The sequence below is a fragment of the Schistocerca cancellata genome, chromosome 2, assembly GCF_023864275.1.
Source record: "Schistocerca cancellata isolate TAMUIC-IGC-003103 chromosome 2, iqSchCanc2.1, whole genome shotgun sequence".
Classification (NCBI taxonomy): Eukaryota; Metazoa; Arthropoda; class Insecta; order Orthoptera; family Acrididae; genus Schistocerca; species Schistocerca cancellata.
In genome coordinates this window covers 160177361-160321539 of record NC_064627.1, presented here as the reverse complement: position 1 = coordinate 160321539, position 144179 = coordinate 160177361, and positions in this window count along the sequence as shown.

Genomic DNA, 144179 nt, shown 5'->3' with positions numbered 1-144179 from the left:
AGATCTAGAATACTGTTTCTACTAAATTATTGTGACAAAGGAATCTAAATATAAAATTTTAAGTTTCTAGTTCTTTTCTGTTGCGCCAATGGTTTTTTACAGAAAAATGTCCAAATTTCGAAAATGGTTAAAGTTATTGAACTGATATTCAACACATTTTGATTTAGTATTACTCCTGACATGCTAGAAACGTTTCAGGTTATTTACTTGATTTTTCAAGTATTGCGCAACATTTATGACGTCAGAGCTAGTTACAGCGGACTGGCTGGCACACAATGGAAAGGCTGATTTGAATTTTATACGGCGTGAGTAGGCTGCTTCCCTACAATGACTCAAATGTAGGCGACAGGCCATAAGTTTAAATAAACATAATCGACAATATCTCAAGGGATACAGCTTTTTTTAGAAAATTCAGGAGTTTCTCCACCGAATATAAGGCGTTATCGTGAAGAAACTCTTCAATTTAGACTTGAAAATGCGTGTATTGCTGCTAAGATTTTTGGATTCTTGGATACCGCACAACTGCACGGCTTACTGCTCAAGAGTCTAGGAGTAGCGCTCCAAATGCAGATTCGACTCATGTCAAGTATTAGCCGAGTGAAAGCTGCTATCTCTTGGGAACAAAAACCGATATTTAAGAAAATATATTTATTGAGAGATGAACGACAGAATTCCAAGACCACTGAACAGGAGTAGACAAGAACTTTGCGAACCTATACCACACATTGCTCGATCAGCCCGTTTCTCAGCCAAAAATGACCCTTTTGAAACAGAAGAGTTAACCAGAAAGTAATATCATATGTCATAAGCAAATGAAAAACGCAAAGTAGACTACTTTTCACGTTAAACTATCACTTACACTGAAGCACCAAAGAAACTGGTATGTGCATGAGTATTCAAATACAGGGTTATGTATTCAGGCAGAATACGACGCTGCGCAGCAACTCATATATAAGACAACAAGTGTCTGGCGCAGTTGTTAGATCGGTTATTGCTACTACAGTGGCAGATTTGTTTGAACATGGTGTTATAGACGGCGCACGACCGTTGAGACACAGGATCTCAGAGGTAGCTGTGAAGTGGCGAGTTTCCCTTATGACCATATCACGAGCGTACCGTGAATACCAGGAATCCGGTAAAACTGCATGACACAAAGCTTTACTCCTCGCCTGGGGCCGTCAACACCGACATTGGGCTGTTGATGACTGAAATTCTGTTGTCTGGTCGGACGAGTCTCGTTTCAAATTGGATTGGGGATATGGACGTGTACGGGTAGGGAGAAAACTTCAAGAATCCATGAACCCTACATGTCAGCAGGGGACTGCTGAAACTGATGGAAGCTCTGTAATGGTGTTGAGTGTGTGCAGCTGGAGTGATATGGGACTCCTGATACGTCTAGCTACGACTCTGGCAGGTGACAGGTACATAAGCATCCTGTCAGATCACCTCGATCCATTCATGTCCATTGTTCGTTCCGACGGACTTGGGCATTCCAGCAGGACAATGCGACACCCCACATGTGCAGAATTGTTATAGAGTGGCTCCAGGAACACTCTTCTGAGCTTAAACATTTCCGGTGGCCACCAAACTCCTCAGACATGAACATTACTGAGCATCTCTGCAATGTCTTGTGACTTGCTATACAGAAGAGATCTCCACCCCTCTTACGGATTTATGGACAGCCCCGCAATATTCATGGTGTCAGTTACCTGCAGCACTACTTCAGACATTTGTCGAGTCCATGCCACGTCGTGTTGCGTCACTTCCCCGTGCTCGCGTGGGTTCTGTACGATATTAGGCAGGTGTATCAGTTTCTTTGGCTCTTCAGTGTATTTCATATATTGTTACAATGGTAAATAAAGCAGCATTTAGTTTTTGAGCAAAATCCTGAACATAGGCTTTCCACGGTTTCATACTATCTGAACTCCAAGAAATTTGAACTGTTCAGTCTCGATGGTCCAAAGCCCATTCTGTGTAACCAAAATGTAGGCATTTGTTGAGTTGTGTGTTAGGAAGTGTAAAAACTAAGTCCTGCTGTGATACGGGATCGATTTATTCTCTATGAGTCCCATCCTCAGGGGCAGCTGTTCCCCAAGAAATTGCAACCGTGTAACTCGGTGACTATTAATGTCTCTTACAAATCCTTAGCCTCTTCAGTTTTTCCCTCAATTCAAACTGTGCGTAAAGTTACAACTGCACATAGTCAAAGGCAAAAACATTAGCATAATTGCATTATCTAAATTAGGCATTTTAAATGTGTTCTGTTAATGTCAGCCGTAAGTTTACACTTTGAATTAAAAAACATTTGTAATGAGAGTGCGTATATCATACTACACTGCCGTCGCACATGCCTGGCGACAAGGACAAAGTCAAAACCTTGTGATAAAATAGGGTGACCATCACCTACGTTCAATGTCAGTCTGCAATAGCCTCTCACAAATGGCAGGTGGGATCATTAGCAGTGGGGACTATATAAAGTGTGACGCAGTCGTTGTCGTAATGGGGAAACGGAGCCATTTATCTGACTTACAAAACGTCATGGTCATCGGTATTCGGGCTAAGTTCGTAAACGGTTCACTGCGCATAAAGTGTGGCATGCATGGAAAAATATCGCTACCAAAATCGGTGCCGAGGCAGTTGCGGTGCACCAAAGATCACAGATGACAGGGGCGAACAGCAACTGCAGAGATGTGTATGAGAGAAGCGCTACTGTTGAGAAACTGACCGCCCAGATGAACCTGGAAGCTCCTCAACGACCATTCAGCGAACGTAGTGGCGTGTGGGCATATGCAGCAAGCACCTGGTGGGTAACATTCGCCTCACGCTCTGGCAAACCTAGGTAATAGTAACGTAGGCACGCGTCATCATGAGCTTCATGAGTAACCCTATCGACCGTCGTGTGCTTCGTGTATCTAAACACCCATCGACTATTGTGTGACTCTTGAGTACACATTGCTTGTGCACATTGTTTGTGTGCTTTCATTGTCTTGTGTTGCTGGCATGTGCGTCGTTTTCATCCTGTCCGAAAGTCCTCGAACAGATGCTTAAGTACAGTCTGAAAGATTTCCCTATCAGCGAAGACGGAAAATATTGTGGTTTTTGTGTCGTTTTAGCCGAAATGCGAAAGCCTTTGACCAGATGCTTAGGGATGGCCTGAAAGATTTCGTCGTCAGTAACGACGGAAACTACTGTGGTTTCTGTGATTCCGAGGAAGAAATGAAAAGGCTTTTGAGTAACCTTAAGCACACAGGTCATCCATACTCAGCAAGGAACAGCCATCATCGCCAAAAATCGTCAGATTCTACCACCATTAAGTAAATAAATGTCTCATTTTATATTATGTAATTCAAATAAATGATGAGGCATTTTCTGCTAACTTTCCTAAGAAAGTTAATCTACGAATCTTCTTCCAGCATTTCCTGGGTAACGTTGAGATCCCATTAATAGGATGTCCGTTTTCTGTGGAATATTCCAGTTACCAAGAAATCAAGTTGGGCCCCAAATATTATAGGAAAAGTCTCCTGGTGTGTATCATGAAACTTATTACGAGCTCTATGTCACAAAAATTTAAACACTGTGAAATTACGCAATGGAGTGAAGCTGATGTTTCTTATGTACTAAATTAAGTATAAATTTATATTTTAAACACACTGTACTTCCCACAGTATCCAAAATAAAGATCAAAGCAAATGTTATTCTTTCAACGATTAACTTCTTGAAACAGTAAACCTGAAATATTTACGATTTGTTGTTTTGTATTTTTTAAAAAGTTTTTAATACTTTTCTCCATTTAATCTGAGAACATAAGACATTCTCCGGCTCAAAATATTTAATACATTGTTTTATAATATGGTGCACTCTGTAGGCAAGCAATATATTATTATTCATTCAGAATTTACTTTTTGTATCTTTAATAGTGGATGACATAATAAAACCTATGTATGGAAAAACATTTTCCATGGGGAATTGAAACTATAATGTGGCATATTGTTCTCAATGATAACAGGTCAAAACATTCCAACTCCATAATCTTGTTGATTCTGTGTGTCCTCTTCATATTATTCAGTGTTCTTCCTTTTATTTTTTATTGTGGACTCCTTTGTCCTGCTTTCAGCAGCTTCTTTAGCTTGAGCAACACATTGATTCTCCTCTTGTAGCATCCGACTTTTCATGTTGCCCCAGTTTTGATGCACAGTCTGATCATGGTTGTTAATATGCTTCTTACTCCATCTTTCAAACATACACTCCTGGAAATTGAAAAAGAACACCGTGAATTCATTGTCCCAGGAAGGGGAAACTTTATTGACACATTCCTTGGGTCAGATACATCACATGATCACACTGACAGAACCACAGGCACATAGACACAGGCAACAGAGCATGCACAATGTCGGCACTAGTACAGTGTATATCCACCTTTCGCAGCAATGCAGGCTGCTATTCTCCCATGGAGACGATCGTAGAGATGCTGGATGTAGTCCTGTGGAACGGCTTGCCATGCCATTTCCACCTGGCGCCTCAGTTGGACCAGCGTTCGTGCTGGACGTGCAGACCGCGTGAGACGACGCCTCATCCAGTCCCAAACATGCTCAATGGGGGACAGATCCGGACATCTTGCTGGCCAGGGTAGTTGACTTACACCTTCTAGAGCACGTTGGGTGGCACGGGATACATGCGGACGTGCATTGTCCTGTTGGAACAGCAAGTTCCCTTGCCGGTCTAGGAATGGTAGAACGATGGGTTCGATGACGGTTTGGATGTACCGTGCACTATTCAGTGTCCCCTCGACGATCACCAGTGGTGTACGGCCAGTGTAGGAGATCGCTCCCCACACCATGATGCCGGGTGTTGGCCCTGTGTGCATCGGTCGTATGCAGTCCTGATTGTGGCGCTCACCTGCACGGCGCCAAACACGCATACGACCATCATTGGCACCAAGGCAGAAGCGACTCTCATCGCTGAAGACGACATGTCTCCATTCGTCCCTCCATTCACGCCTGTCGCGACACCACTGGAGGCGGGCTGCACGATGTTGGGGCGTGAGCGGAAGACGGCCTAACGGTGTGCGGGACCGTAGCCCAGCTTCATGGAGACGGTTGCGAATGGTCCTCGCCGATACCCCAGGAGCAACAGTGTCCCTAATTTGCTGGGAAGTGGCGGTGCGGTCCCCTACGGCACTGCGTAGGATCCTACGGTCTTGGCGTGCATCCGTGCGTCGCTGCGGTCCGGTCCCAGGTCGACGGGCACGTGCACCTTCCGCCGACCACTGGCGACAACATCGATGTACTGTGGAGACCTCACGCCCCACGTGTTGAGCCATTCGGCGGTACGTCCACCCGGCCTCCCGCATGCCCTCTATACGCCCTCGCTCAAAGTCCGTCAACTGCACATACGGTTCACGTCCACGCTGTCGCGGCATGCTACCAGTGTTAAAGACTGCGATGGAGCTCCGTATGCCACGGCAAACTGGCTGACACTGACGGCGGCGGTGCACAAATGCTGCGCAGCTAGCGCCATTCGACGGCCAACACCGCGGTTCCTGGTGTGTCCGCTGTGCCGTGCGTGTGATCATTGCTTGTACAGCCCTCTCGCAGTGTCCGGAGCAAGTATGGTGGGTCTGACACACCGGTGTCAATGTGTTCTTTTTTCCATTTCCAGGAGTGTATTATGATATTCATCACACCATTCTGATGAGATGACATGCCAAAAAAACTGTTTGTGGCAAGAATTCCCAAAATGAAACTATTGAAGCTTTAATTTGGATGGTGTGTTTTGTCATGTAAGCATATTTTCAGAATTTTAAAACCTGAAACATCTCTATACAACTCCTTTAGTTCTGTCATCACAGTTTCTGACGTGGGGAGTGGATGTGTAGGTTTTTGTCAATATGCTTCACACTTGTTACACTAGCACCATGAAGTGTTTCCTTTCGGGCAGAGACCACCCTGTAGATGTTCTGTGAACCAGAAACGCCCAAATTGCTTTTCTCATCTCATTGACATTGTCATTGTTCCTCATGATGACTAGATTAAACTCCTCAGACATGAACATTACTGACCATATCTGCGATGTCTTGCGACTTGCTATTCAGAATAGATCTCCACCCCTCTGAGGTTTCTGATTTCTGTTTCGCTGAGCCTGCCTTGTCTACCAGTTCCTGTCATGTACTTGCAGAGTTTCCAAATTTTTCTCCCATTCTCGTCTGCAGATGTCGTATAAATTAAATTTTTTTCCAGTTTTACCATATGGTTTAGCAACATCAACACTTGAAGGTTTTAAAGTCCCTATCACCAAGGTAGTGAGTGTGTCGCAAACCGTATCTAGCAACCGACCTAATACAGACATGTGCTGCATCTGGTTTAGAAATGTATTTGAACATGAAAATAATGAAGTACTATCCATGAAGTATATATTTTTGTAACACAGAATTTTGTTCAGTGAAAACCAAAATTTCCATCTTTTTGGCCTTCATGATGTCCAGACCACAATAAAGATAGGCCTACCTTTTTGCAAGCACTCTATTGTTGTTTTGCCTTACTGCACAAATGTTTTTACTTTCGTTTCATTTACTTAGTGTGAGTGTCTTGTGTCCACCAACCAAAAGTGTCCATGGGTCTGAATACAAGTGTATTAATTTAAATATATGGTTGATTTCGGTTGGTTGACACAGGACACACATATAAAGTAAATAAAAATAAAATAATAGAAATAAACCACTGAGAATGGTACAAATGTGGTGATGAATCTTTGGGTATTAAAGTGAAACAATAATCGTGTACTTGCAAAAAGGTGGACCCATCTTTAATTCATAATCATTTTTCAAAAAACACAGTAACAGGGCTAAAAATTCCAGTGTGGTAGTTTACAAGAAATGCTTCTTCAGAATTCACAACAGGAGCCTAATCATGAACTGTTAAAGTCTCTTGAGTCATATTTGAAAGCTTCAATTGACAATGGACTTCTAACTGTTTTTACTGGACTTGGTTGATTCACAATAATTATATGCAATTATCTTTGTTAGAATTCAAGAAGGAAACCCATAACAAACAGAGAGTCAGTACCTCTTAATATATTTTATTATCAAGACCATTAGTGTCTATAGAGGTGTAAGAGTAATTTGACTTAATAGTATACAGTGGTAATGTACTCAAAGAGCGATCTCAGGAGTGTTATCAGATTCCATGCATTAAAAAGGATAAAATGATGGATAATATTTTTCAGGGGGTGAGAGAAGCAGCCCAAAGAGTGTGTTCTCTACAGTCTGCCAATTTATCCTTCAGAAACCTTGTCAGCTCCTCCTACAAATAGGGTTTTCCCTGGGGTGATGAGGGGGAAAGGTTACCCATACTTTTAGATTTGTCATTTACTTCTTCAGCTCCAACTTTCACAAAATCTGTCCCCCTCCTCCCTTCATTTCATCTGACTTTGTCCAGAAACTGGGTGTAATATCCGAATTCCTGCTCCACATCTCTCTATTATGAAAATTATTCTTGATTTGTTGTTACATAACACCATACCAACTCAGCTTGTTGGCCTCAGTGTACGATAGAACTATTTCAAAGTCACATGCGTGTGTATGGTTTTTTTTTTTATAGAGAGAGAGAAAGAGAGAAATCATCAGTTGCCCTACACTTCTGTTGCTTGTACATGCCTCATCGCGACCGATAATCAGCTATAATATTTTCGTCACTTAATTTTTAATAGCAAAAAATGGTGCAAATGTCTTTCAGTACTATGGGACTTAATATCTGAGGTCATCAGTCCCCTAGAACGTAGAACTACTTAAAGCTAACTAACCTAAGGATATCACACACATCATGTCTGGGACAGGATTCGAACCTGCGAATGTAGCAGTCGCCTGGACTGAAGCGCCTAGAACCGCTCGGCCACCCCGGCCAGCCTTTAATAGCAGATACCTCCAATGTCCATATTCTGGTACATGAAAAACACAGTCATTTATGGCAAAAATTTCAACATTTGTTGGCTTAAACCAATTGTTTGTTGCACAACTTGTCACTATTCAATTGAACAGAAGTAAATATTATCTTGAATCACTAGTTAGATTGACAACATTTTGGTCGTCTCTAAGAGGTTTTAGAACTTTGCTTGTGACAATAATGGCAGTTCGATTTTTGGTTTCCTTTTGGAAATTTGTTATGCCCTTTTCCTGTGGGCAGCATATGAATTTGGCATCTCACTTACATTTCCTTTTACTGTTGATGGGATTTGGTCTCATATTAGTATATAAAAGATTTTCTACAGCAATTATTTGGTTTTGTGATTATTACAGAGATTTTACATTAAATTTCGAAACTACATTGCATTCCAATATCATACCTGTGTGCTGATCCATGAGTATTACACATATTCACATTTCACATTATAACTTCATCAGTGTAGTCCAAATGAGGTGCCAAATATTTTTATGTTAAATTTTCACTAGCTTTTAAGCACAGACACTGCACTTCTCAAAACTTGACAGCCATAGCAAAAACCTCACCAAGCTTTTTCTTTAAATTGCAAAGAAGTTTTGTGAAGTACAGTGTAAAACACTTAAAGAAGTGCATATAATGATGATTATGTGAAATTAAGTGTTATTAAGTAAAAACAGTGGAAGTCAGCTTTAAGGCTTACAGACTGTAGCACTTTAAAAGTTAACTTCAGATTTTGATTGATGTAGGCATTATCATTCAAATCCTCACTCTGAGCAGTTTAAAAAAGATCAGTCCTTTTTTGTGTACCACTACTTCATAATTTGAAAGAGGTTCTACCACCTGTACATTAATCCAGAAATCTAGGCCATGGGTAATGAAGTGGTCATGTGCAAGTCGTATCATTTAAAACAGGAGCATCTACCTTTTGAAATTCATCTTCGTATCTTTTCATGATTATCATTAATTTTTCTGTTATTCAGTAGCACATTTGGGTGTGATGTCACAGTTTGAATGTTTTGGCGTTCTCTTCTTGTTATGTTATGTTTCATATTATGCATTTTGTCTTTTCTACTGTTTTATGATTGTTAATCATAGATAACAAGAAGAGGGATTGCCCTGCAACTTTTTCAATTACATACATAAAAATGTATCCAAACTATTCAGTTCAGTCAGTAAATGGTCGTGAAATTAAAAAAGTAAGTGTTTTCTGTGCTGTAGTTGGATGTTTTTGTATCATTTGTTCTAGAAACAGTCTACTGCTTCAATAACTCTATATACTTAATATTTTATATCCCTTATTAATTGTAATTATTTTTGCGGTGAAGGTCTTTCACGGGTTTTGGAGATGAGCGATAAACCCAAACGTTTTCTTCGCTTTTATGTGAGGGCCTCACCACCACACCAGCAAAACCATAGTTTGGGAAGTGTAAAATCTATACACCCTTCGTTAGCTGAAGGAATAGCGAAAGTTGTTAAAGATGGAAGTACATCGGTGAGAGTAATATAATTACACCTTGAAACGTTTGTCAACAAAACCTTCTCTGGACCAGACAAGACATATAATATCAGCTCTATGTTTTGCCTCACACATCTATCAACTTACAGCCATTTGTACAGGGCCCTTGGAAATTGAAGAATAGTGTGTTTGATCAAGATGAATAGAAAATTCAGATTAATGAGTGGCAAAAATAATCTAGAGGCGACAACCTTTTTATTCAGGACTTTATCAAATGTCAGATGGGAAATACAGCCTCTGCTTTTTTGTAACTGGAGCACATGCCGAAAGTTTATTTCGAAAAAGTATGTTTGCCTGATGCAGCCTACAAAACAAAACAAGAAAATCACCTTTCCTAATTCTTTGTGATAGTAAAAACAAACAGGTGCTGTTTAGTGGTAGGTTTTTTCTTTATTCAGGCAGAAGATACAAGGTCAATTGCTGAAGCTCTACATGTTTTCAAGAGTTGGAACATGGACTTCAACCTAACCTACTAGGTTACTGATTTCTCTGAGTCTGAGATAGCAGAAATTAAAAAAACGTTTCCATTTTGAAAAGTGTACTCCTGTTCACTTCACAGGGACCAGTCTTGGTGGCGATGGTTAAAGGGTGGGTTGAATCTAACTTTAGGGACTGATAAGGAATTATTTCTTGAGTTGTAGCATTGTGTTGCGGGCTCTACATCTGAGGAAGAATTCGATTGATTGTAGAAATGTTACAGATGCATGACGTTTTTTGTAGGAACTCCAAGGCAAACCTTGTTTTAAAAATCAAATGTTTTCAGTTGCTGAGTAGTGGGTGAGAGATTTTCAAAACACTGACATCTTTGTCAATATTAGAACCGCAAATGACATTGAAACAATGAAGAAGTAGGTTAAAAAGTCTTTTCTGATCTGTGACATAGACAAAACATTAAGAGAAGTTGTTAATGTATTAGTGACTAGTAGCCTCACGAAAAAGTACTGCCAAATGAATTCTAGTGTTAAAAATAACAATGAGTTCTACCTGCAATTTTGTGTAGAAAGATACAGGAATTTATAACAAATGTGTGTAGAAAGATACAGGAATTTATAACAAATATGTGGAGGCGATTTTGTCCTGCAGAATGACCTCTCAGTATAGAGACAGTTTCAGTGATAAGAGAGGGTGCGTTTTCTGCGACAGGAGACACTTCAAAAGATGTTAGCTGTACTGTAACCTTCAGTACCAAGTTATACGTGCGAAGATGATCAAAAGCACAAATGTAAATGTAAATATGTTTTTGTCCTGTCTTCATTTTGTATCCTGAATGGAGTATTGACAAACTATATGAGAAATAAAGAAAAAGCCCATTAATTTATCTAGATGAGACATACGATTTGTGCTGCATTGCAAAAATTCATTCTGTAATACACGAATTACAGGATACCAGTAGCGATGATGCAATGAATGAAGAGCATAACATTTATGATGGATCATTTTCTGTATCTCGGTTTCAAGAAGCAAGAGAGAGACGTCTGAACATTACAAATCTTACTTACAATTGTGACAATGACGCAAATAAAAATATTTAGAGGCACTTAGAAGTGAGGAATATATTGTAAGATTGTCGTAGCCGGCCGAAGTGGCCGCGCGGTTCTGGCGCTGCAGTCTGGAACCGCGAGACCGCTACGGTCGCAGGTTCGAATCCTGCCTCGGGCATGGGTGTGTGTGATGTCCTTAGGTTAGTTAGGTTTAACTAGTTCTAAGTTCTAGGGGACTAATGACCTCAGCAGTTGAGTTCCATAGTGCTCAGAGCCATTTGAACCATTTTTTTAAGATTGTCGAACCTTACAGAAGAAGCTTTAGCAGTGACATCATCTTTAAAAATGTAGAAGCACGTATTTAAACAGTGACAGAATTTGTGAAACACTTATTTGCCCTAATTTCCTTTTCTCGATGTTTTTATAGATTTAATTGCACTGTGTAAAATTTGAGCTGATCTGCAATTCGTATGTTAATAATGATAGTCTTTGTCAACGCTAGGTTCACTTAATTAAATTTCATTTCTTTTAGTATAATAAAAATGTAAAACAGGTCAATAACTGAAGAAATTAGTGATTTGCTAGATGACAGGCAAAGTGAAATGGATGGATCACAGTATGGTGAGTTAAATATCCACAACTATCGCTTGCATTTCAGTTTTACATTAAGAAGTGCGGTTAGGGTGAAGCAATTTGTGTGAGAACAGTAGTACAGCAATCGCACATTTTAATTTCAAGCTGAAAGAATTTTCCAACCAAAGTGAAAGGCATGGATACATCACTTGCCACACCCTCATTAATATATCTCGTCGTCAGTAGTTGAAATAAATATCAAACTGTTTACTGTCTGTGCTACTGTTGATCCTTCTGTATTGTGTTACAGGATATTGGTAGCGTGAAGCAAGATTTCAAGTACCAAAAAGCTCTTATTTATCTCTTGTAATAATAATTATAACAATAATAATAATAAGTTCATTCTGCACGATACACGCCATGAATATTGTCAGGGTTACTGGAGGAACACGTATCATGTTGGTACCAGAGGTCAGTACTGAAGCTTGATGCAAGGGGAGTAAAACTGTGAAAGCTTCTTAAAAAACGGACTTGACCAAATTTTGCGGAAAGTTACATGTGACTTTACGGAAGTAAAAACTGTTAAACTGTCTCCACTGTTGACATGAGTTTCTATAATGCTGCAGCTAAAAGACAGCCTTAGTATGCAGTGATTGACAGTTCAGTACAGTACTTTTCCAGTAATGGAAAATGAACGTTGCATGGCGCCTGTGTGTAAGTGCCTATTTGATATTACAATTAGCGACCCACATGTGCACCTGTTTTATATTACAAAGTATTACTTTTATGAATACTTGATCAGAATTTAAACACTAACCCTTTTTAATGTAAAACAATCGCACACGTGGATAGCTAATTGTAACACATGAGACAGATGTGTATGCACATGTGCCATGACCATTTCCCGTTAATGGAAAATGACTGACAGTTCTACATTTCATATTCAGTTTATGTAAAAGTTTGCTGCATTTGTGAGATTATTAATGTTTACAGAGCTCTCTTGTATCTATGTGTAGCAACAACTGAGAGCTTGCCATTCAGTATCGTTCCACTATACTGACTGGTACTATGGGAACGAGAAAAATCTATCTATGGGCGATAAGAGTTGTTAAAACGAATTTCTATTCTGAGCACAAAAGAGTACCGGTACGTAAAAGTATTAGTTACCTCACTATGATGTGCATCAAAAGCAGTATCGACATTTCTTCATAATCTGTGTCTTTGTAATAAAAAGACTGTGAACATCGAGAACAGCACAAATAGATTTTCATAATTATTTTAGTCTGGTTCGAATTCTTCTACGAGCAGACTTGAATGCAGACGAATGTAACTATTTCTGGTGAATATATGTTATAACTAAACCGCTTATTTCAGAATGAGCGAGGTGGCAGAGTGGCTAACACACTGGCCTCGCATTGGGGAGGACGACGGTTCAAACCAGCGTCCGGCCATGTTGGTTTGGGTTTTCCGAGATTAATAATGTGCGCCACAACGCGAGTTCTAATTAGTGTTGTTGGCCGCCATTTTTAATACAGTACATTCTTTCTCAAGTTACTCTAACATTACGTGGTGGAAATCAGAAGTACATTCTTTCTCAAGTTACTCTAATATTACGTGGTGGAAAGCAGAAGGGGTATAGGTTACCATTAATTTCTTTTTTTTAAAAAAAGGAGACTAAGGTCAAGTTTATTTCATTTATTTGGCAAAGACATATTCTTGTGGTCGCCGATTTACGGCTATCTTTTGTTCAAGTGACGACATTTTTTCAGTTAAGGAAGTGCTCAGCTATCAAACAACAATGAGCTAACCATGCAAAAGGTTTTCCTACACACGAACCTACGAAAGTATAAACTACTATTCATGCGAAGGACATTCCACTTCGACCCTGCGATATTTCCGGGAATAAAAGGTTTAGGTGCTCCACACCGAGTAGTTCCCAATTTATTTAACGTCTATATAGTCACTCCAAAGTGATCTATTCATCGGGAACTCGAATGTAGAAAGCCTTAACAATCTCAAAAACAATAATACTCGCCTGTGCTAAGAAGTTGTAGTGAATATGGTATGTGTAGCCTTATCTGATCTTACGATTTATTAGCAACAGCACTAGGATTCACACAGGACACAAACGTACACACACTTTCACGCCCAGAAACAAGTCTACATTGGTGGCCATATGGTGTGGCCAGAAACACATGTCTGGTATAAGGTTGTAATGGTTCTTTATTTACGTGACCATTACGGCACTCCAACCCCAGTTCTCGATACCAGTAGTATCGTACTACTTTTTTGCGAAGTACCAGACATATTTTTGTGACTATATTCACATCTGATTTTATTAATGTATAACTACTCCGATGTATCGATATATTACAGTGATGTGGTTCTTGTGTGTGTGTTCATTTCTGTGAGACTGTCATAATCTTTGACACACTTGTAACCGTTTTGGTCCGAATGCGCACAGGGCAGTCTTTGTTTCAATTTGCAGAAGTTAAGTTGTTATTTCGCTTTGTAAAAGAACAGTCAAGTCTTGTGTGTGGTTAAACTGGAAATTAAATATATGAAGATTGATACAAAACTGTTTTCTTGATGATGTGACAATTAAGGACAAGTATAAGTGAATTTACAAGAAGTTTAATAAAAATGTGGCTCGTGAACACCAAGTCAAAAATTATTTCTACCATACCATTGTTCTGATATTGTTTGGTCACTAAGAATTTCCTGTAAAACGCATTTGTTAGGTCTCCAAATATTGCTAAAATACAGACTTGGACCTTCTAGCTGTCAAGTGGAATCACCCTAGAATCAACAAGATGAGCCATAACAACTTCGACGAAATCTACTTGGGAATCCATTCAAGATAAGTGCTAAAATTAATGACATTTTTACAGTGACTTCTTTATTTCCATTCTGACGATACCATCCACAGTCAATAACTTTGTTGTTGCCCGATGAAGTGAACATGAACAACATTATTAATCTGGTTTCTAACCTACTTTGCAAGTGGTGGTATTGTTAGAATGTACAACAATTGTATCTTATTGTAATTTTTTTTGTATTTTCTTTCATGTACACTATTGCCTACAACGAGGGTACAAATTGATCCGCAAGTCAATAAGCTGAGAGAAGTTGTTACTAATAAGGTCCTGAGCAACAATTTAAAGTTGCACAACATCCAAGGTAAGGATACGGTTGCATGCAACCCCAAGCTTCAAGAATAAAAGTAAGTGTCTTTGGGGGCATACAATAAGTGAAATTTTATTTGCGAAGTTTCAAAATTGCTTCTTGTTGCTACGCAATTTTCAGTGCTGTTTGGGAAAGTTTCATCATAGAGTGGGGTTTAGTAGTTGGTGCGAATTATTTTATTTAGATTATTATGCTGTTTCCAGTGTGTTAATATTTCTTATGTTGTTTTCTGCCTACTCGTCTAATATAGGGTGTCTAGGAAGCATGCTTTCTCAAATCGCTAGAAAACAAGCAAGTAGTACTAGTAGATTTTCATTACAGTAAGATAAATGACAATACTTAACTTTGCTTATTCACAAAAGGTTTTTCGCAAGCAAATGTCGATATGCAAATAAACATTGTCTTTCGGTATTTACAAGTCCAATGCAAGCAAAGCAATACAGTTCGTAAGCCAATACTGTAGCGTTCGGAGGATGGCTCGTTTCCACTCGGGCCACGGCCAGTTTTTTTTCCTTTGTTGCGATTTCATTCCCCTACCCATATTGGCAGGGGAGGGCTGTCAGTGGCACAATCCGCTGCTCTTTAGCCGAGTGACATGACAACTAAAACAAGAATAAAATGCTACATATATAAGGCGATAAAAATGGGGAACATAAAAAAGAGTAGGGGAGATAATGGAAGTAAAAATACACTGACAAGGAGACGTTCATGGGGGGAGGGGCAGTTAAAAAAGGTCACCATAACGTTAAAAAACACAGCTCGCGATTCTTAAAACACAAAGAAGACACTGAATGCACATGGACAGGTTAAAAGTCGGCCACAGTATTAAAAACACTCCATAACAACACACTTAAAACCCACTTGGAGCACACATGTTGAAGTATAAAACTGCCAGGTGGGACCTGCCGAGGGAGAGGTTGGAGAGGATGGAAAAGGAGGGGAGAGCAAAGGGCAGCAGGGGAGGCGCCGGGATGAAGAGAGTAGGGGCGCCAGTGGGAACACGAAGAGGCAGGAGACTGGTGGGGCAGGAGAGGAAGAGGGAAGACAAGGCAGGAGGGAGTGCAGAGACAGTGAACGAGAGCACAAAAGAGAGGGGGGGAGTAGGAGTGGGAAGCCGATAAGGAGAAGGGAGGGGGAGCACTGAGGAGGAGGCAGGAAGATGGGGTTAGAGTTGGTAGGACAGGTAGATGTCAGGGTGAAGCTCATCATCCGGGAGGGGTAGATGGTGGAAGCTGTGTTGGGAAAGAAGGTAAAGGGTGTGGAGATGAAGAGAGGGTGGGACACAGCGGTAAAGGCGCAGCAACGTTTTGAGGGTGGAGAGGAAGGGAGACACCAGGGGGTGAGAGGGATCAAGGCGGCGGAGAATATATAGTGTGCGGATTTGTTCAAGGAAAAGGAGAAGATGGGTAAAAGGGTGAAGTCATAGAGGATGCGCGTGGAGGACGGAAGGCGGATGCGGAAGGCGAGGCGGAGCGCATGGCGTTCGAGGATTTGGAGGGCTTTATAGAATCGGGGAGGGGCGGAAATCCAAGATATGCTGGCATAACAGAGGATGGGGCGGATCAAGGATTTGTGGAGGATGGTGGAAGGATGCAAACCCCACCTCCGGCCGGATAGGAGTTTCAGGAGGCGGCGTCTGTTGTGAGCTTTGGTTTGGATGGTAAAGAGATGGGGAGCCGCGGCCAGGCGGCGCAGAGCTTACATTCTCTTCGGGTAGAGGCCGCTCCTGTCTCGGTGTCGTCATAGAGAGGCGTCCGTCAGCGTACTATTGCTTGACTCCGTCCCACAGGCCTCTCTGCTGTAACGTTCCTGTGCCGGCGCTTGACTCAACGCCGGATCACCTTATGTACTGTATTTTCCTTTGTATGCCGTATTTAATGTACTTACGTATTCAGCATGGGTAGGCGTAAGAGGAAAGAACGGTTAGAGGGACACAACGTGACAGTGTTACAGAAAACTGTGTAATAGCTTCACCTGTGAAGCTATTACTTATATTGCAAAAGCCGTAGCGAGAGATGAGGTGCGGTTGCTTACGGAGACAGAAAACGATTTCATTTCTTTGCTGCTGCAGAAGTTAGACTTGAGAGAGAGTATAAAGGAAAAGGAACGGGAGGAAACAAAAAGAATACACGAAATCGAAAGAGATGACAGGCTGACCGAACAATTAAACACGATTCCCAGTGCTCGTGATAAGTGCATCGTGGACCGCGTAAAGAAGGAAATGGATAACAGTCGAACACAACTGGAAGGATTAGTTACTGAAAATAAGGATTTGCATAGTAATGTGAGTGAACTGGACTCAGAAGTAAACAGACCAAAAGAAGCTCCCCAAAAACTTCAAGGCCACGTAAAAAAGACTGATAGCACTGTGGACGATTCTTCCAGCAATCTAGACAAGAAAACAGAAACGTAAGTTACCGCAACACAGCAATGCTTGAACACTGTAGTAAATCGCGAGAAAGACGACCTTAATTCACGACCAGCTGCCACAGGACATGCGTGAAACATAGCAGTGTATGGAACTGGCAGGCCGTGAGACTAAGGAGAACAGATTTAAAGAACCCCTTTGAAACCTCCCCTCCCCCTTCCCCCTAGCTATCGGTATGGTTAAAACTGAACGTTGCGAGATTTTAAACTAGCAGATACAACCGGAATAGTGAGGAGCGCATTGTTGGCGCAACAGCCGTTGATGCTGCAGTGTCAACCTTGCGACGTATAAAGCACGAAGAGTCGCTTATAAAACATTGACAATTTTCATTCAGAGTTTTAGGAATGCATTTTAGGAATGCACTGTCTGCTTCTTGGTCGGAGAGGAAAATGTTTCAGTCTGTGATTTCTTTCATAAATGGAGATGCTGTATTGTGGGCGATGGAAGTCGCCGACGCATGTCAGAACTTGTCAGAATTCGAAAAGTTATTTCTACCACCCTTCTGGCCGACGTGCGTTCAAGAAGGCTTGAGGGAGCAGATTTAAAATCCCGAACCATATAATACTTGACAGGGAAACTTGAGCAAATACTTTGAAAAGTAATTCAATAGGACTCGGTACTAAGATGAGCCAATGTTTTCGAGAGATGTACTGAGAATACTAAAGGGCAGACTACCAACTGCCACTAGAGAAAAACTTTTGTACCTCCTTGATACGGACCAGGAACAGTTTATGGCCACTGTTAACTTACTGGACCTCATACAGGAGGATGCAATGCAAAGTAAAGCAGGGAACAGGGGCATGGGCTACAAAAGTTTTAACAAAACTATAAATCAAAGTGGAAACAGACCAAGGTAAAACGGACAACAAAGAGACAATGATTTCTGTGCTGGGACAGTGGCAACCACCAAAACGGGCACGGAAGTCAAGGTAGTTATGGAAGTAATAATAACGACAATTCCAATGGGAATCCGGTTATGAACAGGAGCAACAATTTTAATAGAAAGAGGAGAAATGAAGGGGGCTACAATGCCTCATTTCAGTCAAAGAGTATGATGGAGATGAGAAACAAAACACCACAGGGTAAGAAAAATCCTGTGAATAACGTTAGTGGTGTACCAGTGACAGCTCCTAATCAACAACCACAGTAGCTGCTGCCACAGAATGAGGTACCGCAACAGATGCAACGATCTCATAGTGTCAGAATAGTAGAACTGGTGGATGATCTGCAACCAAGTACATCATCACAAGTATCGAACTCCACACTACCAATCTAAGCCTTCTGCATGTGGTTATGGTCGCATGAATGGGGGGCAATCCATTCGTAAATGTATCCATGGTCAGATGCAATGAACACCTGGGATCTGAAAGAAGAACTATGTGCTGATCCGGGAAACAGCGCTTAGCGCAACACTAGGCTGGAACAAGCCGCAATCAAAGGAAACATACAAGGCATGTCCGTGAATGTAACTATTGATACCCGTGCCACTGTATCAGCTATGGACTACAACCTATTTAAGCGCATCAATCAGGTGAATAAGTTGCCAACATTGCCAATTCAGAAGTGGAGGACTGTAGAGGAAATACGGGGATGTATGCAGCAAATGCAGTGTCAGGTACAGGCCGTTATCTAGTGGGAAACGAAGTGATAGGATGCTCATTCTTCGTTGTGAAAAATTTAACAGTTTCCTGTATCCTAGGGTCGGAATTTGCGAGAGAAAGTGACCCAAAGCTCGACCTTTCACCAGTTGTATCCTCACTTATGAGTGATAGATGGTTAGTCGAACTGGAAATGTTAAAAACAACAGATTTTCACGGAGAGTATTACAGAAGGTGGACGGTAATCTATACGAGACCCAAACTGTTGCTCATAGCCAATGACTACACTCGGGAAAGCTACTCGTGTATAAATGAAAACGATGACAACGAGGTCGACTCCAGAAGAAAATACATTGATGTTAAATTTACCGAATCGAGTTGTTTCGATGATAAACAGCGGCAACAAATCGGACATTTATTGAAACATTGTGCAGTGGTATTCTGAGAAACACTGAGGTTTACCATATGCAGGTGTGCACCCCGATAGCTGAATGGCAGCTGGCACGGTAAATCAGCGAGTTCGGTCAGAGAGGCGGTGGCCCTCTGTAATTAAAAAAAAAATTGAGTAATGGAATTAACGAACAGCTTGAAGTGATGTCATGTGACGTCCGCCCAGACCAAACGCAATGAACCACACCGCAAAAAATAAAGAAAATAAAGATTTAAAAAATTGCCAGCGTGACGGCCTGCCGTCCTAAGGGGCCCGGGTTCGATTCCCGGCTGGGTCAGGAATCCTCTCCGCTCAGGGACTGGGTGTTGTGTTGTCTTCATCATCATTTCATCCCAACCCGGTGCGCAGGTCGCCCAATGTGCCGTCGAATGTAACAAGACCTGCACCAAGGCGGCCATTCTGTCCCATAAGGGGCCTCCCGGCCAATGACGCCAAACGCTCATTTCCATTTTTACCATATGCAGGTCAAAATTTATGAGAACTGTTACTTTCCTGTCCCCAAGCCTGATGGTAGCACATGCCGTGTAATGCGCCAGAGTTACAGCGCAACACAAGGGGTTATCGTCTCAACTTGTCATCGAGGTTGATCTTTGTTTGTATTTCACTGAAAAAAAAAAACTTCTCCAACACATCTGGTTACCCATTACACATAAACAGTTTATCCCCTAATTTTTCGAGAACTGTTCCACACATTTGCATTCTTGAGATTGAAAGAACGATATTATGAAAATAGTTGGAACGACTTCTTTTAACAAACATGTATCTATACTGGTGTTTTGAAACCAAAGTGTCTTAAAAACTTCGCAGTGTGAATTTTAAAAATGTTGTTAATAACTTTAATTTTCTAGTTTGTTACTGAATGGGTAATTATTGTGCGAATACTCAGATGGGAACAGCCTGAAGACTCCGGGCTGTTTTTTCTTTCATCCTTGGTTTTTTCCCACTGTCTGTAACCCGGATGGAGGAGTTAACAAATGTTAAACTTCACCAGACTGTATTCATTAGTAGCTCTAGTATAGTGAGAAATGGACCAACTGTCATTGATATAACGCGCAAGCAATAGCAAATAACGATGCACAACACCTTATGTAATAGCTGCCGTTAAATACCAACTGATGAGTTTTTAAACACAATGCCGAACTCATAACCAGTGTCACTCATAACCAATGTAATCGTGTCTAGCTAACAATGCTTGGTGAACTGATTCGTTGATGCTATTGCAGACCCAATGTAAATGTGAAACACTGTATCTGAAAACGATGTTTGCACTGATTAATTAATAATAGGGTAAAACAAATAAGATTACGAACTCACAACTGATGTAAGAGTGTTCACGTAACAAAGAGTTATGAAATTTTGTATTTACGATTGCACTGTGACAATCTGTGACGAGACTAATTAACGGACGGTGCGTGTGGAATGCCTGTCCACAAAAGAGCATATAATTGTGGTCCAGTCATTCCAGGGAATGAGAAACATTTATCTATGGCTGATATGAAAGTACTAAAACGAACAGTTATTCTATGTACAAAAGACTACGTAAAAATATAATTATCTCACCGTGATGATTATGAAAAGCAATATCGCAATTTCAACACAACATATGTTTTTTAGTAAATGGACTGCGCTCACTGAGAACAGTAGAAATATACTTTTATAATTATTTTACTCTGGACCGAATCTTCCTATGAGAAACACATGGATGGAGACGTATGTACCTTGTAACGCATTTCTAGTAAATATGTTACGCACAACCAAACAACTTATTTGAGTGGCGTTAGCATCCCTACACGTATGAAAAATTAACTGTACATCTTTTGAGAGATTAGTTACGTGCGGTACAGCGCGAGTTGTAATTACTTTATTGGTAGATTCTTTTTCCAGCAAAAGAGAGATGGGTTACAATGAATTTCTTAAATTAATTCATTTGGCGAAGGGTAATATCTTTATCGAAACAGATTTCTGTGGTTACCGCTTGACGGCTGTCTTTTGTTCAGATAAGGTAAGAACGTACTCTGCTTTAAGTAATAACATGTATTCCATGCAAAAGATGTCCCTCCACACGAACCTACGAAAGCATAAATTGTTATTGATGTGAAAAGACATTCTGCTTCAACCCTGAGATATTTCTAAAAGCGAAAGATTAAGGTGCTTCATACCGAGCTCTTCCTAATTTATTTTTCGTTTATATAGACATTCCAGAGTGATTTATCTATCGTGCACCTGAACACATAAAACCTTAAGAGTATCAAAAATAATAATACTTGCCAGTGATAATAAGTTGTAGCGAATATGGTGTGTGTAGCCTTATGCGACCCTCAAATGTATTATTAACAGCACCAGTTGCGGTAGAATACGCTATACACACGCGTTCACCATTAAATACACAGTAAAAAAATCACTGCATACAGTCTTCACACAAAATAATCAAACTTATTAATTGCTCTGATTCACAACGAAAGTCAATTTTAAAGCATATGTCGTCATCACGTTTTTGTGTCTTTCTGTGGAGACTCAACTTGGCTGCATGTTTTAATAGTAGAATTTTTCTGAAAACCCTGAATGAGGCTAGAGAGGAAAATACTGCTAAAACCATAACTCTAGTAATACGTGTTACTAAAATGTCAAAGGCTCCTACCAGTACAGGGCCTAAGAACTACATGTTTGACTGTAGTATGCTGTTTTAACACCACTTGTGTGTGCTTTTTAGTTAAATTAAAGCCTTGTGTTCCTATGAGAGAAATCTTGTAAGATCTCATCCCCAGTATCGTAGAAATGTTGCAAAATAAAGGTCATGGTAAAGGATCGAGAGGTGAATGTTTAAATTTGTCAACAAGAAAGTCTGTTTAACACATATATTGTGTGGTCAAATGAGTTGTCGCTACCGCCTACACATGCTAAGAATGTTATGATTCCACACACAACTTCGCAGCAGCTGAGAAGAGTGCTCCACATACCATCTTCGAAAGATGCCATGGGTCTGATGATGGTCATGTGATATGACCCGAAACCGGTCACCTATGTTCTTGTAACATACGTGGTGTGATCAAGACTGAATTTTAAAAAGAAACAGAAGTTAGATATGCTTCTAGTGTATGGTGAAAGCAGAAGAAATACTGTTAGAGCAATACAGCGATATGGAGAGCTGTATCCTGATCGTGGGTGTCCTACGCCCCAGCTTCTTGCACGTATTTGCAAGAACTACTTGAATCGGAATTATGGAACGCCATATAGAGGACAAGGTAGAAAATTGCAACTGGCGAGGTACATGAAGAGGGCTTTCTAGCGTAGGCGCATAACGACCCTACTGTTTCGTCGCGACGTACCGCCTCGGAATGTGGTATAGGCCAGAGAAGTGTTCTACGCATATTGCACCCGCATTGATTTCACCTCTCATTACATCAAGCACTCTCTGGTGTGGGTTTAGAACGGCGCCAGACATTTTGCTGGTTTGCTCTGCAGCGCCTATAAGATGATCCAACGTTTTTTCAACGGTTGCGTTTTACTAATGAAGCGACTTTCACCAACCACGGTAATGTGAATTTGCATAATACGCATTACAGGTCAATAGAGATGACTCATTGGCTTCGTCAGGTACAGCATCATCAACCGTGGAGTGTTAACGTATGGTGCGGCATCGTCGGAAATGTCATTGTGGGGCCGTACGTCATTCCGGATATACTAAATGGCAATAACTATGCACAGTTCCTGCGAAACGTTCTGCACATTTTGGTGCAAGAGGAACCACTAACTACGCGTCAGTGCATGTGGTTCCTACATGACGGCTGTCCTGCTCACTCGTCCCGTTGGCTACAGAGCTGTTAAATGAAAAGTCCCCAGATTGGTGGATAGGACGACGTGCTGAAGTGAAGTGGCCAGCCCGGTCTCCTGATTTGACCCCTCTTGATTTTTTTCTGTGGGGAGCAATCAGACATAAAGAGTATGCTCAAATAACAACTACGCCAGACGATATGAAGCAACGTATCATCGAATCGTGTGCTGATATCTCACGTGACACCCTTACAGTCGTTCACAAATCATTCAAATGGTGAATACAAATGTGTATTGCAGCACAGGGGAAGTACTTTGAGCACATGTTTCAGTAAAGTTTTGTATCGTGTACAGTATGTATTTTGCATCTTTGTGTGTAATTGCTTCGCATTGTGATCAATAGTAAATATTTTCAAATAAAAAACAAATACATACGTAATAATTGCGACCAATAAGGGCCTCCTCATTTACATTTGTATTTCTGTTTCTTAAAATGTATTAACATCTTGTGGTATTTTAATACTGTATGTTGTCTACTATTTTGGTCCCACAGCTGTCAAATAACTAAATAATATTTGCGCGACATCATCAGTTAATTTATGAGCAAAATATCGCAGTATGTATTACTATTGTCGGGTAAATGGGCGTGTTTGTGTAAAGACGGATTCGCGACGTTTATCATGTTCTCTACACAACAGGAAAGGTCGCATTGGACAATGCCGCTTCGGAGGACGAACAGGATACGAAAACATACCTGTGTCTCAAAAAGTATTAGCCTAAATATTATGATATACACTATTTGAAACCGTCTTTTTAAGCCGCTAAAATTTAACATTTAAATTTAACATTTAAATTTAAATTTAACATTTAAATTTAAACATTTAAATTTAACATTTAAAAAACCAAAGATGGCCTCATATCTCTGTAATAATAACTAGCACAAACATAAAACGTAGCCCCTGTCCCTGCAGTTCACTGTCCAAACGGCATCTTTGTATCTCTTACGATTGGGGAGATACAAGGGGTGTTATGACTTAGCTGCCTCACCATGTATACGCGGTTCGAAGAGCACCAAGTTAAGTTTACCGTCTTTCTCTGGCCATCGAACTGCCCGGATTAAAACCCAATCGCGAATCTGTCGGTTCAACTGATCAGGGTGTTTGCGCCACGGATCCTCAACAGAGAGGACTAGCACAGGTCACCATCTTCCAGTATCTCATTGAACTTATTTCTGCTCATCCCGCTTCTGATGGGCGATTAAATTAACGTTATTAGACAGTGTCCAGTACAATACTATTCAAGTCGATATGGGCTCGATTGTCATCGGCTGAAAATAGGTATATTTTTCATTTGTCATGACGTAACTTAGTGAAAAACAATTACTCAAATCAGCAGGAACAACTATGTTAAACAAATGATATATTAATTTATTTTGACAGTTGTTTAACCTTGTCCATTGCAATTAGTTATGAACGTATAGTGAAAACAGAGAGTTAGGGGCAGTATTAAGCCGTAAACTGATAATATTCCTTGAGGATTAACACTCTGGTGTCATAAAAGCAGACATCGCATGAAGTAATCGCGATGGAAAGTTTAACTGTTGCCCTTCTATGTTCAGTAACGTTACCCATCAGCGCTGTATTAGGTCATAGTCATTGCATTAGGTCATTTTCTTTTCTTACCTTCTGGAAGCTGCGAACGATTTCCGTGCTCCTTTTATCACTCGTTCGCCTAGTTCGTCACCTCTGTTTCACATTCATTTACGGTCATAATAATATCTCCTATTTCAGCCTGTTCCTTGTTCGATATGTTCGTTTTATTTTGTTCTTCCCAGTAAGTACTAACAAGACTTTACTATTTCTAATTTAAAATCTCTTAATTTATTAATGGTTATCCCATTTTAAGTCCATGTTTCATGCTGTAAGTTCCAGTTTAAGGATCTGGGAATTACCTCTAGTATATTTGAGAACATATTTGGTGATTATTCATTGTCGGGAAACCCTGACGATGTCTAATGGAAGCTCCAGTATTGATATACAGATTCTTTCTGTACAGGTTGAATCAATGACTTGTTTTTGAAAGACTTTTTATGCACGGTTTGATCAAGCTGAGGCGAAGCCTTCCTCTAAATCTATGAAATCCAGTTAGGATATTAATTACCTCTCATACAGTATTTTCTGTGTGGGTTGGTTAGCAGACCATCCATATTTATCCCCCAAAAGGCGCTCCTTCAAGGTGGCTACCCAATGGAGACTAACGTTCGTGAGTCTGCACATCTTGATTCCTGATATACCTGGTTGGGTGCTATCATTTCTAATTACATCTAATTAGGAGCTCCCAGTTTAGCATTTCATTGACTCACTAATTACACAGGTGCAGCTCTTACCATTTATAGGTTTGTGATTACTTACTTCAATTGATCTGCAGCACACAAGCAGTTGTTAGGGGGGAAAAATCTTTAATTGTTATTTGGAAACTTTTCTGGTGTCAGCTATTTTCTATCTGTATAAGTGATTGTCAAATGGGTCTGCATTTCTGTACTGCATGGATCCCTGTGTCACAGGGATACTGTTTAGAGGATAATGGAAGTAACATTCGCTTCTAGTATCGCTTTTCCTAATATCTCTGTAACTCTGAAACTAAATTGAACTGCTGACAGTTATTTGCATTGGTGAAGAAGGCTACTCTAAAACTACAAGTAATATTTTCATTTTCCTAAAGTGACGCCCAAAATTTGTACATGTTTAATACTATCCACCATTAATTCCTTTCGTTTAGTTTCCGTGTGCGTGAAAAGTTATGTAAAAAATGTAGTCATTCGGAACATAAATGAATTAACTGGTCCAAAATAAGTTTAATTACTGATTTCTACATGTTGAAAGATTACTGTTATTCTAATACAAGAAATGTTATAGCTACATCGCAATATCGTTTTTCCATGTGTACTTTTCATAAGATGTCAGTTTAAAGAATTTAGAAATTTAGCTAGAAGCTTTAGAAATTTCCATTTTCATCATTATTTCTTGCAAGTAAACTATATTCATCAAAGGTGGAGTAAATTTTCAGACTAGAAAACAGGTTCACGAACACTATCTTTTCATAATTTAATGATAAACCAATATTATTTAATTATTACAAAGGAATATCATTTACTATTTCTACTGTGCATGCTTCTCTAACTTTCTGGACAACTAACCTCAAGTCATCTGCAAAGAGCATTAATTCTGCTTACAGTTCCTATAAAACTGCGGATCATGAAGCACAGCAGGAACAGGAACAGCAGTAAGTCGGTAACCTGTTCCTCACGAATTAGGAACAAATTAAGCGAGGTTGTGTATTCCATTGCAAGCTTATAAAAGTTTTCTTGATGACAAACCATGCCCTACATTAACATAGTTAAAGAATTTTCACCCTGTCAAGTGCAATTATCATACTAGTGTACTCTAATTATTATAGCTTATGAGAGTTATATGGAGCAAATAGTAAAAGTAGGCGAAATAACGTTTCTAAGTTAGACAAGCTTTGCAGCATTTATACACAACTGCATCATGAAAAAAGTTTTTGAATATATACATCGCAGCCACCATGATTGTTTCCATATGTTTTCATATGCTACTGACTGTAGTTAGGTTCTCACATTAAATTATCGAAAGCGTCAGATGCTTTACGAATATAATATTCAGTCACAATGTGATTGTATCTATTATGACTAAGTTATATCCAAAGTAATTAGTTGGATGTAAAAGTTGTGTTTGCTCAGAAAGAGCAGAAAGAGGCCACAGGCAAGAATTATTTAATTGTTTTAAGATTATCTTCCCTAGTGAATAGTTCTTTTATTTTATTACTGAATTTCTTAAAAATATGAGAATTTACCGAATAATTTATTTACAAATCATTCCCATTTCCCATGATTGTGACCAAATTTGGTTAAGCTGTGAAGTTTTTAGGTCATTTTTATTTGTTCCCTTGGATTAATAAATGCTGCTGTCATTTTAGGCTTCTGACTCATTCTTAAAAAGGGGCATCGTAAGGCAGTAATGTACTGCAAAGCTTATTGTAATGCTCCTAACAGTATGTTCAATCAGCCAACAATTTTGAGCAGTAGGCTTGAATTACACATCACCAGTAAAATTTTATTGGATGGTTTCGTTCAGTTATGTGTTCTACTTTTCACTTATAAATGAACACACAGAAGGTAAGTAAACATTTGGGAAATTTTTCGCAAATTCAGCAAATTCGACGTTGAGCAAGTGTTGCTAGAATATTGTGCAATACACACTCTTATCAAAATATACTTGCAGCAGTCTTTCATGTATTGTTTCAATGAATATACTTCTGTCATCATAATCCATCTTTTTATGCATCGAGTTATACAGTTTCAGGTTATTTTTAAAATAAAGTGACACACCATTTTCAAAAAATAGTGGTATATATTGTTATATAATTTAGTTACACTTCATTCATCGTCAGTTTGCTTCCGAAATTCCTTACATCAACAAGAAAACAACAGTGTCCAGTTATACAATAAAAATGAGATATTTTTGGGTTACAAGAAAAGTATTCACAGTACCAACACTGGCACAGCACAGTCGCGCTTTGTGTACAAACAAAAGAATCTGAACAGCAGTTAACGAGCTACAAAGTGTAAGTTAACATGAAGTAATTTCTTTATGAATTATACAATTAATGCATCAGACACTAGCACCTAGTCTCAAAATGACCTCAGAAAATTCCAAATAGTAATATTTTGTTACTGTTTAATTTATTATGTGATTTCTGAATAGATACACATTTTTAGCGGAATGACCGTTTTGAGGTAGAAATTGTCAGCTGCCAAGATTCTATCAACTCTACATCTTTTAATGAATGCATTCCCCTATCCAAAGATTTAAAAAAATATGGTCAAAGACAACCCCTTCTATAACTGAAGTGATCGAATTCCCAGCTCTTTAATGACGACAACTTCGAAACTTCGGCTTTCTGTAACTGGTTCAGTGTCCGCCTTCTATTCTCCAAAGAAATACACTTAACCGAAAACAGACTTAGTTCCTTATCTCTCCCATTCTCTCACGGCCAGATCACGTTATAGTTGAACAGAGTCAATAAATTTAGTAAAATATATTGAAGCAGTTATATTTTTCGTTGAATATTTAAACATGATAGCTGAATGATAGGCGTATTCGGAAAAGAGAGCAACAGAACCAAAGAAATCCATACACAACACATAGAAAACTCACCATTGCCATCATAATTTTACATGAGTCTTAAAGTCTGTTCTTTTCCATTGAATATTACTGATAGAATTGATGGAATGATTTGACTATTGGGTTTCGGTTTGTCAACAAAAAGATAAAGGTAAATATATTTATTGATTCTAAACGCTTCAGAATATTGTAAATCTTAGAGAAAAGTAACAATATTGGAGGAAGTGAATGATTTTAATAATTTTTTGTGATGGACAGTAATTATTTCGTACAGTAATCTATACTAAAAAAATTGTACAACCAACAGCAGTTGAGATAGTAAACACATCGTAAAGTTAATCACTTTTTGTTTGTAACTGCGCTATGTGTATCTGATTCTCTTCACGAGTCCCTTAAGCTGATTGTTACACTTTTCAGTACGTTACAACGCTTGAGAACTGTTTGAAGATAGTGATTATAACACAAATATCTAGTGATATCTAATTTTGCTGATAGCAACTTTCAATTCTCAATTACCACTCTGAATCTATCTGGATTGTGAAGTATTGAATTGCACTATTTCGTCCTAAGGCCAGTACTACTATTTTCATTAGAACAATAACGTTCTTGACATTATTACGTTTCAAACTCAGGATAAAAATCGTCTAGAGTGGCAAACACTTTCCTTGGGGAAGAGGTACAGTATTTCGCATTTGTTTCTATGTGGAGCTCATAATATTGTAGCAAGAAGTGAGAAATGCTTGCTCTCTTCGCAACAGAACAGTTTCATTCCTATGAACACTGGAGTCCGAGGGAAATTGCTCACAAAAACTAAAGAAAAACATCTGATTCCTTTTTGAAACAGTTTAGACACATGGAAATATTTGAATACTAGAATGATTATTCCTAATTTTTGAACTGACCTCTCTGTTGAGCAGATAACTCTTGGAAGAGAGAAGGAAGCGTAGAAAGTTTTAGGTTCTGACATCTGATCCAGTTGTGCATTTGGTTACTGTTATGCCTTTATGAGCCTGATGAAGTAGTCACTACTTTGGAAACCTGGAAAATGTAGGTTTCGATAAGTAGTCTATGTATCGTCTACAGTAACAATGTCCTAATAGTTCAGCAAATTATATTTTAAAGACAGTGTGAAGAATCAGAAAATTCATACTCTGACATCAAACACATATGAATAATTGGGAAGCAAAGTGTCTCCAATAATGAATCTGAGAATGTTCTTGATTGTGGCTCTTCTAAAAGAACTTAAGACTGCGAACGTTTGTTATTATATAGACACACTACAAAGTGCATGAAGAAAAACGATAGCCCAGTAATTCAGCATGTAATATTCTAAATGAAATACCAAGTGTTTCGAAAACTAGATCTGATAACTAATGCAGATTTCTTTTTCGTAATGACCAGGCTCTGATGGTGAATTTGACTGGTTAAGATAGTATCTCCATTAAGAGATAAATTTTGGCTGCTACAAGCAACTTACGTAGTTGCTGAAGCCTTAGATAATGTCATTCCACGGATAAGATATAAGATCCAGACGATGACTGGGAGAACTTGGATATTTCAGGAGATGAGCTCCAATCTAAATGTACATTTGGGAATACCAGAGTTTCTGGTGGAGTATCTACCAGTGGCTTCAACAGTAGCTCTTGGAAGGAACCTGACCTGGGATTCGAGTCTAAAAGGGTATTTAGCGGTAAGTCTTGAGTTCCTGGGTGGTATAGAATCCAGGATATTTGATTCCCAAGTAAACTCATTATATCTGACAACACTGTAGAAGCACCATCACAAGTCAACAATAGTACCACAGGTGGTGATGAATGGCATCCTGTATTGTAAGTTTCCGATGTACATGGTTCAGAAGGTGGTGCGTATAAGTTCTCGTATGATAAAATCTTTGTATCTGGCGATAACAACGTACTTTCTGCGGGGTAGGTTGGAGGATTTACCATAAGCCTGTCAGAATATGGGGGAGTTTGATCTGCCGATGAAAAATATTGAGGATAGAGTGAATTTAAGACTGGTGGCAAATCTGATATAGGAGGTAGCAGACCTAAATATGGATCAGGTAGTGTAGATGAGAAAGGAGAAACACTGAATGGAGAAGGGAACGTTGCTGGAAGGAACTGCATCGAATTAGTTCCTTGACGGCTCGTGTTGTGTAAGTAATCATTCTCAACAGGTATCGAGTACTCTTTTGGTAGAAGGGTTGGGAAACTGTTTTCTCCAAATGGAGGAAGTGGCAGTGCTGGAATAGACATAGGTGGATATGATGCTGGAGGTAGAAATTGGCCAAAGGGGGAAGAAAGTCCAGTCCACGGTTTACTGTCATCTGTAGACAACAATATGCTTTCTGTGGGGTAGGTTGGAGGATTTGCCATAAGCCTGTCAGAATGTAGGGGAGTTACCCCTACCCCTGAATAATCTTGAGGGTACAGTGCATTTAAAATTGGTGGCAAATCTGATGTAGGTGGCAATGGTGGAGTAAACGTAGGTGGATATAATGTAAGAGGTTCAGGTTGGCCAAAGGGAGTATGAGTCTCAGGTGGAGGCTTTTCAACAGTTGCAAAGTTGAAGTTTTGTAAACTTGCGGCGGCTGGAAATACCGGAAACTGGTAGTCTGTAAATACAGACGGTTGTATTAGATTTTCTGCTGGCGATAAGAGCTGTTCAGAATAGCTTCCTTGATACCCAAATGGATTAAATTCCCCTGCTGGATAAAGAAGTATTTCATTTTCTGTCATGTATGGCAGAGTACTTGAAGATGCATAACCACCTGGTAGATTTTCTTCTGGCCCATACTCATCAAAGAGAGAAGTAGGAGTATGGGGTACAAGAGACGAAAGTGGTGGGAGGTAGTTCCCAGGATATCCTAACTGAGATGATTCAGTTGGCAGAAAAGGAATGCGGTACTCAGATGGGTATGTATCAGCATTCACAGTGGCGTGAACAGGTAGTATGTGCTCTACAGGCGTTTGGTTTTCAAGAAAAGGAGTTAGAAAGTGTGTTTCAGGGAAAGATGGTGGTAGTGTGCCATAGAACGGATACCGAAAGCTGTCAGGGTACAGATGTGGTACAAAGTAATCTCCAGTATAACTTACTGGACCTGAACTGGGTGTGTCGTAGCCATATGGGTATGGAGCAGCTGTAAATGGGTTATCAGTCACTGAATATTCTACAGGTGAATATCCTTCTCGAAAATGAGGAAGAAAATATGGTACAGTGAGTGGAGGAGGTAGGGGGTAATCTGAAGCATAACCTAGAGGATATCCTGCGGTTGGCACAGAAGAAAGAGTATAGTCAGGCGGATAGTAAATGCTATCATCAGTTGTGAAGTCTGACGAAGGGTATCCTACAGAAGGAATGTCGTAGGCGTATGGGTATGGAGCAGCTGTAAATGTGTTATCATCCATAAGATACTGAACAGGTGAATGTGTTTCAAGAGCCTGAGGAAAAAAGTATGGATCTGTAAGAGGGGCTGGTGGGGGGTTATTTGCCGTATAGTGTAGTGGAGGTACTGCAGCTAGTGTAGAAGCAAGGGTATAGCCAAACGGATAGTAAACGCTATCATCAGTTGTGAAATCCGACAATGGGTATTCTGCAAACGAATTACCACTAAAAACGTGATGTGGCAAACTATTTTCATGAAGGGAAAGTGGTAGGGGGGTGTCTCTAGGATAATTTGATGTGACTGGTGGCACTGGTTGAAAAGCAGGCGCAATTTCCCTAGATGAATCCAGATCGACACCTTTTGTAGGTTCGTGGTGTCCAAGCAAACCTTTATCAGAATGGTAATCTATAGGTTGTGGGGATGTAAATGAAGGCCCCATAGGTGGTGGAAAGTACTGGTCTTGTCGAACTGGCATAGAAGAACACGTTCCAAAACGAAAGGCCGGAAGCGAGAAAAGAGAGGCGTCTAGAGATCTAGAAGATCTAGAATATGTAGACTCACGTCGCGACCGATGTGTGTTATTAAATGTGGGCGGCTGTAGCGGATTGTAGTAGTGAAAAGATACTTTTGGTGCTGATTGATAATTACCTGATATGGGGGAACCAGATGTCAAAGCCAGCGATGAATACTCTGGATATGTATCGGATTTTACAAGATAATCCGCTGATCGTAGAGATTCAAACTTAGTTGAAGACATTGGATTTCCTTCTGGTGCCTTTGTCAGAGAATGCACACCATCTGAAAGCGGGCCTTCATATGATCGGTTCGGTGTATAATCAACGGCAGAAGGCAGTAGTGGATAGTGTTGCGATGGAAAATCGTCTTCTGTAAACTGATAGGCCGCAGGATTATTTGAATTTACAGAAGAAAGTGAAAGAGGAAACTGGAAGTAATCGCTAGGATAGTTATTGGAAGAATACCCTTGTGGTTTTGATTGATAATTACCTGATGTTAGGGAAGCAGGTGTCACAGTCGATGATGGATGCTCTGGATTTTTATCGGATTTTACAACATAAGCTGCAGGTGGCTTAGATTCAAACGTTGTCATTTGATTTCCTTCTGGTGCCATGGTAAGGTAATGCGCCCCATCTGAAAGCTGTCCTTGATATGATAATTTTGGTTTATATGAATCAACGACAGAAGACAGTAGCGGATATTGTTGTGATGGAAAATCGTGGTCTGTAAACTGATAGGCCGCAGTAGAAAGAGGATTATTTGAGTTCACAGAAGAAAATGGAATAGGAGACTGAAAATAATCGCTGGGATAGTGATTGGAAGAATACCCTTGCGATTCTGATTGATAATTACCTGATGTTAGGGAAGCAGGTGTCACAGCCGATGCTGGATGCTTTGGATACGTATCGGATTTTACAACATAAGCCGCAGGTTGCAGAGATTCAAACGTAGTCATTTGATTTCCTTCTGGTCCCATGGTAAGGTAATGCGCCCCATCTGAAAGCTGTCCTTGATATGATAATTTTGGTGTATATGAATCAACGACAGAAGACAGTAGCGGATATTGTTGTGATGGAAAATCGTGGTCTGTAAACTGATAGGCCGCAGTAGAAAGAGGATTATTTGAGTTCACAGAAGAGAATGGAATAGGAGACTGAAAGTAATCGCTAGGATAGTGACTGGAAGAATACCCTTGCGATTCTGATTGATAATTACCTGATGTTAGGGAAGCAGGTGACACAGCCGATGCTGGATGCTTTGGATACGTATCGGATTTTACAACATAAGCCGCAGGTTGCAGAGATTCAAACGTAGTCATTTGATTTCCTTCTGGTGCCATGGTAAGGTAATGCGCCCCATCTGAAATCTGTCCTTGATATGATAATTTTGGTGTATATGAATCAACGACAGAAGACAGTAGCGGATATTGTTGTGATGGAAAATCGTGGTCTGTAAACTGATAGGTCGCAGTTAAAAGAGGATTATTTGAGTTTTCAGAAGAAAATGGAAAAGGAGACTGAAAGTAATTCCCAGGATAGTAGTTGGAAGAAGAGATTTGTGGTTCTAATCGATAATTACCTAATATTGAGGGAACAGACGAGACAGCCAACGATGGATCCTCTGCATATGGACTAGATGTGAAAGGATATGCCTCGAATGGTGGAGATGAAAATGGAACTGATGTCACTGGATATCCTTGTGGTGTCAAGGTAGGAAGGTGCATACCATCAGAAAATGAAGTTGGCATGTATGTTGGATATGATGGATGTAGTGTATGTGAATCAACAGGCCGTGGTGGAATACCGTAATTCATGTACTGATAGGGCGCAGAGAGTGGAGGGTATTTTGAATTTCCAGAAAAATGGGAAAGAGGTGTCTGAAAGTAATCGACAGTATGGGCTGAAAACATAGGGAGATACGATAGGTCATATTTAAGCTGTGGGGGAAACTGCGTGTGAAAGTTAATAGGAGTAGGAGGCTGTCCTAACAATCCAAGTGTTGATAAAGACTGGCCTGGTTGTAGAGGAATAGAAAGAGGATATGCATCAGCTTGAATAGGACCCACTGTATATGGCGTCACATAATGTCCTAAGGGAAACGCTGTGTTACCTAGAAGAGGCCTTAGATGAGCGCTTCCAGGAGAATGTGATCCTAGTGTCGAGTCAGAAGGCAGAGGGTATTTACCGCCTAAGGCAGGTGTCAAGAAATTTGGCGAGTACAAGTGATGTAGAGTGTTATCAGGAGTTTCAAATGACCCAGAAACAAATAATGGTTTGTTTCCATATTCTGATAAGAGTTCCTCTTCTTGTGGAATCAAATATTCATCATCTATTATAACTTCGGATGTTGTTTCTATCTCAATAGCTACATCTGTTTCGTCATCATCATCCGCCGACACTTCATCAGACGAGAGCTGTGATGTTTCAGCCGATATTCGAGGTTGTAAAAGTACATCCCTAGGTCTGGAGTCTATCAGCGGCACTATAACTTTAGGACCAAAATTTGCTTCCAGTTCCCTCATGTGAATATCTGGTGCGTAGTCCATAGCTGTTACTGTTGGTATAGGCTGAGATAAACCCAACTGCGCTGAATACAGAGACGCTGGGTCCGTGTATGCGAATGGCGAATCGAGCACATGTTGCGAAAGAGGATAAAAATTCGCCAGGTCGAGATCCTGAAGTTCTTCGGGCAGGAATCCCACAGGTTGTATCACTGGAGCAGCGACGGCTGTGACGCTGCAAACAACAACAAACGAGTCGTAAGAAACATTTAGTACCGTAACGGATATTTTAACATCATTACTTACATACACTAAGTCAACAAAAGTATCCGGATACCCCCAAATACATACGTTTATCATATTATGTGCACTGTGCTGCCACCTACTGTCAGGTACTCCATATCAGCGACCTCAGTAGTCATCAGACATCGTGGGAGAGCAGAATGGGGCACTCCGCGGAACACACGGACTTCGAACGTGGTCAGGTCATTGGGTGTCACTTGTGTCATACGTCTGTACGCGAGATTTCCACACTCCTAAACATTCCTAGGTCTACTGTTTCCGATGCCATAGTGAAGTGGAAACGTGAAAGGACACGTACAGCAAAAAACAGCAGTCAGGCCTACCTCGTTTGTTGACTGACAGCCGACTGTTGAAGAGGGTCGTAATGTATAAGAAGCAGACATCTATCAAGACCATTACACAGGAATTCCAAACTGTATCAAGATCCACTGCAAGTACTATGACAGTTAGGCGGGAGGTGAGAAAATTATGGATTTCATGATCGAGCGGCTGCTCATAAGCCACACATCACGCCTGTAAATGCCACGCGCTGCCTCGTTTGTTGTAAGGAGCGTAAACATTGGACGATTGAATAGTGTAAAAACGTTGTGTGGAGTGACGAATGACGGTACACAATGTGGCGATCAGATAGCAGGGTTTGGGTATGGCGAATGCGCGGTGAACGTCATCTGCCAGCGTGTGTAGTGCCAACAGTAAATTTCGGAGGCAGTGGTCTTATGGTGTGGTCATGTTTTTCATGGAGTGGGCTTGCACCCCTTGTTGTTTTACATGGTACTATCACAGTACAGGCCTACATTGATCTTCTAAGCTCCTTCTTGATTCCACTGTTGAAGAGCAAGTCGGGAATGGCGATTGCACCTTTCAACAAGATCGAGCACCTGTTCATAATGCATGGAGTGTGGCGGAGTGGTTGCACGACAATAACATCCCTGTGGAGAACTGGCCTGCACAGAGTCCTGACCTGAATCCTACAGAAGAACTTTGGTGCGTTTTGGAACTCAGTGCAGCACTCCATGAAGAATGGGCTGCCATTCCCCAAGAAACCTTCCGGCACCTGAATGAACGTACGCCTGTGAGATTGGAAGCTGCCATCAAGGCTAAGGGTGGGGCAACACCATATTGAATCTCAGCATTACCGATGGAGGCTCCACGAACTTGTAATTCATTTTCTGCCACGTGCCTGGATACATTTGATCACATAGTGTATATTTGATTTAAGCATACAAATACTACATTTTTTTGTTGCAAAGGATCACTGAAGTCTAGAGAAAAAGTCGTTGAAGTTGTTACTACATAAACTGAATCTCTATCTCTACATCTTTAACGATGAAACGAAGCATAATGTACTGATCGCGTAAATCCAGACTATATTCCTCCACTATTTGAGAATTAGAGCACTTAGTGACTTGGATCAAACTTTACACATGATTGCAAACCATTATCAAACCTTTTCCAGCTGACGTCCACACAAAATGAAGAATGAAACAAGGTTTATCTGTTGTTACATTTTCACTGTTAATGCAGTAGAATTGGCGTATCAGGCATGACGTCCTAATTTGTTAAATGCTTGCTACTAACTCTATACGTAATTTTTTTCTCTTAAAGTACTGAAACAACTTGCTGAATGTACTGGAAGAATCATATCATTGTACTACACGTAGTTCAGGAAATATGATGTCATAAACACTGATATACTTTAAACAGAGAGAAAATTACCTATATTATACTCATCAAGTATTTGATAAAGGTAGCACTTAGGGACTTCCAAGGAACTTGAAACGTAATTTCAAAATTCCCGACGATCACTAGCTTAACGTCAATTATTCAACACATTAAGTCGTTTGAAAAGAAACAAAAGTATGGAGCAATTTCTATATAGGAGAACCTATTGTTAAAAAAACAGGGGCTTTTCTTGTTTCTTACTATTTGGAAAGAAGCGCTGTGAGGCTGAAAAAGCTGAGGGAGTAATATTGCTCACAACCACTAGGGTGATTATGTGGATAGAAGGCGACAACATTAAAACTTTCGAGAGCGATCCCTTCTTATTTATTTCTCCTATTACGTTGATTTGGAGTACTCTTAAAAGCATGAAGTGCAACTTGGCTCTTACTTGTGCTGCTCAGTGAGTCCATAACGTCTCAGCAATGGCACTCGGCGAGCCTATAATTTCGTCAACGTACTTCAGGGACTAAGATCAAGCCTCACAGCTGAGTACAACATATAAATTTAACATCCCCTGCGGTGTCGTATGGTGGAAAATAGTCGAGAATCAGACATGTATATGTGCAATATGTGTCACGTATGCTTATCTTCAATATCTCCTACTAAGCCCCTTGAACATTTTCAGCCATGCTCGATATACATATTACTTACCATCGTGAACTGTGTTGGCAATTGCTGCACAAATACCTTTCCCATGTATGCGTACACCACAATTATTCTATCACCCAAACATTTGGGGCTACACCCGTCTAGTATGAGACGCTCACGGGGTGGGGGGGAGGAGGGAGATTTCAGTGGGGGCCGAACCGCACAATAACCCACGGCTCAGTGTGGGGCAGTGGTGGGGTGGGTGGACTGCTGTGGCCTGTTGTGTGGTTGAGAACCACCGACAGTTATGGCGGGACGAAGCATCTCCATCGTTTCTAGGTCCCCGGTTTAATACCTACCTACATACATGCTATCGTGAAACAAAAACTTTGTGGGATAAAACATTAACTTCGGAGTTATAAGGAGGTGATGGACAGAGAAAGGGCTGGGTCCCATCATGGATTATTTTGCTGCCTATTGTAGTGGTGACTTCTGCCACCGAATGTATCAAGATGACCAAATGTAGCGGGAAGACACCAAATGTAGTGAGTGGAGCCAGGAAGTAGAATGTGCCGTATTAAAACTCGGCGAAAACTTTCCAAGTGGTTCATTTTTCTTTTAACTACAGTGCCCTCATTCCTCTTGGTCTGTGTCACAGGACCCCACAATGCTGAGGAAACACCCCAGCGGCCTGTGCAACTCAACGCTGTGTCGTGCCAGCTTTGGCCAACCCGCTAAGTTCCAATGATGTCATGATGGCTGCACCAGCAGCCGATTCAGCGGCCACTGTCCTTGTTGTCTCAGCACTGCTCCAACAGGACCTGTAGGTCGCTCCCGCTGCTTCTTCTTCCTCATTGGCGTAGCTGAGATCGTGGCGGCAATTGCCCGTGATCCTACGTCCGAATCTGTGGACCGGGATGTCTCTGGCGTGTGTCGGGAGCTAAGACAACCGCCCACAGTAGCGAGCCGCAGAGTGGCCTACCGCTGGCTGGCTGCAGACCCTGCGTTGGCCTCAGAGGATCGAACCAACAACCCACCATGGACTGGGATGCTGGCGCCCCGTCTGTTGCTGCGTGTAGCCAGTGGTGTGACACGCCTCACCGTCCAGGAGAGCTGCCACACTTGAATGAATCTCGTTAGAAAATGACATCTATTTATACTTGGCTGTGCACCCCTGTTTCGCTAATGCACCACTTCGCGTCAGTATGCACAACACTTAGGTTTGACAGTGGCCTCCTTCTGCCTGCAACATGCGCCGTACAAACAGCACTGTGTGCCTTCTCCATCAGTTCTATGCCCCCATGGCCTCTATTTGCCTTCGCAACTGCTGGTATACGTTGTTGTTGTTGTGGTCTTCAGTCCTGAGACTGGTTTGATGCAGCTCTCCATGCTACTCTATCCTGTGCAAGCTTCTTCATCTCCCAGTACCTACTGCAACCTACATCCTCCTGAATCTGCTTAGTGTATTGATCTCTTGGTCTCCCTCTACGATTTTTACCCTCCACGCTGCCCTCCAACGCTAAATTTGTAATCCCTCGATGCCTCAGAACATGTCCTACCAACCGATCCCTTCTTCTAGTCAAGTTGTGCCACAAACTTCTCTTCTCCCCAATCCTATTCAATACCTCCTCATTAGTTACGTGATCTACCCACCTTATCTTCAGCATTCTTCTGTAGCACCACATTTCGAAAGCTTCTATTCTCTTCTTGTCCAAACTAGTTATCGTCCATGTCTCACTTCCATACATGGCTACACTCCATACAAATAATTTCAGAAACGACTTCCTGACACCTAAATCTATATTCGATGTTAACAAATTTCTCTTCATGAGAAACGCTTTCCTTGCCATTGCCAGTCTACATTTTATATCCTCTCTACTTCGACCATCATCGGTTATTTTACTCCCTAAATAGCAAAACACCTTTACTACTTTAAGTGTCTCATTTACTAATCTAATTCCCTCAGCATCACCCGACTTAATTTGACTACATTCCATTATCCTCGTTTTGCTTTTGTTGATGTTCATCTTATATCCTCCTTTCAAGACACTGTCCATTCCGTTCAACTGCTCTTCCAAGTCCTTTGCTGTCTCTGACAGAATTACAATGTCATCTGCGAACCTCAAAGTTTTTACTTCTTCTCCATGAATTTTAATACCTACTCCGAATTTTTCTTTTGCTTCCTTTACTGCTTGCTCAATATACAGATTGAATAACATCGGGGAGAGGCTACAACACTGTCTCACTCCTTTCCCAACCTCTGCTTCCCTTTCATGCCCCTCGACTCTTATAACTGCCATCTGGTTTCTGTACAAATTGTATATAGCCTTTCGCTCCCTGTATTTTACCCCTGCCACCTTCAGAATTTGAAAGAGAGTATTCCAGTCAACATTGTCAAACGATTTCTCTAAGTCTACAAATGCTAGAAACGTAGGTTTGCCTTTTCTTAATCTTTCTTGCAAGATAAGTCGTAAGGTCAGTATTGCCTCACGTGTTCCAACATTTCTACGGAATCCAAACTGATCTTCCCCGAGATCGGCTTCTACCAGTTTTTCCATTCGTCTGTAAAGAATTCGCGTTAGTATTTTGCAGCTGTGACTTATTAAACTGATAGTTCGGTAACTTTCACATCTGTCAACACCTGCTTTCTTTGGGATTGGAATTATTATATTCTTCTTAAAGTCTGAGGGTATTTCGCCTGTCTCATACATCTTGCTCACCAGATGGTAGAGTTTTGTCAGGACTGTCTCTCCCGAGGCCATCAGTAGTTCTAATGGAATGTTGTCTACTCCCGGGGCCTTGTTTTGACTCAGGTCTTTCAGTGCTCTGTCAAACTCTTCACGCAGTATCTTATCTCCCATTTCATCTTCATCTACATCCTCTTCCATTTCCATAATATTGTCCTCAAGTACATCGCCCTTGTATAAACCCTCTATATACTCCTTCCACCTTTCTGCTTTCCCTTCTTTGCTTAGAACTGGGTTGCCATCTGAGCTCTTGATATTCATACAAGTGGTTCTCTTCTCTCCAAAGGTCTCTTTAATTTTCCTGTAGGCAGTATCTATCTTACCCCTAGTGAGACAAGCCTCTACTTCCTTACATTTGTCCTCTAGCCATCCCTGCTTAGCCATTTTGCACTTCCTGTCGATTTCATTTTTGAGACGTTTGTATTCCTTTTTGCCTGCTTCATTTACTGCATTTTTATATTTTCTCCTTTCATCAATTAAATTCAATATTTCTTCTGTTACCCAAGGATTTCTATTAGCCCGCGTCTTTTTACCTACTTGATCCTCTGCTGCCTTCACCACTTCCTCCCTCAGAGCTACCCATTCTTCTTCTACTGTATTTCTTTCCCCCATTCCTGTCAATTGTTCCCTAATGCTCTCCCTGAAACTCTCTACAACCTCTGGTTCTTTCAGTTTATCCAGGTCCCATCTCCTTAAATTCCCACCTTTTTGCAGTTTCTTCAGTTTCAATCTGCAGTTCATAACCAATAGATTGTGGTCAGAATCTACATCTGCCCCAGGAAATGTCTTACAATTTAAAACCTGGTTCCTTAATCTCTGTCTTACCATTATATAATCTATCTGAAACCTGTCAGTATCTCCAGGCTTCTTCCATGTATACAGCCTCCTTTCATGATTCTTGAACCAAGTGTTAGCTATGATTAAGTTATGCTCTGTGCAAAATTCTACAAGGCGGCTTCCTCTTTCATTCCTTCCCCCCAATCCATATTCACCTATTATGTTTCCTTCTCTCCCTTTTCCTACTGACGAATTCCAGTCACCCATGACTATTAAATTTTCGTCTCCCTTCACTACCTGAATAATTTCTTTTATCTCGTCATTCATTTCATCTATTTCTTCATCATCTGCAGAGCTAGTTGGCATATAAACTTGTACTACTGTAGTAGGCATGGGCTTTGTGTCTATCTTGGCCACAATAATGCGTTCACTATGCTGTTTGTAGTAGCTAACCCGCACTCCTATTTTTTTATTCATTACTAAACCTATTCCTGCATTACCCCTATTTGATTTTGTATTTATAACCCTGTAATCACCTGACCAAAAGTCTTGTTCCTCCTGCCACCGAACTTCACTAATTCCCACTATATCTAACTTTAACCTATCCATCTCCCTTTTTAAATTTTCTAACCTACCTGCCCGATTAAGTGATCTGATATTCCACGCTCCGATCCGTAGGACGCCAGTTTTCTTTCTCCTGATAACGACGTCCTCTTGAGTAGTCCCCGCCCGGAGGTCCGAATGGGGGACTATTTTACCTCCGGAATATTTTACCCAAGAGGACGCCATCATCATTTAATCATACAGTAGAGCTGCATGTCCTCGGGAAAAATTACGGCTGTAGTTTCCCCTTGCTGGTATACGTAGCTTACTGAAATCCGGCCCGCACCTGGCTGTAACTTTTGCTCAGAATATCGCACAAAACTAACTTGCCCCATCTTAAACGTTGGTGCCGCTCCATATTCCCCTCTTCGTAAAGACCCGGTCCCCGGGTCGACCTTTAATTAAGTCTTAACTTGTTTGGGTGGCACCTAAGGCACATTTCCTTACTACTAGAAAATTTAAACGTGGTCTAGTGCCCTGTTAAAACCATGACATGAAAGTAAACGTAAAAATTCCTTGCTGGACGACCACTGCTCGATCAACCCCTTACCTACTCGTCTCATGCCGTCGGTATCCAATCCTCTAGGATTTGGCTATCTTTGGTTCCCTCTTGGAACTAGCTCTCCATCTGATCGGAATAAAAACAACACATAACAAAGTTAAGGCAGCGATGACACTTGGCACAGAGGTGCTCAAATGATCGTTACCTGCCGTTGCCTGCCTACTGAGTGACATGTTGCACAAGCTGTTCAGCTGATATGTGCCCCTCTTGCTCTAAAATGAACTGGTTTACGGATCTCAACAGACCTGGCTCCAGAATTTGATTTAACAAGATCAGTTTCTGCCTTGGCAAAAATTCTAAAGTGGCTACATCTACATCTACATCTATACTCCGCGAGCCACCTTACGGTGTGTGGCGGAGGGTACTTATTGTACCACTATCTGATCCCCCCTTCCCTGTTCCATTCACGAATTGTGCGTGGGAAGAACGACTGCTTGTAAGTCTCCGTATTTGCTCTAATTTCTCGGATCTTTTCGTTGTGATCATTACGCGAGATATATGTGGGCGGTAGTAATATGTTGCCCATCTCTTCCCGGAATGTGCTCTCTCGTAATTTCGATAATAAACCTCTCCGTATTGCGTAACGCCTTTCTTGAAGTGTCCGCCACTGGAGCTTGTTCAGCATCTCCGTAACGCTCTCGCGCTGACTAAATGTCCCCATGACGAATCGCGCTGCTTTTCGCTGGATCATGTCTATCTCTTCTATTAATCCAACCTGGTAAGGGTCCCATACTGATGAGCAATACTCAAGAATCGGACGAACAAGCGTTTTGTAAGCTACTTCTTTCGTCGATGAGTCACATTTTCTTAGAATTCTTCCTATGAATCTCAACCTGGCGCCTGCTTTTCCCACTATTTGTTTTATGTGATCATTCCACTTCAGATCGCTCCGGATAGTAACTCCTAAGTATTTTACGGTCGTTACCGCTTCCAATGATTTACCACCTATGGCATAATCGTACTGGAATGGATTTCTGCCCCTATGTATGCGCATTATATTACATTTATCTACGTTTAGGGAAAGCTGCCAGCTGTCGCACCATGCATTAATCCTCTGCAGGTCTTCCTGGAGTACGTACGAGTCTTCTGATGTTGCTACTTTCTTGTAGACAACCGTGTCATCTGCAAATAGCCTCACGGAGCTACCGATGTTGTCAACTAAGTCATTTATGTATATTGTAAACAATAAAGGTCCTATCACGCTTCCTTGCGGTACTCCCGAAATTACCTCTACATCTGCAGATTTTGAACCGTTAAGAATGACATGTTGAGTTCTTTCTTCTAGGAAATCCTGAATCCAATCACAAACCTGGTCCGATATTCCGTAAGCTCGTATTTTTTTCATTAAACGTAAGTGCGGAACCGTATCAAATGCCTTCCTGAAGTCCAGGAATACGGCATCAATCTGCTCGCCAGTGTCTACGGCACTGTGAATTTCTTGGGCAAATAGGGCGAGCTGAGTTTCACATGATCTCTGTTTGCGGAATCCATGTTGGTTATGATGAAGGAGATTTGTATTATCTAAGAACGTCATAATACGAGAACACAAAACATGTTCCATTATTCTACAACAGATTGACGTAAGCGAAATAGGCCTATAATTATTCGCATCTGATTTATGACCCTTCTTGAAAATGGGAACGACCTGCGCTTTCTTCCAGTCGCTAGGTACTTTACGTTCTTCCAGCGATCTACGATAAATTGCTGATAGAAAGGGGGCAAGTTCTTTAGCATAATCACTGTAGAATCTTAAGGGTATCTCGTCTGGTCCGGATGCTTTTCCGCTACTAAGTGATAGCAGTTGTTTTTCAATTCCGATATCGTTTATTTCAATATTTTCCATTTTGGCGTCCGTGCGACGGCTGAAGTCAGGGACCGTGTTACGATTTTCCGCAGTGAAACAGTTTCGGAACACTGAATTCAGTATTTCTGCCTTTCTTCGGTCGTCCTCTGTTTCGGTGCCATCGTGGTCAACGAGTGACTGAATAGGGGATTTAGATCCGCTTACCGATTTTACATATGACCAAAACTTTTTAGGGTTCTTGTTTAGATTGTTTGCCAATGTTTTATGTTCGAATTCGTTGAATGCTTCTCTCATTGCTCTCTTTACGCTCTTTTTCGCTTCGTTCAGCTTTTCCTTATCAGCTATGATTCGACTACTCTTAAACCTATGATGAAGCTTTCTTTGTTTCCGTAGTACCTTTCGTACATGATTGTTATACCACGGTGGATCTTTCCCCTCGCTTTGGACCTTAGTCGGTACGAACTTATCTAAGGCGTACTGGACGATGTTTCTGAATTTTTTCCATTTTTGTTCCACATCCTCTTCCTCAGAAATGAACATTTGATGGTGGTCACTCAGATATTCTGCGATTTGTGCCCTATCACTCTTGTTAAGCAAATATATTTTCCTTCCTTTCTTGGCATTTCTTATTACACTTGTAGTCATTGATGCAACCACTGACTTATGATCACTGATACCCTCTTCTACATTCACGGAGTCGAAAAGTTCCGGTCTATTTGTTGCTATGAGGTCTAAAACGTTAGCTTCACGAGTTGGTTCTCTAACTATCTGCTCGAAGTAATTCTCGGATAAGGCAGTCAGGATAATGTCACAAGAGTCTCTGTCCCTGGCTCCAGTTCTGATTGTGTGACTATCCCATTCTATACCTGGTAGATTGAAGTCTCCCCCTATTACAATAGTATGATCACGAAACTTCTTCACGACGTTCTGCAGGTTCTCTCTGAGGCGCTCAACTACTACGGTTGCTGATGCAGGTGGTCTATAGAAGCATCCGACTATCATATCTGACCCACCTTTGATACTTAGCTTAACCCAGATTATTTCACATTCGCATTCGCTAATAACTTCACTGGATATTATTGAATTCTTTACTGCTATAAATACTCCTCCACCATTGGCGTTTATCCTATCCTTGCGGTATATATTCCATTCTGTGTCTAGGATTTCGTTACTGTTCACTTCCGGTTTTAACCAACTTTCCGTTCCTAATACTATATGCGCACTATTTCCTTCAATAAGAGATACTAATTCAGGAACCTTGCCCTGGATACTCCTGCAGTTTACCAACATTACGTTAACTTTTCCTGTTTTTGGTCTCTGAGGACGGACGTTCTTTATCAACGATGATAATGTCCTCTCTGGTAAGCCGTCAGGTATTTTATCGTTTCGCCCAAGGGGGGGTCCCTCTAACCTAAAAAACCCCCGTGTGCACGCCACACGTACTCTGCTACCCTAGTAGCTGCTTCCAGTGTGTAGTGCACGCCTGACCTGTCTAGGGGGGCCCTACAGTTCTCCACCCAATAACGGAGGTCGATGAATTTGCAACCATTATAGTCGCAGAGTCGTCTGAGCCTCTGGTTTAGACCCTCCACACGGCTCCAAACCAGAGGACCGCGATCGACTCTGGGCACTATCCTGCAGATATTAAGCTCAGCTTGCACTCCGCGTGCGATGCTGGTTGTCTTCACCAAATCAGCCAGCCGCCGAAAGGAACCAAGGATGGCCTCAGAACCCAAGCGGCAGGCGTCATTCGTTCCGACATGTGCTACTATCTGCAGCCGGTCACACCCAGTGCGTTCAATAGCTGCCGGAAGGGCCTCCTCCACATTACGGACGAGACCCCCCGGCAAGCACACCGAGTGCACACTGGCATTCTTCCCCGACCTACCCGCTATTTTCCTGAGGGGCTCCATAACCCGCCTAACGTTGGAGCTCCCTATAACTAATAGGCCCGCCCTCTGTGACTGTCGGGACCTTGCCGGAGAATCGGCCACTGGCCCAACAGGCGAGGCATCCTGTGGTGGCTCGGAAACGATGTCATCACCACTAGGAAGCACCCCGTACCTGTTGGAAAGGGGTAAGGCAGCTGCCACGCGGCCAGATCCCACCTTCGCCTTTCGGCCAGGCACGCGAGAGCCCACCACTGTCCGCCATTCACCCTGGAGTGATGGCTGACCGGTAAGATGCTCACTGCCGGAAGACGCAGCGACATCAGGGGTTCCATGTGATTCCAAGGCCACCGAAGTAGGCATAGGTCTCACCACAGTTGCCCCAACGCCACTACGAGCCGACGCCTGCGCCTCGAGCTCGATGAGCCTAACAGACAAAGCCTCCACCTGCCCCCGAAGAGTGGCCAATTCTCCTTGCGTCCGCTCACAACAACCACAGTCCCTACACATGACTATGTTTACCCTACCCTATACGGTGACAAATTCCCAAGATAATCTTCTGATGAGCTACTCTGATAATCAAGAAACACTCACTGAAATACGAGACGCGAAAACTACGCTAGGTTTTCCCAGAAAAACTATTTAAAAGCTAAGCGCAGCAAATAAGTACAAAAACGCTTTATACAAACAGTACTCGCTGCTGCTGGTGCTCTCGCTCTGGCTGTCACAAGACAACTGCTGATTCAAGTGACTAGTGGCTAACGGCCGCGAAACAAACAAAGACGGTTTTAGGGCGCTTTCTGTTCTAAACGATCAAGAAAACACTAAGAAATCTAACACGAAAACTACGTAAAGTTTTATCAAGAACTGTTAGTTACTATGCAGAGCAGATAAACACAAATAGAATCCCTTCCTTAGTGGAAGGTCGTAAACAAAATGCAAAATAAACGCTTTATACAAACAGTACTGTGCTGCTGCTGGTGCTCTCGCTCTCGCTGTCACAAGACAACTGCTGATTCAAGTGACTAGTGGCTAACGGCCGCGAAACAAACTAATGACGGTTTTAGGGCGCTTTCTGTTCTAAACGATCAAGAAAACACTAAGAAATCTAACACGAAAACTACGTAAAGTTTTATCAAGAACTGTTCGTTACTATGCAGAGCAGATAAACACAAATAGAATCCCTTCCTTAGTGGAAGGTCGTAAACAAAATGCAAAATAAACGCTTTATACAAACAGTACTGTGCTGCTGCTGGTGCTCTCGCTCTCGCTGTCACAAGACAGGCTAGTTGCCTGGTACATCTGTGGCTGCGTATCACTCAGTTGTGTGACTCCAGAAATTGACATTCGCAGGTGGAAGGTTGGTCCTATTATGTTACACTTAGTTCCATTGATAAAAATTCCGCTCCCCTCGAGCTCTATACGTTTCGCTTCTGCAAATACTCCCCGCTCAAAAGAAGTTGCTACTCCTACTACCAAATTCTCGTAGGTGGAGAAGATCCAGTGCATCCCGACCTCTTGCAAGCTCAATTTTGGCTCCACGATGTTCCTTGGACAGTCTATTCCTTTCCCCCTGGCTGAACAATAACTGCACCCTGCACGTGTCCCATATTTGTAGCTTCACAGATTTTCCTCCAGCATTCACTATTTTTAATTCAAATTCAACACCGGTTGTGTGACTGCTTTCATCCCTAAATTTATATTATATAAACTAGTGCGATAAACACGACTTTCCTGACCCAGCACTGTCGATAACAAAAAAAAAATTAACAAGAAATCATACGACTCTGACATCGTTCAACATATATTTATTACGGCTTTGGCGCAAAAGTTACTCCAACGCATTTATTTCTCCGGAACTGCGTTTGATTTCTCCTCCAACAACACTCCACATACGTCAGACACTACACTTCCCTTTCCAGTGACCTGAGGACAGGGATCACCATCACCCTTCCTCCGTCTTCAAAAGACTGCTGCCCACAGCAGGCTATATTCGAAAATAATACACCATACGAAAATACAATGCCTAATTACTCTACGCAAACAAGACAAGACATAACAAGGAAAGAACAAAAACTACAAATGCTCTGCTACATTCTGGATCGCAAAGCATACGGTACTTCATGCTGTACTCTATCGTCCTGGATTTCTCTGCGCTTAGCATCTCTCCTCACTCTCTCTTTCTTCCTCTTTCCTACCTGTGACACGCCTGGAATCATATCCGGGAAACCCTTAAATGGCCGTAACCGACCAATGTGTACTATCGTTGTTCTACTTGGCAGCTGAAGCTTAACATTAACGGGAGATGTGGTTTCAACAATTTCGTAGGGCCGTTGATACCTCGTGAGGAACTGCTTCGTCTGCCCTTTTTGCGTGTAGCGGCTTTGTATTCGCCTTTTGTACCAGTTTACAATCCCGAAATGTCCTTGGGAATTGACGTACAGATTCACCGGTCCTTCCTTTCTGTAGCTACACTAAATCAAACGGTGATGGCAGTTTTCACCCATACACAACCTCATATGTAGACAAACCGGTTTTTGTATGGACTTTTGCATGATATGCGCATACAAAATGCTTCAAATACTCGTCCCACTGAGATGATGAGAATCCACATAAAAACCCAGCATCTTCCCGATTGTTCTGTTTACCCGTTCTGTCCTTCCGTTCCCCTGTGGATGCAATGCGCTCGTCCTCAACTTCTTTACGTTCAAAAATTTACACAGTTCATTCATTAAATCCGACATGATGTTGGACCCTTGGTCAGTAATTACTGTCTCTGGTAGACCAAACTTAAAGATCTAGTTGTTTACTAACGCTTGCGCGACCATTGCTGCCTGTTGATTTGCCACAGCCACCGTCTCCACATACCTTGAAAAATGATCTAATATCGTCAGAACGAATCTGTTCCCCGATGGTGTTCACCTTATAGGTCCTAGGACATCAATCCCTAGCAAAGAGAATGAAGAATGGACATGCTGCTTCCGGCAATCGTTGTAGCTGTATCTGTTTCCGACTCAAATCAGCTCTCTGCGCACATGGTATACAATTCTTGACAAACTGATCCACACCGTCTTTCCTACCTCTCCACCAACATCTCTCCGCCACTCTCCTATTCGTCGCTCTACACCCTCCATGACCGGATAGCACGTGATCATGTGCTTCATTTAAAACCTCATCCCTCAACTTCGCTGCCACTACTACCCTTGCACCTAACTTCGTTTCCCTGCACAGAAGACCGTCGTACACATTAAATTGTGGCTGTGTCGGATACAATTTACAATCGTTGTTAACGTCCTGTAATTCTTGCCATACCGCTAGGTCATAACCTATGACTTCTACTTTTGCCACCTTCCTACTTAGCGCATCCCGCACTACCGTGCTTCTTCCCAGGCTTGTGCACCACCTCCTAGTCAAATTCACTAAGCCTGACAGCCCGCCTAGAGAGTCTAGTGGACGAATCCTTCAATCCCAACAACTACTTCAATGCAGCATGATCTGTCACTACCCGAAATCTTCTCCCATATAAATAACGTTTCAAATATGTGATTCCATAGATTGCGCTACGCATCTCCCTTTCTGTTGTTGAGTAATTCCTCTAAAATGGTTCAAATGACTCTGAGCACTATGGGATTTAACTTCTGAGGTCATCAGTCCCCTAGAACTTAGAACAACTTAAACCTAACTAACCTAAGTACATCACACACATCCATGGCTGAGGCAGGATTCGAACCTGCGACCGTAGCGGGTGCGCGGTTCCAGACTGTAGCGCCTAGAACCGCTCGGCCACCCCGGCTGGCAGTAATTCCTCTTTGCTGCATTCAACTGCCTTGATGCATAGCCACAGGATGTTCTTCGCCAACAATTTCCTGACTAAGAACACACCCTAATGCATCGCATCCTAGTATAAACTCCTTTTCAAAAACTGGAAATACAAGAACTGGAACCGGACTTGCTGTTAACACTCCTTTCAGTCTGCCAAACGCTTTCTGACACTCTTCTGTCCACTCATATTTCATACCCTTCCGTAACAATCGCGTCAACGGCTGTGCTAAATCTGCAAAACCCGCGTTTTATCGAACTTTCGATAAAAATTGCTAATTCCGATGAATGATTGCACTTCCTTAACTGTTTTCGGTTCCCGAAAATCCCTTACAGCCTGTACAAACCTCGGATCTGTTCGCATTCCGTCCTTACTGATAATACGACCCAAATATTTTACTTCTTCTAATGGAAACTGACACTTCTCCTGGCTTAACGTCAAACGAGCTGCTCTTAACCTCATAAAGACTTCCCTTAACCGCTATCTATGTAGCTCCATACTACTTGAAAATACTATAATGTCATCCAAATAGACAAGATACTGCCTTGTTTTAAAACCACTCCAGACACTGTCTAGCAACCTCTGAAACGTTTCCGGAGCGTTTTTCAAACCGAATGGCATTCTAATGTCCTGATAATGGCCCTCAGGAATAGAGAAAGCAGTTTCTGGACGATCCTCTGGAGCCACATCTAACTGATGATAAAAAATGGAAATGAAGTCCCATGCTTCTTTACAGAGCGTAGGGGAACGATGCGGGAGACCCGCACCGCCTTACTAGGCAAGGTCCTAATGGAGGTGGTTTGCAGTTGCCTTCCTCCGACCGTAATGGGGATGAATGATGATGAAGACGACACAACAACACCCAGTCATCTCGAGGCAGGAAAAATCCTTGACCCCGCCGGAAATCGAACCCGGGACCCCGTGCTCGGGAAGCGAGAACGCTACTGCGAGACCACGAGGGCGGACAACTGATGATAACCACTTGTCAAATCCATCGTAGATAAGTACTGGCACTGTCCTAAGCAATCCAGAGTCTCCGAAATGTTTCGAATGTGGTATGCGTCCGTTAATGTTTTATTATTGAGGTATCGGTAGTCACAACAGAACCTGTATTTCTTAGTTACATCATTAGATTTTTTTAGGCACAACGACAATTACCGCTCCCCAACATTTATTACTATGCTCTATAATACCATCCGCAAGAAATTCTCCAAATCGGCTGCAAATACCTCGGTATTCTGTATGGTTTACAGTAAACAGGTGCTTCAGTCCCTGTTAGTATTCTATGTTGAACTAATGGAGTTGCTGGTAACGGCCCTTGTGGAAAAAACAGATCCTTAAATTCCCACAATAATTCTTCCATATGCTCTCTTTCTCCTCCTTTCAAATGCTTAATTTTGTCACACAATGCAGTTCTATCAGCAGTTAGTGGTTAATCGTTTCGCCTACCTCTCGAACACCAGTCTTCGTCATCTGGCACATCCAAATTTGCTACTAAAACTCCTTTCCTCAAATTCGCGTTTACTGCGCGAAAATTATCCACGTTTACGGGAACTACTCACCCGTCGGTCCCCTCCTGTACTCGTACTACACAGCGTTTCACAAAACAACCCAATGGACGTAAAACTTCATTATCCTCCAGTGGTTCAATAACACATACTGCACCCACAGGTAGATTCGACTCCACACTTACCCAAAGCGACTTCCCGGTGCTACCGGACACACTCATGCGAATCATGCCTTAATGCTAATGTACGCGGTTCAATTGGTTTGTTCATTACGTTGAACGCCCCTCGCGACAGCACTGCATTGACAACAGTTTCCACTAGCTGAAATAACATTTCACCAAGTTCCACAGTTCGTTGTCCAAGGTCAATTTTTGCGTGATGTTGATGCAAGAAACCTTCTCCTAGTATCATGTCGGAGCCCTCACTTACCCATGGTACTACCTCCATGCATGCATTAAATCGGACTCTCCCTATGCGAAAGTCAACTGTCACGGACCCCAAAGGTGTGACTTCCTTATCCCGCACTCTACCTATAACGTGGTGGGTCTAGCTTCTTTCGTCCCATTATATTCCTAGTAGCCACTGAGATTTGCGCCCCTGTGTCCAATAATATCTCAAGCTTTTTAGTTCCTATGGATCCAACCACTGAACATTCCACCTCTTCATACGTATTCGTAGGATTGAAATTAAACAGGAGCTCCCTTAGGTAGGTCTTGGGCCCCTCTGCCTTTTAACGCTTGTCCACCTCTCCTATCTCCACTTCTCCATCCTCCACTCCGCCGATTTCCTCCCCTTCCTCTATTCCTTGGTGGCTGGGTACATTGCCTCTGCACATGTCCCGTACGACTACACTTATAACATTTTATACCCGCTGTAAACACTGCCTCTCGTGTACCCCTGTTGCCATGTCTATTTCCTCATATTGAATTGCCAGCTGAATGCCCGTTTACAAATCTTTCAGAGTCGCTTCACACACTTTCAGTGAAATATGCTCCGGTAACCCTTTCAAAAATACATCAAGTACCCTTTGCTCGGCTTCCTGCAACAGAACACTATTCGCTTCATCGCTCTGACCCAACTCGTAAGTATACTCATTAATTTCCCTTATCCTGTCCGCAAATTTCTTCATCGTCTCCCCCTGTCTCTTTGACATTGTACTTCACCTCCCTCTAAAGTACCGAGCGCTATTCTGTTTCTTGTACCTTTGTAAAAGCCCCTCCTTCAACTGGCTAAACTGTCCTGCCTTCCTTAAGGCCTCAGAACACCTTACAAATGTCTTCGCTTCACCTGTTAATCTAATCTTGGCTACATGTAACAACTGTTCATCAAACTAACCATTCATCACTGCTGAAATTTCCAAGTCCTTCACAAACGAACGCACATCCTCAGATGCCTTGACAGGAAATGGAATACTCAGACTCACAGCAGCTGGATCAATGTCCTGCACCCTAGGTAACAACGACTGATCAGACGCGGTTTCCCGTGCATTTCTAAATGTTAATTCATTTCTCAACTGCACATTGTCCACTGTCAATTGTGCTATCTTTTCCATCAAAATCCGCACCGCTTCTGGTTCCGACACACCTTGCGTCCTTGACTCTGTCATTGTGTTGCTTTCGTTCCCAGTTAGTTCTCAAACAAAACATTTAAGTACAAGAGTAACCTGACTACAGCTCCATATTATCACACTCAGTATCACCACAAACCAATACAAAAGTAATTATATGCTGCGAAAAAAAGTCTTACTGCCCCAAATACACTAACACTTACTCTGACAACAAAAAATACTAAGCCCACGCAAAGCAACTAAAATGTGGCTTGCCATGAGGCATACTCGAACAAACAAAAAAAGGAGAAGAAACGTCCAATACTCAGAAGAAAACTGGTCAAAACTCACCACATCTTGTGACAATAATGCAGGCAGTGGGCTCGAAAGTCATACTGTACAGCTGACGTCCTCTATTCTGACACTAAATGTAGTGGGTGCGTGGCAGGAGGTAGAATGTGCCATATTAAATCTCGGCGGGAACTTTCCAAGTGTTTTACTGTCTTTTAGCTACAGTGCCCTCGTTCCTCTTGGTCTGCAGCACAGGGCCCCACAATGCTGAGGAAGCACCCCAGCAGTCTGTGCAACTCAACGCTGTGTCGTGCCAGTTTTGGCCAGGCCGCTAAGTTCCAATGATGTGAGGATGGCTGTGCCAGCAGCCGATTCAGCGGCCACCGTCCCCGTTGTGTCTGAGCTGCTCCGCTGGGAGCCGTAGGCTGTTCCTGCTGCTGCTTCTTCCACGCTGGCGTAGCTGGGAATGCGGCAGCAAGTGCCAACGATCCGGTGTCTGAATCTGTGGTCCTCGCCTCAGGATGTTTCCGGCGTGTGTCAGGAGCCGAGATGACTGCCCGCGGTAGTGAGCTGAAGAGTGTCCAGCCGCTGGCTGGCTGCGGACCCCACGTCATCCTCAGAGGGTCGAACAAATGACCACCGTGGACTGGGACGCTGGCGCCCCATCTGTTGCTGTGTGTAGCCAGTGCTGTGACATGCCTCGCCATCCTGGAGAACTGCCTCATTTGAATGAATGTTAGAAAACGACATCTATTTGTACTCCGCTGTGCACCTCTGTTCCATTAACGCACTGCTTCGCGTCACGTATGCATAACACTTAGGTTGGCCAGTGGCCCCCTTCTGCCTGCGGCTTGCACCATACAAACTGCTGTGTGTGCCTTCTCCGGCAGTTGTGGGCCCCTGTGGCCTCTATTTGCCTTCGCAACTGCTGGTATGCGTAACTTACTGCAATCCGGCCTGCACCTGACTGTAACTTGTGCTCAGAATATCGCACAAAACTAATTTTCCCTGTCCTAAACGGTGGTGCCGATACACTTTGTACGTTTCTCATTTTCCTCTGTTCTTAGTCAATCTACACACCATCGTGAATAATCGCTTTTTTTTTTTTCTTTTGCCACTTAACCTATGGTTGTAGAAATTCCGATGATGAGTTATCAAACCCTTCTGTCTTACTTGATTTAAGACTTCCTGAATTCTTCTAAATTCTGATTCTAATATTGGATGACCTATCTCTTTCCCGTTGACTTCCATTTTTTCTATCACATCATCAGATAAGACGTCCTCCTCAGGGGCTGTTCATGTACTCTTCTCATTTATCCGCTGTCTCCTCTGCATTCAAAAGCATGACTGCCATTGCATTCTTAGCGTTACCGCCCTTGCTTTTAATTTCACTGAAGCTTCTTTTGACTTTTCTATATGCTAAGACCGTTCTTCCGACAGTCATTTCCTTTTTGATTTCTTCACATTTCTCATGTACCCATTTCGCCTTAGCTTCTCTGCACTTTCTATATATTTCGTTCCAAAGTGACGTGTAGCGCTGAGTTCCTGAACCTCCCGGAACAAATTTGTACATCATTCTTTCGGCGATTACCTGAAGTATTTCTTGTATTAGCTGTGGTTACTGCTCAGACACCTTCGTTCTACCCACATTTTTCACTCCAACTTCTGTGATTACAATTTATAGAGACGTCAATTTCTATTAAATACCTACTCAGCTATTCATTATTGTCTTATCTATAGCCTCAGAGAACTTCAAGCATACCTATTCATTCCTTAGTAAATCCATATCACACTTGTTTACCTATTGGGTTTTACTGACTAGTCTCTTGAACTTCAGCCTACTCTTCATCATTACTAAATTGTGATTTTATTCTATATCTGCCCATGGGTACGCCTTACGATCCAATACCTCATTACGAAATATCTGCCTGACAAGGATGTAATTAACTGAAGTCTTCCCATATCTCCCGACCTTCTCCGAGTTTACCTCCTGTTCTTGTGACTCTTGAACAGAGGATTCCCTAGTACCATATGAAATTTATTGTAGAAGTTAGTCCTTCTCCTCTCTAATTCCAACTGGAAACCCACATTCTCCCGTAGCCCTGTCTTCTGCTCCTTCCCCTATAACCGTACTCCATTTCCAGATGAGTATCATATTTTCATCTCCTTTTATGTACTGAATTTTTCCTTCAATTTTCTGATATGCTTTCTCTGTTTCTTCACTCTCTGCTTGCGATGTCAACCGATACCAGAGCTATTGTTTTCGGTGTTGGTTTGCTGTCGATTCGAATGGGAACAGCCCAATCACTAAACTGTTCACAGTAACTCACTCTGTGCTACATTCCTCTTCATATCGAATCCTATTCCCGTTACACCGTCGCTGCTGCTGTTAATATTATCCTACACCCGTCTGACTGGAAATCCTTATCTTCTTTCCATTTAATTTCGCTGACCCCCAATGTATCAAGACTAGTCCTTGGCGTTTCCCTTTTTACGCTTTCAAGCGTCCCTCCACGTTTGCACTTATAAAGTCCCATGCCTCGACTAGCAGAACATCCTTTCGATGGTTATTCAATCTTTTTCCAATGGTCACCTCACTATTCGCAGTCCTCTCCTGAGGATTCGAATGAGAGACTAGTTCGGAATCGTTTGCCAATGGAGGTATCATCATGATACTTTTTCAACTACAGGCCACATTTCCTGTGTGTACACATCATGTGTCTCTAATACATTGTTTTTCCATTAACTTTTGCAACCTCATTCCGTGGATAATTGCTGATTCTTCCGCCTGTTACTGTCAGTTACGCATCCCGATGGCAGGAGAGGGCCCCAAACCTCTGTCCGCCTATCTCTCCTCTTTGACACAGCCGTTGACCTTTACCACTCCCTTTTTCTCGAGTCTTTAACTCGAGATCTCCGCTTACTCTTTTCTTGTGCACCTATCTCCTTACCTCATTAAGTTTAATCCAAAAAATTAAAGTGAGAGGGAGAAAATGGAACGGAAATTAAGTCTTCTCGTACTTGACACCTCCACTTTTACCCTACCATAAAAAAATGAACTGCCCTCTTCCAACGTTGCCCTTAAATACTCCCAAAAATTCTGCCAAGGCGTTAGGACCCACCGGTCTACGATTTATTTATTTACTTTTTAATTGCGTGATTACAAATAGCCAGTGTATACAAATGAAAATTCTATAAAACCAAATGTCACAAACAATATGACTTAAGGGATAAACTAAATTAACTTTCTACATTAATTATGTACTTCAGGTAAACGAATCTTTCTTGAAGAAATGGTGCACCTCGAGTTCTTTTGTGCACTGCCATTAGCGTTTCCTGTCACGAACCACGCCGTCTAATATATATCTACAACAGACACATTCTGCATTGCTAATGCTTCAATGAATGCAGCTTTGCATGATTTAGGCAGTCTCTTTCCTTCCTCACAGCTTATAACTCAGGTAATTTTGTCTTCGCTGTGACTCTGCGCTAAACGTCACACTGCTTCAATAATTTCTCAAGAGCGTACGGTACCTCAGTGTGCGTGAACGTTTTACAAACACCACCATTAGTCAAGCTCCATTCTTTCCCCTTCGCTGAAGATGTAGCCGATGGTCATACCCTTGAACCATGTGAGCGCATGATATTTTGCGAGGGAAAGCAATAGTCATCTGTACACGGGAGGGTCCGAGGTTCAACCATCTCTGGCATGACACAGAGGCAACAATCTAATATCTTCTGCGTCACCCCTAGATCACAGGTGTGTGTTCTCATATTTTTCAGAAACCCAAACTGATCCCCTCCTAATTCGCCTTGTACCAGTATTTCCATTCTTCCGCAAATAATCTATTTTGCAACCATGTCTTATGAAACCAATAGTTCAGTAATATTGAGCACCTGCTTTCTTTGGAAATATAATTATCATTTACTTCTTGAAGTCTGTCGGTATTTCTCATGTCTCTCTTTCCTCCATAGAAACTTTCAATCTTTGGGTAGTCGGTACCCATATTTTCCCTAGTTATGCATGCTTCTCCAACCTTGCAATTGTTCTCCAGCTATTTCTGATTAGCAGTTTTGCACTTTCTACAGATCTTATTTTTTAGGCACCTTATTCACTTTCTCAAGCTTCATTTGTACCGTTTTATATTTTCTACTTTGGTCGATTAAAGTTAGTGTATTGTGCGTAATTCCTATTTTCCATCGATTAAACTGCCATATATGTAGTCCTTTCGCCGTTTTGAATAAACAGAGCGTTGCCCAGGAATCACTATTTGAAGGCTGTGTAAACTTTTATTTCCACACCAATACCATGGCTATTAGTACCTAAATGTCCAAGGCCCCGCGTTCGAACCGCACCATCGCTTAAGTTTTGAATAAAAGCCATCAGCAATGGCGTCCGAAGACTTCCCGCCAAAGAAGTTACTCTTATTCAGCCAACGGCCCTGTAAAGGAGAGCGGAGGAGCGATCCGAGGTTCAGGGCACTCTCTTGCGCCTGCGGTGGGAAACTGACTTTGAAGGTGGACGAATCAGCAACGATCAACGACATGAGGAAGCGGAAGGTATGGAAACCGCTGCACTAAGGACACATAATGTGTGTTCACAGGACATGTGGCGTGTAACTGGAAAAGTCTCTCTACTTTCGCAAAAGATTCGGACTAGTCCCCCATGCGGGTCTCCGCGAGGAGCTGCCAATGCGAAAGTAACCATCAGAAAAAAATTCAATAACCAACGAAAGTATAACGTCCTACGGGTCGGGATGTGGAATGTTAGAGGTTTTAACGTGGTTGAGTAGCTATAAAATATGAAAAGGGCTATGCTAAGACTTAGTCTAGATGTATTAGGACTCAGTGGATTCAAATGGAAAGAAAACAAGACTTTCTGGTCAGGTTAGTACAGGAGTAAGATTCTATATGAATAGGAAGAAAGGACACAGATTAAGTTACTGTGAATAGTGGAGTGATAAGGCGGTTCTCATCAGAATTGACAGCAAATTAACACCGACGACGACTGTTCAGGTATACATGCCAACGTCGCAAGGTGAACATGAGTAGATACAGAAAGTATGTATACAGAAAGTAAGTATATAGAACAGATACGTCAGTGCATAAAGAGAAAAGCAAAAAATCAGACGGGTTTGGAATGCTGTTGTGGGGGAGGGAGGAGAAGCTACACGAGAAGGCGGGCTTGGTACCAAAAATAATAGAGAGGAGAGACTAATTGAGTTCTAAAAAAAATTTCGAATGAATATAGTTAATTCTCTTTTCAGATAAAGAGGCCACGAGAGACGGGAGAATTCCAGTTAGATTTCTTCACTGTCATGTAGAGATTCCGAAATCAGATATTGGACTCTAAGGTATACCCAGGGGCAGATAACAGTTCAGTAGTGATGTAAAGTAAGCTGAAGTTTAAGAGACTAGTCAGGAAGAATAAATACACGGGAAGTAGTAAGGAATCAACAGATGTGCTTGAAGTTCTCTAAAGCTATAGGTAAAGTAATAAGGGATAGCTCAGAAGGCAGTACAGTTGAAGAGGGTTGGACATGTCAAAAAATAGTAGTCACAGACGATGGAGGGAGAAATATAAATATAAAGAAAATAACTTCAAGAAACCAGGGTAAGAGAAGAAATACTTCCGTTGATCGATGAAAAAAGGAAGTACAAATAAATGTTCCGGGGCATTCAGGCATAACCAAATACAAGTCAGTTAGGAATGAAATATAGGATGTACAGGGAAGTTAAGACGAAACAGCTGCTTGAAAAATGTGAAGGAATCGAAAAAGAAACGCTTGTCTGAAGCCTCAGTAAGCATATAAACAATCCAAAAACATCTAAAAAGAAATGATCGCTGGAAGCCTTCGGTGAACTTAAAAGCAAGGACAGTAACATTCATTAAGACTGCAAAGAGCATTTCACTGTTGAATGCAGAGGAGAGAGCAGGCGAGTAGACCAACAACACTGACGGCTTCTGTGTTGGGAAAGATTTACCTGATGATGTGATACGAGAAAAAAACAGGATTCAATATAGAACAGTTAGAGCAAAAATCTTTGAAAGATTTAAAATAAAATAAGGCAAAGGGATTAATTCACACATCATCAGAATTCATAAAATCATAGGAGGAAGTAGAAACAAAACAATTATTCACAGTGGCCTGTGGGACTTGTGAACCTGGCGATATACCTTCAGACTTTCCTAAAACCCCATGGTACCACCCTACTGGCCGAAGTCTTGGATCATCAGTAAACACCCCATCATCCACCGTGTACTCCTGCTCCCGCGAACTACACCATTTATTGAGCCAAACAGATGAAGGTCAGAAGGCTCACGATCCTGTCTGCAGGGTGGATGAACAGTCGAACAGTCGAACAAAGATTTATGAGCTGCTCCCGGGTGAGCAGACTTGTGTGATGCTTTGCTTTCTCATGAAGAACGAGAAGATCGTCTGCATTTTCATACCGACAACTACGCTATCGTCGTTACCTCACTCTCTGAGGTAACACAATGCACTTCATAGTTGATCCTTGCACCATGAGGGAGAACATCGCACAGAATAACACGTTCAGTGTTCCAGAAGGCCGTCGCCTTGATTATATCAGCTGAGGGTGCGGCTTTGAACTCTTTCTTCGGAAGAGACGAGGTTTGGCACCACTCCATGGACTGCTGTTTTGTTTCCGGTCTGAGGGGATGAACCCATGTTTCGTGGCCTGTGACGATGTTCGACAACAAGCTGTCAGGATCATCCTAATAACGCGCAATAAATTGTGTACAGATGGTCGTTTGTTTCTCTTTAATGCTTCCTTTTAAGCGACGTTAAATTTGAGCGGATATACCTCTGCGTACCCCATCTGGTTGACGATTGTTTCAGCACTACCAAGAGAGACGACCAATTGAGCAGAGGGTGTTTGATTCTGATCCGTCGATCAGGTCGAATTAGAGTGTCTGCACGGTCGAACAGTGTAGGAGCTACAACTGTGTGGGGCCGGCCAGCACGTGGAAGAACGGAAGGGTTTGTCCCGATGATGACAGGTGCCTCGCCCAGCGACTCGCCGGGCTTTGATTCACAGCCAAGTCTTCGTAGACATCTTTCAAGTGCTTGTGAACAACTGTAAAGCTCAAGTTTTCCGACTTAAGAATCTCGATGACATATCTCTAGTTGGAAAGCACCTCTGTTGCAAACGTCACTTTGAAGGCTACGCATAGCCACCCAACGGAACTTCATCAAACTATAGGGACTAAAGCGTGAATATTGCACAACGTGCCTCAAGAAATTATGCGTTTTCTCAACCAAAACTGTCCGAAAAATGTGTTTCATTATTTACTGTAAGCCCGTAATAAAACTGTTGGGGGAAATTGCAAGCAAACAACTTTTCAGGTTGGAATACGCGACACGGGTGACGTACCATCAGAGTTTCGGAAACATATCATCCACACACTCCCAAAGATAGCAAAGACAGGTAAGAGCGAAAATTACCACAGAATCAGATTAAATTCTTATACAATCAAGTTGTTAACAAGAATAATCTGTAGATGAATGGAGAGGAAAACCAAGGCTATATTAGATGACCATCAGTTTGGCCTTAGGAAAGGTAAAGCATCAGAGAGGCAGTTTTGACTTTACGACTGACAATGGAAGTAAGACTGAACTAAAGCCAAGGTACGATCATACAATTTGTCACTCTAGAAAAAGTGTTCGACATTCTAAAATGGTACAAGGTGTTCGAATTATGTGAAAACTTGGGGGTTAATTGTAGGGAAATACGGGTAATATATAATATCTGCAAGAAAAAATAGTGAACAATAAGCTGGAAGACAAAGAACGAAGTGCTCAGATTACAAAGGATATAAGATGAGGATGCAGTTGTCTGCCCTTAATGTTGAATCTATGCATCAAAGAAGCAATCACAGAAATAAAAGACAGGTGCAAGAATGGGATTAAAATTCAGCGTGAAAGGATAGAAATGATTAGATTCGCTGATGACATGGCTTTCCTCAGTGAAAGTGAAGCAGAATTACACAATATGTAGGATGGAATGAGTACGGAATATCGATTGGGAGCACACCAGAAAAGAAAAAATTAATAAGAAGTAACGGAAAAGAGAAAAGCGAGACGCTTAATATCAACATAAGTAGCCACGAAGGAGACGAAATTAAGGGACTTACTATCTTGGAAGCAAAGTAGCCCCTGCCAAACGAAGCAAGGAAGGCGTACTAACCAGACTCACACAGACAAAGAGAGCTTTCCTGGAAAAGAGTATTCTACAGGTACCAAAAAAATGGTTCAAATGGCTCTGAGCACTATGGGACTTAACTTCTGAGGTCATCAGTCCCCTAGAACGTAGAACTACTTAAACCTAACTAACTTAAGGACATCACACACATCCATGCCCGAGGCAGGATTCGAACCTGCGACCGTAGAAGTCGCGCGGTTCCGGACTGAGCGGCTAGAACCGCTCGGCCACCACGGCCGGCTACAGGTACCAAACAAAGGCCTTAATTTGAGGAAGAAGTTTCTGATAATGTGCGTTGCATGGTACTGAATCATGGGCTGTGGGAAAACCGGTGAAAAACAACATCGAAGCGTTAGAGATGTGGTGTTTGAGAACAACGTCTTAAGTCAGGTGGAATGACAAGATAAGAAATGATGATATTCTCCGCTGAACCGGCATAGAAAGGAACATACGGATAAAACTGACAAGAAGAGGGGATAGAATGATATGACATTTATTAATTCATCACAAAGTAGCCAGCATTGTATAAGAGGGAACTGTAGGTGGTAGAAACGGTATTGGAAGACAGAGAATGCAATACACACAGGAAATAATCGACGCCATAAAGCGGAGGAGATATTCTGAAAGGAAGAGGTTCATGCAGGAGAGACATTCGTTTGGGCCTCATCAAACCAATCAGATGGCTGATGGCTGAAAAAAAACCTCGAGAACGACCATTGTTTCCAACACTCGTTACAGAAAGCAGTAGTACTTTAAAGCAACGATGCAAGTGAAAGCAGAATGTGGCCTGTGAAAATGTGAACATTCTGCTGTGTACTCTGAATGCCTGGTTGGTTAGAGAGTAAAATAATTTCTTGCAGTGAACGGGGCTTGGCAAAACTGAGAATATGGTGGAAAGCCCCCACTATTTTGGGACGGAGTTTGTGTTCTACTTTGGTAATCGTTTCGTAAATAGGGACTTAATGAACCTTTAATATCGATGAGGTAACTTTCATGGAATGGAAAGACCAAAAATCATTTAAAAGTTAATTACTGTTCACCAACGTTGGATACTGCTTAGGCACTTTCCTGATTTCCCGGCGCATGTGAACTCCTACTGTGAAAAGAGGCCTCTGAGCAGAGTTCGCTGCCTTTAACTGGCTGGTGGTGGTGCTGGAGGAAAGTGACTGACTTGGCTAGGATTAATTCATACCAAACAGATTCACTTGTTTAGAGTTTATACGCGTGTGGTTTTTTTGTGTTATATTTTTTCGGGTCACTTGTATTCCAGGTGCGCTGTTGTGGTTATTACCGGTTGGAGTTGACAGTACAGGTGCTTACTAACCATTACACCATACGGACACATTGGTCATCGCAACTGCATGGATTACCCTAGCACGCCTCCTGTTAGACCCCAAATTCTAAAAATGTAGTTTCAATGAAATCCAGACCATTAGCTGCTTACAGTCGTTGATAAATATCAACGGGGACAGTTGAAAATGTGTGCCCCGACCGGAACTAGAACCCGGGATCTACTGCTTATATGGTAGGCGCTTTATCCGACATTTTTTAAACAATTCCTTAAGGAACAATCTTACACATTCCAAATATATACTAAGTACATGTACTAACCATGCACACATGTTATACATGAAACGATTTATACAAAAACAGTTTGATCATTGCTATTAAGCTGGTGTTAAAGAAATACAGCAGAAGATTGTGTTACTGAGAAAGAATTAATTTGAAAATCAAGAAAAGTTTTTTAAAGACATTCAAGCTTCTTCAAACATGAATAATTAAAAACTGCACTTTGAATTACATGTCCTCCAATATTTGCACAAGAATACATAGCACTTTATACGGGATATCAGCAAGTTTTTGGGATAATTTTTAATATATCAATCTACACAAGGAAATCATCTCTGTGAGAGAAAGGTTGAGGCAAGAAACTGATCTTTAGCCTTCAGTCAGACTAGCTACAAGCATTTCACACAATTTAATGGAAGTAACCAAACTTATACAGAATATGGAAGATTTAAGCCCATCGCACATAAAAACAATTTAATGATCGTATTAGACAATCTCTTAAATACTTGAGAATGGCGGAAAAGAGATGTTACAAAGTTGCCTAGCCTTCCAACTACACTTTTTGGACATTAATGGAATGTTAATTATATGAAGTGAGCAGATCTATGTAATAAATCTTTCACTGGAAAACTGACTTACACATCACAGTGCAAAAATGAACAGGGCAATTAGCCAGTAACTGAATATTACATTATATCAGATTTGTATCTTAGGGTTTAACCATCGATAAAGACATTTCCATAAAAACAGTCAATTTTCATATTTATACTATAAACCAATAAGGCAATTTAATTTTTTTGTTTTCACACTATTAGACACACAATCTGACTGTCACATAAGTTCTGTAAATAAGCTTATAAAATTTCAAAAATGAAATTTTGAAGCAGAAAAAGCACATACCAAAAATTTACATTAAAAATTTAAATAATATCCTTAAGGTAACTGCAATACATCACTGCCAACACTGTCTTCTTTTTTTACATTAACCAATGCCCATTCTTTCAAATATAATTTTTAAGATATTAACGAACTTTTCTTGTGATTCGAATGCCTTCTAATTTTGTGGTGTCGGATCCTAGTTTGTTAAGGACATAATTTAAAAAATATTCCAGCAACCAGTACACAGGGTCATTTTTTGCCTCTGGGAAATAGCGTGCTTCAGGCCTGTGTATCAATGACAGCGATACACTCTCAGGGGATGTCCTTGTAATCAGAGCTATTTGCTCTCAGATCCACTTCCAACTATTCATGTGACCACTGCAAGTGTATCTATGAGCTATTGTGTCAACTAGATGGCATTGTGACATAAATTTGTTTCACAGAGTCCGATTGCGTACAGTCTTTCATTAGAGCTAACTATGTTGTTAATTGTCTTGTACAATTACCTTTTTATATTAGACATGAGCACATTAGAACTAATGTTTTTCCAAATCTCAGTCCAATCGATGTTTGGAAACTGTCATTCTATTTTGTTCCTTCCTTCGCTTTTCTTTCGTGCCCACATTATGGCTCTTGATGTTAAGTGTCGTGACTACCTGATTTCCGCACTTATATAACTAAACTCAACATAGAAAACCTTCACATGCTGTAAACGACTGCTGATATTCTGCACGACAATATGGGGAAGCAGGCTTCGAGGATTAATGATCTCGAAAAGTTGGCTAGTTATGCTTTCTCGCTACTCTCTTACTAAATTAACTTGCCTTTTGATAAATAGTGCAGGGGCTTTTACCCGTTATATCAGTTAATTCTAGTCCACCATTTTTAGGATCGAAAATGGCTACTTTTTCAGGTACTCTGAACACTTCACCTTTCCACAAAAAGTTTATGATTTAGGACATTATTCTCCTCGCTGTCATTTTCGGAATTAGAAACAGCTGGGCAGTATAATAAGCTTCAGCAAGGATGCTTGAGTTGGTACACTTTGTTCAAATGGTTCAAATGGCTCTGAGCACTATGGGACGTAACATCTGTGGTCATCAGTCCCCTAGAACTTAGAACCGCTTAAACCTAACCAACCTAAGGACATCCATGCCCGAGGCAGGATTCGAACCTGCGACCGTAGCGGTCACGCGGTTCCAGACTGAAGCGCCTAGAAGCGCTCGGCCACACCGGCTGGCTATATTTTGTTCTTTGTAGTTGGTTCATATATCGAGTCAAATTCTCTATATTGGCTCCTTGCACTTTATCTGCTGCAACTTTCCAATTTAAAGCCGTCATTTTCATGGGGCTTGCTGTCAGCGTGATTCCAAGTGTTTTTATGTTGTCGGACTAATTTTGCCCACTCGACGCTGATATTATCAAAACCTCTGAGATTTAATATCTTGCTTTTTTCATTTTTATTGGCTCCAGATGCTCTACAGTACGTATCAATCACTGTTGTTAGTGTGATTACTTCTTCATTATTCCCTATAATGTCCACTATATCGTCAGCATAGGCTCTTATAACTGTTTTATTTCCTGATAATGTTAAACCTTTTAATCTAGCATGGGAATTTCGGAGGAAAGGTTCCAGTGAGATGGCGAAGAGCGACATGGACAGAGGACTTCCTTGAGGAATACCTCGTTTTATGTGTATGGGCCTGGATTGTTGACAATTGACCGCTATTTTCGCATTTATTCCAGTTGATATGTTCTTTGTCAACTATATAACACTATCGTTGAAACCCACTTTCTTCAACGTCTGTAGAAGATATTCATAATTTACTACATCGAAGACTTTATAAAATTCTAAAAAAACATAAAGCACAGTTTATGTTTGTTACAGACGTTATTGCAATTATGTCCCTGAATCCTGTTCTATTTTGAAAAATGTTTGTAACTTTAGCGCAATTCTAATGGTGACTAATAATTTTATCGGTAGGGCAGGAAATTCTCTTGTTTACTACTCTAGCTATTAATTTATAATCAGAATTCAGCAGTGAAATCGGACGAAAATTATTTAAATCTTTGCTTCCATTATTTTTTGGCACAAGAACAATTTTACTCTCCTTAAACTCAGCCGGAATAGTTTTACCCTGAATAACCTCATTTACAATGTCCGTGATTTTCGCACCCACTATTGACCATTAATGGATGCAAAACTGCTGGCAAACCATCCCGTCCTGGGGAGATTTTTGGTGGTGAGACGCACAGACTTGCTGTCTTGTTACTTGTTAGATTTATGCAAACTACAACATTGGAATGGTCTGAAAAGTACGTAGGAATGGTTTCTACTTTTGTCAAGGAAGTTCCAAGATTTTTAGAAATATATAAACTATCAATCCTGCTACGAGATGTTCTCGGGACATAAGTGGAGGGGTATTTGATTTCCCATATAAACTTTAATTCTAAAGCAGTAACTAGTCGTTTTGGTTCACTTGAGAAATTAAAATTGGGTAACTGTAAGTTTCGATTTAAAACACAATTAAAATCACCTCCAAGTAATAACTGTCTTGGCTTTTTCCTTAACAAGTATAGCAGTTCTTCTTTGAAGAAACGTGCCCTGTCAGCTCGGTGAGAACTTCCTGAAGGAGCATACTAGTTGATGATAGTCACATCATAGATATTTAGTGCTATTCCCCTTCCTGATTCCAGTCGTTCCACCTCACTTCCATTTATGTAACTGACATACCTGGGAATTACGAAATCCTAAGTTAGAACTTCTTGTAACAGGGCAATATCAGTCGTGGAAACGTACAAAATTTCCTTAAGTGCCGATAATTTCAAACCGGGAATAATTTTATTTATGTTTATAGTGGTGACAGAATAAGACTGCGTCATTGTGCTCTCACTATGAAGTTGTTGTGATGAACTAATTTATTTTCCTGTGGTTCAGGATTTAGTTAAACTATTAACAGTTTTCTCGGAAGGCTGAACATGGAAAACACTTCATTCAATTTATTAGTTACTGTCCCGTATTTTTTTTTCTACTTCCGAGTTTTTCTCTTGTACCGCTAACCGACTGATTTCCTTGTAAACTTTCAGATTTTTCCTCGAGTGATTCGTGTAGGACCGTTTCGTACCGAACATTGTTTGGGCTTGGGTCGCCCTTTCCGGATTTTCCCTTCCCTTGGTGACGAACTACATCCACATTTGGTTGCGTTTTTATTTTACGTCGCGGATCATCTGGAGCATCTGGAGCAGCAGCAGACGCTTTCGCAATTTCTATTGCTGGCACCCGCCCTGAGGTGTCGACCGTGAATTCATTTTGGCCACCACTTCCTTGTTTTTTATTAACATCACTTACTTCCTGATCGAGGGAAACAAATGGAGACGGCAGTTTTGCAACCTCTACCTGAATTTGTTTACTAACAGATAGCTGAAGATCGTTGCAATCACTTACTTCACCTGTTCTTTCTTTCTAATTAATACTGACTACACCCCCTTCATTTTCTGGTACCTTATGTTTATTATCGTTCCGTTCATCAGTTTCCATTCTCAACCTACCTTCCGGTTACTCTGCATCCTCATCGCACCGTTTTTGCTTGCGAACTGAGGAAGTTGTACAGGACAGCTCGTCTTCTGAACAACTATCAGTTGTTTCCAGAGATCGTTTTTCCTACTGCATTGTAGTTTCACGAGTAGTGGTAATTGGGTTTCCCTTTGTTGTTGACGGGGGAAATTGACTGTTGTTGTGAAGGGGGACATCAGCTTGGCCCGCTGCGTCAACATCCTCAACCATTTGATCCCGGCTATTCTTTGGTAACAGATCGTTTAAGGTAAGTTCCTGACGCTGTATCAAATTCCTTTTAAGATCAATAGTTCGCCAGGTACATTCCTGTCTGAAGTGACCGGTTTCGTTACATGTATGATATGTAGCTTCCTGACCTGTATAAACAAGTTGTGCCTTATACCCACAAACAGTTAAGTGAGACGGAGTATTTGTCTTAACGTCCATCTCTACACTGCGGACCCCTTTGAAACATTGCAGTTTAAAGCGAGGCGACCATCTTGCATTTGGAATTGAATTAACGTCCCTGTAGTTGGAAAGAACTTTCTTAATCTTATCATTTTCAATTTCAGTTGGAAGATTCAAGACACGAACAGTTCTGTAATTAATGTCAGCTCTATAGATGGAAACCTCACTTTTATAACCATTTCTATGCACAAAGTCTTCTTCCTAGCCCCACTTTCGTAACACTTTATCAACAGTCACAGCACTTAATAACTTGACAAAAACACAGCAATTTTCCTGATCCAGTTACCAGGTACTGACGGTTTTACAATTGATACCAATTACCTGTGTAGTCCAGTCACTTGTTTCCAGGGATATCGGCTGAACAGGACGGAATTCCTTGTCAAAAGCAAATACCAGAGTATTCTTCCTAAGATTTGTAGGCATGGTTAATCATGCGACGAAATTTCGGTTAAACAAACGAAATTCCAGTTAGCTGCAGCACGACTAGAAGACGCGATCAGATCACAAGGAATAGGAACGAACACGGAGATTAACGGACGGCCAGCACTCCAGCACTCGTCGAAGCCTAAGTTCAGCGATGTAAACACGGAAGTGTAGAGCAGCAGTAAACAACGTCGACTCGCTAGCGCAGCTGAAACGGGACTGACTGAGCCAACGAAGACACAGAAGATATTGCGATTGCAGGGACCTATCTCTGGCACGTTCCCCGTGAGGCCCAAACTCTCAACTTACGGTCCACACACTACATTTGTAGTGCCCCTGTCCACTATACTCATTACTCGCGGCAGCCAATTTACCGATTCCCGTAAGAGCCTGAGCAATGTGAGTGCATCCGCACTGAAGAAGTTCATTGGGTGGAAAGCCTTATCTATATGAAGATGGTATCTGTTCTTTCGAACATGGTCATCTTGCAGCTCTCGGAGAATGAAATCACAATGAAATCCAGAGTATTATCTGCTTACAGGCGTTGATAAATATCAGCGGAGGCAGCTGAAAATGTGTGCCCAGATCGGGACTGGAATCCGGGATCTCATACTTACTTGGCAGACGCTCTCTCTGTGTGCGTATTGTAGGCAGGGGCACAACAAACTGTGGACAGTAAGTTCGAAATGTGGGTCTCACGGAGAGCGTGCCAGATATAAGTCCCTTCAAGTCGCGCTACCTTCTGTGTCTTCGATGACTCAATCAGCGAGTAGATCGCGCGCCACACGCGGACGACAATCCCGCTCCCCTGCGGACATCTGAGACTCTCCGCGCTACTTTCTGTATCATAACCCAGAATGGAGTATGCGCATGGATAAAAGCCTCTTTTCTTTTATGCACTATTCCAGAGCACGCTGGTCATTCCCCCAACTCTACTGTCCCCCCCCTCTTTGGCTTGTACCCTCCCTTTCCGGTAGCGGTGCCGGAGACACAGTAGTCAGTCCTCGAATGCTGACCCCTGCCCACTCTGCCTCCACGCTCCATCCGCCGGGCAGCTGCCTTCACGTCTAATCATACCCCCGCACCTTCTTCACTGTTTGTCTGTTGCCTCACACCTCTTAGCTTAATTCAGTATTATAGTTATTATTTTTTTCCGAAACCTTGTTAAGAAGGACTTCTGCCCGCCTCGTGTTATGTTGATTCGGCCGGAAGGATGGCAGTTCTGTTGTAACTATGATTGTACAAAGAAAGAGATTTTGAAAAAAATGTCGGACAGAGCATCTGTCATGTAATCAGGAGTTCGCGTGTTCGAGTCCCGGTCGGGGCAAACATTTTCAAATGTCCCCGTTGATATTTGTCAACGCCTGTAAGCAGATAATGGTCTGGATTCCATTGTGATTTAATTCTTCAAGATCTGCAAGATCATCAATGGTATCTGTTCTTTCGGAAATGTCCGAAAGAACAGATACCATCTTCATACCAAATTTCTAAACCTATCGACACACAACTAATGTGGTACCCCTTGCATATAATCCTCATTACTCGCGACACTTAGTAGATTTTGTGTACAACTACACTGAAGGTATCACTGGCCGTCCTCGTTATAATCATATGTCCGAAGGAACACAAACACACACACACACACACACACACACACACACACATATATATATATATATATATATATATATATATATATATATATATGGTGTCACCGCCAGACACCACACTTGCTAGGTGGTAGCCTTCAAATCGGCCGTGGTCCGTTAGTATACGTCGGACCCGCGTGTCGCCACTATCAGTGATTGCAGACCGAGCGCCGCCACACGGCAGGTCTAGAGAGACTTCCTAGCACTCTCCCCAGTTGTACAGCCGACTTTGCTAGCGATGGTTCACTGACAAAATACGCTCTCATTTGCCGAGACGATAGCTAGCATAGCCTTCAGCTACGTCATTTGCTACGACCTAGCAAGACGCCATAACCAGTCACTATTGATGCTGTAAAACATACACCGTCAAGAGCGATGTTCACCATTTATGGATTAAAGTTAAGTATTCCATAGCCACGTCCGTTTTTGCTAGTCTAATTTCCTTGACCTGTTCCAGACCTCACGCCAGCCTGCGTGAGTTAAAACGCGTGCCTTTCGGCTTACTCTAATAACACAGGGTTGGCTCTCCTGCCAATCCACAACATTTGGCGACGAGGCCACACCGCGTTCGTAACTATACTGCCCTGATTTACTTGTGAAATGGCTTCGCCACCATCTCCAGATGTACTGTCCGAATTTTATCGCTTACAGAATCAGCAGACGCAGGCCTTACTGGATGCCCTTGGACAGCTCGTCCAAGGTCAACGTGCAATGCAACACAATGCGGCAGCCACCGCTCCACCGCTAACGCAGCCACAACACGCAGTTGCACCAACTTTTCGTCCTTTTGATGCTGCACTGGAAAGCTGGACGGAGTGGTCACACCAATTTGGATTCCATCTCGCCGCCTACAGAATTCAAGGTAACGAGCAGCAGCCTTTTCTCCTTTCCTCCGTTGGGATGACCACGTACCGTGTGATAGTCAAATTATTTCCCCGACACGACGTAGCAACTCTGTCCTACGACGAAATTTTGTCTGCATTAGATGCATATTTGAGAGAATCAGTCAATGTAGTTGCGAAAAGGTATACCTTCTTTCGTACAAAACGTATGGCAGGTCAGACTACTAGGGAGTGGGTTGCAACCTTGCAAGGCCTTACTAGGGATTGTGCTTTTGAGTGTCAATGTGGACTCCCTTATTCAGATACTATGGTACGTGATGGAATTGCACTGAACGTTTCTGATGTTCGTATGCGGGAACAGATTTTGAAACTAGTCAATCCCTCCCTTCAACAAGTGATGGACATACTGGATCGGCAGGAAACACTTGACTTTGCTCAGGAATCATTTTAAACTTCGCCACCCGTGTGTCAGGTTAACTGGCCCGCCGGGCTAGCTGCACTGAACAGTAAACAATCCTCGCGCTGGCCGCGCCAAAGCCGCCAAACTCTCAGCTACATGTATCGCGCCGGCAAGCAAATGCAGTGATAAAATCATGCCCGCGGTGTGCTACTAGACATTCGCGTGAGAATTGCCCGTCACGCCAAGCTATTTGCTTTTTCTGTAATAAAAAAGGGCATGTTCAAAGTGTTTGCCAGAAAAAGCTCTGATCGGAAGCTCAAAACCATTCCAGGCCCTTTGCTTCGCGCCGGAATCGGAATCGAACCAAGGATACTCAGGCTTGCGACGCTTCACCCATGGAAATTCATGTAGTTCATGCCACTCCGCCCAGTGCCACTCTCTCTAACAGTGACTGTGTTCGTCCCACAAATAGTGTGCGTTGACATCGCAGGAACTCCCGTCAAGTCGCAAGTGATTTTGTACCAGTGACAGTTAACGTTGCACGAGACAGTCACTCTTGTCGTCAGCAGGACAATAAACTTTTTGTGGATTTGGACATTAACGGCAAAGTGATACCATTCCAGCTTGATACCGGAGCTGCAGTTTCACTGATCAATCAAGACACTTACAAACTGCTGGGCACACCTCCGTTGCGTGCCGTAAATGTTAAGTACCTATTTAGGTCAGCATATCCCTGTGTTAGGACAGTGCAGCCTTCTTGCAACATACAAGGGACAAATAAAACTTGTGTCATTTTACGTCCTTCGTTCTTCTGCTGCAGTGAACTTGTTTGGTTTCGATTTATTTCAGTTGTTTAACTTGTCTATAGTAAATCAGGTCCTATCAGTGAACCAGACTGTGCCTTCAGACAGTGTTTCTCGTCTATGTGCCGAATTTGCAGACATTTTTGCACCGGGCCTCAGTTGCGCTAAGAACTATAAAGCACATTTGGAACTGAAAGTAAACGCGCAACAGAAATTTTTCAGAGCGCCCAATGTTCCCCACGCATTGCGTGATGAGGTCGCAAAAAATATTACACGATTTGGGATCACAAGGTGTAATTGAACGTGTGCAGGCTTCTCTCTGGGCATCGCCCTTAGTAATTTTGCAAAAACCATCCGGAAAATTGAGACTTTGTGTGGACTTCAAGGCAACAGTGAATCCACAACTAGTGACTGCATCTTTTCCTTTGCGCCGCCCGGAAGATCTTTTTGACAAACTGTACCCGGGTAAATATTTTTCGAAGTTGGACCTAGCAGATGCGTACTTGCAAATAGTGGTGGACGAAGAATCCCAGCGTGTTTTGGTGGTTAACACACATCTTGGTTTGTATCGATTCAAACTATGCCATTCGGGTGTGCATCCGCCCCTGCATTGTTTCAGCAATATCTACAAATTGTTTGTGCGTCGGTCCCTACTGCAGCAAACTATCTGGACGATATTGTGATCTCTGGAAAGACAGAAGAAGAACATTTAGCCAATCTCAGAACATTATTTCAGGTCTTGCGACAAAATGGTCTTCGCTTGCGGAAGGACAAATGTGTGTTTTTTGCTCGTGAGTTACCCTATCTGGGACATGTACTCAATGCCCAAGGCATAAATCCCAGTCCAGAGCACCTCCGTGCCATACAAGACTTGCCTTCGCCGCAGAATTTGAAGCAGCTACAGAGTGTGCTGGGAAAAATAAATTACTATAATAAATATATCCCACATGCCTCTTCCATATCAGCTCCGCTTCATCGCTTACGCCGTAAAGGGTTTCCGTTCGTCTGGACGACGGAATGCGAACGCGCCTTTCGCCAGTTGAAATCGGCGTTGCTTTCCAATACTTGCCTTACGCCATTCGATCCCCGGAAGCCCCTTTTGTTGAGGGTGGATGCATCGGATTTCGGGATCGGTGCTGTGCTTGCGCACAAAGATGGTTCGCACGATCGCTCTATTGCCTTTGCGTCCAAATTGCTCTCGTCTGAACAAAGAAATTATTCACAGATCGAGAAAGAAGCATTGGCTCCCGTATTTGGTGTTACAAAGTTCCATGATTTCTTGTATGGTCGTCACTTTACCATCATCACAGACCACAAACCTTTCACATCGCTTTCTCATCCGACCAAGCCTGTACCTCCACGTACAGCGCAGAAATTCATTCGCTGGTCTATTTTCCTCTCGCAATACCGCTACGATATCTTGTATCGGTCCACTGCTACGCACGGAAACGCCGATGCGTTGTCCCGTTTGCCTGTTGCTGAGGATAGAGAATTCGATTCTTCCGAACTTGCTTGCATGTTGATTGATTCGGAAACCGATGACGTGGTCGCATCGTTTCCAATTGATTTTCGTCGGGTAGCTACAGCCACAGCTGCCGACCCTGTCCTTGCTACCGTTCTGCGTTTCGTTGCTACTCAATGGCCCTTGTCAAAGTCACGGTTCGGGGATCCGTGGGTTCGCCGATTTTTTGCTCACAAGGAGAGACTTTTTGTACGACATCTACATCTACATTTATACCCCGCAAGCCACCCAACGGTGCGTGGCGGAGGGTACTTTACGTGCCACTGTCATTACCTCCCTTTCCTGTTCCAGTCGCGTATGGTTCGCGGGAAGAACGACTGTCTGAAAGCCTCCGTGCGCGCTCTAATCTCTCTAATTTTACATTCGTGATCTCCTCGGGAGGTATAAGTAGGGGGAGGCAATATATTCGATACCTCATCCAGAAACGCACCCTCTCGAAACCTGGACAGCAAGCTACACCGCGATGCAGAGCGCCTCTCTTGCAGAGTCTGCCACTTGAGTTTGTTAAACATCTCCGTAACGCTATCACGGTTACCAAATAACCCTGTGACGAAACGCGCCGCTCTTCTTTGTATCTTCTCTATCTCCTCCGTCAACCCGATCTGGTACGGATCCCACACTGATGAGCAATACTCAAGTATAGGTCGAACGAGTGTTTTGTAAGCCACCTCCTTTGTTGATGGACTACATTTTCTAAGGACTCTCCCAATGAATCTCAACCTGGTACCCGCCTTACCAACAATTAATTATATATGATCATTCCACTTCAAATCGTTCCGCACGCATACTCCCAGATATTTTATAGAAGTAACTGCTACCAGTGTTTGTTCCGCTATCATATAATCATACAATAAAGGATCCTTCCTTCTATGTATTCGCAATACATTACATTTGTCTATGTTAAGGGTCAGTTGCCACTCCTTGCACCAAGTGCCTATCCGCTGCAGATCTTCCTGCATTTCGCTACAATTTTCTAATGCTGCAACTTCTCTGTATACTACAGCATCATCCGCGAAAAGCCGCATGGAACTTCTTACACTATCTACTAGGTCATTTATATATATTGTGAAACGCAATCGTCCCAGAACACTCCCCTGTGGCACGCCAGAGGTTACTTTAACGTCTGTAGACGTCTCTCCATTGATAACATCATGCTGTGTTCTGTTTGCTAAAAACTCTTCAATCCAGCCACACAGCTGGTCTGATATTCCGTAGGCTCTTCCTTTCTTTATCAGGCGACAATGCGGAACTGTATCGAACGCCTTCCGGAAGTCAAGAAAAATAGCATCTACCTGGGAGCCTGTATCTAATATTTTCTGGGTCTCATGAACAAATAAAGCGAGTTGGGTCTCACACGATCGCTGTTTCCGGAATCCATGTTGATTCCTACATAGTAGATTCTGAGTTTCCAAAAACGACATGATACTCGAGCAAAAAACATGTTCTAAAATTCTACAACAGATCGACGTCAGAGATATGGGTCTATAGTTTTGCGCATCTGCTCGACGCCCCTTCTTGAAGACTGGGACTACCTGTGCTCTTTTCCAATCATTTGGAACCTTCCGTTCCCCTAGAGACTTGCGGTACACGGCTGTTAGAAGGGGGGCAAGTTCTTTCGCGTACTCTGTGTAGAATCGAATTGGTATCCAGTGGACTTTCCTCTGTTGAGTGATTCCAGTTGCTTTTCTATTCCTTGGACACTTATTTCGATGTCAGCCATTTTTTCGTTTGTGCGAGGATTTAGAGAAGGAACTGCAGTGCGGTCTTCCTCTGTGAAACACATTTGGGAAAAGGTGCTTAGTATTTCAGCTTTACGCTTGTCATCCTCTGTTTCAATGCCATCATCATTCCGGAGTGTCTGGACATGCTGTTTGGAGCCACTTACTGATTTAACGTAAGACCAGAACTTCCTAGGATTTTCTGTCAAGTCGGTACCTAGTATTTTACTTTCAAATTCACTGAACGCTTGACGCATAGCCCTCCTTACGCTAACTTTGACATCGTTTAGCTTCTGTTTGTCTGAGAGGTTTTGGCTGCGTTTAAACTTGGAGTGAAGCTCTCTTTGCTTTTGCAGTAGTTTCCTAACTTTGTTATTGTACCATGGTGGGCTTTTCCCGTCCCTCACAGTTTTACTCGGCACGTATCTGTTTAAAACGCATTTTACGATTACCTTGAACTTTTTCCATAAACACTCAACATTGTCAGTGTCGGAACAGAAGTTTTCGTTTTGACATGTTAGGTAGTCTGAAATCTGCCTTCTATTACTCCTGCTAAACAGATAAACCTTCCTCCCTTTTTTTATATTCCTATTAACTTCCATATTCAGGGATGCTGCAACGGCCTTATCATCACTGATTCCCTTTTCTGCACTTACAGAGTCGAAAAGTTCGGGTCTGTTTGTTATCAGTAGGTCCAAGACGAGGTGTTTTGCTGTTGCGTTCAGATAATGATCAGTCCAGGGTCGTGGTACCACGTCCGTTACAGTCCTCTGTCTTACGGCTTCTCCACCAAGGACATTGGGGTATAGTGCGAACGAAACAACTTGCTCGCCAGCTCTGTACTTGGTTCGGAATCGATGTCGCGATTACGAAATGTGCACCATGTATGGTGTGTGCCGAACAACAATCAGCACCACCGCGGAAAAATTTTACATGGCCAAAAGGCACTTCCCCTTGGCAACGCTTACACATCGATTTTGCTGGTCCATTCTGGAATGCTCGATGGTTGGTTGTGGTAGATTCATTCAGTAATTTTCCTTACGTTGTCCGGATGTCTTCCACGACGTCATCCGCCACCATCCAAGCGTTATCTGCTATCTTTTGCATTCAAGGTCTTCCACAGACTATTGTTTCCGACAATGGCCCACAATTCATGTCCGCAGAATTTCAGTCATACTGCAAGGCCAATGGTATTCAACATCTGACGTCCGCGCCGTTTTCGCCACAGTCAAACGGTGCCGCTGAACGTTTGGTCAGGACTTTCAAGTCACAGATGTTGAAGTTGAAAGAGTCTCATTCTCGGGAGGTCGCGTTATTGCTCTTTTTGTCCTCGTATCGCTCTCAGCCCCGAGATGGTCACTCGCCGGCTGCGTTGCTCCACGGTCGCCCTCATCGCACCTTGATGTCTTTGCTACATCCGCCGCATCAGGTTCCTGTGCAGCGGCAGACACCTGCTTTTGCTCCAGGCGACGTTGTCTACTACCGCAACTATCGAGGTTCACGGCGTTGGCTCGAAGGGCCGCGCTATGTATCTGGTTTTGGGGGCCTCTGATGAGGTGCGTCGGCATCTCAATCAGCTGCGCCTCTGTCGTCGCACGGGATCTGCCGCTCCCCGTCTGCTTTCAGCGACGGTGCCGTCCGGTCAGCGCCCTGGGGACCCATCTACTGGCTCGCCTCAGCCCCAGGTGTTACCGACGCTGCCTTCCATTTTTCCCCGTGGCAACGCGCCGCCGCCGCCGCCGCCTCCGCCGCCTGTTCTCCCGCCGGCGACGCCCGCAGTGGATGCGTCGCTGCAACCGCCGGGCGCCTCCCTGGGTCACGCGCCGCCGATCGCTTCCCGTGACCAGTTGTCCTCCGCCATGGAACTCTTGCCCGCTCCGGACCATATGTCGTCTTCGCCCGTCGGGTGCCCCGGCCCGATGGAGGTCGACCCTTCGGCCCCTCCTGTCTCTCTACGGGCGCATACACCGCATGTTGGCGTGCACCCTGGAGCAGGTTTTCAGGCGTTTCCTAGCTCCCCTCGGTCCGGATGGCAGGGTGCGGGTGGCGCAGCCTCGCCTGTTGTTAGGCTCCCCACCTCGTCGCATACGTCCACATGGGGTCCTCCCCACGGCGGGCGGAAGCCTTATGCCACAACCGTGCGCCGATTTGCGGGGGAGGAATGTGGTGTCACCGCCAGTCACTACACTTGCTAGGTGGTAGCCTTCAAATCGGCCGTGGTCCGTTAGTATACGTCGGACCCGCGTGTCGCCACTATCAGTGATTGCAGACCGAGCGCCGCCACACGGCAGGTCTAGAGAGACTTCCTAGCACTCGCCCCACTTGTACAGCCGACTTTGCTAGCGATGGTTCACTGACAAAATACGCTCTCATTTGCCGATACGATAGTTAGCATAGCCTTCAGCTACGTCATTTGCTACGACCTAGCAAGGCGCCATTACCAGTTACTATTGATGCTGTAAAACATGCACCGTCAAGAGCGATGTTCACCATTTATGGATTAAAGATACGTATTCCACAGCTACGTCCTTTTTTGCTAGTGTAATTTCCTTGAAATGTTCCAGATCTCACGCCAGCCTGCGTGAGTTAAAACGCGTGCCTTTCGGCTTACTCTAATAAAACGGGGTTGGCTCTCCTGCCAATCCGCAACAATGTATATATATATTGTGAGATGAGGGGGGAAAATGGGGGAGGAGAGGAAAACCAAAAAAGAGGGGGCAGCCGATGGAGAGAGAGGACACAAAAGGGGGGGGGGGGTGTAGGGCAAAAGAGAGAAGGAGTGGGGAAGGCAGTCTAGCGGAAAGAAAAAAGGACTCATGGGAGAGAAAGGAATCAGAGGGTAGGCTGGGAAAAACAGGATGGAAGGGGGGAGAGTGAGCATGGGGAAAGGACAGACGGAGGGAAGAGGAGGTGAGGATTATAGTTGATAATAGTGATAAATGGAGGGAGAGAGGGCATCATCTGGGAGGGGGAGTTGACAGAAGCCACCTTGGGAAAGGAGATGAAGGTGTAGAGGTGGATGGTAGGGGGGGGGACACAACAGTGTAGGTGTGGGAGTGGGCAGGGGTTGTAGAGGAGAGAAGCAACCAGGGGATGGGGATGGACAAGCGTTTCTTTTTATTTATTGTAATTCTATTCCCGTGCAACATATGGGCAGGGGAGAACTGGCAGCAGCACTGTCCACCACTCTTCAGCAAAATGATTTCACAAATTACATGAAAGGGTAATACTTACAGAAAATAGGGGGGGAGGAGATAAAATGGGGACATAAAAAGCACAGTAGATGGAAATGATGGTAGTTAAAATTCGACTTAAAAAGTCGAGTTAAAAAGTCGACAGAAAGTTAAAAGAACACAGTTAGCAAGTTGTTGTGCACTGAAAATAACTGGAAAGAAACACGAGTTAAAAGTGTGCCACAGTATAAAAATCACACAAACAAATATAGACTACATACAGGTCGAGCTCACAATTAAAACCACATCACTTGATGACACTGTATAACGGCAACCAACACAACACTAATGCAGCAAACTTGATGCTGAAGAGAAACCTGGGTGGATCTGCCAGGGGTGGGGGACGAGGGAGAAGGAAAAAGGAGGCGAAAAGGAGGGGACAGAATGGGGGACAAGGTGGGGGGCTGGGAACGAAGGGATAGGATGGGAGAGGAAAGCTGCTGAGGAAAGGGTGCTGTGACTCGGGGGGGGGGGGGGGGGGACAAGGAGTAAAATCTGCTCTGAGAGAAGAAGGGGAAAGGAAACTGAGGGCCCTGGGCAAGGCCCGGTTACTGTTGGAAGGAAGTGTACATGTCACTGGGAAGTTCAACATCTTGGGAGGAGGGTGCTTGAAATTGCCCCGATGAAGGAGATGAAGGGTGTGGAGGGGGAGGGATATCCTGATAGAGGTTCAGCAACAGGTGGAGGGCGTTGGAGAGGAAGCAGGAAACCAGAGGGTGGGGGCATCAAACCTGTGGACAGTGTAAAGAATGCGGAAATATTGGAGGAATGGAAAAGCATTTGTTTTCTCCTTTATTTCCCCCCCCCCACCCCACCCCACCCCAGAGGCGGGGGCTGACAGCAGCTTAATACGCTGCTCTACAGCCGATAAAAGAGTTAAGAAACATAATGGGAAGATGACAAACAATATGAAAGGGCGATAAAATGGTGGCTTAATTAAAAACAGTAAAATAGTGAAAAGTTGAGAAAGTTAAAATAGAAAGAACACAGGGTTGAAGATGCTAATGAAGACGCACAGTAAGTACACAGGCACAATTAAAGAACATGGCAACCATACGGTTTCTGTTCACAACACTTTAAAATGGGGTCACACTACACTGCTCAAAAACTGAGCCAGATGTTAGAGACAAAGATAACACGCTACAGCATAAAGCAGTTGGGGGGGGGGGGGGAGAAACTGGACAGATGAGGGGAAAAAAGGAAAAGGGTGGGGAAAGCAAAATGGGGGGAAGCCAATGGATGGAGAGGACACAGATAAAGGGGGGAAGAGAAGAGGAATGGGGAAGACAGTGGAGGGGAAAGAAAGAGGACTCGGGGGGGGGGGGGAGATAATGGAGTCAAGGAGTTGGTAGGTGGAGGAAAAACAGAATGGAATGGGGGGAGAGGGAGCTCGGGAAAAGGACAAAGGAGGGAGAGGAAAGTGAGGATCAAAGTTGATAGGAGGGATAAGTGAAGGGAGAGTGGGCATCATCTGGGAATGGGAGTTGATAGAAGCCACCCCAGGAAAGGAGATGAAGGGTGTAAAGGTGGAGTGTAGGGGGGACACAATGGTGAAGGTGTGGCAGCAAGTGTGGATTTGGAGAGGAGAGGAACAGCCAGGGGATGAGGGGGATCAAGTCAGTGGGAGGTGTAGGGGATGCAGATATTTTCTAGGGAAAGGAGCAGATGGGGGAAAGGAATCACATCATAGACGATCTCTGTGGGGAATGGGAGGTGTATACTGAATGTGGGGTGGAGCGTATGGCGCTCGAGGTTCAGAGTGGCGTATAGAATGTGGGGGTGGGGGGGGGCGGGTTGTGGCGGCAGATATCCAGGTGGGACTAGCATAACAGAGGATTAAGTATTTGTAGGAGTGGAGGGTGGTAGAGGGGTTCAACCCCCATATCTGGCGAGAGAGTAGTTTAAGGATACGGCTGTGGGCTTTTGATTGCATAGAGCGGAGATGAGGGATACAGGTAAGGTGATGGTCAATGGTGAGTCCAAGGTAGGTGAGGGTAGGGAAAATGCAGACAGGATGGGCGCAGATGGTAGGGGAAAAATCAAGGAAAAGGGACAAGCATATTATCACATTTGATGGGGGGGTCCCTATTTAAAAAATGTAGTTTTTATCAATTTGGCCTATGGCAGCGCCATCTGGTGGGCCATCCATACCGTCAACTGTTTGCCCCGCCACGCTCGAACAGATTTGTTCATCTCATTTTTTATTTTGATGATAACATATATATATATATATATATATATATATATATATATATATATATATATATATATATATATATGTGTGTGTGTGTGTGTGTGTGTGTGTGTTTGTGTTCTGTCAGACATATGATTGAGGAGAGGACGCCAGTGATCTCTTCAGTGTAGATGTACACCAGGCTCGAACTCATGAGACTCGTCTAAATGCCGCAAGTAATGAGGATTATGGGCAAGGGGTTCCACATTAGTAGTGTGTGGATAAGTCTAGAATTTGGGGCTGATGGGAGGCGTACTAGGGTAGTCCATACAGCTGTGATGACATCTGTGTTTGGATGCCTCCAAAACTAGTGTTCGTCTATTGAAGCTGAGGCTTCACCTGGCCTATCCACAGATACACTTTTTGTACCTACACCTACGGTTTAGCTATATGATCACTGAGACACCTTGGCAAGGCCAACTGTTCATTAATGAATACTGTGATGAAACTGGCAGTTGTCCATAAAATCGTGAACCGAAAATCTCAACCTGATTTTACTGTCATAGATTTTCTATAAGATTACTTTAGTCAAATTGCGTCAAGTTTTGTAGAAGTTTTCTTTTCGAAGGTGCTTAATCCGAATTTACAAAGTCCCGCAAAAAATTTAACCCGGAATTGTGTAAAAAATGGAAACAACCACGAAAAAATACGAATTTTTAGGTTTTTCGCTTATAACCCTGAAAATACGTACTTTTCGGAGACGTTGACTATTTATGGAAATGTTGTTCTTCTGTCTTCAGTCAACAGACAGGTTTAATGCAGCAATCCATGCTACTTTATTGTGAGGAAGCCTCTTTATCTCCGAACAACTACTGCAACCTACATCTCTCTGAATCTCTTCAGCGTATTCATCTCTTGGTCTCCTACAATTTTTACCATCTACGCTTCCCTCCAATGCTAAATTGGCGATTCCTTGATGCCTCAGAACGTGTCCTACCAACCGACCCCATCTTATAGTCAAGTTGTGCCCTAAATTCCTTTTCTCTCCAATTCTGTTCAGTACCTCCTCATTAGTTACGTGATCTACCCATCTAATCTTCAGCATTCTTTTGTATCACCACGCTTCAAACGCTTCTATTCTCTTCTTGTCTAAACTATTCATCGTCCTGCAACCTACATCTCTCTGAATCTCTTCAGCGTATTCATCTCTTGGTCTCCTACAATTTTTACCATCTACGCTTCCCTCCAATGCTAAATTGGCGATTCCTTGATGCCTCAGAACGTGTCCTACCAACCGACCCCATCTTATAGTCAAGTTGTGCCCTAAATTCCTTTTCTCTCCAATTCTGTTCAGTACCTCCTCATTAGTTACGTGATCTACCCATCTAATCTTCAGCATTCTTTTGTATCACCACGCTTCAAACGCTTCTATTGTCTTCTTGTCTAAACTATTCATCGTCCATGTTTCACTTCCACATATAACTACACTCCACACAAATACTTTCAGAAAAGGCTTCCTGACACTTAAATCTATACGCTGTGTTAATAAATTTCTTATCTCCAGAAACGGTTTCCTTGCATCGCCAGTCCACATTTTGTATCCTCTCTACTTTGACCATCATCAGTTATTTAGCTCCGCAAGTAGCAAAATTCATTTACAACTTTAAGCGTCTCATTTCCTAATCTAATACCCTCAGCATCACTTGATTTAATTCGACTACATTCCATTATCGTCGGTTTGCTGTTGTTGATGTTCATCACATACCCTCGTTTCAGGACACTGTCTACTTCGTTCAGCTGCTCTTCCCGGTCCTCTTCTGTGTCTGACAGAATTACGATGTCGTCGAGAAACCTTAAAGTTTTTACTTCTTCTTCATGAATTAATTCCTACTCAAAATTTTTCTTTTGTTTCATTTACTGCTTGCTCAGTATACAGATTGAATAGCAACTGGGGTAGGCTACAACCCTGTCTCACTCCCTTGTCAACCAATACTTCCCTTTCATGCTCCTCGACTCTTATAACTACCATCTAGTTCCTGTACAAATTGTAGATAGCTATTCGCTTCCTGTATTCTACCCCTGCCACCTTCAGAATTTGAAAGCGAGTATTCCAGTCAACACTGTCAAAAGCTTTTTCTAAGTCTACAAATGCTAAAAACATAGATTTGCCTTTCCTTAAGCAATCTTGTGAGATAAGTCGTAGGGTCAGTACTGCCTCACGTGTTCCAACATTTATACGGAATCCAAACTGAACTTCCCCAAAGTCGGCTTCTACCAGTTTTTCCATTCGTCTGTAAATAATTCGTATTAGTGTTTTGCTACCGTGAGTTATTAAACTGATAGTTTGGTAATTTTCACATCTGTCAATACTTACTTTGTTTGGAATTGATGGATATAAAGTAAGTAGTATTTGCAATGCAATCGGTGTGAGTGACTTTCTTCGTGGACTGAATCCTACGGCGTGCAGCATGCGTTGAAGTTGACGTGTGAAAACGGGTCATCTCAGGACGTACAACCCCGTACTTTGTTACACATCCATGGCAGAATTCCATCCTCCAGTAGTGACACGATTTTACTGGGGTGGTTGGTGGTTGATACTTGCCTCGATGAAGGCGTAAGGTGTTTGTGAGATGGCATTGAACTTTCCCTCCTGACACGGGCAAGGCCAGTCCTTTATGTTGGTCTCCTGACCGAAAGTTGTTTACGAATCGCTCTCGGATGGCTGCTTGTACTTTTGGTATGTAAATTCAGTTTAGATGTATAAAATACTCGTACGTAATGGCTTCAAGTGAGAGGTGTATTCTAAGTGATGCTGCTCTGGATGATGGGAAAGAAATATCATCACATAGGTCCGAAGTGTGGTGGAAGAATGTTCTTGAAGAAAGTCAGAAGAGGAAGGATGGGATAGCTGCCTTTCTGAAGTGCGAAACAATCGTCAAGATTCTTGAACCATGCCGAAGAACGTACACAAACGAATAATTAATTTCTGCAGATGCAGCTGGTTGCAGAAAAAAAAATCGCACACACACACAATCTGCTCTGTCGGACTCTGATTTCAAAAGCAACTATTTTTTGTGTTGGTCAACTATTAGCCAGAATTTCCGCATCAACAAAACAAGCTTCCAGCCAATCATCGGAACCTAGAGTATTGTCGGGGAATCTCAGGCTGAAGGAGACTGTCGTGAACCTTGCTTGGGGATAAAACAATGAATCAGGACGCTCAGTAAAATGTCGAACTGAACTACTTCCTGACTTTGTTGCAGCAGATGTTCAGTGCTACTCGTACATTAAATGGATGAAGGCCCTGCATTGTAGTCTAAAGCAGTTAGAAAGAAAACAAGGAGGTACGCAAGCCACTGAAACTTATGGAGCTATGACGAAAATGATCAAATGTCCCAATGAAAATTATGTAACGTGTGAATTTTCTTTTCAAATTTAACAGACCAGACCCGTGATGACTTCCATCCTGAAATCCTGAAATCAAGATTGTGAAAGCATAACTATGGAAGAAGTATGGAAGGTGTAATACAGGGTTACCTATAAATTAATCATACAAAAGTAACCTTCAATTGTGAAAAGGGTAAATTACTTAGAGAAACGTTTGATACAGCACTGAATCCGTCTATCTTCAAGTTTTATGTACACCTTACACTTACTGATGTTCCCGCTAGGTGGCATGCCCAAATGTGTTATTTCAATAGTCATCATGGAGTCGTACAAATGCTCAGAGCGTGTGTAGTGTGTTTTATGGTTTCATAGATCCAGATCAGCTAAAACAGATCAATGACAATTCAGGACTAAATATCGCAAACCACCACCTCAAACACAAACATTTATTAATTCCTACAATGGTTTCTGTGAAACTGGCTTTGTATCACAGAGGACACCAGTTCAGAGTCGGCCTGCAACATGTTTAGTGATTACACATGAGACATGGTGGAAAAACAATCTATTAAGGCAATATCGTAGCTTAAATAAGTAAATTAGTATCTACTGTGATCTATATACTGAAGGTTTCGCTTTTACTTGTGTAGTTTTCGTGAAATAATAACTGTTCTAAAGTGCAAGCCTTTGGCGTGGGTTTGTTTTCGTTACTGACCGCAGTAAGTTATGTGATCATTCAATAATTTCCGGGTAGTGTCTGTGTTGCTTTATTTTGAAGAATATCGTACGTGTATAGTTTCTATTCGATTCTTGTTTTATGTGTTTCTATACTTCCGTACAGCTAATTTTCCATATTGTGCAGTTAGATCATTAAGTGGTGTTTGTGTTTCCATTAGAGTATTTATACATAATTCAGTGATAGCGCCTGTTCAAATTTGTCGTTAGAAAATATCGAACCCCTTCAGTTTCTTAGTCGTTTCGTGATTTCCGCCACTATAATCTACGGCAGTAATTAACTTCACGCTGCTTACATTCGCCTGCTACTACATTCACCTGACGTACAGAATTTCTCTGCTCATCTCACCGCAAGCTAAGTTACTTTCTGCTAATTATTAATTGGTGTAGAGGAATTGTTTGTAGTGTAATTTGTATTGTTTATCCTGTCGTCATGTGAGACAAATGTGGATGTTGTCGTAGATTAGTGAACACGGGAGTGAAATGCCAGGATTGTGGGTTGGTGTTTTACTGGGGAGATTGTAGCGGGGAAGCAGTTATAGTGCCAGATGAGGCTCGCCAGTGGAGTTGTAGATTATATAGCCGTGACAAGAAAGTCGTGGAACAGGAAAAAAGATTTGTGCCCTTCAGGCTGAATTAGAAATGGTGTACTTTGAATTAGACAGGTTGAAGGGGGAAAGAGACAATGGGAGCTGGGAACAGGTAACAAGTCGTAGGCAGAAGGAGATAACCTCAGAAATCACTTTTCAGATTCCTGTGAGCAATAACCTTGATTTGTTACCTGAAGTAGAAGAGCCTCAAACAGTTTTTGAGCAAAGTACGGTGCAGGAGACTCGTAGTGACAATGGTAATGCTAGGTCGGGAGTAAAGTCAAGCAGAAAAAAAAGAGACCTGTTAATAGATAGCAGTCACGGGAGAGGTGTAGGCCAGTTGCTACAGGATAGGCTCGGAATCGAGTACCAGGTCACAAGCATTGTGAAACCTAGTGCTAAGCTTAGCCAGGTTACAGAAAACCTAGGGGCCTTGTGCAAATATTTTGATGGTGAGGACCATGTTCTTATGGTAGGAGGAGCAGGAAACAGCCTGGCTAGCAATTCAGACTATAGTATTAGGTGTGACCTGGATGTAATAATAGGTGCAGCAACAGCTCACACTCGTGTGGGGAGTGTGGATTTTTTGCAGCGTCATGACCAGTCCTGGGTTAATACGGCTGTCAACCGTGATAACAGAGAGCTGGGGGGGGGGGGGTTGGTGTTACTGTTGGCAGAAACTAAATCTCATATCTGTGCTGTGCCTGTTGATGCAATTGGGAGGTGAGGTTACACTAGTCATGGCCTGTACCTGAATAGGATGGGGAGGGATAGATTAGTTGTAACGGGGGCCACATGCACACAAGACAAAATACCTATGATTACTGGAGTCAGAGGGACACAATTTTTACGTTAGAGTCAGGTTACAGACAGAGAGTATTGAAAGAGATTAAAACAGAACAGTGCCATAAAATCGGTAGCAGTATCCAAAGAAATAAAATTAGTGTGTTTCACCAGAACATTAGAGGACTGAAAAATAAGATAGATGAGATTCTTCTATGCCTAGAAAATGCGGTAAATTCCGAAGGTACAAATGTTTTGTGTCTCTCTGAACACCATGTAACAGCACTGATATTAAATTTAAGGGATTACAGATGATCATCTTATTCATGTAGAGTCAATATGGAAAAAGGAGGTGTTGCAACATATAAAGACTGGACACAAAGTCAAGTATATTGAAAAGAATAGTTTTTGTGTCGTTCAGATCCTTGAAGCATGTTCTTGTGAGTTACTACTGCAATATACTTCTATAGTAACTGTAACAATCTACAGATCCCCTCAAGGTAACTTTCAGCTATTCCTGAAAAATCTTGAGGCATCATTGAGCTACCTGTCAGTCAAAAAGAAGCAGTTAGTGGTTTGTGGTGATTTTAATGTAGATTTATTAAATGATATCAATAGGAAAAATCAGCTAGAATCTTTGTTTGGTTGTTTCAATCTAGTATCTGTTGCAAATTTTCCAACTCGTCTGCAGCAGGATAGTAGGTCACTTATCGATAACATTTTCGTAGACAGTGCTACGGAATAAACAATTAATGTGTACCCAGTTGTTAATGGGCTATCTAATCATGATGCACAGTTAATGGAAATAATACGTATAGCACCTTACAGGATTCAGGCAGGTTCATAGAAGGCAGGCAGGCTTATTAATGCGAACAGGGTACAGAGCTTTAAGTGCAGCGTAGAAGAGGTAGAATGCGATGATGTATACACAGAAAATGATACTGATGCCAAATTCAGTTTATTCCACCGTAAATTAGTCTTAATATTTGAGAGTTGCTTTCCTGAAACGTTATCCAAAAAAGCCATTAAAAAGTCAGGAAAGCCATGGATTACTAAGGGAATTAAGATATTGTGTAAGAGGAAGAGGGAAATATATGAACAGGCCCGAATAGTTCACGATCCGAAGTTACTTGCTTACAACGAAAGATACTGTAATATTTTAAGGAAAGTCCTTAAGAAGTCTAGAAGCTTATGTGTTCTGACAGAAATTAATAATGCGGATAATAAGATTAAAACTATATGGAATATTGTCAAATGGGAGATGGGGTTGCCTGACAGTGCACAGCATAAGGTAGCAGTAAAGCTAAATGCTGATGTTGTGAGTGATAATTCACAAGTTTCAATCATTTTTAACAATCACTTTGTGAATGTAGCAGCAAAAATAGTGTTAAAGGGTTCAGCTGAAGAAGCAATAAAATATGATAAAAATATCATTCCCCAGGATTTCAGGCTTTTAGAAATAGCACTAACATCCCCCACTGAAATTATGAGAATTATAAATACATTGAAAAACAAGAGCTCGAGTGGTATTGATGGAGTCTCTAACAGAATTTTGAAGTGTTGTTCTATTTTAATAAGTGGAGTCCTTAGCGATATATGTAAGGCTTCGCTGGCACAGGGAATTTTTCCAGACAGATTGAAGTACGCAATTGTCAAACATCTTCATAAGAAACACGACAAGAGTGACTTAAATAATTATAGACCAATCTCATTGCTGCCTTCATTTTCTAAAATATTCGAAAAATTTATGTATTCCAGAGCAGTATCACATTTAAGTGAAAATCATTTACTCAGCATGTCAGTTCAGATTCCAGAAGGGTTACTAGACTGAAAATGATATCTACAGATTTACCCATCACATAGTACAAGCCCTAAATAAAAGATTGTCGCCAGCTGGTATTTTTTGTGATCTCTCCAAGGCATTTGACTGTGTGGATCATGTCACACTCTCAGTAAAACTCAGGTTTTATGGAATTGAAGGCTATACACACAGCTGGTTTGAATCATAGTTAATGAACAGAAAGGAAAAAGTTGTGCTGAATAGCACAAGTAGTGTTGGGAGGGTGGTAAATTGTAGTGAATGGGTAGTCATCACAGGGTTAAATTTTAGGTCCTCTGCTTTTTCTTATTCATGTAAATGACCTCCCACTTAACGTTCAGCAAGTGGAACTAGTACTTTTGCAGATAACATGGGTGTTTTAATAAATCCCATTCCAGAAAAAGCAGCTGCACATATTATCAAGGATGTCTTTCAAAGAATTATTAAGTGGTTGTCAGAAAATGGACTCTCACTTAATTTTGAAAAAACTCACTGTATACAGTTCTGTACACCGAATGGAGTCATACCAACAATTGATGTAGCATATGAACAGGTCTCAGTTAACAGGGTAGATATCTCCAATTTTTTGAGTGTTCACATTGATGACAACTTGAACTGGAAGAAGCATATTACGGAGCTTCTCTAACAACTAAGTTCAGCTTCTTCCACTCTTCGTATAATCGCTAGTCTTGGTAATAAACAGACCAGCCTCCTAACGTACTTTGCATATTTCGACTCAATAAGGTCTTATGGAATACTTTTTTGGGGTAACTCACTACGTAGACATAAATTATTGATTGCACAAAAGAAAGCATTAAGAATAATTAGTGGTGTTCAGTCAAGGGCGTCATGTAGGCGCCTTTTCAAAGATTTAGGTATTTTAACTGCAACATCAGATTACATATATTCGCTAATGAAATTCATTACAAATAATCCATCTTAATTCGTGAAGAACAGTGATGTTCATATGTACAACACTAGAGGAAAAAATGACCTTTCCTCTCAGTTGCTCAAAAAGGGGTACATTATTCAGCAACAAAACTCTTTGATCATTTGCTCGACAACATAAAGTGTCTGGCAGGTAGCAGATCAAGTTTCAAGTCTGGCTTAAAATCATTTCTTTTTTACAACTTCTTCTACTCAGTGGACGAGTTTATGTTTCAGAAATGGTAAAATAAAAAAAAATGTACCTCTAAGTGTAGTTGCATGTGTAGAACTAAAAATTTCAGTAATACTAATATTAGCACTATTCATGTGTGTATATATATCTTGTAATCTGACTTGTTCCACATTATATCGATAAAATAATCGGGAAAATGATCTACAGAACATGACATAACTAAACTAAACAATGCTAAATATTTGTCAAGTTAAAAAAAAGTAGCGACACAGAACATTAATAAACAAAACTGCATTCAGTTCTGTGTCAAACATTTCTGTAAGTATTTTTTTTCCTTTTTCACAATTAAAGATTACTTTTCTTTAACTAATTTATAAATATCCTGTATAGTGGTTGTCCAATCTAAGAAAAATCAACTGTTGTTTGCTTCAGAAGTGCTCTGTTCAAAATTCTTACAGACCTCTGACATTAGGTCATCTCCAGAGGAAGAGGGTCAACGTGTGTTTGAAATAGCAACACAATTACGTATTGAAGATATTCGATGCAGGTTTACATCAAAACGGAATATCCCCCTCCAGATCAGTGTCTTACAGAGAACGACGTCCTCATGCGTGATACTGTCCAAAATTTCGTTAATTGACTAGTGAAGAAAAAGAAGAGAGGAACTTTGAATAAATGGAAGACCAAAACTATGGCTGTAGCACACATAATGGTGGTTCCAGCTGCCAGAGCCAGTTCCTTCTTGTTACCATTGCAGGATGGCCTGGCTGTATTCGTAATATACTCATTTTAGAGACAAAGCCTTGTTCCTCCTGCCACAGAACTTCCACTATATATAACTCTAACCTGTCCATTTCCCTTTTTAAATTTTCTAACGTACCTGCCCGATTAAAGGATCTGACATTCCACACTCCAATCCATAGAACCCCAATTTTGTTTCTCCTGATAACGACGTCCTCCCGAGTAGACTCTTTCCGGAGGTCCGAATGGGGAACTATTTTACCTCCGGAATATTTGATCCAAGAGGACGCGATCATCATATAATCATACAGTAGAGCTGCATGTCTTGGAACAAAATTATGCCTATAGTCTCACCTTGCTTTCAGCCACTCGCGGTGCCACCACAGCAAATCCGTTTTGTTTGATGTAACCTTGTAACCTCATTTTGTCAGCAACTCGTGGTCCCGGGTTCCATTCCCGGCGGGGTCACGCATTTTCACCTGCCCCGAAATGACTGGATGTTGTTGTGTCGTCGGCATCATCATCATCATTCATCCCCATTACGGTCGGAGGAAGGCAACGGCAAATCACCTCCATTATTACCTTGCCTAGTACGGCGGTGCGTTTCTCCCGCATAGTTCCCTTATGCTCTGCCAAGAAGCATGGGACTTCATTTCCAACCTCCTTTTAATGCAGTATCAGTTGCGTTCAACTGATACTCAAGCCTTTTATGGTCGCTGTCAGAATAACATTATCACCAAAAGACCGTACATTTTAAAAATTTCTTTTCCCTGCATTTTACCTCCCTTTCCACATTTCACTTTGCGTTCCTTTACTGCTTGCTCTAGGGTTAGCTTGAATAGCATCAGGGATAAGTTTCAACTTCCACTTCCTTCTAACTACTACTTCTCTTTCATGTCCTTCAACACTTAGAACTGCAGACTTGATTCTGTACATGTTATAGACAAACTTCCGCTTAATGTATTTTCTTACTGCTACCTTCAAATTTCCTAAGAACGGACTCTAGTTTCTTAAAAGCTCTCTCTAAGTATACAACTGCACGTATCTAGGTTTTTTCCCCCTCCAGTCAGTGTAATGGAGTATAGTCGAATCGCCGTATAATATTATAAAGTAGTAGGCACGTTTTGCTACTTTAGCGGAAATGACTGTCGACGGCGCTAATAAAGGAGGTATAAAATATATACTTGCAATTGGAAGGAAAAGCTTGGACAGTTCGAGTCGCTGGAATTGTTGCAGAGAGATAATGACCACACATCTTGCTGTGTTACCCACAATTTCGGTATGCAGTTAATGCAAGACTCGTAGATCGTACATGAGTTTCGACTCAGTCTCATGAACGATCGACAGGGCTAATATCTGTTGATTCGTGGGGAGAGGACGTCTTTTCTGGAGTGTAACTTTACACAAAGTAAAATGTAGTCGATAAACGGTACAGACAGAGCAGAACAGCAACGTTTGAAATGTGGTAATGCAGAAGAAAGCTGAAGATTAGATGAGTACTTGATAATGAGAATTTTCAGAGAAGTTACTTTAGGCACAACTTGTCTATAATCAGAGATAGGTTGTTAGGACACATTCTGATGCATTAGAACATAACTGATTTGATAACGGTGGCTGGTGACTGTGGGAGGGGAATTGTAGAAGTCTATCAAGGTTTCACTACAATATGCAGGTAGATGGGTGAATGTTGCAGTAGTTACGTCGTGGCGATCCGAATCTAATAAGTAACAGGACTGATGATCCAAAGTGAAACTGGTGATTCAAAGAAATAATTAACTGTGGGAAGGACTACTTTTCGAAAACATTGTTATGCAGAGAGCATACGCTTCGATGAGGATTTTTAACTACGGGTATTGAGCCGTTGAGGACTGACATTACAGACTGTTTATGTGAAGTCCAACCTCTTTGGCTTATATTCAATGACCGTTGCGAGTGTCGGAACCAATGATAGAACATTAGGTACATTATTTTATTTAGTCGTCGTATAACAATCGAAACAATGAAACAAAATTTAGTAACGCAGTTAAATGATAAAATTATATGGTTCAAATGGATCTGATCACTGTGGAACTTAACTACTTTGATCATCAGTCCTCTAGAACTTAGAACTACTTAAATCTAACTAACCTAAGGACATCACACACTTCCATGCCCGAGGCAGGATTTGAATCTGCGACAGTAGCGTGCGCGTAGTTCCAGATTGTAGCGCCTAGAACCGCTCGGCCACTACGGCCGGCGATAAACTTATAACTGTTATCAAAAAAGGTTTGGCGAAATGCGTTCCCCTTTCTTACATTTTGTTTTACACAGTATTTTGTACTCATCCAGTAAAACTATTCTTGTTGAAGAGCCACATACATGTATTTCCAAGGCTCATTCTGACCCGTTTCAGTCCGGTGTGACCATCCTCAGATCTTTTTTACACCATGTCCTAAAGTGATAAGGCCATAATAGCATCGTCAAAACATGTAAATATAATCAGCCCAGCATCGTCACATAGATCTAAAATAGGGTGAAGAATGTGCCACATCATCCACACAGTCATTATTGCATTATTTATATGTTTTGACGATGCCATTATGGCCTTATCACTTTAGGACATGGTTTAAAAAAGGTCTGAGGATGGTCGTTACGGACAGAAACCTGTCATCGCCTAAAGAATTGATATTGTGATCAAAGACTGAGATAAAAAAACATTTGACAGTATTGGATCACTTTCTGTATACGCGACCATGTCGCAGTTGGTGAATTAAATACAGAACTGCAAAGGGGAAAGTATAATATTTTGCAAAACATAACGGAACACTACAAATTACTGTGACAATAGAGAAATATGACGGAAGTAGTTCAGAAACTGATGCAGCTAAAGTTACATATCTTATATGGTGTCAGCCTTCCGCACAGCAACAGGGAGCCACCGTTTTTCTGGTTGGTTTAAAAGATTCTGTTCACTGTTACGCAACAGGGATGCTATAAGGGTTGATGCGCGCTGTGTGCCCGGTCCTTCTTGTACCGGCGTAAGAGGATAGGCGAAAGGTTCACTGTATCCCTTGCTTGTTACGTCGGGGCCACATGTGTGGTGTCTCTTAGCACAAGTGAACTTTCAGCCTTCAATTCTGCGAAGTGCTGCTGTACCCTGCCGCCGTTAGGAGGACGTTGTGTGCAACTTATGACGCTGTGGGGCAGGCTTAAAGCTGCCTTGTGACAGCGTAATAGCCACTTTACGTCCCTTTCGGTGGCGACGGTGCCGTAACTTTGGAGATAGGTACTCTGGGTGCACGGTTTTTTCAGAAGAACGTGTTCCGGAATGATCTCTATAAAAATAACGCCGCGTTACGGCAGAAGGCCCCTGGACGGCTCTATACAACGAAAGAAAGTAACAACGTTATGTTTATCTCCACATTTATGTTTGTCCAGATACGGCCATAGACAGACTTTTAGGACCTATATAAAACGTCGAGGCCTTCGAAATGATGCGAGGTAAAGAGGAGGCGTGCAGAAATTTTTCCAGATAACATATGCACTTGTCACCCGTCAATCCCAGCACGAATTTTTGTAGATCATAACAAATACATTCAGAATTTTACCAAGTATTATTTCTGAAAGCGACTACGACGATGTCACTCTAAATGGATTAGAATACGTTTCTTTTAACGGGAACGTGATCTACACCTCTTGGTACAGAAACCCCAAAATTTTTTTTAAAACTGCGTCATTGGAAATAATTTTTGGCTTCAGCATGCCTTACAGGTTTTTATACCCAAATGTTAGCAAATGTCAACAATTTTACCAAATGACCTGTAATGCTCAGGGTGGAGCGGTCGGTCAAAAAATAAATACGATGAGATTACAATTGACGATATTAATTTTACTACAAGCTACGGTGTCGGAAGACAATTGTCTGAATTCATTGTCACAGTGCCACATATTCAGGACGCGATGCGACGACCTAATTTTCAACATCCTTTTCCAGCAGCACATCACACACACTTCGGATCTGCCACGGTTTTCCCACAGTTCACATTTCACTACCACACATTGTCAAACGTAGGCCAACATTCTCAGAAATTTATTCCTCAGATTACGACCTATATTTGGTACTAGTAGCCTTCTTTTGGCCAAGAATGACCTGTTGCTGTATGTCTATTTCTTTACGCCATCCTTGCTGCGTACATCACGTGTTACTTTTTTCCTTTCTCTGCTTAGACTACTCTGACGTCAGTAATTTTGATGTTAAATTTATCACAAATCTCGTTTCTGACGCTCGTCATTACTTCCGTGTTTCTTCGGTTTACTCTCAATTCATATTCAGTACTCATTAGAATGCTCTTTCCATTCTACAGATCTTGTAATACTTCTTCCCTTTCATTGAGGACTGCATTGTCATCAGCGAATCCTGATATTGACGTTCTTTCATCCTGAAATTTAATTCAGATGCTAAACCTTCCTTTTATTTTCTTTATTGTAACTTGTATAGGGTGAACAGTAGCGGCGAAAGAGTGAATCCCTGCCTTACGCAATTTTTAGTGCTAGCGCTTCGTTAATGGTACTTTTTTCTTATTTTTTCTCTTGGTTCTTGTAAATATTGTATATTTCCCGTATTTCTCCGTAAATTACTATTTTTTTCCTCAGAATTTCGATCTTGCACCACTTCACATCCTAGAATAATTTCTCGAGATCAACGTATGATCTAGGTGACTTGTTTTCCTTTATGTCTTGTTATATTGTATAAAGTAAAGTCAGAACTGCCCCTCTGTTGCCTTTACCTTTCCTAACTCCAAATTGATCGTCATCCAAAAGGTACTCAGTTTTCTGTTCCATTCTTTGATATTATTCTCGTCAGGAACATGGACGCATAAGCTGTTAAGCTGATTTACGATTGTTCTCACGATAACTCCCCGTGTTATCTTCGTGAGTCAATGGAAAATGTTTTTCTGAAATTCTGAATGGAATGTCTCAGTTCCAAAGTGTTTGAATATCTGAGGGACCACAGTGCTGAGGTCATCGGTCCCTAGACTTACACACTGTCTGAACTAACTTATGCTAAGAACAACACACACACCCGAGGGAGGACTCGAACCTCCGGCGGGAGGGTCGCACAAACCGTGACATGGCGCCTGAAACCGCGCAGCCACTCCGCGCGGCAAATATCTCAGTCTCATAGGTGCTACATACCAATATGGATCGTAGTCCATTTGACACATCCCACAGTTGTTTTAGAAATTCCAAAGGAATATTATCTAACCCTTCAGCCTTGATTGACCGTAAGATCTCCAAAGCTATAACTCTGAATCAGAGACTAGATCTTTCGTCTTTTACAACATCTTCTTCTATTAACTCATCCCACACTTTATTGTACTCTTCCCATTCATCTGTTGTCTCATCTATAAGTAGTTAAGGATTTACAATTGTCGCATTTGATTTTAATTACACCATAAGTTATTTGACTTCTCTATGTGTTGAATTAGTTCTTCCACTGACCATTCCGTTTTCTGCTTATTCACATTATCAGCAGCCATTTAGCCGTGGCCTACTTATTTTACTCCTAAGCGACTTATATTCCTGTTTTCCTTCTTTTTATCGTCGTTTAGTGAAGTATTTCTTCTGCTACTGGAGGTTTCTTCGCATTTAAATTCATTTTAACTATGTTTGCCTTTTCAGCTGACGGGACTGTTCTTTTTAGAGTTATCCATTCCTATCCAACTGAACTCCTATTGTGGTTTTTATTACCGTAGTATATTCAGACTCAGTACTACTTCCTTCCCCATCCGCATTCTCCAAACGTAACCGCAAAATATTTTTGTTTAGAAAAAAAAATGGTTCAAATGGCTCTGAGCACTATGGGACTTAACTGCTGTGGTCATCAGTCCCCTAGAACTTAGAACTAATGAAACCTAACTAACCTAAGGACATCACACACATCCATGCCCGAGGCAGGATTTGAACCTGCGACCGTAGCGATCGCGCGGTTCCAGACTGTAGCGCCTAGAACCGCTCGGCCACTTCGGCCGTCCTTTTGTTTAGAAAATCAGATACAACTCTCTTGACGGCTTCCTAAGATACAATCGAGACTTATTTTTGTTTAGAAAATCAGATACAAATCTCTTGGCGGCTTCCTAAGATACAATCGAGACTCCTTCCATATTGCCGATGTAAGTGTAAGCCAGATGTGGGTTGAATTCAAATAAATAGTTTGTGAGCCAGTTGAGAGATTTATGCAGAATAAACGAATAAAAAATGGTACTGGTGCCGCACCCCTCTGGCACACAAAGCACGTCAGAGCACTGTTCTAGAAGCAAAGAGAAAATTTAAAAGAACACAGTCCTGCGATGTTTCACTGAAGCTCGAAACTTACCTTCCACAACTAATTTCTGTCATGAAATCTGACAGAAAATCCAAACATATTCTGGTCGTATGTAAAGTGCACTATTGGCCAGACACAATCAAAACCTTCACTGCGCATTACCGGTAGTACTCTTACCGGTGACAGCACCACTTAAGTTATTAAACCCAGCTTCCCGAAATTACTTCACCAAAGATTAAGAAGAAAATATTCCAGGATACTAATGGAGAACAATTGCCAACGTTTTTGACATAAAAGTAAATATCTTCGGTGCAGCGAATCAGCTTATAGTACTTAACAGAGACAAGTCTTACGGCCTACAATGTATACCAATAAGGTTCCTGTCAGAGTATGCTGATACAACAGCCAATCACTTAGCAGTCATATACAAGCGAGCAATCACACACAACCGTTCGCTCGCAGAACGGAAAGTTGTGGAGGTGACACCATTACTTCAGAAAGGAAATGGGAGTAATCCATTGAGTTACAGACCCATATCAGTAACGTCGATTTGCAAAAAATGGCTCTGAGCACTATGGGACTTAACATCTGAGGTCATCAGTCCTCTAGAACTTACAATTACTTAAACCTAACTAACCTAAGGACGTCACACATATCCATGCCCGAGGCAGGATTCGAACCTGCGACCCTAGAAGTTTCACGGCTCCGGACTGAAGGGCCTATAACCGCTCGGTATCAGTGGCCGGCGTCGATTTGCAGTAGAATTTTGGAACATATCCTGTGTTCAAACATTATAGATAACCTCGAAGGTAACGGTCTATTGACACACAGCCAGAACGAATTCATAAAGTTTCGTCTTTGTGAAACACAATTAGTACTTAACTAAAACCAAGTAATGGCTGTTGTCGACAGGAGATCTCAAATTGATTCTACGTTTCTAGATTTCCGGATTTAACATCATTCCTCGCAAGAGAATTCTAATCCAAATGCATGAATATGGAGTATCGCTTCAGTTGTGCGGCTGGATTCGTGATTTCCTGTAATTTATGGAAAATCGCCGAGCAAAACAGACGTGATACCCGGCGTTTGCCATGGAAGTCTTATATGCTCTCTGCCGTTCATAACATAGATAAACGATTTTGGGGACAATCTGAGCAGCCCTCTAAAATTGTTTGCAGATGATGCTCTCCTTTATCTTCTAGTAAAATCATCAGAAGATCAACAAACTACAAAATGACTTAGACACTCTGTATGGCTCGAATAGTGGCAATTGTCTCTCACTAAGGAAAAGTGTGATGTCATCCACAAGAATACAAAAATAAATCCGTTAAACTTCCGTTACACGATACATCATACACATCTAAAGGCTGCCAATTTGAGTAACTCCCTAGGAATTACAATTATAAACAACTTAAATCGGAACGATCATGTCGTGAAAGTTGTGGGTAAGGCGAAGTAAACATTACATTTTATTTGCATAACGCTTAGAATACGCAAGCGGTGTATTAAAGAGACTGCCAGCAGTACGTTTTTTCTTCTCTGCTAGATTTTTGGTGTGCTGTCTGGTATTCTTACCGGACAGGATTGACGGAGGGCACTGAAAAAGGGCAAAGAAGGGCAGCTCGTTTAGTATTATCGCGAAACAGGGGAGAGAGTACCACATATGTGATAATCTAGCTGGGATGGCAGTCATTAAAACAAAGGCATCTTTCGCTGCGGCAGGATCATTTCCCGAAACTTCAAATACCAACTTCTCCTCTGAATGTGCAAATATTTTAGTTTCACCATCCTACATAGAAAGAAATGATAATCACAATAAAATAAGATAAATCAGAGCGCCTAGAGAAAGATCTAAGTGCTCGTTACACCAAGCGCTGTTAGAGAATGGAATGGTAGAGAAATTGGCTGAAGGTGGTTCGAAAAAACCTCTGCCAGGCGCTTAATTGTGAATTGGAGAGTATTCACGTAGACGTAGATTTTCGAAAGACTCTCTTAAACTCCATTACTAGGGTGTGATGCTTGTATATATCTGACCCTGGGTATGTCATGGAATCCAGTAACTGATTTCAGAATCCTGTCTGACCGTGATGTAATACAGCTGAAATCTTCAGATGCTACCTGGTCTTTTCCAAGTACAATAGCGTACTTTTTTTTTCGTTTGAGTCATCACTCTTCTGACTTGTTTGATGCGACCCGTTACGAATTCCCCTCCTGTGCCAATCTCTTCATCTCATGGTAGCACTTGCAACATAAGCCCTCAACTATTTGCTAGATGTATTCCAATATGTGTCTGACTCTACAGTTTTTGCCCTCTAGTGCTCCCTCTAGTACCGTGAAAGCCATTCTCTGATGACTTAATGAATGTCCTATCATCCTATCCCTTCTCCTTGTTAGTGTTTTCCACATGTTCCTTTCCACTCCGATTCTGCGCAGAACCTCCTCGTTTCTTACCCTATTAATTTTCAACATTCGTCTGTAGCACCACATCACAAATGCTTCGATTCTCTTCTGCACTGGGTTTCCCACAGTCCATGTTTCACTACCATCCAATGTTGCCCTCCAAACGTACATTCTCAGAACTTTCTTCCTCTAGTTAAGGCCTATGTTTGATACTGGTAGGCAGCCCTTTTTGCCAGTGTGAGTCTGCTTTTGATGTCCTCCTTGCTCCGTCCGTCATTGGTTATTTTTCTGTCTAGGTAGCAGAATTCCTTAATCTCATCTACTTCCTGACCATCAATTCTCGCTGTTCTCATTTCTTATCATTATTTTAGTCTTTCTTCGATTTACTCTCAGTCCGTATGCTGTACTCATTACATTGTTCATTCTATTCAGCATATCATGTGATTCTTCTTCACTTTGACTCAGGATGGCAATGTCATCAGCGAATCGTATCATTGATGTCCCTTAACCTTGAATTTTAATTCCACTCCTGAACCTTTCTTTAATTTCGTTATTACAGCTGAAAACAATTTCAGAATTCAATTAGTCTGTCACATCGCCCATTCCCACTACCAGATCCCATAATGTCCCGTAACTCTGTATTCTGTTCCTTTCCCGCGTTGCATACCTTATCATTATTAGATTATCATTTCTCCTGCTTGTGATGACGGCATGTGTAACTGAACTACTGTTCTTAGTGTTGTTTTACTGTCGATTGTGATGGGAGCAATCCTATCACTGAACTGTTTAATGTAACTCACTCTCTTCTCTACCTTCCCATTCATAGCGAATATTTCCCCTTGTAATTTTTTGCGTTGCTGTTTATAATATACCATAGTCGTCTGATCAGAAATTTTCATTCCGCTTCAGCAGTCCATTATATGTAGGCCGAGCCTTATAATTACTCTTATCAGATTCTCTAGCTTTCGTACCACGTACAAACTTCTGACATTCCACGCCCCAACTCACACAACGCTAAACTTTCGTTATTTATTCAGCCTTTGTCTCCTGCTTACAAGCCCGTTGGGAATGTCCCCCCGGAGATACGGACGGAAGACGAGTACGGAACCATTTGTCAACGCCTACACTGTGGATACGCAATGAAGATCTTTAATACAGTGTTTTGCAAGGCCTTCTGTATCGACATGCCGTTGATCAGTACTGATTATTCCATCTTTTAGGGGCAGTTTTCCACCCCAAGGCCAAGAGGTTGCCCCGAAACTCCGTCCCTACCTCCGTCCTGCCAGAATAAGAGTTACTCATTACGTCGGAAGTTTCGGCCACCAGTGGCGATAATTTTTATTCAAAATTTACGCACTTGCTAGAGTCGAGCCCGTGACCCAGGACGTTTTCGTAACCAATAAAATACTCTACTATTTGAGCACAGGCTCTCTTCTAGGATCGACCTATGTAAAATGTTCTTCTGCAACACCACATTTCTGAAGCTTCTACTCGCCTTTAAGTTTATCGTCTACTTTTCACTTTCATAAGAGACTGTACATCGTCTACGTTTCACTTTCGTAAGAGATTACACTCGAGACAAATACATCCAGCCATGTTTAAAATATTGAAACACCCAGGAAAGATTTTCTAACATTCTTACGTTTGAAGTTAACAAATTCATCTTTTTCTGATCAAGCTCCTTGCTATTGCCAGTACGAATATTATTTCTCTTTTATATATATCATCGTGTGTTGTTTTGCTGCCCAAATATAAAAAATCACCTACTGCTTTTAGTGTCTGTTTTCCCAGTTTGTTTCCCTCAGGACTGCAGGATATTATTCGACTACACTCCGTTATTATTGTTCGACTTTTGCTCATTTTCATCTTAAAACGTCTTCCCAAAACACTAACCATTTCACACAACTGATTTTGAAAGTCCTTCGCAATTTCTCACAGAATTAAAACAACCAGACGGTGAATACGCCGGACGTTCTGTGTATGGGCTATTGTTGTAAAACGTCCTGGTGTGGCAGATAAAATATAATTGCAGGCCGGCAGTTTACCGTTTGTCATAAATTCAATACTCCATCTAAAAGTGTCCAGACGTGGAATATTACTTTGCCGTAATTTGCAGCACTTGGAATAGGATTTCCTATACCATCTCCAATGGTTTGAAAAAGATGAGCGATACGTATATCGGGTCTTAGCAGGCTATTTCAATTACATCTTATTTTTCTCCAAGCCATATTCACTGACAAATATTTAGCCTTGTAAAAACGGACCACACCCGTAAGAAATATGATCGTAATTTTAACTGACACTGCGTCACATGATGGTGTGTGTTACCGCTTCAAGAATATGGTAACAGATTTCAGATCATTCTTGTCAGTTATCTGTACATAAATGCCCCGTAATTCTCACAGAACAATAACTTGGAAATGTTACACATGCTTGCCCATACTGACACTCCTTTAATTTAGCCTCCTGATACTGACATAACTAAACTTTTCCGGTGTTATCGAAGTATCAACAAAACATCTTCAACTTTCATAGTCCTGTCTTCCTAAGCTGCGTGTAGTCCGCAGTTCGTGGTCTCGCGGTTGCGTTCTCGCTGCCCGAGCACGGGTCCCGGGTTCGATTGCCTTCCGGGTCAGGGATTTTCACCTGCCTCGAGATGACTGAGTGTTTGTGTTGTCCTCCTCATTTCATTATCATTCCTAAAAGTTGCGAGATTGGAGTGAGCAAAGGTTGGGAATTTGTACGGGGGCTGATAACCGCGCGGCCGGCAGAGGTGGCCGGGCGGTTCTAGGCGCTACAGTCTGGAACCGCGCGACCGCTGCGGTCGCAGGTTCGAATCCTGCCTCGGGAATGGATGTGTGTCATGTCCTTAGGTTAGTTAGGTTCAAGTAGTTCTAAGTTCTAGGGGACTGATGACCTCAGAAGTTAAGTCCCATAGTGCTCAGAGCCATTTGATAACAGCGCAGTTCAGCGCCCCACAAACCAAACATCAACAGTTGCTTGTAACATTTCGGTATATTGATAATTTTTACTTTTTCGACCGTCTTTATTCTCTGCAAGGAATCTTCACTGTCAATATGTACAACAGGTTCAAGAAAATACATCTGAGACAACATAAGACGATAAAGCACATAAAATTCAACAAAACTTGCAATGTACAGATTCCAGGCCATTGAAGATGCCTTGCAGAGAATAAAGCCGAAACGCGTATGGCACGAAAATTGTGTTTCATTCAGTTTTAGTCAGACGGTCCAAAAAGTAAAAATTATCAGTATTGCGTAATCATCAAAACATTTTCATTTTCTCAGAATACACCTTGGGAATTCAATATATACTCTGATTCTCCTTGCGCGGTGGTCCTGTGTCTTTTGTGAGATGTGTAGCTCCAGTCCATTACCACCCGGCTACACAGTTTTAGGTTTTCCACTGCTTTTCTCAATCCTTTAGAGAATTTCGGAAAAGATTCATTTCTACAGGACACAACCGCTTTCTTTTAACACCTTTGTGCATTCTGTTTGTAACGACGTTGTTGTTGATTGAGCATTAATCATGTCTCCATCTCTTGCATTCGTGTGCAGATTGTTCCATTCTAGCCGTACCAAATAAATCTACATCTACGTGTGAATCCATTCTCCGGACATCACAGTGGATCGAGAACAGTGTTCCTCTCAGTACACCACATTTCAGGTTTCTACCCCTTCGATTCGCCTATGGAGCACGGTGGAAATGGCTGTTCACATGCTTCTGTACACAATCCAGGAGCGGTACTTAGGAGTAAGCAACACATTTCCAGTCTTCACTTAAACCTGGTTCTTGAAACATTGTAAGTGGGTTTTCGTGGGAGATATGGCATTTGTCCTGAGCTGTCAACCAGCTAAAATTTCTCAGTAATTCTATCACTTGGGTTAAACAAACCTGTAATCATTCGTGCTGCTCTTTCTTGTGTACATTCAGTACCTCCGGTTAGGCCTGTTTCATATGGGTCCCACAAAAAGTAATTGTACGTAGTGGTTTCCCGGCCTAAGGACAGATTCCGCTAGACGCAGCATATAGAAAACACAACATAAATTATGGTGAAATTTTAATCGAGGGCGTCAACATTGGGAATGCAAATTCCGTTCCACTGTTGAAAGCAGAGGTGACAGCAATAGGGGGAAAGGGTACAGTGATATCCTCTCCGATGAGGAAGGTTGAGGGAGGGAGGGGGGTCTACTGATGTGATAGGAGAAGAACTGGATGGCGATATGAAAGAGAGAAATGATCTAATGTTAGAGACTGATTGGTCTATTAGTTTCCCTGCTCTTGTAGTGCTCGTGTTTGCAGATATAATTATTCGATGTAAAGTCCGCATGTTATGCAAAAACTTGGTTTTCATATACACCGAAATATGTTTCAGCACTTTTTTACCATCATAATTTTTTATCGAAATTTGTAAAATCTCAATTTTTACATTACACTGTTATGCACGACCCTTTGTACATTATTAGACGGTTGTACATGTCATGTGCAAATTTAGTTTTCGAAAATTCTTTTTCGTCTGCATTCCATAAGTTGTTGAGAAGCCCAAACAAACACTAAACACGTTATACCAAACTTTGTTTGCAGGTAACACCTTCAGTTTTGCCAAAACATTGAGTTTTAGGTCTCGCCAACGACAATGGCACACTACTTCGGGAGGACCTGTATGAACAACGATATCGGCCGTATTCTCTCCAACCGATCTATTGTTGCATTCAGTTGAAGTGTGGATTTGCCTTTTTTTTTGTAATTTTGTAATTTTTGTTTTGTTTTCAGGTTTCTGATGACAAATTTGTCTTTTCTGGAAATCTCTTCGTCTCAAAGTAACACTTGTACCCTATGACTTCAATTATTCTATCGACGTATTGTATTATCTCCCTTCCGCTAGTGTTAGTACCCTCCGAAGTTCAACATGTGTCGTATCGTTCTGCCCCTTCTTTCACGATTCACAGTCATGCAATGCTGTTCGCCAAACGTACATTCTCAGAAACTTCTTTCTGGAGTTAATATCTATCCTAGATGCTCACAAAGGACTGAGAAACAGGTGAGTCCATTTCGCACGTGATGAGAGTGTCCAAAGCGGTCGAAGACCATAACACTCGTAAGAGAGAAAGAGGAGTTTTAAAATGGGGTCAGATTAACAGAAACTATGTCTCGAAAGTCCTTACGGGACTTCACCAGTTGTATCCTGCTATTCCAGCACAAATGGGAGAAAGGCGAGGGAAAGAACACACTTCATTGTCAATGTGGATACACGGCCACCCCTTCATAACATAAATTACATAGAATCTGCCGCACTCATTCGACAACACCGCGTGCGTCTACAGCCTTTCAAGTTGTTCCTCCGGTGCATCCACCCCTGAGTTGATTAACGACAGTGAATTAAAATAGCCCCAATAACAATAAGTGAGGACTCTACATATGAAGTGACTGTAGAAAAGTCCAAAGAACGCAAAACACACATTAGGCAGGTCTACTGTAACAGTGAAAGGTGCAGTCTAAAACATCGCGATAATGCTCGAGGGACCTTGCCAGCAAGATTTTCCAGGTTTGTATGGTATAAAACCCAGTGGAGAGTGTCAATCTCAAAGTGAAGGCTGAAGACTCAGCATCGCAAGCAGGCAATGAGGCTCTCACTGCGGTTGATTGTGTGTTGACAATAACAGCCACGTTTTTAACAGGACCGCCATCTTGACATATGATGTGTGACTGAAAACTGGAAATACCGATAAGACTGCTACGGAGACGTGGCAGAAGCGAACATGGATTGTGCTGGTTAGCTGAGGAATCAGCGCTGTAAATGAAAGCGTCTGAGCCAAATGTATTCGAAAAGCGAGCTCTAAGAAGCAAACGAGGGCTGTATTTATAGGAACATTTGCAAAGAATTTAAAGTTAGAAGGATATACAATGTAGCACTGATTATTTGAATGTCCTTCGACTGAAATATCATTGATCCCAAAGCTTTACCGTTGACAAATTCAAATTTTATCGTTCGCGACGTTGTAGTCTCTCTGATGCTGTGGTGTCTGGTACGGCGGTTTCGCCTTTCCTACTTGTCAAATATACGCGTTGCCATCTGAACCTTTAGCACACTGGACTCGCTTTCGAGAGGACGACGGTTCAAACCTGCGTCCGGCCATCCTGATTTAGGTTTTCTGCAATTTCCCTCAATTATTTCAGACGAATACCGGGATGATTCCTTTGAAATGGCAGAGCCGACTTCCGACCCATCCTTCCCTAATTCGACTGGACCGATGACCTCGCTGTTTGGTCCCCTCCTCCGAATCAACGAGCCAACCTTCTGAACCTTATCTAGCAGTAGACGAGGAAGCGTTTAGACGTGTCCCGAGGTCGCTCTTCCGTGTGACACCTGAGCTTTCCTTATAGCCCTCGGTACACAGCACGAGTTAGTTAACTTTGGCGCTTTACAAGCTTTGTCCTTTCCCTTTCTGCCATTTCTCTTTAAGGAGCCATTTCGTCACGAAACACAACGTAAGTTGTGGCAACATGGCAAGTAAAACAGAACCAATAGCAAGCAAGAACGCTCCTTACTTCACAGACAGAAAGTAAAACGCCTTACTGTGTTTGTTGCACTCTGGAGCCAAATTCGGTGGTTTTGTGTTACGTGAAAGCTAACCATGTTTCATCTGTTACTAAAGTTCCAGATGTAGCTGATACCCTTGAGACAGCAGCGTCTGGTTCCGCTCCCATCCATAAAATGCTACCATCCAACAAAGCACACGGAATATCTCGAGAGCGAATCTTGGTACTAAACACCGCCGTGTGAAGGCGGGTACATGGTGAAAGGGGTGGACATCATTTCGACGCCCTCACTGGACAACATCGATAACAATGTTGGTCACCACTCGTTAGCGGTTGCTTGGGAAGAATCTGGAATACACCTGATCAAGAAGAGTTGGAGCTGTAAGAACAGCGTCGATATAAGTTACATAGTAAGGTTTGGCAATGGTGTAAGGAATGCAAAAACCTTCATTACAAAAGCTAACCAAGTTTCATCTGTTGCTTAAGTTTCAGATATAGCAGATACCCTTGAAATATTAGCTTCTGGTTCCACACCCATCCATCAAATGCTCCTACCTAACAAAATGTTATTCCGACGGGAACCGTAATTAATTAGCCGTCTCCTGCCTTCTACAGACGTAAAGACAGTGTGCAGTACGTTGCTTGTATGGGAAGTTAGGACACAAACGTAGGCTGCCTGCACCCTATGGCTTTAAGGGCACTCTTACGTCTTCCTCACCAGAGCTCAAGAATGCTGTAACAAAAATTTCTTCTATGGGAACAATTTAAGTGAAGGTCGGACTCAAAACTGCAGACACGGCTAATTTCTTAGTAAACAGTGAAGTATTAAAGTCCAAAAATATGGACACTTACATTCCTTCTTTCGCTGTTAACGAATTGGGAGTAATTAGAAAATTAGATATAGAATTTGAAGAGAAGTCGCGCAATCTGTCTTCCCCGTTGCAGGTGTTTGTAGGTTTACGAAGAGATGTGGTAAGGTACCAATTGTCGAACTGCAGATTTGCTTGTTAGTCTTGTTAACTCAAACTTCATCTGAAGCGACGTCTAGCCAAGGAACGAAACACCCCATAGATCCTTACGTTCCAATTGTCAGACCGTTCTTAAATTGCATTCGTTATGGTCACATCGGTTCAAGATGAGATGCGTCTCTCCTCCTGCTGTTTGTGCACTCTGAGGAGGACAACACACATCTACCTATCGGCGCTGGCTCGAATATCATATACGGCGACGAGCTCAAGAACCAGCTACGTTCAGTAACATTGGCATCAAGGATTCGCTGAACGTAGCCAACCTATGCTTCTGCCACTGAGTTGGAGGGCGCGAGTGGAGGGCAAACAACATTTACAACATTTCTTGCCTGCGCCGATCATTACTGCCCAAACAAACTTCAGCGTTCTATATTTTCCATACACATAATTTTCTCGTCACTGCCCGCCACAACCATGCAGCGTCAACAGGGCGGGGGATGGAATTCAATGTGTGGACGTGCCTCAACAGACAAACCCCGCTCACCGACCTCCCCGGCGCCAGGCGAAAGTAAGCGAACACATTAATGTCCGGGATAGGTATCAGCACAGCAGCCTGTTATGTCCACTCAACATTCAGCAGTACCTAAAGCGTGTTCCGAAACTATTCGTTCAGATTAATACTACAGCATCAAAACAATATTTCGTTAAGGGACATATTATCTCCGAAGACACCCTATGGTCAAGTGGACGCCAGTCAGTGGCTGAAAGATCCACTAGCTGCTGGTCTTCCTCTGCCCCTGAAGCTACTTCCGAGAAGCCCTCCCAGCAGGTCCCAAAAGAGTAGCAAGAGGGAAAACATTCAAAGAAGAAGTCTATTAGGAAAAAGGAGACTCCGATGTCCCCCGCGCCACCAATCCATAACAGTTCTGTGTTCGAGGACGATGTGGAGGTTCTGGCATCCCCTGAGGACCTAGATCTCGCCGACACCTCGGAAGCAATGGTACTGGCTGCGAACACTCGGCCGGTGGCGGCAGGTGACCCTGAGGCGTAATCTTTCTCCTTCGTCCCTTCATGCCTTCCCAGGCGACAGGAGGCGTCATTCTCCAATGGAACTGCGGCGGTTTTTTCTACCATCTGGCTGAATTGTGGCAAAACACAAGCGTTACATCTTCTTTTTGCTTTGCCCTTCAGGAAACCTGGTTTCCCACGATGCGAAATCCTGCCCTTCACGGCTTTTGGGGTACCACAAAATCCAAAATCCGTACTGACTGTGACAGACTGTAAGGTGGCGTTTGTATTTATGTCCTTACCTACATCTGTCTTTAGCGAACCTGTGCCCCTTCGAACACCTTTAGAAATTGTGGCTGTCAGGGTGAGGACATCGTGAGATCTACCTCCCTCCAAATGGTGACGCGCCGCATCCTGTATCGGCTACACTAACTTCCCAACTGCTCCTGCCTCTTCTCTTTCTGGATGATTTTAATGCCCATTACACATTACGGCGTTGAAACAATGTTACTGGCTGTGTAGAAATGTCGAAATACTAACTCAACTCGACCTTTGCCTTCGCAATACAAATGCCTCGCACATTTCGGTGTGGCACATGGCACATACTAATCCATTGATCTTTCGATTTGCAGTCCTCGTCTTTGCCTATATATCCAATGCGAAACTCATGACGTATGGTAGTGACCACTTTCCGCTCTTCCTGTAGCTCCCCCAACGTCACTCATCTGAATGCTTGCCCAGATGGGCTTTTACGAAGGCTGATTGGGCCGCTCTCACCGCCACCACCACCGTTGAGAATCTCTATTGCAAGGCAACATCGACGAGATGATTCACAGCATTGATGTCGCAGCTGAATCGGCAATTCATCGTTCGTCACGTTGCCTGCAGCGGAAGTCAGTGCCTCGGTGGTCATCGGAAATTGTTGCGGCCATTAGAGACCATAAGCGGGCCCTCAAACATCCCTGGAGGACCTCACTGCCTTCAAACGAAGGAAGTGGGAGTGTTGGGAACAATATATCTCCACCATTGAAACACAAACCTCTCCTTCCCTCGCTTCTACCAAGCTCCGACAGGTTTACGGCTGTCAGACACCTATAGGTGGACCTGGAATTTCCACAAATGGAGCTGTGTTTGCTAATTCAGAGATAATCACAGAGCATCGTGCCACGCACTATGCTCGCACGTCTGCGTCTGAGAATTATGACCCTGCCTTTCATCTCCCCAAACAGCGGATGGAATGACAACACCTATCTTCTGCTGAATGTCACCCTGCGCCCTATAATGCTGCCTTCAGTGAGTGGGAATTTCCAGCGCTCTTACCGACTGTCATGCCACTTACCCTGACCCAGACTGTACCCACTCCCAAATGATTAAGCATGTGTTAGCAGATTACCAGCGCCACCTCCTTACCATCATCAATTGCGTCTGGAGCGATGGCCAATTCCCGTCGCAATGGCGGGAAAGCATCGTCACTCCAGTGCTAAAGCCTTGTGAGAACCCGATAGATGTGGATAGCTAACGTCCTATCAGTCTAATCAACGTTTTGTGCAAGCTGCTGGAACATATGATGAGCTGGCGGTTGTTTTGGCTCCTTGAGTCTGGGGCTTTCAGGCTATGTCCCAGGGCGGTGTTTGCCAAGCGCACTCCGTCACTGACAACTTGGTCCAGCTGGAGTCTTCTATTCGATCGCCCTTTTTCCAGTGACAACACCTCATTGTCGCCCCTTTTGACGTGACAAAGGCCTACAATACTTGGTGACACCACATCCATGCTACTCTACATGAGTGGGGTCTCTCTAACCAGCTTGTCACTTTACACTTTCAGAGTTCGCGTCGGTGCTTCCCAGGGTTCACCCCATATCCAAGAGAATTGGGTTCCACAGGGCTCTGTCCTGAGTGTTCTACTATTTTTAATTGCTGTTAATGGTTTTACACTAGCAGTAGGTTAGTCAATATCTCCCCTCCTACATTCTGATGATATTTGTATTTACTCCTGCTCCTCTTATATTGATGTGGCCGAACGCTAGTTGCAGGGATCCATACAAAAGGCACAGCCATGGGCCCTCACTCACGTCTTTCGGTTTCCGGCTGCCAATACTTGCGTCAGGCACTTCTGTCTTCGTCGTACAGTCCACCCCCAACCAGAATTTTACCTTGATGACCAACTACTTGATGTAGTGGACACTTACCGTTTTTTGGAACTGGTCTTCCACTCCCACTTAACTTGGATTCCTATCTTCATCAGCTTAAGGAAAGGTGCTGGCAGTGTCTTAATGTTATTCGAGCCTGAGCCACACTGACTGCGGTGCTGATCGCCCTACAATGCTGCAGCAGCACAAAACCCTCATGCACGCCCTTATTGAATATGGGACCCTGGTGTATGGAACAGCATCGCCCTCCATACTGCGGCTGCTAGTCCTTGGCTTGTGGCAGGACATTTCTGAGCGAACCAGGTGAAGAGCCTCCTCCCTCCGCCACACACCGTCAGGTAGCTTGCGGAGTATGGATCTAGATGTAGATGTAGATGAAAGCTGGTGTACCTCCGTTACGGCTCCTACAGAAACTACTGCTTGGAAGTTATACCACACACATTCATAGTTCGCCTCACCATCCCAATTACCATCTCCTTTTTCCTAACATGGCAATCCATCTCCCACAATGGCTACCCAGAAAAGGGCATCCCCTACCACCTTTCCTGCATGGTCCATGCCTCATCCACCTATCACAAGGCCCAAAATGTTTAGTTCCACCTGAGGCCCTCCACCAGCAATTTTTCTCTATTCTCGATGAGAGCGAGGACTCAGTCTACACCGATGGATCAATGGTAGACGATCTTGTTGGTTTTGCTTATGCTGACTTTGGATTCCTGAACATCACTCTTTGCTGGCCGGCTGCAGTGTTTCCACAGCAGTGTCGATAGGTGTCTGTCGCGGTCTTGAGCATATCCGCTCCTACGCCATGGAGTCCTTCCTCATCTTCAGTGACTCCTTAAGCAGCTTACACGCTCTCGACCAGTGCTTCCCTTGCCATTCTCTGGTACTGACAATCCAGGAGTCTCTTTATGCCCTCAGCAACAGTGGAAGTTCAGTGACCTTTATTTAGATCCTAGGACATGTTGGGGTCCTGGGTAATGAACTTGTTGACCGCCTGGCCAAACATGCTACCAGTAAACCAACTCTGGAAATTGTCCTGTTGGAGACTGATCTTCAATCGGTCATCCACCGCAAAATTTTCGCAATCAGTGATAGTAAATGGCGCACCCTCAGTACACCAAATAAACTGCGTGTTGTCAAGAAAACAACGAAAGTGTGGCGGCCATCCATGCAAGCCACTCGCCGGTACTCCATTGTCCTTTGCCAGCTTCGCATTGGCCATACTTGGCTAACACATGGTCACCTCCTCCATCGTCAGGACCTGCCTCGGTATCACTGTCGCTCTCACTTACTGTCGTCCACCTCTTGATGGACTGATGACCCTATAGTTTGGTCCCTCTATACCCCAAACCAACCAACCAACCAACAGACACCACGCTTTGCATTCCTTGTTCTACGCAATCTCTAACTGACACGTTAGAAGTATTAATTTGGATCCGATCATCTCTCAACAGAATTTGACATTCATGTCTGCACAAATATTTTGTACTGAGAGTAAGTGGAAAATAGCGGAAGGCAATTGGGGAAGTAAAAGCCACAGTTCGAGGGATACTGGAACACATGCGAAGAGACTGACGGGTAGAGGACTAGTACCAAACTTTAATCAACGCCATGGAATTCCCAGCGGATGCCAGCATTCCTAAGAAAAAAGGAGTTACTCTACAAAATGCAGACCTGTTTTGAAAACATCTCGCCAGAATTCTACCTTGGAAGTGCGAAAAGTGAATGCAAGCGTTAACAAATTCCGCAAAGAACGAAAAATACTCCTTTCTCGAACACAACTTGTGACAGAAAACGGTGGACAGCATACTGGACATGTCTTCGTCCAGTCTAACGACGCCAGAAACCCATTTCAGTTTGCTTTTGATGCCGCTTTTGGCCCCAGGACATTGAAAATCAATTTTTCCAATCCGATGTGAAATGACCTTGGCGTTGTGGATGGGCTTGCCTAGGTAACAGTGTTGACTGCCGAACCTGTGCAATAATCCTAATTGAACAGTACGAATGGTGTAATGTGCAAGTCAAACCATAGACTGTGAATAATCTGTCATTTTTATCAGAGCCATATATTGCTAAAATTGTCGTTTTTTTTCTTGACGTTTTCCCCTGAGTCAATGATGCGCTGTGGAAACCTGATGTCATTATCAGCAGTAGTTCTCTATTTTAATTACGCACACCCTGTACACTAATAGGCGCTCTGAGAGCATTACGCAAGTATTGTTTTTGGATACGCTCTTAGGGAAAATAAAACACTTAAACTTAGATACTAGCAAACAGAAACTAAATTACTTCAGTGTCGGATCTTACGGTAATCTTAAGGAATAGAACACTTAGCACTATTTCCGGGTTATCCTTCTTCTTTCAGTCCAGAGATTTCCCCCTGTGTGTATAACTTACCTCGTCTCGCCTAATACCGGACTCGCTATCACGGTACTCGTCAGGCCATCGGTGACATAAACTACGCTTTCAGGCACGAGTGCGACATCAGGGCTACAGACACCGAGAAGCTGCAGCATTATCAGCAGCCACAGCTCTGCCTTCATCTTCGTTGCCCGTCGCTCTCGCAGACGGGACATTTTCGTCGTCAGGGAATACTGAAACTGTCGATCACAAATGTAACGGACTGAAGGGTACAGAGATTACTGCTGGAGTGCGTGTGAGAATAGTACCAGGAAACATGTGCGACGCAGCCGCGAGAGGACGCTAGGGCCGTGCGGGAGCGCTCGCTGGGAGTCCCTCCTACATCGCTCGGTGCCCCTGGATGCCACCGGTCTGCAGGCTGCCTCTTCGGGTGACGCCACTGGATGAGCGCTGCCGCCCGCAGTCGTGGCCTCCCGTCTGGAGAACAGGCGGGTCCAGCAAGCGTAGCGGAACACTAGCATTTCTCGAATGCGAGCACACCAAACCGCGCTTTACGAGCCCATGTTCTCTACTAAGCGGCCATCACGAACAGAAAGTGGAAATTTTAAGCATGCTTTTAATGGCCAAGTCTCCGACTAATGAGTTTAAATTGCTACTTAAACTTTGTCCATATCACGGAAACCTCGTGCCCTGAACCAGACCATTGTACGTAAAGAACAATTTCGTTAATTTCTTTCAGAACGTCAAAATATAGACTTGGAAAAACCCCTTTAACATTTGATATTAGTCAAGGAGTGACAGATAACAATGAGAAATGCAGCGTAAAAGCGTAATTTTAAAGTGAGCAAAGAGTAGATCATCTTATTTAATTGCTTACTTTTGAATACATTGTGGGAGTATGCAGTGATCAGTGTTTTTTACAAATATTCACTGTCAAAAACAGTCTTCATCACAAATTATTTATTCCAGTGACCGGTTTCGACCACAACTGTGGTCATCTTCAGACCAATGAGTAAGAACCTCCTTCTGGTTGTAAATTAGTACTCACTGTGGTCATCTTCATACCAATGAGTAAGAAGGAGGTTCTTACTCATTCGTATGAAGATGACCACAGTAGTGCTCGAAACCGGTCAGCGGAATAAATAATTTGTGATCAAGACTGTTTTTGACAGTAAAAATTATTTAATTGCTTTCATATGCGATCCAGAAATTCGTCATGGATTTCATCAGTGGAAACCAACTAATCTACAATCCCGGCAGGATTCAGTGGACAATTGGGTAACTTTCATTGTCCCATCTGATCACTCAGCATGCATAGTAACGGTCGCATCAACACAGCTCTTCCTTGTGATGTTTTAGAGCGATACTCCAACACTCACAACATGGTAAACTTTACTGATTGGGTAACACACCAATTGCATCATCATGGATGAGATGATGATATGAAGGGCGTAACTATAATTGAGCGGAAACCGAAGAAATTGATGTGGTATCGATAATATTACACGGTTATGATTAGTGGTAGACCTGATCTCAGTTAGAACGAGGACTGACGATTAAATGATGGAAAGTATAATGGCTTAAATCATGGAGCAATTTGATCAAAATTATGTATCGATGTGTCAACCCATCTGGTAAAACACTGGAGGTGAGACTTGCCTAGAAGTTCTCAAACCCTACAATGTATATACACGGCCTCAGAGGCCATTGAAGGTCCTAATTTTTAAATTTTTCTGTAAGTCTTGATTTGATTTCAAATTTCTTTCCAATATTCTTCGGCCCTTTGGCATTCTTCTTCTCAAGTCTGAACTAAACTTTGTCATGTTTTTTATGTAACTCAAAATATTTTACTGAACTCCGTTAATGCGTTTGCTAGGCTTCAGAAGCTCTACCACAGTTATACTCCTTCATGTTCTGTGTTCCATAGTGATTTCTACATTTTCACATTCTGAACGTAGCCACGCTTCAGCGGCTGCGCATGCAAGAGCTTCAGTGGATTGGAAATAACAGCTAATCCCTTGCAAAATGCAGATTTATTAAACGTTGAATATGGTTCCGATAGTTTTATGAATGTCTTCTTCAGAAGATATTTAATGTGGAATCACATATTATCTGTATCTAAATTGCTAGTCGTTGAGTCTGTCTGGTTCATGTCCGTGTCATCCACTAAATCACTATTGAAAGTACGTGATATAAAAGAAGTAGCTCTCTACTATACAGATTTCTCTTCAGACTTTTTAAAATGCCACGCAACTGACAATGGGTCCCACAACGGGTAGTGCGCCACTTGAAATATTTGTATATACACGGCTTGTAAATATAAAACGTGGCATCGGATCCTACAGAGCGTAAGTATGCCACATACAGAATAGTGACATCCGCTGACTCGAGTTGATGACACGCACATGTACTAGTCAGACTCAACAACTCACAAATCGGATGCAGATAATGTGTGATTCTAGGTACAATGCCTTCTGAAGCAGACAGTTTTAAAACAGTCGAAACCATGGTATTTTAGAACTGACTCGCTCTTATTTCCAACCCACTGAAGCACTTCTGCATTTGTTGGGAGAAGTTATTAATTCAACAATAACTGTAGTTGAGGCACTGGCGGCTTTAGCAGTAGCAGCAGCAGTAGTAGCAGTACTAGTAACAATAAATATAGTAGACTGTCTAAGAGAAAAAAAATAGAGACTACCTTTATTTGTTAGAGATGTCGGTATACCTTTGAGCTCTTTGCAGTCACATGTTTTATTATTGTTGCCACCATCATGGCTGGTTTGTTCCCCCAATGTTTATTTTCTCATCAACTCTTTGTTATGACTTAATCAAACATTACTCTGCGCCACCAATGCCTTTTAGTATAACTTAGTGACATTTCACTATGTCAATATATACGAAACAAAGAAATTCAGCTCTGATAAAAGTGTATATGGAAAGTTAACAATTTAAAATAAAGATAGGACCCTGCGGGACCTGCACGTCCACTCATTTGCAACGCCATACATCCCAGATTCAAACTTTAAAAAAACATTATACACAGTCTTTATTAGCTTTCCTAAGTAGTTTAAGATTGTGGTAGATAAGTGACGGGAGAACATTGTTTATCAGTTAGTGCGTAGGGGCTTCAGAAAGTAAGTTACACATCTCTTCCCAAGCTAATTGCGCAACAAGTGGCGCATTGTCAGGAGGGAGTACATAGACCTTTCCCCGTTTGCTGCAGACACAGTTTTTCTTCGGTACGGACAACAGATATCCCAGCCTGGAACTGAGATGGAGGGGCAACTGGCAACATACTCCAATGTTGAAGTTCCCGGGACAGTACACAGATTCACCGAGAAATTTTGGCAGCGTAAGGGTAGAATGCAATGATGCGTCCAGCATTAGTGCAACAGTGTCAACTATCTGACCGGGATCATACAGACTTGGGTGATAGCTATCCCCAATACAATTCTAGTACAGCACCATGCGATTTCTACCTTTCTCAGAAAGCTGAATGAACATATGTGTTTCTCGACGACTGGACCTGCAGTGAAATGTTTTCTGAAAGGAAATTGCAAGTAAGGTTCCAGTATCACTACATAAGACATTTATTGATTATTGCTACAACTGTTTCGGAGGATTTCCATTTTCAAGTACGTCTACAAAGTCCTGACGTATATGTAACATCAGGTGTGACTGTATCTCGTGAATATTCGCGGTAAGTATCACGTGAAATTTTAAAATATCGATTCCATGTCGATTTTGTGTAGTTTTGTACTACGTGGCGTAATATTTTGATAAGATACTGTAAATATTTCCTATAATTTTTTGACAGTTCACACCATAGATATTTTATGTTTACATACTAATGTAAATGTAAATATAAAACATAGTGAACGTAAATATAAAATATCTATCGTGTGAACTGTCAAAAATTTACAGGAAATATTTACAACATCATATCAAAATATCACGCCACATTGTATAAAACGGCACAAAATCGACGTGAAATAGATATTTTAAAATTTCACTGAAATATAACGAGAACAATCACCAGATGCAGCCACACTGACATGCCGTGCAGCATTCAAAAAATGGTTCAAATGGCTCTGAGCACTATGGGACTTAACTTCTGAGGTCATCAGTCCCCTAGAACTTAAAACTACTTAAACATAACTAAGCTAAGGACATCACACACATACATGCCCGAGGCAGGATTCTAACATGTGACCGTAGCGGTCGCGTGGTTCCAGACTGAAGAGCCTAGAACCACTGAGCCACTTCTGCATTCAATAAAAGTTACTTGACCTGTAATGATAATGGGCAACTTATATTTTGAACGTCACCTCAGGTATGAAGTAAAGTCGGCGTTTGTATAACTTCGATATGTTCCGAAGAACAGGTGCACATAGCATCATATTGAACGGGTGATGCAGTCAAAATCAAGAACGCTAAGGGGGCCACACCGTGGTTCAGGTCGAAAAAACATCGATTTTCGGTTTGCAAACATATTTCGATAGATTAAGGTTTTATTTTAGTACTCTGAAAAGGATTTTGCTGAAAAAAATTTTTGTCGAGCATTTAAAGAGCATTTTCCTACCACGTGTTTACGTGCCACGCCCACTTTTCTGTTTTCCACTTCTTTGCATATATTTTACATCTTTATATCCCCTACATTGTACGTAAGGGATTTTATTTTTTACTTCCCAGCATGTTGGCTATCCTTGGAATGCAACGGTCGTTATTCTTTTGTTTCTGCTGTTTGTAAACAACACGCTTTCAGACACGTGGTTAATTTTGTTCAAGTGTGATTGTGAGTAGTTAACATACTTACATTTGCAGTGCTTGTTTACGTGTGTTTTGTTGTGTTTATTGAAGATCAGGCATTTTCAAGAAAAGACAATTTAGAGGAAACACGTTTAGAAAACTTTCTGTACAAGAGGTTATGTCTCCTGGCATCGATGTTTCTAATTGTAATTCTTCAAAAAGTGCATCACAAAGAAGCTCTCACCATTTCAAGAGAATTACAACGAATTTACTGTATGTGACAAGGGGTGCAGTAACATTATTATAAATTTGAGAATATTATCAGATGTAATTTATAAATTTGTACAACGTAGTCAGTGAGTCACATAGTATGAAAATTTGTGAGAGTGTCAGTGGGAGGAAAGGCCTAGCAATTGCTTTGGATTTAATTTGCACTAAATACTCAGCTTTGATTTCATTTACGAGTTCTTGGAAACCAGATGCAAGTCGTCCTTATGAAATCAATACTAGATTAGTTTATGCCTTAAGGTCCATTAGCAAGGGCATAGCTGCAGGGAGAACATTTTGTTCAGTGATGAACTTACATCAATCACCAAATAAATTTGAAAAACTGACTGCAATATTAGAGAAAGCTGTACGTCAGGTCAGCGAGGAAAGCATGAAACTGGCTGCTGGGGAAGCAGTGGAAGAAAATGATGGATGTTCGGATATTGCAGTTGCACGTCATGGAATTTGGCAGAAAAGAGGACATACTTCTCTGAATGGAGTAATGATTGCCACGAGTGTAGACACCGGTAAAGTGTTAGATGTGGAGAAAATGTCTAAATATTGCAAATGTTGTCAAGTCAATGAACATAAAGAACACAACTGTGCGGTAATTTTAGAGGAACAAGTGGTGGTATGGAAGTTCATAGAGTACAACAAATATTTCATTGCTCTGTAGAAACAAGAGACGTATGATACACCAAATATTTGGGCGATGGTGACAGTAAGGCATACAACAATGTGGTGAACTCTAAGCAATATGAAGATGCCATTATTAGCAAAATAGAATGTGTAGGCCATGTTCAAAAACGTTTGGGAACCAGGCTGAGAAAACTAACTGTTGATATGAGAGGAAAAGAATTAGAATATGGAAAATTGTTGACCGGATAGGGTCGGTTGACAAAAACTGAAATAGAAAACTTGCAGGTATACTATGGGCAGGCAATTAGGAGAAATAAAGAAAATCTGGAGGCAATGAAGAGAGATGTTTTGGCCATATTCTTCCATACGTCCTCTACTGATGATAAGCTATGTCATGGATTGCGTCCATCAGGAGAAAATTCGTGGTGCAAATACGATAGAGCTCAGGCAACTGTAGAATCTCATTCTCACCAGCATTCTCTTTCTGCTGCTGTCATTACAGCAATTAAATCTATTTTTAGAGACTTGGTTCATCCGCATCCTGACCTTCTCAGGAAGTGTCAGCATGGACAAACACAGGACCCAAATGAGTGTTTCAACCGCCTTCCTAAAACTATATTTATTGGCATGCATACAACGAAACTAGGAGTTCATGATGCTGTTATTACATTCAATTGTGGTAATATTGGACAGTTTTGGGTACTGAAAAAGCTGGGAATTAATCCTGGTGAAAATATGATCACTGGGCTGCAACATTGCGATAAAATGAGGACAGCCGAAGCAGACAGGTCTGCATCTAATATGGCCAAGAAAGCAAGACAAACATCCAGGAAGGTGAAAAAGAAGCTGGAAGACCTGGTAGAGGCCAAAGAAGGGCCGTCATAGGCAGCAGGACAGTTTTAATTAACTATAAGTAACAAATTTCAAAAGTTTTTTTCCTTTAAAGTCAATTTCCCGCAAACTAAAATTTACAATACATATGTCCCATTATATCAGAAACTATCATAGATCAATGAATGAAATTTTCAGAGACTCTGCATAACATAAAAAGCCACCTCTGGTACTACATTCATTAATATTCCCCCATTAGGAAGTATACAAAAAAATATTTTCAGAAAAAACTTAATATTTTTTGTTAATAAATTTAAAAAAGTATTTCTTAAAAACTATAAAACGGATAAAGTAGATTTTAGTACAGTTGACTCTATTAGCATCATGTAATATGCTGTAAAAATATTAAGGTCCTGCATCAAATAGTTTTTTCAGAAATGGGTCAAATAATTGTCTGAATGACCATGGGTTAGATAGGCAGGATGTGGTCCCCTTAAGAAAGAGGTTGAGAATGAGACCGAGGAAAAGAAGTCAAAATTCACTTGCATGCCTTATGCTGACCCAATATCCGGAAAGATCGATAGATTCGTTTGAAACATGGCATCCAGTGTATTTAGATCCCTTAAATTAAAATAAGTATTATTTGTAATGTTAAGGACCATCAACGCCTCCGAAAGATGGGTAGTATCGCGTTCTATGCAAGCCTTACGCATCTTACGCTGGAAAGATTATCAAATCAGTCGAGAAAAGATGCAAGGAACATCAGCGACACATGCGACTAAAATAAACACGTCAACAAGCTGTCGCCGAATACTGCCGCGAATATAATCACGAAACGAAGTATGATGTGAGCAGTATTTCGGTGGGAACACTAAGTTTCTGGGCGGATAATTAAGGATCCTATCGAAATAAAGATGTCAGGAAGATGTTGAGGCCAATACTGCCGAAATTACAGCAGTAAAAAAGTCTGTGTCTGAATACGGGAAAAAGGCTCGGGAGTTGGAAGTAAATCTATCTGCCGCAACAGACGAGCGAGAACTGTACCAGAGGCGAAATAGTCTACGACTGTTTGGAGTAGCAGAAAATAAGGAAGAAGACACAGACAAACTACTTATACAGGTAGCACGTGAAAAATTAGGCGTTGTAGTGACTAAGGCAGACATTGACAGGAGTCATTGGGTGGGACGAAAACTACCAGGTGCTACTAAACTTCGTCCAATAATCGTTAAATTTGTCTCATACCGAAAAAGGGCAGAGATCTTTACCCAGAAGAAGAGGTAAGCAAGGACAGGGCTTAAAATAAGGGAAGATCTGACACACAAACGACTAAAGATTTTAAACAGTGCCATATCCCATTTCGGTCTTCAGAATGTGTGGACTCAGGATGCCAAAGTAATCATTAAGACAGCAGCTGGAAAGAAGACAGTCACAAACATGACAGAACTGAATAGTATTAAGTGAAGATACTCGAACCAAAAGAGCAAACTTAACACCATTTGCAAATTGTGACATCCCTATACTCAGATATACAGTCTTGTAATTGTATTAACTTTTCAGTTATCCCCATATTTGTACCTTTAACTAACTGTTTTTGTATTTGTATTAACTTTGTATTATTTTTTTTCCTGTAGCTCTAACGTTTACTTAATTTTAGTTACTGCTAATACTATTTTTATTTTCTCAGTTCATTATCTTCCATTCTGTAATAGTACAATCGCAATTATTACTCTCTCCCTGAACTCATTAATCACCCATCTCTTCGATTTAAATTGTTCACAACGAAAATGAATATCAGTATCACTTTAGTAAATTTCAATTAAATTCTAGCTTCCTACGAAAATCTATTAGTTATTAAGCTAACTTCTCTCTGCTGGCAGCATTGGCCTTTTAAATCACTCTGCTTTTCCTTATTTCCACCCTAAGCTGTTTCAAATACAGTAATTACATTTCACCTCTTACGACGGAGGATACACAGTGACACACAACCGTCACTGTTTTGGTCATATTCTCGTTGCACCGAATACCACTACTCCATTTTCTATGCCCCTGCAACCTCAGGAAATCTCTTGCGATCGCCTTTCTTTCGGTGCTCGCAGAGTCACAAACAGGGCGCGCAAAATCTCGGACACCCCTGTGCTACGTCACTTCGTGGAAGCAGCAGTCAGTGCCCCTCGCAGCAGGTAGTGCCTAACAAAGGGACAAACCAGACTGCCACCCTACTCCAGGCTGCTCAGCAGAACGCGTCAGAGCTTTTAGCAGCGCACAGCAACATCCAGTATTTACCTGCACATTACGAAGAATTTAGCCTCCTCTTCAACCAACTAAACTACCACGTAATCCTCTTATACGAAAAGTGGTTAAAACCACACATATCCTCTGCATCTATTCATCGCCCAGGGTACACAGTTCTTAGGGCAGACAGATAAAAAAAGCGAGGTGGTGGGGTCGGCGCATATATACGAACAGATCTCAAAGCTCTGTAGAAACAAGAGACGTATGATACACCAAATATTTGGGCGATGGTGACAGTAAGGCATACAACAATGTGGTGAACTCTAAGCAATATGAAGATGCCATTATTAGCAAAATAGAATGTGTAGGCCATGTTCAAAAACGTTTGGGAACCAGGCTGAGAAAACTAACTGTTGATATGAGAGGAAAAAAAATTAGAATATGGAAAATTGTTGACCGGACAGGGTCGGTTGACAAAAACTGAAATAGAAAACTTGCAGGTATACTATGGGCAGGCAATTAGGAGAAATAAAGAAAATCTGGAGGCAATGAAGAGAGATGTTTTGGCCATATTCTTCCATACGTCCTCTACTGATGATAAGCTATGTCATGGATTGCGTCCATCAGGAGAAAATTCGTGGTGCAAATACGATAGAGCTCAGGCAACTGTAGAATCTCATTCTCACCAGCATTCTCTTTCTGCTGCTGTCATTACAGCAATTAAATCTATTTTTAGAGACTTGGTTCATCCGCATCCTGACCTTCTCAGGAAGTGTCAGCATGGACAAACACAGGACCCAAATGAGTGTTTCAACCGCCTTCCTAAAACTATATTTATTGGCATGCATACAACGAAACTAGGAGTTCATGATGCTGTTATTACATTCAATTGTGGTAATATTGGACAGTTTTGGGTACTGAAAAAGCTGGGAATTAATCCTGGTGAAAATATGATCACTGGGCTGCAACATTGCGATAAAATGAGGACAGCCGAAGCAGACAGGTCTGCATCTAATATGGCCAAGAAAGCAAGACAAACATCCAGGAAGGTGAAAAAGAAGCTGGAAGACCTGGTAGAGGCCAAAGAAGGGCCGTCATAGGCAGCAGGACAGTTTTAATTAACTATAAGTAACAAATTTCAAAAGTTTTTTTCCTTTAAAGTCAATTTCCCGCAAACTAAAATTTACAATACATATGTCCCATTATATCAGAAACTATCATAGATCAATGAATGAAATTTTCAGAGACTCTGCATAACATAAAAAGCCACCTCTGGTACTACATTCATTAATATTCCCCCATTAGGAAGTATACAAAAAAATATTTTCAGAAAAAACTTAATATTTTTTGTTAATAAATTTAAAAAAGTATTTCTTAAAAACTATAAAACGGATAAAGTAGATTTTAGTACAGTTGACTCTATTAGCATCATGTAATATGCTGTAAAAATATTAAGGTCCTGCATCAAATAGTTTTTTCAGAAATGGGTCAAATAATTGCCTGAATGAACATGGTTTAGATAGGCAGGATGTGGTCCCCTTAAGAAAGAGGTTGAGAATGAGACCGAGGAAAAGAAGTCAAAATTCACTTGCATGCCTTATGCTGACCCAATATCCGGAAAGATCGATAGATTCGTTTGAAACATGGCATCCAGTGTATTTAGATCCCTTAAATTAAAATAAGTATTATTTGTAATGTTAAGGACCATCAACGCCTCCGAAAGATGGGTAGTATCGCGTTCTATGCAAGCCTTACGCATCTTACGCTGGAAAGATTATCAAATCAGTCGAGAAAAGATGCAAGGAACATCAGCGACACATGCGACTAAAATAAACACGTCAACTAGCTGTCGCCGAATACTGCCGCGAATATAATCACGAAACGAAGTATGATGTGAGCAGTATTTCGGTGGGAACACTAAGTTTCTGGGCGGATAATTAAGGATCCTATCGAAATAAAGATGTCAGGAAGATGTTGAGGCCAATACTGCCGAAATTACAGCAGTAAAAAAGTCTGTGTCTGAATACGGGAAAAAGGCTCGGGAGTTGGAAGTAAATCTATCTGCCGCAACAGACGAGCGAGAACTGTACCAGAGGCGAAATAGTCTACGACTGTTTGGAGTAGCAGAAAATAAGGAAGAAGACACAGACAAACTACTTATACAGGTAGCACGTGAAAAATTAGGCGTTGTAGTGACTAAGGCAGACATTGACAGGAGTCATTGGGTGGGACGAAAACTACCAGGTGCTACTAAACTTCGTCCAATAATCGTTAAATTTGTCTCATACCGAAAAAGGGCAGAGATCTTTACCCAGAAGAAGAGGTAAGCAAGGACAGGGCTTAAAATAAGGGAAGATCTGACACACAAACGACTAAAGATTTTAAACAGTGCCATATCCCATTTCGGTCTTCAGAATGTGTGGACTCAGGATGCCAAAGTAATCATTAAGACAGCAGCTGGAAAGAAGACAGTCACAAACATGACAGAACTGAATAGTATTAAGTGAAGATACTCGAACCAAAAGAGCAAACTTAACACCATTTGCAAATTGTGACATCCCTATACTCAGATATACAGTCTTGTAATTGTATTAACTTTTCAGTTATCCCCATATTTGTACCTTTAACTAACTGTTTTTGTATTTGTATTAACTTTGTATTATTTTTTTTCCTGTAGCTCTAACGTTTACTTAATTTTAGTTACTGCTAATACTATTTTTATTTTCTCAGTTCATTATCTTCCATTCTGTAATAGTACAATCGCAATTATTACTCTCTCCCTGAACTCATTAATCACCCATCTCTTCGATTTAAATTGTTCACAACGAAAATGAATATCAGTATCACTTTAGTAAATTTCAATTAAATTCTAGCTTCCTACGAAAATCTATTAGTTATTAAGCTAACTTCTCTCTGCTGGCAGCATTGGCCTTTTAAATCACTCCGCTTTTCCTTATTTCCACCCTAAGCTGTTTCAAATACAGTAATTACATTTCACCTCTTACGACGGAGGATACACAGTGACACACAACCGTCACTGTTTTGGTCATATTCTCGTTGCACCGAATACCACTACTCCATTTTCTATGCCCCTGCAACCTCAGGAAATCTCTTGCGATCGCCTTTCTTTCGGTGCTCGCGGAGTCACAAACAGGGCGCGCAAAATCTCGGACACCCCTGTGTTACGTCACTTCGTGGAAGCAGCGGTCAGTGCCCCTCGCAGCAGGTAGTGCCTAACAAAGGGACAAACCAGACTGCCACCCTACTCCAGGCTGCTCAGCAGAACGCGTCAGAGCTTTTAGCAGCGCACAGCAACATCCAGTATTTACCTGCACATTACGAAGAATTTAGCCTCCTCTTCAACCAACTAAACTACCACGTAATCCTCTTATCCGAAAAGTGGTTAAAACCACACATATCCTCTGCATCTATTCATCGCCCAGGGTACACAGTTCTTAGGGCAGACAGATAAAAAAAGCGAGGTGGCGGGGTCGGCGCGTATATACGAACAGATCTCAAAGCGAAAGTCTTATGTACGTCACACCCTGCTCAAGAAAAAGAGGCTCAATCCATGTTCACTGAAATAAATATACAAAGTCGGAAGTTCTTGACTGGTGTCGTGTACAAGCCGCCAAAAATAAGCTCAATGAGTTCCTTTCAGTCGGAATTACATTCACTTCAGCGTCAATACTAACATGTCATCGTAATGGGTGACTTGAACATAGACCTGCTAAGAGACTCTCCCTCCACAGTAAACCTAAGAAGATTGTTTAGTTACTATAGAATGAACATTCTTCCATTACAACCTACACACCATACGGCGCACAGTCATACTCTTATAGACGTAATCGCAACAAAACAGACTGACAAAGTAAGAGATGTTGGTCAAACATCGGCCCCTGGCCTCTCAGTACATGATGTAATATTCCTGGCCTACTCTGTGCAGCCCCCAAGGATCAAATCGTGTTACATAACTTGTAGGAACATGAAACGTATTGACCTTGACCCTCTAACAGCCGATTGCTCAGAAATCTCATGGCATCAAATAATCAGAGAACCCACAATCGACGGCAAAATTAATGATTTTGGTGATAAACTCAATGCACTCTATGACAAACATGCACCTGTACGCACAATCGGCGTAAGAAAATCTCCTACTCCATGGCTGACAGCTGAATTACGTCAGATGATGAATAATAGGGATGCTGCCCACAGGCGTTTCAAGGCAGATCCCAAACTCGAGCGTTTCAAAGAATATAGAAAGCTACGGAACAAAGTGAAACAATGCATCCGCAATGCTAAAATCTGGCACGCTCGCTCCGTTGTATGCAGCGATCTGACACCCACGACTCTATGGAAGAACAATATTTTAAACATAGCTGCACAACAGCAACTGTTTCACGTAATAAAATTATAAACAGCCGACCAGTTGCAATGGATAAGGAAATTCTTTACCTAGATTTCGACAAATATAAATTTGTCGTCTTCAGAAGGTAGCAATTTTACATTAGTAAGGAGTAATGCACCATCGCCGTTTTTACAATTGTGTGTCAAAAATAAGGGCTATATTTTATTTTTGACACATGGATCTATACCGGCAATTGTAAAAACGGCGATGGTACATTAGCCCTTACTAATGTAAAATTGCTACCTTCTGAAGAAGACATAATTGTATTTGTCGAAACCTAGGTAAAGAATTTCTTTCTCCATTGCAACTGGTCGGTTGTTTATAATTTTATTCTATGGAAGAACCTACGTAGCTTGGGGGTCGGAAAGGCAAAATCGGAAACAGCTTTCCATGTCTCAGCTAACGAATTAAATGAATTCTCCTCTGCACCTCTGAATACCCACACGGCTGATAATTACCGTCCACAAGAACCCCTTAACTGGATAACTGACAACGATACATTCCACCTAAAACACGTAAAAATAAATACGGCAAGAAAAGCAATAATGAGAATCTCTTTTAACGTGATAGGCAATGACAGTATCAGTATAACCATGATTAAGAATGTTGCCGATATCTTAGTACCTGTCTTAACTGACATATTTAATTTTTCCCTCGAGAACGGAATATACCCCACTGCATGGAAAAGAAGCTTAATTCGACCCATCGCTAAGATCAGAAACCCCCAATTTCCTAGTGATTACCGATCAATTGCTATACTGCCTGCTGTTTCCAAGGCACTTGAATATATTGTTCATGATCAAATCACTAAACACCTGCATGAATTCAGCCTATATGACAAATTTCAATCCGGTTTCCGTAAACATCACAGCCCAAACACTGCTCTAATTAAAGTAACTGATGACCTGAAATATGCCATCGACAGCTGAAAGTCATCAATATTGACGCTACTAGATTTCAGCAAAGCTTTTGATACTGTTAACTTTGACGTATTGCTCAGGAAAATGCAACAGCTTAATTTCTCAGATAGTGCAAAGCTACTTAAAAGACAGACAGCAATGTGTTGTCTGCTTAAATGAAAAATCGTCCTGGAAACATGTCTCCTCGGGAGTGCCCCAAGGATCAGTGTTAGGACCACTTTTATTTTCTTTATATGTCAACGATATTTCGTCGGTTCCGTCCTCCTGTAAATATCACTTCTATGCTGACGACCTCCAGCTCTACCTAAGAGTCAGACCCAAAGATATAAACACTGCAATAGCTCAGATTAATGATGATCTGTCTTCAGTAGTGACATGGGCGATAAATCTGGGGCTTAAACTAAATGCAAAAAAGACACAAGTAATCTTAATAGCGCATCAGAAATTAATAAGTTCAGATTTCCCCGAACGGCAGCCTCCTATTCTGCTCGGCGGTATTCGAATACCATAGCAGAAAACATATAAGAACTTGGGTGTAACTTTGGATGAGCATATCAATTTTGCGAAGAATACAGTCGCAGTGTGCAGGAAGACGTCCGCTTGTCTCTATGCTCTCAAAAAGTTTCGGAACGTATTTCCACAGGACTTGAAACGCCAGTTCGTACAAGCACTCGTTCTACCGAACCTCCACTATTGTGATGTAAGTCAACATGGCATGAGTAGTGAAAACAACCGACGGCTAGAACTAACAATGAATGTCTGTGTGCGTTACACCTGCAACATTCGCCGATATGATCATGTTAGTGCTTCATACTCCCAGCTAGGGTGGCTGCGGCCCAGACAGATTGCGTGACTACCACACTCTATGTCTACTTCACCGACTCCTCGTCGCGCAAGCACCCCAGTATCTTGCTTCAGAGATTAAACACCTTTCATGCCGTCATAATCGAAACACAAGGTCACTCTTATTTGGTATCCTAACTGTGCCCACTCACAAAACAAAAACTTTTGCGAACTCCTTCTCAGTTACCACTGTCCGCCTCTGGAACAACCTGCCCTTTACCTTGCGCAAAATTCAATCCCCTGCTGTTTTTAAGAAGTTGCAGCTTTTCCTATTATCATCCTCATAGCGTTTTCCACAAAATCAATGTACAGGGCCAATCCTCTCCTCTGTCAAATAGCAAAGCTAGTGTCTCCTATCTTGCTCCTTTCTCTTCTTCCTCTTCATTTATCTCTATTAACCAAGCAGTCTTCTTTTCCTTTGTATTTCCTTAATGGTGTTACATCATGTCTCTATTCTTCTCCTCCCTTCACCATCAGTCTCCCTCATACTCCCTGCTGCTAGCACTCCTATCTAAAATCTGTCTCTTTCATAATGTCTAATTGTAACAGTACTTATCATCTACGAATATAAACTCTATATGTATGTATTTTCCTAAGTGTGCCTTTGTAATCGTTTATTTCACTTTTTGAAATAGATGTAGTTTAACATGCCTACCAAAACATATGAATGTAGAATAAGTAGAACGCCTGGTTATATGTAAGAGAGGGCCTGATGGCCCTAAAATTGCCAGGTTAAATAAATAAATAAACTATAGTATTACTGAACTTCGCGTACAGATGAGCGCGTAGGTGCAAAGCCGTTCATGTAACAAAGCTAACAATTACGAGTAGTTGGTCAAACTATCATGGAAGTAACAAAGATAAAGTCTGTCATGGCTAGCCCCCTATGAAGTAGAAGGTAGGTTGCTTGGTCGCCTGCTCTTTATCAAATGGGCCGAATCTGGAGCGGCGCTCATGGAGCTGCACAGCGCCGGCTAGAGGGCGCTGTCGTCGGTGTCGGTGTCGTAGTGCCAACTTAAGAACTTATACCTACGCCGTGACATCGTAGCTATCGATACCACATAATCATAGCTAACACTTGGCTTATGAATCATTTTCCACGAGTGGGAAAACTGGTTTGAGTAGACCTACGCAGTTTTTGGTGTAGAATCCAAATATGCAGTAAAGATGGTGGGTTTCCATTTGAAAATACATATTTGACTCCACCCACGGAGGAGGGATCGTTATGAAATGGGAAGTTGCTGTTTCACAGGCAGAAGAGAAGTTGCTGTTTCACAGGCAGAAGACCCTTTACTAATATTAATTTTTTAACTAGAATTTTTTTCGTACTATACGTCGATTTAGAGATATTTGGTTGTCTCAAGTTAAAATAAACCCCCTGTGGGCTAGTAAATTAATATTTCCATGGGCTTTTAATTTTAGGATCCTTATAGCGGTTTACCTTCCCAGAGAAACTATAAAAATTTGGACTTTAGATATCGTAGCTCGTTGTTTATTTTCGAAAAAATACTTACCAGAAAGTATCAACGACGCTTGTGATAATTTGTTCTGCCTTTCTTTGTATACGTACAGTAGTCAGTTTCACAATAAAATGTACGCCATCATTTTAAATATAACGTCCACAGAGACATCTCTGGTGGTGGTTTCGAATGTGTAATCAGTGCGCTTTTGCACAGTGTATAGATAAAGTGAGAGTTGAATGTTTTATTTAGTCGGTTGCAGTTTAAAATGGGTTCCAAATACCTGAAGTGTAACTTATTTACATTTATATGTTTACCAAAAATGTCTTCTGAGGTCCGTTAAAAAGCTATTTGGTTGTGACGAGGCAAGCTGGGTGTTCAACGAGGATAATGATCCGACACATCGTAGCCGCCTTTGCACTGCGTGGAAAAAAGACAATGGGGTCCCCACAATGGATTTGCCTGTAATGTCTGCGAATGAAAATCGGATCGAAAATATTAAGATGAAGGTTAAAGGAAAGCTAATATTCAGGGTGAAGCGAAATTCGCGCACTCGGGCTTCGCAGCGCGATAAAAAAATGTCTGTCAGCAAATTTCGTCTGGTGAATACATCCGCCAGAAAAAAGACATTAAAGAGTGGCAATCTGGCAACACTGTAAGAACACGTAACTACCGCTGACAGCACATTTTAATTATTTTGCACAGTTGACACTGTGGCTAGAGTTTTGGGTTAGCACACGCGAGGTCGAGGGTTCAATCGTGGGTTGGGGTACATTTTTGTTCGTTTTTTTTTCATTCTAACATTTCATACTGTAATATACACCGTTTCTTGTGTTACTTGTATCCTAAATTTACAACGTTTTGTATCGCTGAACACGACAAATACTTGGTTAGACAAATAAGAAATAGACAGTTGAAACAGTTAATGCGACCATGGTGATAACACATACAAATAGTAATCGAGTTTGGACATTATTCGCAAAGCACGTTGCTAGTCCTACTGGTAACGTAAGGTCCTCAAATGTTCAAATGTGTGTGAAATCTTATGGAACTTAACTGCTAAGATCACCAGTCCCTAAGCTTACACGCTACTTAACCTAAACTATCCTAAGGACAAACACACACACCCATGCCTGAGGAAGGACTCGAACCTCCACCGGGACCAGCCGCACAGTCCGTAACTGCAGCTCCTTAGACCGCCCGGCTAATCCCGTGCGGCTAACGTAAGGTCCTAACGAAATGTAATGGACCTGAATGAGGTAAGATAATAGTTGGTACTAGTCTATGTGACCATTAGGGGAGGGTAGAAAGGAAACAGGTTTCGCTTCTAGTGGAAGTGGTGCGAATGAATTCGAGCCCAGATCTTTCAAAGATGACCAATCTTTCATTTCTACCATTGTCATCTGTAAGTGCAAATATTTTCCACAGGACCTGCTGCCATCGCTGTTGACGATTAAGATGCCAGATACCGTACCACATAGACTACATTTACCAAATAAAAAATATTGCCAGATTTGCACTCTTTAACGTCCTTTTTCTGCCAGATGTACTCGCCGGACGAAATTTTGTGACAGACTTAATCACTGGCGTGTGAGGAGTCGCGCTGCGAAGCCCGAGTGCGCGAATCTCGCTTCAATCTGTATTGTTTGAAGCAGCTGTAATATCAGACCAGGACGATATGGAGATCGTTACCGAGAAAATATGCAGAAAATCTCGTGAAAAGCGTGCCAAAAAGCTGCCAAGCTATAATCGATAATGGTGGCGATTTGATTAACTATTAGGTAATTATGTAATTAGTAATAACATATATTTTCATGTAAACATATATTTATGATAGGGTCTTTTATTTCATATAGACGATGGCGTAAACTTTCTTGTGGAACTGACTGTTATCTCCCGCTAACACTATTTGGTACTAAACACTTCAGTGATATTCTACTGCAGGTCGCAGGAGTAATTTTTCAGAAGACTTACTTTTTCCCGGTATCCTAGCAACGACATGAAGTCTAGAACTTCTTTATCCTGAGTCAGCCTATCCCATCACTCCATTTCAGTTTTTTACAAGTTGTTATCTTCAGGTATTTGTAAAAGACCACTGATTCCATTCGTGATTAAGATATTGTACACATAGGATAATGCATTGCAGTGGAATATTTTATATTTCTGAACATTTAAAACAAGTTGCCAAGCTTTGCACCGCTTTGAAAACTCCTTACGATCTGGCCGCATATTTGCACCAGCTTGTTTGCCCACAGGAGATTATTCTGAATGAGTCCATCATTTACAAATGTCAGTAGTTATTATTATAAACCCAGAATGAATTTTCGCTCTGCAACGGAATGACTGCTATTATGAAGCTTTCTGACAGATTAAAATTGAGTGCTGAACGAGGAGAGGAATATGGGACCTCTGCCTTTAGGGGCAAGTGCTCTAGCAACTGAGCTAGCCAAGCACGACTCAGAACCCATCCGCACAACTTTACTTTCGCCAGTACCTCATATCTTACTTTCCCAACTTCACAGAAGTTGTGCTACGTAACATGCAGGGTTAACACTGGTGGAACAGAAGGGTGCTGCGTATGCATGCCTTAGCTGGGATATTGTTTTTGAATGAATTTTCTCTCTGCAACGGAGTGTGAGTTGATCTGAAACTTCCTGGCTGGTCGCAGGTCGAGACCTGCTTCGCTGCACAATTTTAATCCGCCAGGAAGTTTGATTATTAATATCATCAACCGGCACATTTGATTACATTATTGACAGCAAGAGTCCCAATGCTTTTGACTGGGGCACGACTGAAGTACATCTTCATCTGTAGACCACTGTCCATGAAAAATAATATGCCCTACCAATAAATTTTCAATTCAATTTTACTTCATATTCCATACGATTGTAATTTCTTCGGCGGGGCACTGACTCAAATGCTCCTCACAGGTGTCAAAAAATACCTGATCTTTTTGATCATCTTGATTCATGAACATCTTGTCAGTAATGTTTGCAGTGGTGCGAGAGTTAAACTTTCGCAATATTTCTGTATTTCTTTTTGTAATGGAACATTTAAATACGGAGTTTGGCATATATGATCTTTCTTTACTGCCAGTAATTTCAGTACTTTTGTCGTTCATGAATGTCTCGACACTAACGTAGGTACCACTGACAGTCTTTGCATATTACCATACTTTCTTTGGGTTTATTGAGAGGATGAGGATTCAGCTGTGATAGTCATTGACGGCTTGACACATTACTCTTTTCATAGCGCAACCGTTACGTTTAGCACCTCTCTGTCTGCAGTCCTGTAGCTTTACATAATTGTGCCAACTGTGATTCAGTCTCTCTTTGTTTAAATGTTTCTTTGCATTGACAGTATACCATGAAGGACCCCTCGAACAACGATCTATTCTGTCAGGAAGTTTCTACCTAGTTAAGTATGCTTTTAAAGTTCTTCTACACGATATTGTCCACAAGCGAATGTTTCATATAATTCATTGGGATTGGACATTACTTTCTAAGTAATTTAGTTGGTCTTTGTACATTCATAACCACTGTTGCTACACTACTGGCCATTAAAATTGCTACACCACGAAGATTACGTGCTACAGACGCGAAATTTAACCGACAGGAAGACGATGCTGTGATATGCAAATGATTGGCTTTTCAGAGCATTCACACAAGCTTGGCACCGGCGGCGACACCTACAACGTGCTGACATGAAGAAAGTTTCCAACCGATTTCTCATACACAAACAGCAGTTGACCCGCGTTGCCTGGTGAAACGTTGTGATGCCTCGTGTCAGGAGGAAAAATGCGTACCATCACGTTTCCGAGTTTGATAAAGGTCGCATTGTAGCCTATCACGATTGTGGTTTATCGTATAACGACATTGTTGCTCCCGTTGGTCGAGATCCAATGACAGTTAGCAGAATATGGAATCGGTGGATTCAGGAGGGTAATACGGAACGCCGTGCTGGATCCCAACGGCCTCGCATCTCTAGCAGTCGAGATGACAGGTATCTTATCCGCATGGCTGTAACGGATCGTGCAGCCACGTCTCGATCCCTGAGTGAACAAATGGGGACGTTTGCAAGACGACAACCATCTACACGAACAGTTCGACGATGTTTGCAGCAGCATGGACTACAAGCTCGGAGACCATGGCTGCGGTTACCCTTGACGCTGCATCACAGACTGGAGCGCCTGCGATGGTGTACGGAACGACGAACCTGTGTGCACGAATGTCGCATCTATGTTTGGCGACATAGCGGTGAACGCACATTGGAAGCGTGTATTTGTCGTTGCCATACTGGCGTATCACCCAGCGTGATGGTATGGGGTGCCATTGGTTTCACGTCTCGGTCAAGTCTTGTTCACATAGACGGAACTTTAAACAGTGGACGTTACACTTCAGATATGTTACGAACCGTGGCTCTACCCTTCATTCGATCCCTGCGAAACCCTACATTTCAGTAGGATAATGTACGACCGCATATTGCAGGTCCTGTACGGGCCTTTCTGGATACAGAAAATATTCGACTGCTGCCCGGACCAGCACATTCTCCAGATCTCTCACGAACGGAAAACGTCTGGTCAGCGGTGGGCGAGCAATTGGCTCGTCACAATACGCCAGTCACTACTCTTGATGAACTGTGGTATCGTGTTGAAGCTGTACCTGTACACACCATCCAAGCTCTGTTTGACTCAGTGCCCAGGCGTTATCAAGGCCGTTATTACGGCCAGATGTGGTTGTTCTGGGTACTGATTTCTCAGGACCTATGCACCTAAATTGCGTGAAAATGTAATCACATGTCAGTTCTAGTATAATATACTTGTCCATTGAATACCCGTTTATCATCTGCATTTCTTCTTGGTGTAGCAGTTTTAATGGCCCCTAGTATACTATGGTATTCGGATACAGACACGGCTAGGTTCCACTAAAGTCGCGACAGGGCAGTACCATACAGTGTATTAACAATTACAGTTTGTGCTCGTTGTCACTCTGTTAGCCAGTCACGCCATTTACTCGTATTAATGCATTATCACCGACGCAAAACTGAGGATCCCGCCGCAAACGTTTAAAACGTGGATGGAAGTTGCTCGAGACAGATATAAATTGACAAAACAAACCCATAATAATAATTTCACATGTGCTTCCAGCAAACTCTATCCGCTTTTATCACAACATTGTCGCGTTTACGAGGCAGGAAAATTGGCTGTCGTGTGGCCAGATGTAGAGCTGGGGATTTGGGTCCCCAGGTGTTAAGCCAGCAACCTGTACGTACGTACTCTCCGGGCGCCACTGAGCCCCGTTACACATGGGCGAACCGGTGCGTCCCGCCTCGTGAATAACTCACGCGGCCCGCTCTGAATACTGCATCACACGCCCAATTGAGCCGCTAGCTACTACTGGCTCACTCCGCTCCGTGCCACACCGTGCCATCCCACGGGAGCGCGCGCGCGCTCAACTGCGCAGTACGCCCGTTTATATTGCTCCATCTCTGTTTCGTCGTTCTTGCGAAATGTTCCCTGTTTGGTAATCACGGAACGTTTACGAGTAATCGATTACAGAAAGGAGATGCGCACACCTTCTCGGCTACGCACATAAATGACCTTGTACGAGTGTTTTCAATCTCTTGGAAAGATCTCAAAGAAAAATTAACAGTAGATTTATATTGTTAAGCATTTACACGGTTCAAGCAACGTTCTCAGGCGCAGATAAAAGTACAGGGTGTTTCAAAAATGACTGGTATATTTGAAACGGCAATAAAACCTAAACGAGCACCGATAGAAATACACCCTTTGTTGCAATATGCTTGGGACAACAGTACATTTTCAGGCGGACAAACTTTCGAATTTACAGTAGTTACAATTTTCAACAACAGATGGCGCTGCAAGTGATGTGAAAGATATAGAAGACAACGCAGTCTGTGGGTGCGCCATTCTGTACGTCGTCTTTCTGCTGTAAGCGTGTGCTGTTCACAACGTGCAAGTGTGCTGTAGACAACATGGTTTATTCCTTAGAACAGAGGATTTTTCTGGTGTTGGAGTTCCACCGCCTAGAACACAGTGTTGTTGCAACAAGACGAAGTTTTCAACGGAGGTTTAATGTAACCAAAGGACCGAAAAGCGATACAATAAAAGATCTGTTTGAAAAATTTCAACGGACTGGGAACGTGACGGATGAACGTGCTGGAAAGGTAGGGCGACCGCGTACGGCAACCACAGAGGGCAACGCGCAGCTAGTGCAGCAGGTGATCCAACATCGGCCTCGGGTTTCCGTTCGCCGTGTTGCAGCTGCGGTCCAAATGACGCCAACGTCCACGTATCGTCTCATGCGCCAGAGTTTACACCTCTATCCATACAAAATTCTAACGCGGCAACCCCTCAGCGCTGCTACCATTGCTGCACGAGAGACATTCGCTAACTATATAGTGCACAGGATTGATGACGGCGATATGCATGTGGGCAGCATTTGGTTTACTGACGAAGCTTATTTTTACCTGGACGGCTTCGTCAATAAACAGAACTGGCGCATATGGGGAACCGAAAAGCCCCATGTTGCAGTCCCATCGTCCCTGCATCCTCAAAAAGTACTGGTCTGGGCCGCCATTTCTTCCAAAGGAATCATTGGCCCATTTTTCAGATCCGAAACGATTACTGCATCACGCTATCTGGACATTCAAAAAAAATGGCTCGGAGCACTATGGGACTCAACTGCTGAGGTCATTAGTCCCCTAGAACTTAGAACTAGTTAAACCTAACTAACCTAAGGACATCACAAACATCCATGCCCGAGGCAGGATTCGAACCTGCGACCGTAGCGGTCTTGCGGTTCCAGACTGCAGCGCCTTTAACCGCACGGCCACTTCGGCCGGCTATCTGGACATTCTTCGTGAATTTGTGGCGGTACAAACTGCCTTAGACGACACTGCGAACACCTCGTGGTTTATGCAAGATGGTGCCCGGCCACATCACACGGCCGACATCTTTAATTTCCTGAATGAATATTTCGATGATCGTGTGATTGCTTTGGGCTATCCGAAACATACAGGAGGCGGCTTGGATTGGCCTCCCTATTCGCCAGACGTGAACCCCTGTGACTTCTTTCTGTGGGGACACTTGAAAGACCAGGTGTAGCGCCAGAATCCAGAAACAATTGAACAGCTGAAGCAGTACATCTGATCTGCATGTGAAGCCATTCCACCAGACACGTTGTCAAAGGTTTCGGGTAATTTCATTCAGAGACTACGCCATATTATTGCTACGCATGGTGGATATGTGGAAAATATCGTACTATAGAGTTTCCCAGACCGCAGCGCCATCTGTTGTTGAAAATTGTAACTACTGTAATTTCGAAAGTTTGTCTGCCTGAAAATGTACTGTTGTCCCAAGCATATTGCAACAAACGGTGTACTTCTATCGCTGCTCGTTTAGTTTTTATTGCCGTTTCAAATATACCGGTCATTTTTGAAACACCCTGTATGACCACTTTACTGTAATAAACATACGAGGGGCGTTGAATAAGTAATGCAACATATTTTCTGAAATCATGTTGGCTTTGTTATAGGATTCCAATATACCGTATTAAGCCCACTCTTTTCCCTATTAAACCCTATTCAACATAATTTCCGCTCAATATGACGGGCTTACGCCACCTTACTTACGCCAGCATGGTACCATTCCACTTGTCGACGTCTGAGCCAGCGTCTTGCTGCATGAACAACCCCCCCGACATCCACGCACTGCCTCCCGCGGAAGGCATCCTTCATTGGGCCAAACAGATGGACGTCGGAAGGCGAGGAACTTAGGAGGTTCAAGCTTTGAGTACCCCAACCAAGCCCGCCCGCCTAGCCGCGCGGTCTAACGCGCTGCGTCCCGACCGGGAAGGCTTGCCGGTCCCCAGCACGAATCCGACTGGCGGATTAGTGTCGTGGTCCGATGTGCCGACCAGCCTGTGGATGGTTTTTAAGGCAGTTTTCCATCTACCTCGGCAAATGCGGGCTGGTAACCCTCACTCCGCCACAGCTATGTCGGCGATTGCTGCGCAAACACTGTCTCCATGTACGCGTACACCATAATTACTCTACCACGCAAACGTCTGGGGTTACACTCGTCTGGTATGAGATGTACCCGGGGTCCACAGGGGCCGAACCACACAATAACTCTCGGTTCGGTATGGGGTGGCGTTGGGATGGGTGGACTACTGTGGTGGGATGTAGGGTTGTGAACCACTGAGGGCTACGACAGGACGAAGCCTCTCTGTCGTTTCAAGATCCCCGGTTTAATACACACAAACACACACACACACACACACACACACACACACACACACACACACACACCAACAGATGGACGAGTTAGTCGGCACTACCAACAGGGACGTCCAGTTGAGCACTGAGGTGTTTCATTGTGATCTGTCGGCCTCCTCGAATGAATGTACCCACATGTTCCTACATTGGAGGATTCGCAGCTGTGTGAGGCCGGCGAGCACGCGGAAGATCTGACAGATCTGCACGACCTTGTTGCGATGGTGGCAGACGCCTCGCCCAAGGGCTCATTGTGCTTTCGTTCACTGTCATGTCTCCATGGATATTCTGTAAGCGCCTATGAATATCTGCGATGCTCTGGTTTATTGCGAAAAAGTAACTCAATGACAGTTCTTTGTTTAGAATGTACTTCCACTGCAGACGCTAAGTATAACAACTCCACCTATCGGAAGTTCATAAAACTACAGGGGTGAAGAAGGAATATCTCACAAGTACCGCATTTTTTCATCCCAAATTGACCGACAAAAAATTGTGTTGCATTACATACTCACCGCCCTTCGTAAAAGCATCAATTTGCATAAAATCCACTGATTCAGTCAACTGTTCGAAAATTTGGCAAAAAGGTGTTCTTGGTCGATTCTGAATTCTGAATATTTGTCTCCTGAGTTTATGAGAAAATGATAAGTATGGAAGTAATGTACCTGGCAACCACAACCACTGTCCAGAGTGTATAGGACGATTCTAAATCCAGACCTTTCGCAAGAGAATAGCTGTCATTGAATACAATCACTAAATTCAATAAAACAGCAGAAATGATGCTTCTGGAACGCTAATGTTACTGAGCGTGGTGGTCGTTGCTGAGGTCTGTCTGCTTCTTGTGGCTGCGAAGGTATGGTGTCCTAGTTAGTTCGTCAGCTTTCTCTTACATCCCGAAACCGTGTAGCTGCCTACATACTGGGTGTTTAAAAATTAGCTGCGCAAAAAAATAAATAATTTACTGATGTATCTGATATAGCACTGAATGCAATATACCTTCAAGATTTATTGCCAGCTAACACTGTTGGTTCCCGACGTTCCCGCTAGGTGACATGCACAAATGAGTTATTCCATCAGTCGTCACGGAATCGAATAACGATGCAGAGCGTGTGCAGTGTTGTTTATGGTTTCATGAATCCAAATCCACTACTGCCGTTCAGAGACCATTCAGGACTAATTATCACAAGCCACCACCTCAAAGCCGTCCGCCCCCGGTAGCTGAGTGGTCAGCGCGAGAGAATGTTAATCCTAAGGGCCCGGGTTCGATTCCCGGCTGGGTCGGAGATTTCCTCCGCTTAGGGACTGGGTGTTGTGTTGTCCTAATCATCATCATTTCATCCCCATCGACGTGCACGTCGCCGAAGTGGCTTCAAGTCGAAAGACTTGCACCCGGCGTACGGTCTACCTGACGGGGAGGCCCTAGTCACGCGACATTTATTTTACCTAAAAAGACAAACTGTTATTAATTGGCGCAATCTGTTCACCGAAACTGGCTATGTATCACTTCGGACACCCGATACGGATACCGGAATTCCCTGACGGAGCAATTCAGCTAGTTTGGCAGTCTTACATTTGAAGTCCTCGTAAAGCGACGACAAGTGCCAGCTTAGAATTGAATATGCCAAACGTTACGCTGTGGAAAGGTATTACGGAAAAATCTGTCGTTCAAGCCCTAAAAATTGGAACTGTAGCAAGCTTTTAAGATACGGTACGAAAGAAAAACGAGATGAGTTTCGTGTAGAAATTTTGGAAAAAGTGCAGGCGAAGACGATTTCCTTAGTAAAATAATGTTCGGTGACGGAGCTACCTTCCATACACGAGGTAAAGTGAATCTCCATAATGTTCTGGGAGCAGATGACCGCGCAGTTGAGCGCCCCGCAAACCAAACATCATCCATGATATTCGGATATGAGGTGAGCAGAAACCACGTCACGTAATCGAACATGTACGGGACTAGCCTCCGGTAATTTTTTAGTGCTGTAAGCTGTAAAAAGATTTACGGTCGTACCTTTTTGACCGAGTCAACTTGAACTGACACATCATACCTAGGCATGTCTGAACATTATCTAATGCACGAATTACAACAGGATATGGGCAGAGACTTTACTTTTCAGTAAGACGACGCGTTGCCAGTTTATCTTCGTTAAGTTTTTATCTCCGTAGAAAAGTGCCAACTTGGACTGGACGTGGTGCAAGACTATCCTGTTCACGACGATCACTTGTTTTAACTGCAGTTGTCTTCTGTGTATAGAGCTACACTAATGATAGTGTTTCTTCCCCCGCTCCCGCGAGATGTCGAAGAGCTGTGACAGCAGATGACGTAAGAAGTTGCCACCATGTATAAAGGTTTTGGTAGGATATTGTTTACAGATGGGACAAATGTCGTGTTACACAAGGTAGTCACATTGAACAATTGTAAATAGAACGTGAATGTACACTGCATCCAGTGCTATATCAAACATTTCTGTAAGTCATTTACATTTTTCACAATTAAGGGTTACTTGTGCATAATCAATTTATAAATACCCTGTATTGCTCGGGCAGATGGTTATGGAATGGCCTACTTGCTGGCACATGACACAATTGAAGTAAGTAATGCCATGTGCTCTGCACCTCCTAGTAGTGGTACGGGCACTACATGTGGGCGAGCTGAATGTCATTTGTGGCAGCTGCTACCTCAGGTGCCTATGAAAACAACCTGGTGTGGTGGTTGTCGTCCAGAAATGATTGTGTGTAGTTCCTGACGACCCATCGCCTGCAGGCCGGCACTACTGCCGACACTTCTGCAACCCGCTTGGCTTGTGTGTTATGATAGTGGACTAAGTATCCCAATATAGGAGACATAAGGGATATCGTCTGCTCTTGAAGGGCTGAAAGTGTTCTTCAGAACTTGGCCTTCATTGTTGTATCAGCTAAGATTGTTCAATCAGTTCACTGGATTTCCTATCCAAACTAATCTCCTCTACAGTTTGTAACACTGTTCATCTACAGTTATTTATTACATCTACAGATTACGGAAATTCAGGCCTCTTTGTTCATGTTCACAACTGTTGATTTACTATTCTTAGCAATAAATAATCCTATTACACATTGTTCATACAGCATTCATATATACATTATTACCTGGTCATAATTTCGTCCATTATACAAAAAAAATTGTAGTGACCACCAGGACTTGGGCTAAAAGGCAAAGATACAGAGGGCGATCTCGATCCGCCACATAGTTCGAATTTGCCAGGAAGTTTCATATCAGCACACTCTCCGCTTAAAACTGAAAATTTCTCTCTGGGAAGATCCCATGGGATGTGACTAAGCCATGACTCCACAATACCCTTTCTTTCAGGTGCTCTACTCTGGCTTCTATGTAGTTTGGAAGGTAGACGTGAGGAGGGGTGGTGAGTCGTGCTTGGGTAGCTCAGTCGGTAGAGTACTTGAGCGTATAAAAGCGAAGGTCCTGTGAGTCTCGGTCTGTCGCACAGTTTTAATCTGCCAGGAAATTTCATATCAGCGCGTATTTTGCTGCAGAGTGAAAATTTCATTTTGGGAAGATGCCCCAGGCTGTTACTAAACATTTTGTAGGAGAGTTTCTGTGAAGTTTGGAGGCTCGAGACGAGGTGCTGCCGGCAGTACGGCTGTGAGGAAGGGTGGCGAGTCGGGCTTGTGTAGGTTAGTTGGTAGAGCACCTGTCACAAAAGGCAAAGATCCTCAGTTCGAGTATCAGTTCGGTACACTGTTTTAATCTGCCAGTAAGTTTCTTTCCTAAAGTTTCTCAATAACAATAACGTGAAAGTTATTGTGAGGACCTTATATTCTACACTACGTTGTATACAATACCGGTTCATGCATGTGCGTTATTTAAGCTACAATGGGAGTTATTTTCTAGTCCGACAACATCCTTTATTTAAATACGTAGTTTGTCCGTGAGAATTTAGCAATAAAATGTCTTTTTCCGTTATTGAAGTCGTATTTTGTCCAAAAAACACATAACTTTGGTTGTAACCACACCCATTGGGACTGGCAGACTCCACCACCAGCAGAACGACTGCTATAGCTTTGTACTACAAAGGACACGTATTTTCCATTTGAAAAACATAGTTTCGAAACTTAATCTCAGCTTTCCGTCACATATGCAATGTAGCAATAAACAGTGAACAACTGTATGATTAGCCAAAAGGAATCCGTATCTCCTATTCGTGCTATTTTAACTAATCGCACTAGTTGCGAACTGAGGATACTTGTTCCTTTATGTACGAGAACTTACACAGAAATACCACGTAACCCACAGCATTCCCTTGCAACAAGGGATACCTGCCACCTACTTGGGTTATTCTGCCGCTTATTCAAGCTTTAAGGAACAATATTTAAAGTACTTATTAGCAATGCATTCTGATAAACATTTATCATGAGACTAGAGTCTTACCACGTATCAGCTGCATGTGCAGCGCGAACATAAGAGTTACAGTATTTATACGTTTATATGTGTACGAGTTGTAAAGGGACCGTAACAGTCAGTGCAGTACCAGATCCAAAATGGATTACCACTAACACTGAAATGTCCCCTTAGAAAAATTACAAATGACTGTGCTGATAAACCTCTTACGTTGTTTGATTTTCAAACAGATGCACAAAACTGAACGTACTCAGACATTTCTCTCTTTACTTATTCTGATCATCACTAAACTCACATCCAATATTTTTAACGCAACGCAGTTTCACTTTCAATAATCCCTACAAAAGAATGGCCCTTACTAACAATGACCTATACCTTAAATGAATCACTTACCTCTTTTTGATAGACAGAACGTCCAAATCATCCGCTCTCAAAACTCGGCTATCTTTTTCCCCACATCCACCACTGCTGGCGGCTCACCTCCAACTCCCCAACACTACAATAGCAAATGTAAACCAGCCACATACTGCACACAGCACAGTCAGTGATTTTCATACAGAGCGCTACGTGGCGTTACCAGCCGGCCGTGGTGGCCGTGCGGTTCTAGGCGCTTCAGTCCGGAACCGTATGTCCTTAGGTTGGTTAGGTTTAAGTAGTTTTAAGTTCTAGGAAACTGATGACCTCAGATGTTAAGTCCCATAGTGATCAGAGCCATTTGAACCATTATTTTTTTGGCGTTACCAACATAAAAACCTAAATAGCCTATTTGCAACACTTCCTAATATAACACAACTGAGTCCCATAATAAATTGCGCTCAAGCATCTGTCAGGACGGCTTTTGCATCCTCACAATACGCCAGTAAAACAAGTTCCCAGTAAAACAGTGTTAATCCTTCACTTCTCTCATGCTAATTATTTTTCATTACATCTCAGACACTGCAAATCTATAGTCCCATGAACTGCTTATTCTACATTTCTGTGGCTCTATACTGATACAAAAATACACACATTTTATATAAACTGTTCCTCCCAGAGATCTTCATGAACTGTAACAGTCCATCTATTTCAACTATAAAAGTTTCTTGTCGTTTCTTTCGATACACGCTGCCTGCAAGAGAAGTAAAGCACCCAGATGACACGGTCAGATGTCCATGTTACTTTGTAATCATACATATCATTGGCCAACATGCAAACGATTAGAGCTAAATTCTGTGGGACGAGGACAATGACCACCAGAGTGCATTGGTGTTTTTCGTGTTTGTTGTTATCAGGCCTGGGATGGTATATAAGGATCCCGAACAGCATTGTATGTTGGTCACTGTGAAAGACACAGAGATATAATGGTTCAAATGGCTCTGAGCACTATGGGACTTAACATCTGAGGTCATCATTTCCGTAGAACTTAGAACTACTTAGACCTAACTAACCTAAGGACATCACACACACCCTTGCCTGAGGCAGGATTCGAACCTGCCACCGTAGCGGTCGCGCGGTTCCAGACTGAAGCGCCTAGAACCGCTCCGCCACAGCGGCCGGCACACAGAGACACAGCATGCATAAAGACGTCTTGCAAATGATAGCGCACAGTAAGGTACATATGGTTCTAAGGAAATGGTTCAGATCATTAACTAATTAAGTCGAAGTTGATATAGATATGACAACAATTTACAGTGAGGCTTAAGAATATTTCATTTGCATAATACGTTGCTTAATACATAACGTGGTAGTACACCAGAAAATATTCAAACACATGTACACAACGTTACCATTCAACATGCACATAAATTATAAAAATCGATTATTTATACCCAATTTAACAATGAACACCTTTGTAGTCAGTATATTGCTAAGAAAATAAAATAGCAGTTTATATCATCTCTAGTATTTAAAACGAAGGTGTACTTATTTGATATGAATTTAGTATAAATAAAAAAAATGTTTAGTATAAGTATAAATAGATTTCTTTTCTTTTTTTGTGCAAAATTGTAACTTTTTATTATGTTTCAGTGGTAGATTCTAAATTCTCCTGATAAAGAGTAAAATGTTATGAAAGTAGCAGAATGGTTTTATGAACAATAACTTCTTTACTCTTTAGCAAAATTCATATGAAAACTATTCACAACCATCAATAGTTCAATTTGAAATGTGAAATTTCAGAGCCCTTAAGTAATTTCATCTTGATTTCACACAAAATAAAGACTATAACTGCCTTTGCTGGACGAGCATTTTTCTAACAAATTTTAGTAATTTATTCTTTTGTAGACAAAATAAATCGGAGATGGAACTGACTTTACAATATGTAATATAGCTATAGCGTGTTGAAGTGCGTTGTTGTTGTTCACACTGACAGATAACACTCCCAGAGCACAAACACTTGTCAACCTTCGTATTTAAGTGCCTCCAAATAATATCTTTGACTTACGTAGCGCAGCTCACTTTCTTAAATGTTAAGAAATTGTTGATAAACGAATATTGTCTTTCACACTGCATAAACGAATATTGTCTTTCACACTGCACATTCTGCTAATTTCATATCATTTTAATCATTAACAAAGCAATTGAACATGTGCCATTGAACATAATAAAAATTACAGTTTTGCACGCAACACGTAAAAATTGACATTTTTTAGACACTACTAGCAGGTGACATGCAATATTTTTATAATACACTGGCGGAAAACAAATCGCAACAGCGAGTAGAAGTTGTACGACATAAACGAATATTGACAGACGTTTTTCTAGATCTGAAATATGATGCCTATTAAAATTTCGCGCGAGTCGCATCAGATTGGTTCTGGTAGCGCCACTATGAGGATGCAAATTAAGTTTGTTTTAAATCCGCGCTGTGACGGCAATGAGCGTCAGTAACCTTTGAGATTGGACGTTAGTCAAGACGCCTAAAAGGCGACAAAGACGCCATTACCAACAGCTCACTCACTTTGCACGAGGTCGTGTAGACGAGCTAAGAGAAGCTGGATGTTCCTTCTGTGATATTGGAGAAAGGCTTGGCAGACATACAGCCATTCTACATAATTTCTGGAGCAGTGGTCACGGGAATGTACGGTCGCAAGAAGACTAGGCTCTGGACGGCCACGTGGCACTACCGAGATGGAAGACCATTGGGTTCGGTGTACGGTTCTGTCGCAGCGTCAGCTGCAGCAATATGAGCAGCAGTTGTCACCGCAGTGATATAACGAACTGTTACACGTCGGTTACTTCAAGAACAGCCAGACGCCCTATAGTGAGCATTCCACTGATCCCAGTCCACCACCATTTGCTACTTTAGTGGTGTCAAGCGGCAATTCATTGGAGGTCAGGGTGGGGTTCTGTTGTGTTTTCTGATCAAAGCTGGTTCTGACTCTGTGGCAGAGACGATCATGTGTTGCTTAGAAGGAGACAAGTTCCTCAACCTGTTTGCGTGCAAGACATAGTGGATCTACACCTGTAGTCGTGGTCAGGGGTGCAAGTACGTACGACAGCAGGAGCGGTCTCCTGGTTATCCCATGCACCATTAGTAAAAAACTGTGAGTCAGTCTAGTGATTCGACCTGTTGTGCTGCCATTCATCAACGACATTCTAGGGGGGTGTTGCCCAGCAGGATACCGCTCGCCAGCATGCCGACATTGTAGCTCACCACGCTGTAGAGAGTGTTGAAAAGTTGCCTTCGCTCGCCTGATCACCAGATCTGTCTCCAGGCGACCACGTATGGGACATTAACGGATGACGACTCCAGAATCATTCACAAACAGCATTAACCGTCCCTGAATTGTCCCTGTATTGACAGCCATGGAACTCCATCCCAGAAAATGATATCTGGCGGCTGTAAAACATAATGCATGCACGTATGCATGCTTGAATTCAGCTTTGTGGCGGCCGTTATACCGGTTATAAAAGTACCAGCATTTCATGTTTACAATGGCTTATCTCGCTGTTACACACACCTGTGATACTGCAATGTTAATCATTTAAATACGTTATCTTGATAAGATTTGCAAAAACAGATATAATGTATTATGGGATAACAGCAATCAGTGATTTTATAATGTTGCTTAAAATCCGTC